At 44.9% G+C, this 142,446-nt stretch overlaps 2 protein-coding genes across 4 annotated transcripts; one reads left to right on the top strand and one right to left on the bottom strand.

Annotated features, from left to right (window-relative positions):
• The first annotated feature begins 14,592 nt into the window (after positions 1-14,592).
• SLC41A3 (solute carrier family 41 member 3) lies at positions 14,593-38,361 on the top strand. Of its 3 annotated transcripts, none has more exons than XM_054387317.1 (10): positions 14,593-14,883; positions 25,291-25,398; positions 26,230-26,301; positions 27,105-27,249; positions 29,287-29,433; positions 31,971-32,115; positions 32,825-32,904; positions 34,701-34,835; positions 35,626-35,774; positions 38,176-38,361. In XM_054387317.1, exons 1-10 carry the CDS (start codon positions 14,593-14,595, stop codon positions 38,359-38,361), a joined length of 1,458 nt encoding a protein of 485 aa, XP_054243292.1. The 3 variants fall into 3 exon arrangements, with proteins under 3 accessions (XP_054243292.1, XP_054243293.1, XP_054243294.1); XM_054387318.1 differs by lacking the exon at positions 14,593-14,883 and adding an exon at positions 19,546-19,740; XM_054387319.1 differs by lacking the exon at positions 14,593-14,883 and adding an exon at positions 29,883-29,891 and having other exon boundaries at positions 25,332-25,398.
• Positions 38,362-47,147: 8,786 nt separating this feature from the next.
• CHST13 (carbohydrate sulfotransferase 13) lies at positions 47,148-78,519 on the bottom strand. Its single transcript, XM_054387515.1, has 3 exons — positions 78,426-78,519; positions 51,054-51,136; positions 47,148-47,993 (listed from the first exon to the last, which is right to left on the bottom strand). The coding sequence occupies exons 1-3, from the start codon at positions 78,517-78,519 to the stop codon at positions 47,148-47,150; spliced, it is 1,023 nt and encodes a 340-aa protein (XP_054243490.1).
• Positions 78,520-142,446: the final 63,927 nt, after the last annotated feature.

Raw genomic sequence — 142,446 nt, forward strand, 5'->3', positions numbered from 1 at the left:
AGAAGAGTCTAAATGGATTTAGCATTGTGAACATGGGGAAATGAATGCTTAACACTCAGATTTGAGTGTCTCTTTACACAGAATCCATTGACGTGTGCAATAGACACAGCAAGCTGAAGCACTTAACTGCGTGAACTTTCAGGATTAAGGTTTTAAAGTGAGCAAATGCTGAGCAGATTTCTCTTAAGCAGCTCTCCCAGTGTTCCTGTGAAATACAAACCTCCCTGCATAGCTGCATTGCTGAGCTAAGTAGTTGTGACAAAATAGTTGCAAACCAGTTGAGAAGCAGCACGGCTCAATTCAGAAGCCCGAGCTGTGCTGAACCCTGAAGGCGCTTGGCTGCTGTGGTCACTGTAGTCTGTGGTGAAGCCTTCCTCATGTATGAGCAGAGGGGAGGGCAGTGATGTTAGGCTTTGGTTAGGGCTGAAAATTGGTGAGAGGCCTCGAACACAAACCCTATGAGGAGAGGCTGAAGGAGCTGGGACTGTTTAGCCTGGCGAAGAGGAGGCTCAGGGGTGACCTTATTGCTGTCTACAACTACCTGAAGGGAGGTTGTAGCCAGGAGGGGTTTGGTCTCTTCTCCCAGGCAACCAGCACCAGAACAAGAGGACACAGTCTCAAGCTGCGCCAGGGGAAGTTTAGGCTCGAGGTGAAGAGAAAGTTCTTCACAGAGAGAGTGGTTGGCCATTGGAATGTGCTGCCCAGGGAGGTGGTGGAGTCATCATCCCTGGAGATGTTCAAGAGGGGATTGGACGTGGCGCTTGGTGTCATGGTTTAGTGGTCACGAGGTCTTGGGTGACAGGTTGGACTTTGACGATCCTTGAGGTCTTTTCCAACCTTATTGATTCTGTGATTCTGTGATATTGTCTGATTACTGATTTACAATTCAGTGTTTAAGGCAGATTCCCCCTGTAGTCAATAGAGAAACACTTTAACTGGGTCCCATCTGAAGTGTTTGAGATGGTTTGGATGAACTTCCCTCCAACCCTCTTACCTTCCTAATGTTAAATGGGTTTGATTCAACCTCCTTTGATTTTGACATACACAATCAGAGACTTTAGGCATTAGTCAAGTTACACTGGGTTAACAGCGCTCCGAGCTCACATTTTCCCTCTGTATCTGTGAAAGGCAAAGATTTATGTAGCTCAGCCAATGTGCTGTATTTCAGTAAGCCAGAGCACCTCAATTGAGTGTCTGAGAATGAGAAATGCAGTTAACTGCAATTTATAAAATACCCAAGGATGTAACTCCAGGTGTTGATAGCTTGTTACTTTCAGAAAGTATTTATCGTAGCTGGTTAGCAAATAGTGGAGTGGGAAGGGAACTCTGAAAGCCAATTCATCCATCCTTGGCTGTAGCTACCTATGTGTAGAGGTTTATGCCTTTAAAGAGCTCCATTATTGGAGGCGTGCTGGCCTAATATTTCATTATCTCTGCAGTTCAAAAGCACTTCCTAAGCACTCTAATTTCCCTTGTCTTTCTGGATGCTTGTTAGCATTTCAGGAGATGAGCTACTACATCAATGAACAACAAAACAGGCCAAAAATTCCCAAAGGATATTTTAGCGGGCAAGAGAGGGGGAGGGAAGCTTGCAGTACATTTGCAGACACAGCCAGATTCTGGCAGTGACAAGACAGTGACTTTCTGCAGTATTAAAGAGCTTTTTTAGCAGGTGCTCTGTTTTGGGAAGTAAGGTTGAAGCATTTAAGCTTGTTTTTTTAAGCTAGTTTGCTTGAACAAACTGCAAAGGGCTTTTGAAGGGCTCTCTGAGCTCAAGTTAATAAAATGTATTTTATTAGATAGCGATTTGAAAAGTAAGGAGAACTTCAGCAAAATCTTTATTGCACCTCTATAAGACTCCCTCTGGTACTTTTTATAGCCTTGTGATCTGGTATTTGTTCAGTTAGAGTGATAGTCCCCTGGTGTTAGAGACGGGAAGGGAGTTGTTTTAATGCTTATTCACAGCCAAAGGTTTCTGGAAGGGTGCAAATTCTTCAAAAGCTCATTAAATTATTACCTTCATCCTGGACTGCACACTGCAAAACACTCATCCTCTGGTCTTAGTGTCACTGTCCATTCAGGCTTATTGCCACAGGGCAGATCACAAGATGCAATGTGCCACTAACACTGTGCCCCGAGGCTCCCAACAGACCATCACAAATATGGAAAGCTCAGGGCCCACATACCTACTATGGTTCTCATTACTCTGAACCACTTTGCTGCCAGCTCAGAGTTTCCAGGCAGTGCAGGACAGAGTCCATTCACCAGTGTCTCTCTCTTGTGGCCGAAGGGAGGATTAAACACACTGTGCTCAGCAGATCACTTCTTCTTGTTAGCTAGGATCTCCAAACACAGAAACCTAGTTGTCTGTCATTTCAAGGACTCTGGTTTTTCTTAGCATGCAGATATATAAATAGATCTTGCCTTAAGATATCAAAGCTGGTTTGGGTCCTATTTGTGGCAGAAGCTAGCTACTAATGGAATAAAGATCCATAAATGCAGTCTCTCTCACGTCTGCAATTTTTCACCCAAGAGTTTAATAAAGCTTCACCACAGACCATGCCCAGTTGTTAACTGTAATTATCCTGGTAGCATAAATGAGGAGACTGAGACACAGGAGATGAAAATGCTGTTCAGACTAGAAGCACACGTAAACGTGAGCTTTGCCTTGCCTCCTCCAAGACTTCCTTTTCAGCGGCTGCACCATGCTGCCTCTGAAGTGCACAGCAGTGTCAGTATCCTTCGGGGTCACAATGGAACTTTTGGTAAAGAGTTTAAATAGCTATTTAGCATATATCATGTGCTATGACTTCCCTTTGTTTCTGAATCAGAAGGGCTTCGAATCTGATATAAACCTGCTCATATATCTGATATAAAACACTGCTCGTGGAGGGAAGCACTGGTCCTGCGTATGGCCAGAGCAACAGAGAGGTTTGGGTAATGAGGGTAGAGATTCCTAAATCACCAAGGCATGTGCTGGCTACTCTCAGCATGCTGATATGAGACTTAAAGGCAGCACATGAGCTGTGTACTTGTGGGCAAGATCTTGACCCACACTGGCAAAACTGACTTCTTGAATTCAGGAACCAAGCGTTTCCATGCACAAACTGAGTGGTGGCATGCAAGCAAGAACACGCTGTCTTTTCCCCATGCCCAGGCTGCAAATGAAATCTCAAGATTTCCTAGAATGGTATTTGTCTTTGCTGTTGCAATGTTACATGTGTATATTCCAGTACGCAATCGGATTTCTAAGCTATTTTTGCTGGAGCATCTGGGTTCACTGCATCAGGATGAGATCTCCTCACATGGTGTCTTATATGAACAGTCCAAGTTAGAGTCTGAGCCTGGAAAAATTTGATTCTCATTATTAGGGAGAAGACAATAAGAGATCAAGGAATAATGGGATGTGATATAATAGGGGTTACAGAGCTTAAACAAGGGAAATGTTCCTGTTTTTTTTCTGCTTGGAGGTGTCTACTGAAACGTCTGCAGTTTTGAGTAAGTCAGATAGAACCCCTTGTGTCTCCGTTTCCTTAAACGTATCACCAGAGGAGTCCAGCCCAAGTCATAAAAGGAGAGCTGTATATTTTTTTAGCCAATTACCCCCAGTGTCTTTCACAAACAGAAAGATTCAAAATAAGCCCAGCTGGTCCGGGTAGAAGGAAATACACAGAAATAGCGTCCCTCGCTCCTGGAATGTACCCGTGTCTGGGACTGAATGTTACAGCAGTGCTTTTTCACAGCCTGGCAAGCGGTTCACAACAGGGTAGAGGCACTGCATACCTTTGAAGAAGCAATGGAAATGCAAATTTGAAGACTGCAGTTTACCCAGACTGGAGCTGGGACATCATCTGCATAACAAGCTTTATTCCTTCAATCTGCACTCATGTTTGGCAGCCCTCCTCTCACAGTGTCTTGTGCCTTTGTGCTATGGTGGCAGAAGACCACCTGCATTGTATTGGCAGGGCAGCTCCAGAAGCAGCTGTGAGCAATGTGCCTGCCTGCATCCAGCTGTTGCTTGCACATGGGCATTGCAGCTATTGCATTGCCTGGTTGGATGCATCTAGTGACTTCCCAGACAGGAAATATTTTGACTAACCTACTTTGAAGTATGCATCCCCCCAAAAGATCTGATGTAGTGTTGTTAACCTTGCTATTTAGATGGAAACATGCTGTTGAATTTATCCTCAAACAGTAGAAGTGGTCTTGCTGTAATATTACAGGATTGTGGTTAATGTGGTACCTGCGGCTGCAGCACACAGAATCAAGAATGCATTCAAACACTAATTTTGTTTTTCAAAACTGAAGTGAGACAGCAAAACCTTGGAAGTTCCTATCTTTCTTTTTCCAGACTGCACAACTCTAAGTCTGAATCTTCTAAAGAATTTGGAATAAATTAGCCCTTCACTAAACAGCAAATAATTGTGCTATTGGACCCCAGATGTGCTGAGGCTTAGACCTAGGAATATGACAAGTGTAGTAGCTTATACTCAGAAAAGAACCCAACAAGTTCCCAAGCCAAATACTGCCATGATTACTCTGCTAGAAGCACTTTCTATTAAATATAGAACCAGTTTTCCATCTCACAGGCCAGTTATAAATAAATGCCTTTTTTTTTTTTCTTTTTTTCAGGAGAGCCTGGCATGGCCCCAAATGAACCTGCTCTGTTGCAAAGCTTAACAGGCAGCTGCAAACCTACTTAGCACGTGAAAAGGCTGACAAGCTGCAGCTCAGCTGCAGAGCAGGGACACAAGTTTTCCCCCTTTCTCTCTCTTCCTGGTGCTCTGAGCAGAGCTGTAGAGGCTAAGGATGAGCTTGGCCCAGGACTTCAGTGTTTGTCTCCTTTTCCTGCCTGTGAAGGAAAATACACTCACTGATGGGGAAAAGAAGCTACAGGGAACTTAGTACTTTGCTTGGTGTGTGGGAGAGAAGGGAGAACTGTCATGACTGAGCCAGAACTCAGCATCCTAAAAAGGTTCTTGCTAGTGGTCTTCATTGAAGAGTTTGTCAGATTTGGGCTTGCACAAACCAATGTGAGCAAGAGTTTGGAAGTATGCAGGCCTACAGCCAGCTGCACAAGCCAGGGAAGGAGCATGTGAGTGCATGGTAATTGATGGGGAGAAATAAAAACTTGGTATTTGCACTCTCCTGCTGTTTGAAGGAGACCAAGTCTGCATCCATAATCTGCCTTTTGGGGCCTAATAACAGCAGAATCAGGACATTTATGTAATGTTTATCTTCTTGTCAGAATACTACTTAATAATCTGCTTGAGGCAGCCTGCAAATTGCTCAAGGATCCTTGTACAGAAGGCATTACTGAGGGAGAAAATGTCTCTTTTATACTCATGTTACTAATGCCTTCCCTGCTACATAACTCATAGATTCTGCTTCTAATAGGTAATCTATAATAATTCTGCATATCTGTTCTATAGCAATGGTAATATGTTGCTTCCCCAGGTGCCCAAGGGTTGGCTGAGTAAAGAGTATGATATTTGAGGATGTTGACAGAGTTATGTGTGTGCCCTGACCTTGTTCATACATGGAGTGGTGAGGAGAAAGGCGTAAGGGTTGGAACTGGACAGTGGCTTGTGGCACCAGTGATATGTGCATAGGCAAATGGCAAAGCTCCTCGTTACATTTCCCTTGTGGCAGCATTCTTGAAGGAACTGGCAAGGAGAACATGCTTCCCAGCACAGGGGTGTATAGGAGACAAGTGACCCTCACACTAGCCATAGAGGCAGGTCTCTGGTTAGGGAGACTATAGCTACATTCATCTCCAAGAAGTTTTTTGTGTTTTGTTTTTTTTTTTTTTTTTCTGATTAACTCAGAAGTACATAACATAATATTAAGTCAGTTTCAAAACCCATGGAGCTGGGTTAAGCTTGGTGCCTCATGGTTTCCATGAGGTTTAAATGCTGTCTTATAGGAGTTTTGTGTCAGGGTGTCTGGGGACTCAAATGCATTTGTCATAATAATGATGTGCACTTAGCATATGCTTTCAGCAAGTCTTAAGACAGGGTACACAGACCACACCTGCCTTGTTGCAACACTCTTCAATGACTTTTGAAAAGTTTAATCTTAAAGTCTATGGCTCTTTTTAAAAGCCTTTTTTTTGGTAACAAATGTGTCTCTGCTCAGCCTCCATAATCTTCTTTAAGCCCTGTGTTTTCTGCTAAGACTTGTAGGCCATTTCTCATTATGATCTCTGGGACATCTGTCAAGCAGGAGCTGCAAGCAGCAACTTATTCCAGATGCCACCAAGCAATACTTATCTTCCTTAATTTCTAATGACTTTTAGCCATTACTGCTCTGAATATAACTGTAATTGCTAATTTGGGAGTGAAGGTGCTGCTTCTTCTCTTGATTAATTTTCTGTAGTATTTAGATCTACCTAAATTACTTTGCACACCTTGTTTTGCTGAACAATATTGCTTGGACTTTCCAGTTTCTTTCTCCAGAAGGATTCAGCTTTTTTGGAAAGAGTTCAGACAGGAATGTTTGTTACTATTTGCAGCAGTTAGCAACTAAGAAATCAAATGCAAAGATTCCTAGCACAGGTAGGCAAAAGGCAAGGCTCAAACAGTTGCCTGAGGAGATGTCCTAACAAACCTGAAAGACATTTATGAATGATCATTTGTGAGTCACTTAATTAAATCACTTCAGCATAGCTGTGCTCGAAGGAATAACTAGATTGAATTCCTCTTAAGTAAGAGGCATTTATTTATGAGGAGAGGATGGCAGAGAGCTTTTTTTCCTATTCCTAGGGGTCAGTGATATGACTCCGAATATATTCAGCAGTGCTGAACCTTCTGCAAAGCTGCATGGTTTTGAAAGATGTTTTATTCTAACCGTTACAAAAACCAAATAAACACCAAAACCAAATCAAAAACATGCAGTAAAAGATCATTGCCTTGCTTTAAGATACCACTCCCAGGTAGAACTGAATGGTAGAAATGCTCACTACCTGCTTTTGGAGCTGTCCATCCTAGCAGAAAGACTTCCTACTGCCACCTTCATACTCAAAGCACCTAAAAAAAAAAAGGGGGCAGGGGGAGGGGGCAAGAGTTACCAGCCATAAAACTGTGTCCTGTATGAAGACACTTCAGGTCTAGCACTCTTGAATGGTTCTGCAAGTTGTCTTAAAATGGTCACTACAAACTGGGAGCCAGAGAAAGACTGAAGCTTTTGCTTCCTGTTCAGATGCACACTACAGAGAACTCACTTCAGCACTTAGCAAAAATACAGCTACCTTGTCTCTCAGCAAAGGTGCAGGTATGCTGAATTAAGCATGTTAAGAATAATCATTCATTGTGATATCCTACTGAATTTTCCGGGGTCAAGGAGATGACTCCCTTTTTAATACTAAAAATTACATTATCCAAATGGTGTTGCCATTAGTAAATTTAGGAGATGAAGCAGACTTAGTAGCTGCTTCTTGGTAGTAAGGAAAACTGATTTTTTGGGGGGTTTATCTCCCTTATACTCAGTTGTCTTAATTGTCAGTGATGGTGAGAAACAGACCCTGTAGGGGCAGAGCTGTTGCAGGAGGACTGGAAAAAAAGGCTGTGCTACATGTCACCATTTAAGAGAGCTGATAATGTGGTATTAGTCAAAATAACAGAAAACCTTAGAGGTGACTCATGAATGAAAATAACTGCTTAATGAGCAGCAGTGAACATTGATTGAAGAAAAACAAATCCCTTCAAAGTAACCTAGTATCCAGCTGGGTTGACAGCTTATAGGCAGTAATTGATTGACAGTGACACTGTAATACGTTGATAGTCTCCCGTTGTACATGTCCCAGCAATTTAGTTATGAAAGTCCAGGGGCCAATGTGCCAGTTTTTAGAGATCTAGAAGGGCTAAAATGGTCACTGCACTGACAGAAAAAAGTATTCTGCTGGTGCAGATATGTTTGGTTCTCAATAGATTCAGCATTACCACCCAATATTGGGCCCTAACAGGTAAAATACTCTTTGGAAAGATGTTACTTAGTTGGATGAGTTTGAGGAATGCCACATGACCCAATGGAAACTGAGCTGCTTGCCTAAAGGTGAAAGACTCAAGGAGAACTGCAAGAACAGAAAGGGCAGTTTGGAAACGAGGTTATATAGTCATAAAGATGTAAGGGTACACAGGGGCTGTAAGCTGAAACTAGTAAAATTCAGTCTCGTAAAGAAGTGTACACTGGATGTGTTCTTAACCCTTGTGTCTGATTCTCCTCCATCACTGGCTGTTTTTTGGTAGGTTGGGTACTTTTCTAATTGAAATGTTGCAATTCATCCAGAAGTTAATCTAAGGATCTACTATGTCCTTTGAGTCACATGAGATAATGGTCCTTTCTGGCTTTGCAAAGTATAAAACCACAGATGGACTGAAACCACAAAGTTCCAGTCTGAAATCACAAAGTTCCAGTCTGAAATCTGAGACTTGTGCTGGTGAAGGTTTGGGGTTTGGGTTAAATATAATACAAAATGAATGCATTATAATGTGTGTGTTCCACTCATGTTGCCTGGGGACACTAACTGTGAGAAAATCATAAAGTGTTTGGCTTCCCCCCGGGCTGAGGCAGTAGCCTATGCCTCAGAGGCAAGATAGCATGCATAACATTTCCTGGTTTGAAGCATTCCCTTTTGGGTTACCAGATGCATCTTTCCTGTGGTGTCATGTAAAGCTGTATCAGTAATTCTGTGCAGTCTAGCAGCCCAAGGCTTGGTGGGAAGAATAGATTCCTTAATGCAGGTCTGTGTTTCCCTTACTATATTGCTCAGGTATTAACCAGAGTGGTGTAACATGTCCAGAAGTGGAAAACATGTCTTTGGTCTCATTTGCCATCCTGCTCTGTGGGTGTTGTGAAGCGTTCTGTGCTATCAGTTTCCATTGGAAGGTTTTTGGTTTTGATTTGTTTTTGGGGGGTTTTTTGGGGTTTTTTTGGGGTTTGGTGTTTTTTTGTTTGTTTGTTTGTTTGTTTGTTTTTATTTTTTTGTGAGAATAATAACCACATATGCAGAGGGCCTGGATGCACATCCTTAGGACGAGGCAGCTGGACTCCTTCTCTGGCTCACACTGGCATTTTTTGTTGCGTGGAACCATTGGCACCACGAAGTGTTAGGTCTCAAAATGGAAATAGCCTAGCATTGTTTAACATTGATTCCAGGAAATGCCTCTTGGCTAGAAGCACTCTCTTGCTGCCCCTTCTCCATGACCTCGTGAGGAGAAGTATCTAAAATAGGTCATTGTTATGCACGAAGAGAACCCTGTTCCCTAAGCTCCCTTGGTTTCCAACTAAATGAGCTTTGGAGGTAAGTTAGCAAAAGAGGCTGATTCATTAGCAGCAAGGGAAATCTGTGTGTTGGAGGAGTGCCCAGCTGCCCAAAGGGATTTACGTAGTGACATGTTCCTCAAATCTTAACAGAACAAGCTGAGTGATACACACACAGGCTTGAACTATATCACAATCACGTGCTTGCTAGGCTCATTTCTTATCTCATGAGTTTCTCTGGAGGGTATCAGTTGCTCCAGTCCCTCACAGGGTTTTAAACTTTAAGGGAAGGAGTTTGGGAGGTATCTTCTAATGTGAGAAAATTCTGTGTCTGTTTCCTATTCCAAATTAGGTCACCTTGTAAGGCAGTTCTGGATGGAGTTTGTCCCTGCAGTTAGAGAGGCTGTAAATAATAGAGGTGTTCCAACATGTTTGACAGGGTTTCATTGCACCATCAATAATCTTTCAGAATATCACATCTCAAATTAATAACAAATTAATTTTATCTGCTGAAAGACCCAAACTGTCACCCTCCTGTCCGGAATGAGATCATTGTGGGCAGTTATTCACTTACAGGTGGAAGAGGGCCAACGCATTCTTCTGGCTTCATTACTGAGAGCAGGCTTGTGCAAAGAGATGAGTGCTCCCTTTTGTCAAATCATCTGGAGTGCAGGGAGGAGACCTTTTGGAGCATCTTCCGCCTCTTTGTTGGTGCATCAAGCAAGAGTGCCAATTAGTGCCAGTGATGAGATGGGCACTTGTCCACAAGACCAGAAATGGAAACTCACAAACTGCTCTTGCACAGGCTGCTGAGCAGCTGCTGGATTATAAAGATCTCTGCCCCCTCCTGACCTGGGCCAGATTTGAACCAATGACCTAAAAGTGAAAAGCTTGAAATCCCTGCACAAGTCAGGGATAAATAGGACATGCAGAGCTGTGTGCCCTCTTTCAGCGTTCAGTTGCTGCCATCTAATGGAAGTTGGGGAGTGAAAAGGACTCAGGCCATGTAAGTATCTTGTCTCTGGGACTCTAGTACTTGCAGAACCTGTGCTAAACCTGAGTGCTAGAGAAGCATGGTGATTTAGGTTGGCTTTATTCTACCACGGCATAGTTGTGCTGCAAGTCAAGTAAGAGGCATACCCCCCACCACAAAACCAGAGATCTTCATCCTGCTTTTGCTCTCCTGTACTAGTCTTTTTCCAGGCATGAAACCTGACTGAATATCTGGGATTGTAACCTGGTTTAATGGCAGTGGTAACTGAGTGATGGATGCCTATGGCAAGGGGAGGTGATAAGTGAAAGGAGGTAAGAGATGGCACTTTTAATTTCTTTGAATGTACGCAAAATATCTGGACTTCTAAGAACTTTGTTACAGAACGAGATGGAAAAGTGGAGACTAGAACAAAATTAACTCCACTATCTGGAAATTATTTGGTCCAAAGGCTAACAGACAATAAACCTAATTTTTCTCCAAATAATACAAAAAGAAAAAAACAAAGGTGAAGGAGAGATGTCTCCTCCCCCTTCCCCACCTCCAGGGAGCTCCTGCTGTGTTTTATCTCTAGACCCCAGGTTTATAAAGCAGTAAGTATTCATCATACATCAGGTTTGCACTCTCTATTTCTGTCTGCACACAGATCTCTAAATAATTTATTTCAAGCCACACTAGATAACTCTGTCTTACAGAAGTGAAAGCTTAGAGACTGCATAGTTCTGCTGCAGTTGTGGAGTGTCTAGAGATAAGTTCCATGATGGAACTGCAGCCTGAAGCACAATGGAACAGTCACCAGCAGCCTTAATATGAACCAGTGGTGACATAGGAGCTTGCATGGCCCAGCAGTCAAACTAAGTCTGTCACCAGGACTAACTGAAATAATAAATCAAATTTTATGTTTGAGAAATTTCTCTGTTAGTCCCTAGTCACTGAAGAAATATAATTTTATAACAGGAAATTGGGAGGGGAAAAAAAAATCTGTAAAATTCCTCTCTGCTTGGCTGAAGGAATAGTTGTTAGAAAGAAAGTCCCAGAGTGAAGCAACATGGAGGAAAGGGAGGGAATATTGAACAATTTTCCTACTGAAGGAAACAGTTTTTAAAAGCACATTGGAGAAGAAAAAAGAAATTAATGCTATGAGTCCTCAAATGTACTTGTGGCTGCACATCTATGAGAGAGCAGAGAAAAGCAGCAGACATGAATTCTAGTTCAGTGGGAAGATAAAACATTTTAGCTCAAAGTTGCTCAACTTCATGTCAGCAAGCACTTCCTAGACCGCAGTGAGCAGCTGAGCTAAGTCTATCTAGAGTCACAGGAGCCCTGTTTGCAATCAAGGTCCAGCCACTGTTGCCTTACGTCAAAGGCAGGATCTATCTAAACACTGCTGCTGCACTTCTGAGAAAGTGCAGCTTTGTACTGCTGCTGAAAGGCAGCCTTCTCAAATAAATACCCACCAGTGATGTAGCAGGGCTTTCAGACTGGTACACCAGGTCATGGTACATGAGCCAAACGGTTATCTTCTGCACACGGAATGAGACCTTGCAGAGTGCAGGTGCTGGTTAGACTTAGGTGGGAGATCCCTTGTAGAATGGTGATATCCCTGAGCTGGAACTGCCACCAAAATGCCCTTGTCAATCAAGTTCCCCAGGAGACTTTCTGCTTGCTCTGTAGATACTTTTCTTCAAAGCTCAGTGGTAAAGTGATAGCAGAATAGATTTAACAGGTCTAAAACTGTCTTGGCAAGGCTGCTATTTTTTAAATCTGTATCCCTTCCCCCCTGATTTATCATAGGAAAACACTATCTTCTGACCAGTCTGAAGGAGGCATCAGTTGCAAAGCGAAGACATAAAATTATATCAAGTGAGCTGAAATTTAAGCTTTGGAGCAGTGACATTCAGCAGTTAATGTGCACCCTCAACACACAGCAGCTGCAGGGTTTCATTACTGTCACTTATAAAAAAACCTTCAACTCCCTTTGGTGTGCCCTGCTTGGAGCCAGAGCTCACAGGCCTACACACAACATTTTATCAATAAATGTACGCTACTTTTAGCGTAGTGTGGCATCTGGGAGACTTCAGCAGGATATAAGATTGCTCTGGTACTGAGGTATGATTTAATATCCACAATTGTTCTGGAAATTTGAGTTGCATGATTCAAGAGCCTTGCATGACCACGGTTACTGCAGTGCTTCATGAGATTTATGTGCTTAAATGTGAGAGATGCTGCAATCATGTTTCTAACACGCCAGTTCAATCTGGGAGGAGGGGGAAAATATGGACTAAAGAGGAATTTGACTGTGATTGGAGTGGAGACAGGTTTTTGCACAAGCTGCTTGTAACAACAGCTCATGCAAGTGCCAAAAATTAAAGGGAAAAAAAAAAAACACAGAGGAAGCATCTTTCTCCAGCACTTAATTGCAGCCTCCTGCCAGCTCTGCCCGCGCTGGGAGTTTCACCCTTTCCGGTCCCATCCGCTGTCACGGGGCTCGGCACGTCCCGACGGGGCAGCAGGAAGCATTCCCGGCACCCGCGCCCTTCCCTCCTGGAGCTGCTTCCCGAGTAGGAGCCGTCCTTGCTGCGAGTGCTCCAGCCCCGCCGCAAGCCTTGCACGCCCCCGCCCCAAGCTGTCCTCCCTGGCAGTTGAGGAAGAGAAAGGCGCACAACCATCCCGATGGCGTGACGGGGCGAGCGGTGGCTGCCGGCTGGCGGAGAGAGGCTGGGCCCGTCGTCTCGCTCCATGTTCGGTGCCGGGGCAGGCCCCCCGACTGCCACTCACGGCGCCGCGCCGCCTCCGCGCCGGGGGCCGGCCTCGAACCCGCGGGCCCGCGCAGGGCGGGCTCCGAGCCGTGCCGCCGCGCCCCAGATGTGGCGGACGCTTCCCACCTTGGCATCCTCCCGGCTGAGCCCGCCGCCCTGCGGGCAGAGCCCCGCGCAGGGCACGGAGCCGGTAAGCGCTGGGGTGGGAGGAAGCAGGGCTGGGTTTCCTCCTGCCACAGACGGCTACGAGAACAGGCCGAGGGAGCTGGGGTGGTTCAGCCTGGAGAAGAGAAGGCTCCCGGGAGACCTAAACACCACCTTCCAGTAGCTGAAGGGGGCCTACGCGAAGGATGGAGAGGGACTCTTTACGAAGGTCTGCAGTAGTAGGACGAGGGGCGGTGGTTTTACATTAGAGAAGAGCAGATTTAGAGTGGATGTTAGGAAAAAGTTCTTTACAATGAGAGTGATTGAGCACTGGAACAGGTTGCCCAGAGAGGTAGTTGAGGCCCCGTCCCTGGTGAGGCTCGACGGGGCTCTGGGTGATCTGATGTAGTTCAGGATGTCCCTGCTCACTGCAGGGGGGTTGGACTAGATGACCTTTGGAGGTCCCTTCCAAACCGGTTGATTCTATGATTTTGTTTTGTCCATCCCTCCTCCCTTTGCTCCTCAGATGTTGGGCAAGAAGAGGATTGAGCCCACCAGGGGTGGTGCAGGGGCTTAGGGCATAAAGGGCCCATCCTGAAAATGAGCTTCAGAGAACGTCTGCCAGCGGTTAACCCGGGTGAGTGCTGGCAGGAGGTGGTGGGGAAAGATCTGGGGCACTGCCTAGGCTAGCATTGTGGCAGGCAGGATGAACGACAGCTGTAATCAAGAAATAAGATACGGTGGCAGGTAAAGGGTGACTGGCAATAGTTTTGCATATTTCTTTTTTCTTATAAGATGCTATGGAGTTATGGCAGCTTCTCTGTAGATAGGTGAGTCGTATAGCGCATGTGTGTTAATTGAGGTGCAAAAGGAAGGAAAAGTATCCGGATTGGAAAGCTGATGAAAGAATTTTCTTGTAATTGAGGCGTGGTGGACAGCTAGCTGTACTATGCTAGGTACTACATGTAGTACTTGCCTGTATTATGCTAGATATGGTCTGCAGGATGCTAGGATGTGAACTGCTCCTGTTTCATGGCTAGGGCCCAGACACTAAAAGGAGTTGGATTCTGCTGGGCTTCTCATGACTCCCAGTGTGAGAGCTAGTGGGTCCAGAATTTAGGCTGTGTGCAGCACCTTCTGCATCCTTCTAGGCATTCTCAGAGTGTGAGCCAGGATGCACAGCAACTACTCTAGCATGAAAATGGGCCTAGGAAGAGATGGAGTTGCAGAAAGGGATGCTGTGCAAAGTTGACAGTAAACTAAGCACTAATTATTTGGTCAGCAGAGCATCTAGGGTTTCAGGGGCAGGTGGTAGTTTGCCTTCAGGTTAGTGGACTGGACAAAGAATTTCCTGGTGCTGACCCATCTGATGCCTCTGTTGTCTCATTGTTTCTGACCTTGTTTTTCAGAAAACCTCTGTGAATCCAGAAAGCCACCATGAAGGTTGAGGAAGTTCGGCAGAGGAGAAAAGAGGGCAGGTCTAGAAATGGAGAGCGATCCAGGCACAAAGGAAAGAGCAAGGGTAAACACAGAGAGAGTCGACTTGGCAATCAGGGGACAGAGGATGTCTCTCTGTATGCACAGCAGAAGCTGTTGGCTGTGGAGAAGGCAGCCATGGCGAAGTCACAGGAAGAATCAGCCACCTCAATTTGCCTGCAAGTGCTCCTGCCATACCTCCTAGCTGGGCTTGGCATGGTCATGGCAGGTATGGTTTTGGATTATGTTCAGGTAAGGGAAAGAAACTGATCTGATGTACCTGGTATGAGATCGGTGGGAGACAACTCTTCAGAGGCAGGGAATTTGCTCTTGGGATGGCCTAGTAAAGGAGGTTTTGCAGCAGTTTCATATGCCAACATGTCCTTCAAAGCCAGCTGTTACGTACTTTTGTGCAGCTCTCAGGAGACAGCTTCTGGTGGTTTTCTGGCCTTTTTACTTCTCTGAAGATAAAAGATGGTATGGTACTAAGGAGCATGCAAAATATCTGAGGAATCTATGTAGGAAGGTGCAGTCCTGTGCAAAGATCTCACCTTGGTCCTGAGAAGAGGGTGACTGAGCTGCAGCCCCAAGGGCTGTGGTGGCAATAGTGCTTTCCTGCAGTAGATACAGCTATATCACTTCTGATGTAGCTCTGAATGATCCTGCATCCCCTGCTTCATTACACAAGAAGCTGCACAGCTCAGTGCTGTTAGCACTTCATGCACCCAGCCAAGCTCAGCCTTGTATCAGATGATTCATTTTCTAAAGCCTTATATCAGATAATTCAAATCCTTGAGTCTTCTTGTCCCGTTTCTGATTCTGTGACAGTCAGGACCAGGCCTTTCCTCCTATAGGGCAGCAATGCAGAGCTTTAAGGTAGTGATGACCACCTAATTTTAGACAGTTTAAAGGTACAGTTAATTTCCAGATTATAAATTGCTATGTCTTTGCACTCTAGGTGACTCTGGCTGCTGTGTGCCTTTTTGGTAACCCTTGTTATTTGACTAGCTACCTGTTGGTCAGACTGTCCTGACCTGTCTGATATACAGTGACACTGCCACTACTGTGGTTACACTGACAGCTTGCACAAATCTGGAGCTGTATTGTTTTGCTATTAACTCTGGGTAGATCTCCTTAAGCTATAAGGGCTTAAGAGTGACACAGTATCCTTAACTGACCTTAGCATATACTCAATACCCAGCAGAATATCTAGTCAGATTAGAAAACACCAAGTCAAATCCAGAACCCAGTGGCAAAGTACTTCTTGTCTCCATAGACATCATTCTGAGCTTTTGATTTTTGTTTTATTTTTATTTTATAGACTTTTATTTTAATAGACTAGTCATTCCTGTGGATCTCTGATACTAAAAGCATGTTGCCTGTGTGTGAAATAGGTGGCAGATGGGTTTATGATGTTGGGGCAGGCTTTTTTTATCAATATTCTTCCCCTAGAGCATTTTTTTTTCTAGGAAGGACTCATACAAACAGGGCATGAAACAACCCTCATACTCTTCAGAAACTGCAAAAGTTTGGTTTCTGTTTTATGCAAATAAAGAGCTCACAAAGAGCTTTCACATTAGTGCTTAGAGCCTGGAAAATCAGCCTATGCAATATATCATAGGAAAAGCAGGCCTTGGGCAATTAGCAGAAGTGACTTTTCATGCATGATCATGGCTACCTGAGCATGTCTCATTGTAGACTCGCTGCTGCTAGGACTTGCCTTTCCTCTCTAAGCCAGTCCTGGCCTCTGCCCCTGCTGCTACTGCTGTTTCTGTGGGGCAACAGGAAGTGCTGTGAGCTGTACTCTCAGTCTTTCCACACAAGCTCTCTTCTCTGCTCTTTCCTAGACAGGGGAAGAGCAGAGCAAGATTAGAAACAAAAATCCACTGTCTGATCTGACAGGAGCTATAGTGCTCCAATAAGTAGGACGTATGATCCCTGAAAAGCATCATCCTCCTATGAGTCTAAGGTGTCAGAATAGCTCTGTCTGTTGCTAACATGGCTGTGTTGTAAGAGTATTCATTCTTTGCAGGATGATAAGGTGTGTCTGCTCTTTGGCACTTGTCATCTTTCTGTTCTTTTTTTGTACTGTGGCAGTGGATGGAGCCCTTAGGTCAGAGTCAGGGCTTGCCTAAGAGGCTTTTTCTGCTTTGTCTCCTTCAGGGCAGTACTACCTGTTGGCAAGTTTTAGGCATAGGGATACAGTGTATTTCTGTACAGAGCAGGGCAGCAGTGTACCTCTCCAGGTTTTGCCAGGATGAGTCGTGCAACTATGAGGCTGGGGGGGGGATTTTTTTTCCCCAACTGGTTGTGATTTTTTCCCCCCTACTGTTTAGCATCACTGTCTTTCTTCTCAGAACTGATGCATCTCTTTGTGGACAAATATGGTATATCTCTTTGCCAGGAAAATATGATGCATCTCTTTGCTGACAAATATGGTATGGATCTTTATCAGAGGCTCCTTAAATGCATAATAAAATCACCCAGTGTACACAGACAGGTCACCTGAACCAGTTACCTTCTCTGCATACAGATTCATTGGTTGAAGGCTTTTTATAGTGCTTGCTTAGAAACAGGGAGAGATGAACCATGATAAACTCATAAACCCTGCCAGGCTGGCACTTCAGTACAGGATGTGTTGCTTCTGAGTTTTTTTAATGGCATTTGAGTCATTCAGGCTTATTAATACTTCTTTTACATTAACGTTTCTGCCTGTCAGCAATCCAATTGGCAGATACAGTGGCATATAGGACTAGGAATGCACATTATCAAACCTCTGAAAGCTTGTGATAGTTGTCCAGAAATTGTACTCTATTTCCTTGAAGCCCCTCTGAGTTTCTAACCAGAACTAGGCCTTTATGTGGTCACTTCTCAGTTCCTGGCTGTTATAAAGAGGTTAGGTCATGTGTGGTTATTACAGGGTCTTTATTAACCTTCCTTTTCCAGCTATTGTGGGCTTTTTTTTTTTTTTCCCCAGTTAGATTAGCTGAAATGTACTCTCTTGTTAGCTTTCAGCTAACTGGACCATTGTTACGTGGAACACATACACACCAAGCCAGCCAGGAGTGGAGAAGGCTTCAGGGGCTGTACCAAGATATCAGCCTCAAAAGCAGCAAAGGACAGAGTCTCCCGTGGGTTTTTTTTCTACCCTGCCATGCTTGCAGAGAGATCTGCTGTTCCACCTCAGCCCACTAGGCTTCATGCTTTGGTTTGTGTGAATTCAGACCAAAAGAAACACACTGAGAGTTTCCTCAGTTCCATATATATCTGCAAGGCAAAAGCTTCTCTTGTTCTATCCAACCTGTCGTTGCATTTAGCTCCAAGCTGGGGACCTGGTCATAGGGATAGAGTCTACAATCCATCAGTCTTTATGTCTCTTTGCAGAGAATATCAGGGAAGGAGTTGGTTAGTACAAAAAGCTAAATAAAGGATGCAATTTAGACATGGAATTTCCACTGGACTGAGGAAACCTGTATCTTTTGTGCCTAACACTGAATACTTGATTTCACTAGTTCACCTTCACTGGGGCATGACTGTGGTTGAATACTGAAAAAGCTCAGTTGCTCAGTTTAGGACCTTCCATCCAAAATGGTGCTTTTAGAGCTTTTTGACCCTGTCATCCAATTAGTTTGCCCAAATTAATTATTATCAAGGAATCCCAACAGAGTACTCTGACTCCCTTCCCCACATATGTGACTTTGAACAGGATACAAATTCTTTGCCTGTAGGTGGCCGTGATGCAGCTCTGATTCTTGATCTTGTATCAGCTGTTTGACCGTGATGACTTGGGGGTGAGACCCCCAGCCTCTCAAAGACAGTATCTTCCTGGGAGTATGCAGAAGCAGTGTTTCATTTTAGGACAGGAAGGAAGCCCAGCTCACAGCATGCCATGGAAGTGTTCACCCTTTCTCTCCCTTGCATGCGGTGCACTAGCACGGAGCTACCTTAAATAAGCTCTGACTATGACTCTTATCTTGGCCTTTGCAAACTAGCAGAAAGTTGAAGTGATGACAGCAGATAAGGGTGTTAGCTTTTGAAGCTTATTGGCTGGTTCTTTGGAATTTTTTTTTTTTCCCCTGAAAGCCAGTCATTGAGAGGTATAGCTGGCATAGACCAGTTGTTATATCCTGTAGAGACCATGGAGGGGACAGGAGGGGCTGGGGTCTAGAAGAGCAGATCTTCTCTCACCAGCTGGCTTAGCTGTGTCACTCTCCCGGGGATGAGACCTGCGTAACATTGCCAGCCATGAGAAACGCAGACTCATGTTTTCCTCGACCTTTCTTCACCTTGAAGCAGAGCAAAGCAGATCCTGGTTGTTAACTTCCCACCTCCCCAGCCTTGGGACAGTGAGGAAAGTTCAGATTTGCTTCTGGTGAGAGTGAGGGACTGGAGCTGATTCGCAGCAGGGTTACATATTAAACCATCGTATCAAAGGCAAGCCGCAGTCTGACAAGAAATGTAACCTGAGGAGAAAGGACACTAGTACGTTGGAGCACGCTGAGGGATTCTGGCACCACTTGTCACTCTTTCAGTGCTGTAGCCTGAGCAGGTCTTACTGGTTTTTACTGAGGTGGTGGGAGCTGAATGGGGTGTGGGCTCATTTCTATTTGTCCACAGACATCTCCACAATCTTCTTTTCTCTTTTTTAATTCCCCTCTGGATATAAATCAGAGAAACCGTGTTCGTCAAGTTTGCTGCCACCTGGGCTCAACCCAGCTGAAGTAGTTTCAGAGGATATCCTTCCTGCAACCCTGTGGACGTGCTCTTGGGAGAAGAAGCTAAGGAAATTTGTCGTCGTTGCTGTAGTCTGAGGAAAAATATCTCTTTTGACTTTGAAGAGAGCTACCTGGAGGATCTGTGTGATGTCCTGATCTCCTGTTTGCCCTGCTGAGCATGGGGTAGCAGTGTTTGACCATGGTGGTCACCCAGTTACAACTGGAACTGTGCTTCCATGGCAGGAAGCTGAGAGGTTTCACCTGCAAGTTGACCAGGTCAGCCAGTGGATTTCTCCCTGAGACTTCACTCTCCATTGCCTCCCAGATTTTTGTGCCATTCCTTCTGGCTGGCTTAGGCATGGTAGCTGCTGGCCTCTTGATGGATGTTGTTCAAGTAGGTATCTATGGTTAGGAAACTGTATCGAGGGGGTGGGCGGATTCACTGACCTTGACTGTCTGTGCCGTTTTGTTTTTAATGTGCGTGGTCCTGGCTGCCAGTCAGCAGGATGGCTGTAGGCTTTTCCTGTGGTAGAGAGACACTATCCATGTTCTTTAGGTCAGCACATGGGCTGTTTGGGGGGTATTGGCTTTCAGACAGGCTGCCTGACACTGCCCTCGGTGCGCTAGAGTGGGTGCTCCCTTTGCTGTATTGAGCTAAACACTTGGGTGATGCCTGCTGTGAAGCTGCGGTGGTCAGACTGTAGCATACTCCCCTACTGCATGATAGTATCTCTCTCCTTCAAAAACTGCTGATAAGGAAATCTAGGTTAAGGTTGTTATTAACTACTTGCCTCACTTACAGGCAAGTTTGTGCTTTCAGTTCATTGCAAACAGCCTAATGTAATCTCTGCTCTAGAAGGCATTTAGATACTGTGATGAGAGGCGTGCCAGCACAGAAAGATTAGCATTGCCTATGACCAGAGTGCTTCTTGGCCAGATCCTGAGGTGGGTGTAAATTTGGAGTAACTTCCACTGACTTCCAAGTAGCGCTGCTGGATTTTACACCATTGTGCCCACCACCAGAATCTGTCCAATCTGTCTTTCCTTTGTACCAGTGGCACAAATAGAAATGCTAAATTTGATTTAATATGGGCATGTAATGCCAGTGGATTTACAAACCAAAAGGCTGGCAAAGTTTCCTGAGGATATATCCCTCACTCAGAGCTCACTGGAGTACATTGGATTCACTGGCATTAGTACCACAGCAGGAGCTAAATATGGGTACTGGAGTGTTTGGAAAGACAATACCTCGCCGTTTTTTCTTGCACTGGAAAAAACAAAGAAGGCAGAGAAGTTGAATTAAAGGGAATATGAGGAATATCAAAGAAAGGTTAACTGGAGTGGCACATACTCTTGCTGTGCTGCGTTTGTCGTCTCCGCCTTGTGCTGTGTTTAAGCACAGACCTGTCTTGCAGCATTGCAGAGGTTCTCAAACTACCCAAGACTTTAGGTTAATAGTTAGCATTTATCTCAGGGAAGGATAAAGACGTGCTACATACCCACTTCCTACCCACAGCAGGTGAATAGATCTTTGTCTAAAAGAAATGGAATACTCTTGCTAAGAATTGGGCTCTGTTCAAAAACGCAACAGTATCCAAACCGATGGAAAACAGAAGCCATTTATGCCTCTAAATACTAGAGTGCAATGTCTACCTTGTGTATTTTTTTTCACTAGAGTGTTAGAAATGGGGTCATGCATGAAGCACAATAATAGGAAGTGTAGTTTTTGGTGAAAGTGTTTCCAACTGTGTTGAAATAGAAGCCATCAGTTCAGCTCCCAGAGGAGGGAGCTAGTGCACTGAGAGTCACAACTGGCATGGGAGAGATGTTAGTGAGGTAAGCTGCCATGGTTTCAACACCCCCATCTTTAAAACCAAAACCAGCACCTGGGAAAACTCAGAGATCTTAGCTTTTCAAGGTTTGGATTATTTGACAGTGTTTTTTTTTTTTTTTTTTTTTTTTTTTTTTTTTTTTTTTTGTCTCTGAGCTGCTTATTTCCAGCCTGAAAGAGGTAAAATCTCACTGTCTGTTCAGCTAAAACCTGAGACCATATTTCTTTGCTCATGGCAAGGTACCACAAGACTTACATTGATAATCATGAGGCTTCATGCTGCTGAAACCACAGGTTTTTTTAGTCCAAGAGTCTGTGATTTACCCATTTTTCAGGGGATGGGCTAGCTGAGGAATGCTTTGCCCTGTTTGCAGTCACTGCAAAACATTCTTAGGGAGCTTTTATGCCTGCCTTCAACAGGGAGCTACATGGTCAAGCTCAAGGGTGGTTTCTAAAGCATGCACGTGAGTTAATGGTTCTTCCTTTGTTTGTTACATATAAAATACCTTGAAATAATGTGGTTCTATGCTGAGAGTCCGAGTGGCTTTCTTGCTTGCAAGGTTATTGTAAAGACAAGAACAAAATGGAAATTGGTTGTTTGTGTCCTATCAAAGTTTTGAGGAGTTTAGCAGTTTGTGATCTGTCTGGGGATGAAAACAAGAACTGTTCACATTACTGGTAAGAAAAAACAAACCCCAAAACAGCAAGAGAGATTTGTCTGTCCCAGCTGACTCCAAGGCTCAAACCTGGGTCTCAGATACTGTAACAAAAGGATGCCCAAAGGAACAGCCACTTGCCATTTCCTCTTCTTGATTGTCTCTGTGTAGGTCTTTTCTTGCTGGACATTTCCACTTCTGCTCCAGTGATCCTAGGGCAGCTGGTTGATCTGGATTCCAGGCTGGCAGGCATTACAGGAGACCTTGCAAGGCCCTGAGCAGTGTTTGTCCCACTCTTTTACAGTAAAATGAGGAATCAGATTGAAGCTGGACAGTCAGATTTCAAAACAGAGAACTTAGGAGGGAAGCTTCCCTTTCACATGCTGCAGTAGGACATAATCCAAATAAAAGTCACAGATATAAGATATCTCTGTCCTTTGTTGATGAAAGTCCACGAGATGATTAACATTGAAAAGGATTTTCAGTTGCCTTGCTTTTTATAGTTCAGGATCTTTTGATCTTTCTGCTAACTTGTTCAGTGCAATGGAAGACCTCTGAGGTTTCTTAGCTGCTGCCATGGATGGATGCCCTGGAGAAGTAAAAGGACAAGATTGGGACTTTGAGGACAGTGTAAAGAGGGACAGCAGGGCTAGACTGCAGCTGGGGACACTCAGTGCATCATAAGCTCTCATGCCCTGTGGGACTCCATGAGCAGATCCAACTGGCATGGGGACCAGCCAGTGGATCATGAGGTAACCAAGTTTCTTCAGAGCTGAACTTTAGGGCTGTAACTCCATTATGGGAACATGAAGTGGGAAAGAGTCTCTTTCTGGCTCACTGTGTGAGTTTACAGTGTTGCAAGGAATGTTTCTGTTCCTTCTAGGCCAGTTTTCCTCTTGAAGAACAGAGACACTTCCTAGACTTAATCCAGCTATCTATCAGGTGTTCAAGGGGGGATTTAGGTGTTCAAGGGGGGATTGGACATGGCACTTGGTGCCATGGTTTAGATAGTCATGAGGTGTAGGGTGACAGGTTGGACTCGATGATCCTTGAGGTCTCTTCCAACCTTCTTGATTCTTGATTCTATGGTCTTCATTCAGGCAGCTCCTTGCCTGCCCAGCTCTAACCTGCCACGTTTACTGTCTCATCCATCTGACAGTCCTGCAAGGCAGTGGCACAGGGATCATCTGTTTATTCTGTATTTCTGCAGTCTCTAACACAATGGAGTCCTGGTTACTGTGGTATAAATCATTGTGAATGTATCCTTAGGTGCTCAGTGAGTCACTAATGAGACTCAAATGAAGGCAATTAAGTCAGCTTTTTTATTAGTACACTTGTATGGTTCTGTTATTAATTGTTCAAAGCCTTTCAGTGTAATTATATGTAAGGCAGAGCTCCCAAAAAACATACCTCACATGCTGAAACTTAGGTTATGATGGCTTGAGACCTGTAAACTTCATCAGGAACACAAGAACTGAAGTTTACATTGATATAACAAAGTCATATTTCCCAAAGGTGCCATGCACAGAAAATACAAACAGTTAAGTTTTTCTGTTGCTTTTTCTTTCTGTGCAAAATCTGCAAGCTCTTAAATAAGAATGTCTGCACGCCTGTCTATTTTCAATTATTTAGGTTTTTTACATTGTGACTGGGAAGTCTGGGGTTTTTTCCTCTTTCTTTTGAAGGCAGCAAAGATGTCTCTGATATTTAAGTTCCATTTAACAAATTCAGAGAGAATTGTAGTGTGTCAGATAAGGTGACTGTTCTGTTGTCTATTACTTACCCAACAGTAGCTTAGGTCTAATATTTTGAACCATGACTGTTTCAGGTCACCATTGTCAGGAAACGTAGCTTTTTTGTATTGATAATAATCCTCTGTCTGTTATCTGTGCCTCTGAAGAACATCTTGTACCAGATACTCAGGGCTGACTCAGCCCCACTTTCACTCATCCTGACTGAAAAAGAAGCTGTGAGGTCTTCCCAGCAGACAGCCACACCACTGGCTTCTCATGGCACCAAAACACTGAGCCGTTACACCCTGTATGTATTTCCCAACAGGCTGGCAGCTGAATATGTTGACATTTACCAAGTCTATATCCAACCTCCTGGATTTTCAGGTTTATAGAACCCCAGTGGGTGTGGAGAAAGTGGGCAGGGATCTGTTGTTCATTTTGTCCTCTAACACCAGAATTTGAGACCATCATAATGAAACTACCCGGTGGTAAGTTAGAATTAAGGAAGAAGTTGATTCTTCACACAGGATGTTGATAAGCGATGAAAATCTTGGCCACAGAGTGGGTTGGAGGGGGCAGGCTGGGTGAGTAAATGAAAGAGAAATCCTTAGAAATCTGGTAAGTGTGCAGAAAAAAACCACTAGCTCAGTACCCTGTGGCAGATAAATGTAGGCTGGAAAATACACAGGAGAATTATCCCTCCTGCTTGTCATACTTGCAGATTCTTGTTTTAGATACCTGAATTTGACTGCTGGTCAAGGTAAGGATAGGTTAGATGGACCTTTGGTCTGACTCGTTGCAGATGCACTTTTCCTCTTGTATTCTGCTCTTAGATGTTGAGGTAGTTGCTTTTACTTCACAGTCAGCTGCTGCATGCTGTGATTTCATCTGAGTGATAGTGGGACTTTGCCAACATCCTTGAATGCACATGGAGTGAATGAATTATGTTTCAAGGCACCGTATGGTAGATAAGTTAGATGTGTTACTCAACAAAATTTCTTAAGGTTCCAGATAATTTCTAGCATTGGAACTGATTCAACAGCTTTGTACTGTTCAGCTTCAGAGGAGCAATGATAATGAAGATATTGGCCCAGCATTTTGGGCTTATGTGATATCTTAATTTCAAATCCTTTTTCCAGCTGTGCTGGGAGCATGCTTGGTAACAGGAAGATTTAGGAACTGCCTGTGGAGAAGAGATGCAAATATCTCCTTCCCTACCACCACCAGTCTTACATGCTTGGTTAAGTTTGGTAAAAAGAGACAGACACAGCTTTTTGTTGTTAAATCTTTTCCAGATCTTTGTGTTTATTCTTTTGAATCCGGGTAGCAATAGATATTCCTGTATCTGGTGTCAGTACAAAGGATGGAGGATGCTGTATTTAATTTGGCTTGTGAACCCTAATTATTTTTTCAAGTTGTTCTTGGCTAATGCTAAAGGCACATCTAAATTTGTGGCTTTCCAAAACCTGCTGCTTCCCTCAGGAAGAAAGTTCCTTCCCTGCTAGGACAGTGCTTTGCCGTGCATGAAATCAGAAAGAATATTGCAAGCTAAAAATTCCTTCCTTCACTCCCAAAATGCAAGCGGACCAGGGCAGCATCTGCCCCCCATGTGCATAGCAGACACCTGTAGAGCAGGTGGTGAGGTGGGGACCCACTCCCCTTTGAAACAACAACATTGGATTGGTCAGCATGACCAACTGAAGTTTGTCTTTGCTTTCTTTCAGCACTGGGATGTGTTTCGGAAAATTACAGAAGTTTTTATCCTGGTTCCTGCCTTGGTTGGCCTGAAGGGTAATCTTGAGATGACACTGGCATCCAGGCTCTCAACTGCTGTGAGTGTTAACAAGGTGGTGGTGGTGGTGGTGTGTTTGTTGGGGAGAGGCTGGATAGCAGCAGGTATCAGGAGATTCTGCTTTTACATAACTACACCGTGGGTATGAGAAATGCCCTTTTCTGCCAAGTAGAAACTAGTGGGGTATGAGTGTTAAAATATATTTGTCCTCATTTTGGAACTAGAACAGAGAATCTCCATCTGTGCTTTGAAGGTGAATTAATCCCTGGGTGGCCAGTTGCTAATATCTGGGGCCCTGTGACACATGAAGGAGACAAAGACAGGGCTCCACAGCTGTCAGCTTCGGTACTGGATTGCTTTGCTGTGGGTATTGGTCCTTAAGAGACCCGTGGCTTCCTGACAATTCCACCTTGGGGGTGCAGACTGGGGCTTCCTGAGACCCACAGTAGCTTTTGCTACTCAGTATTTGATTTCTCCTATCTCCCTAAGCCTTTTTGTTTACTTTGGGCTGTTTGTGTTGCATGTTTCAGGAGGAACTCCAGCTTAACAGGTCAGTTTAGGGGGAATGAAAGAGCTAAACCAGTTTAATGTGTACAGCTTTTGGTCTGTATGGGATGTGGTGGATGTGCCCTGCCCACTCCACCTTTAGCTGGGTGCCCTGCAATGCCTTTGCACCTCCATGTGAGCCTCTGATACCCCTGGGCTGGAGCATGATAGAGATGTGTCAAGAAGAAAGTGAAGGGAAGGCTGACCTGACCTCATGTTTGTCTGGATTTAGCAGCCCCTTTCCCACAGGATGCAGATGAAACTGCCTTCAGCGACTACCTGTGCCACAGGAACAGGTTTTCAGGGTGTCTCTCTTGGCTCCTAGGCTAACACTGGACAGATGGATGATGCCCAGAAGCAATGGAAAATGGCCACCTGCAATTTAGCCCTTATACAGGTGAGTCACTTCAGTTGGGAGAGGAAAAAGACACTTTGCTCTGCTCTGCTGCTGCTCAGCAGCATCTGTTCCCAGTAGCCCTGAATTCTGAGCTGTTGATTTGGAGCAGGTTTTCTTCAATAAAGCCAAGCAGAGCCCAGGACTTGACCTCCAAGAAAGTTCTGTGGGGCCTCAGAGCTTGTAGTTTGGCTGCAAAACATTTCCTGCTTTTGAGGACAAACTGAAATAATGAAAAATCCTCCTTTTGCAGGGGAATCTGTAGCACAATCCCTGTTTCACAATAGCTCCTAGATAATGCCTGTCATTTACTGGCAGTGTTTGGGAAGCAGCCTTGGGCAGGAAGGGAGAGATGGGAGAAATCTAACTTTTATAGCTCTGCTTGTTAAAATCCAGTAACTCCAGCAACCAGCCTAGAAGCTGCACATGGCAAGGCCACAGGGCTTGCAACATGTGTCTGTGTGCTTTCCCTTATCTCTTGCCACAGCTTTCAGCTTGCTAAGAGTGCTGTGTTGATGGGGAGCCCATTTTTGTGTTGACCAGAGCTCTTCCTTTGCCGATGGACTCAGTGTCCTTTGCTGAAATGTTATCTGCCATTTGCAGGCCCCCAGAGTTTTTCTCCAAACTTTGTCAGGATTTTTTTTTTTTTTTTAATGTAATGCAGCCTGACAGGGATGCTGATCAAATACATAACAATCAGCATCTCTGCAAGGCTTAGCTGTGTGGAAGGGCTGTGGCACATGGAGCCAGAACAGCCTGGGAGTAGATGTGGGTGATTGCTTCCCAGCTGTCTTTTGGCCCCCCAGGTCCAGGCCACTGTGGTGGGACTTCTGGCTGCTGTTGCTGCTGTGATCCTAGGAGCCATCTCCAAGGGTTCTGTGGAGCTGAGCCAGGCTGCAGTGCTGTGTGCCAGCAGCGTGACCACTGCCTTCATAGCTGCACTTTCTCTTGGTGAGTCATTTTGTTTGCTCAGATCAAACGTGCTGCACTCAGGTGCTGAGAAAACTCTCCCTTCTGCCAGAAGGCCCAGCTGACACTGCTTTGGTCTGCCACAGGGAGGAGGGACACAAGGAACCTTAGTGCTGTGACAGCTGCTTTCACCCCCTCTGCACCCTGCCTTTGCTTCCATTCTCCCAGGATTTGTTGTTTGCTGGACTTGTGACATCCACAGCACCATGAACATGCCTAACTTCACCTGGTGTGTAAAATGCTTCATGCTGTGTGTGGATGTGCACACATGTGACATGTTAGCCAGCTGTGCTGTCCCTATCCTCAGGGAGAATGAAGGAATGCCATGCACAAAATGAGATATTGAGAATCTGTTAGATAACTGCAGACCACACTCGAGATGGACTTGAGTCACCCTGCAGAGGACTGTGGCCTGCCGTGCTGTGAGCTCTGAGCTAAGAACTTCCCTGGCTATTTCCTCTGCAAGGGAAATAGGGTGGGGTGGACACATCGGAAGGAGCTGCTGTCCCCTGATGAGGCTCAGTTTGCAGGTCTGCCATAGGAGGGCAGCATGACACCCTGAATAGAAGGAGCTGGCAGCTGCACACAGCGAGTTTTCTAAATGAAAGGGACAAGTTAAAGCAAGTGCATATCCTGAAACTGGAGTCAAAGGGTGACTGTAGATGTCTTTGATGAAAAACATGGGATGAGGCACTTGTTAAAAGAGAAAAGCAGCAGCCCAGCTTTCATTAAACTCTTCCCTTCAATCCCTCTGCTCGGTGTGATACAGAGGCTTTGCTGCCATACCATCACAGCCTTTCAGCTAGCTTTAGTTTCTCCCCTGGACATGGTGACAGGCAGCCTGTGTGTGGGAGTACACGAAGGGAAGTGGCTGATTTTATGACCAGGGAGGGAAGCAGCATGAACTGTGCTGTGAGGAGGAGAATGTGGGTGTCTGGGAGGGCTTTTGTGGAGAATGCTATGTTGTGTGAGGATGTTTTTCTTTATAAGGATGTTTTATCAGTGAAGGTGCATGTGTGGTATTTCTTAGGAGAGTGCCAATGCTGCTGGGCACGCTCAGCTTTGATGGACCTGCACAAACAGGCACAGAGAGATTGTGAGCTGGAGGAGCCACCATATCTCAGGCTTCCTTTGGTGCATCCTATCAGCCATGGAAGAACTCTGAAGAGATGCCATGTGTTTTGTCTCAAATGTGTCCTTGCTAGTCACCCAGCAGTGGAGGCTGTCTGGGCAGGATTTATTCCAGATGGCTCTTCCACAGGCCTGAGAGAGATCTGATGGCTGAAAGATTTCCACATGTTTATCAGGGTTTGGGGTATAACTCACCTGGGAGAGAAAAGCTTCCCTACTCTCCAACAATGCTGAAAAGCAGCTCAGAGGACAGGGAGAGAGAAGTGATGTTGTCTGCTTCCATATCCCCTTGACTCTGAAGCTGCTCACAGCATCACATTCACCTAGAGTGAATTAATGCAGCCCCAGAGAGTTTGGGACATGAGGTGCAAGTCTGATGACTGGGTTGAAAGACTAATTTGGGCTACTGTAAAGTAGCTTGTTGTTCCTTGGTGGTTCAAACTCCAAGAAGTTTTGGTCTAATATGGAAAAATATCTTTGTGCTGTGGAATTCAGAGCAGGAGATGGCACCAGGAGGCTGCCTCATGCCTTATCTATGAGGGTGCTTTGTGCCTGGTCCTGCTTTAAGGCAGCAAAGATTATGCTGCTCAGGAGACGACCTTCTACATTTGGGCTGCCTGCTGGTATCTTCTTTGATCCCTGGAATTTGCTTGTGTGCCTCTGGGCCTTTGGTGCAGTTCATAAGGGCAGAGTCATGCCCTTCAGGTCGGTGAAAAAGCAAGAGGGCAAATACCTGGGGATGTCTGATCTCCAGCTGCGTGGTACCCTGATGGGCAATCTGCTGCTTGCTTTTCCCAGACCCCTTGTTCCTCTGGGAACCACAATGGCAGCTCTGGGGTGAAATGGAGCAGGATGCATTCTCTAATGCCTGCTCTATGCCTTCTCTAGGTCTGGTGATGATTGGAGTGATCATCGGAGCAAGGAAAGTTGGGATCAATCCAGACAATGTCGCCACACCCATAGCAGCAAGCCTTGGAGACTTGATAACCCTTTCTCTGCTGGCAGGAATCAGCAGCACTCTCTTCAAATACATAGGTACAGTGTTCAGCAGGGATTTGCAGCTCAGCAAGGGAGGCATGTGAAATTATTGTGGGGTGCTTACCCATTTCTGAGATGTTTCAGAATGAAGGCTGTGAAGCCACTGGGGTAGGAAAATGACCAAAGAGGCTTTTTTTCCAGATTCTCTTTTAGTTGCAAAGTGGAACTCAGAGCCTAAGAAACACAAGTGGGATTTGCCAAAGAATTGACCAATGTGTGTTACATAGCTTTGGAACACAAGATCTACATCTCTGACACTGATTCTGTGCCTGCATCTGTCACTAGCCAAGGATAACTACTTTCTGTGCATGGTGCATGGGTAGTAGCAGGTCCTTCCTTACAAAGCAATTTCAGGGTTTTGGCATTTGTAAGATATCCTTGCATCTGCTCATGTGGAGAGTCATGTGGATGAACAAGATGTGATCACTTTGGAGGGAGGAGGGCAGTACTGCATCGTTTTATGCTCACAGGACTCTGAGTAGGAGTTGTGGCTATGGGGTTAGTTGTGCTGCTGCTGCCAAAGGCTTGGGCACATGTTGACACCTAACAGCTCAAAACATGTTGTAACTTGGTGATATGTGCCTGACTGTTGCTTGTAAAGTGGTGGGCTTTTTACTGTGAGCCTAACCTAGATCAGAAACAGGAAAATAAAATGATCCAGCAAACTGAAGACCATTTGAAACCCAAACTGTTGCTTTCAGACTGAGCAGAAGCAGCGAGGCAGCTGTTCTCAGTTTGCATAACTCATTCCATATGCCAGCAAATGAGGGAGTGAAGGAGCACACATTGCAGGGAGAGGCTCACAAATTGCTTCTGTCCAGTCCTCCATCAGCTTCAGAGGTGCACTCTTTTTTATTAGGCTTTTTCCATGACACCACCACACCTGTCTCTGTCAGGCTAGTTGTCTTGCAATCTCTACACCTCTGATAACATCTCTGAGGGAGCTCATGGCAGAACAACATGATAACCTCTGTGGTTGTGACCAGAGAGCATATGAGATGTTTTCAGAGTAGTTTTTATATGGTTGTTTGAGATAGAAAATAGTAAGCATGCAGCCACCTAGTCATTGGGAGCGTAATGTGAAGCAGGTAGGAAGAATGGTGGTTGAATAAATCCATTTGCTCTTCACTGTGTGGTAAGGGACAGGTCATGCTCTGAAACTTCAGTGAGTCCATGAAGTTTGGCATACTCTGTGCCATCTGGTGCCACACCACCTCTTTCTGCAGAACACTCTTCTGCCAGGGAGGATTTTCAGTTTTGAAAATTGGTCCTTCCTAGTCCTGTAGAATGGTGGCAATAAGTTGTGTCAAAGGGTTTCAGCTTGCTTATGGGCTGCATGTGAGAGAATGTGGCAGAACTGGAATGTGGAGACTGAAGTCCATTCATCCCAACAGGAGCCTCTCTGTGGCTTTGATAAGGTTTGATGAACTCCAGTGCCCGTGTGTCTGCATTTCTTAAGAAGGAATTAATTACCCGAAACAAGGGGTGGGGGTAGGAGATCCAGTACAGCAGCTGAGTCTGTCATGCAACCCATCTGTCCTAAATGACTCCAGGTGGTAAAGTCCACTGACAAAACAGAGGCTGTTTACACCCCGAAGTAACTGCATTTCAGTGCTGACTAAAGCAACACATGAAGAGTACATCTCTGCATGGAAGATATTGTCACCTCAGTGCTATGTCATCCAGGTAGCCTGAGGCCCTGGCAATGTCATTTTGAGAAATGCACACTTTGAGCCTGCTCCATCTCCAGATTACCTGCAAAGTCTGCGTTACAACCCGCTGGCTCTGGCCCCAACACAGAGGCCAGATGGAGTGCTTTGTTGAGGAAGCATTTTTATATCAAAAGGATTGGCATCAACCCCATTGCTTGAAGGTGTTTCTCATGCTTCTGAGTCATGTTTATTTTCTTCTAGTGCTGCACGTCTACTGATTTTTTTTAATTCTTTTGCTTCTAAAGGTCGCTGCAAGGTTATGCCCCCACCAAATGCACCTAATGGAAACACATGGGAGCTAGCACAAAAGAAACCCTGCATCTTAACTGGCTTATACATGCAAGAGAGCATTTGTTCCTATAGAGCAGCCCAGCTGCTCAGCAATTCTGCTGGCTTGCCACTAAATGCACCTATTACCTCTTCTTCTAGGTGAAGGTGTGAGGTGTCTGTCCTGTGATACACAGGACTTTCCCCCTTGCCCTGCTGTTTGATTTGTACCCTGAAGCCAGAAATTTTGTAACATTTGGTCTTGCTTAGTTGGAGATGGAATTGGAGCCTTGCTTATCTTCAAATATAACTTGCTTTGAATCCTGCTGATTTTCAAACAATACTCTCTAGCAGTGAGTTTCAGGGACTAATTATGGATTTCTGTGGTGGTGAGGTGGTTGTGTGGGAAATATCTTGCTTCATATGAATTTTATGCTCAAGTAGCTCAGTCTGAGCAAGAGCCCTGCTGCCTTTCTACCAGACTGTGCAGTATACTTTTGGCAACCTGTGAAGCTGTGGGTATTTAATTCAAGATGGTTTTTTTTCCCTTGCCAGATATTAAATACCTTTCTCCTCTGATCTGTGCTGTCTTCATTGTCATGATCCCTCTCTGGGTTGCTATTGCCAAACAAAGTCCTTCCCTTGCTGAAGTCCTGAAATCTGGATGGCAGCCAGTCATTGTTGCAATGAGCATCAGCAGGTAAGTGGAGGAACTGCTCCTGAGTCCACAAACATAAGCACCCTGTGTTCATTTAGAAAGCTATCAAAAGTGAAACCAGAAGGGACAGCAGAAGGATGTTTGTCCAGTGCCTCTCAGCCATTGGTGGCCTTCCAGCAGGCAGTGATACAGCAGATAAAGTGCCCTCAACTGAGTAGAAAAACCAAGTCATCGTTTTAAGTCTCACTCACACATCCATACACCACGTGGGTGCAAGCTAGAAAAGGGAAATGATGACCTGTAAAGGCAAAAGCTGGTAATGGAAAAGGGAGATGATGACTATCACCAATAGTAAGGCTTCAAACTCATTTTTGTCCAGCTGTAAATCCAGAAGACTGGTGAATGTAGAGCTGGGTAGTTCGTTTCCCCTGTGCTGCATCTTTCAGACCCAGCTGAGATATGGGAGAGAATTCTTAAAAGCTCCTAAGACCAGTATAGAAGTACAGCAAAACTTTTGCAGAGGATGATAAAGCTTCCTTTGCTACTATCAGTTCTGCTCAAGGGTGGGTAAGATGGTCTTCCTGATCTCATTATGCCATTAACAAAAACTGTAAGGCCACCTGTTAGTGAAAACTGGTGAAGCCCTGGCAACAGGGAAGAAGCAGCAATTCATCTCAGTGTGCTATTTTCACAGCGTAGGAATTACCTTGGAGAGATTGATCCACTCTCATTGCCTGTCCTTTTTTAACAGCATTGGTGGGCTCATCTTGGACAAAACTGTAACTGACCCAAACTTTGAAGGCATGGCTGTTTTCACACCTGTGATTAATGGTAAGTTGAGCAGGGGGGGTTATGTGCATGCTTTGATTTATACTCCCACCTCCTCCCCAAGGGTTATGATATCCACTGTTGTCCCTACACAGAGGCCTGTGTTCAAGTCTCTGCTCCCATCACAAGAAGAAGTGAAGCTGTTGGTTCCTATTACATCCTTGCTTACTCATATCTTGAAAGATCTCTGGAGCAAAATAGCAGGCAGGGCTGGACAGCACTGGCTGAGCTGTGGGAAAGGTTACCAGCATCTGATAGTTGTCTCTAAGAGCTGTGTTGACACCTTTACATTCATCACGTCAAACCTACTGAGGGTGTCACAAGAAATCCATTTTCCCTGTCTCTCCCCACTCAGTAATTTGAGCCATGCAATCATCTCCCATACACACTGTTGATAAAGATTAATATATTAAGATTACATATGTGTGTATATACATAAATATAAAAGTGTATGGATTTTAATATATATCTCTCACCATCTTTTGTGTGTACATTGATATTTGTTTGAAGCCTCACATACCAGTACAAACTGCTGGGGACCCTGGCATTGCTGAGGAGCTACCAAGTTATTTTTCTGCTCTTGTAGTGTTCTTGCAGGTCAGGCCCATTCCAGGAGAAACTCTTGTTCCTAGGCTTGGACTCATGCCACCCTCAAAGTGTGGTGTCCTCTTGCAGTGTCAGAGGGTGTCACCCAGCTGTCTCCTTAGTGAATCTGCATAAAGACAGCCTCCTTGCTGACAAACCCTTTCCAGCATGGTTAGTCAAAAAGCCTGATTAGGAAAGTATGTCAACAGCACCTTAGTTGAACAATGATTAACCCAGACATCGATCTGTGGGGGTGGATGACCTGTTTGGCAGAGCTGGTGGCTGAGGTTTGCAGTGCTCTGTGTCTTTGCACAGGTAGCTCTTTACTTTGCATGTGCAGGAGAGTCCTGCAAAGGATGGCTGTGCTTAATTCAGAAAGCTTCCATCTCGAGCTGTGTCGAGCTAGTCTTAGGATTTTCACTCGATTCCACTCTGGCAAATCTCATCTTTAATGATGGAGCATTTCCTTCTTCCAAGGAAGGGAAAATATGATAAGCCTCTGGGATCTGGTTTACTGTTATCTTTTCTGTGGCATTTCTACCCTGTAAGTACTCAGGGTGCTAGAGGTTTGCTCCATAGATCATCATCCCTCTATTTTCTGCTGGATGGAAAACATAGCTGCTTTCTCATGTTTGCTAGAATTAATCAGTCTGAAGGGAATTGATTTCCTTTTAATTATCTAACGTGTTTGGGTTCTGATTCATTCTCATATGATTCCTTCTTTTTTACCAAGTGTGTTAGATGCCTTCAGACTGACATATAATCACTCTCTGTGATGTTTGTTGTCTTTTAAACAATAATGGCTCTCTGGGTGAGTAAATCTAACAAGTGGCTGTGAGCAGCATCTGCCATTGCCTGTGCTGCTTTCCCCAGGTGTTGCTCACAGACTGCGTCAAACCAGGTGCAATTACGTCATCTTCAGAGGCCACGTGGCATTTACAGCCTGTGCTGGGAACCAAGGGAAAATGTTCCCAATAAAGCAGTCAGGAGGAGATGATCACTGGAGCCTTCCTGCTTTTTAAGAGCTGTTCCTGCCAAGTGAATAGTGCAGCATCACCATGACATGTGGGATCATGTTTTCTCTTTCTCTCACTGCTGCTTTCAGTGAGCCTGTAAGTGAATACAGATGAACTCACCTTGGGCTCAGTTTCAGAGTGATGTTTCCTGCTGCAGTTGAAGGTGGTTTACAGGTTTGCTGTGTTTTGTCCTCACAGGTGTTGGAGGGAATCTGGTTGCCATCCAGGCCAGCCGTATATCCACATTCCTGCACTTCTGGAGCATGCCTGGAGTTTTGCCATACAAGATGAAGCAGAATTGGCCTAACCCATGCACCACATTCTTCTCATCAGGTAGACCTTGAACTCTAGGTGTCCATATCTCAAGACCTGTCATCACAGATAGCTCCTTTATCAAGCCTGGTTGGCAAAGGACTAGGTGGGTTTCAAAGGAAGAACTCCCTTTCTTCTTACAGGGAAGATAGTCAGACGGAAAAGGAAGCATCTTTGCAGTGGCAGCTTGAAAAAAAGTTTGTGGTATGCAAAGAAACTGACCTTCAGGGAACACTAAAGAAAATAATTGAAAAATAATTTCAGATTTGATCTTATAGAAAGTAATTTTAACCATGTCCAGCCTAAAGCCATCACTTTTAGACAGAGGGGTGAATAGAGCATAACCTTGCTGAATATCAGCAATTTCTCCATCTTCAGCAGTGGATAAACCTAAGCAAAGGCAAAATTGGATTTGAGTCTGTTATATTTTTAGACTGCAGTTTCCTCTTGATTTTTCCAGCTAGATTGGAAGTTACTGCTAAAACAAACTAAGAACTGGGGAAGTGGGTTGCAGTAAGGCAGAGCAGAAGCAGTGGGAGGCAGAGAGCAGCTGAGAGGACTGTTTGGAAGAAGTGGAGTGGATCAGTATGGAGAATGTCTTTGGCACATAGTTTCAGTGCTAGACTAAGCTGCTGGGCTGATGCAGCAGGTGCTCCAGATTGCTGCATGATCTAGAAAATACATTAGCAGTGTGGCTGGTGGAAGAGAACAGCCCCAAGTTTATGCATTAAAATGTGTATCTGTGCCATGTTCTGTCCTTTCTGCTGTCTGCAGCTGCTGTTATCACTGTTTCTGTCTCTGTGCTCTGCAGAAGTGAATTCCAAGTCAGCGCGAGTCCTGTTCCTCCTTGTTATCCCAGGGCACCTCGTGTTCCTCTACACCATCCATCTGCTGCAGGGAGGCCACACATCTCTGTCCTTCACCTTTGTGATGTTCTACCTGACTGCTGCTTTGCTGCAGGTAAACCTCAAACTCTAATCCAAAAGGAATCTCTCAGATATGGTGAAATCAAAACAGTCTCTAGGCTAAAAAGGAGTCCTGGTGAAACTTCCAGCAGCAGCCCACATTTCCAATCAGTTCAGGTGTACTTCCTACCAAGCATCGTGTATCTTCAGTCTCATTTCCCATATGGGCATGACTGCCCTTAAGGGTGAGTGAAGGATCAGACACGAGAGAAGAACAAGTAACCATCAACCACTGAGCTGCAGTAAGTGTGCAGACACTTAGCATGAAGGTACCTCTTAATGTTGGTGGTACCTTCTTTCACCATGTTCATTCTGTGAGTCTCCAAGGCCTTAGTATTTCTAAACTGCCACTGGTCATGCCAGTAAGAGGCAAGTGAGAGGCTGTGAACCCCAGCCAGCAGATTTGCCCACTCATTTTGAAAACTAGATTCATGTATGAAGGTGAAGATCTGGGGATTCCCCTGGGCCAAGGCCATATGGGTCAAACACAAATGGAAAACGCAGACCTGAGAAGTTCATCAAAAGTAGAGGTTGTGGATAGGCAATGGGCAATTAATCCAATTTGTTTTGCCTGTTCCTTTTGCTGTTTTGCCTGCCCTGTAAACTTTGTCATCTCACTCAGAAATGCATGCAGCTGTTGCCTGAACTCACAGAGGCTCTAGCTTCACTTGCCCTTTCGAATCAGTGATTCATTAATTTGCAGCGCGAGGTAGCTGACTTCTCACTTTACCTTACAAGCAGCCTGGTGTCTGTGGGCAAATTCCTTGTGTGTGTAAACAATCAGTTTTTCTCGACCTTTGCACAACCTTGAGCCCAGCAGCACAGCCATAGCTGTAAAGGAAAATATTTATTCTTCTCTTTACACGCTGAAGTAACTCCTCAACCAGAAGCAAGCACGAAAATACGCAGAATAAACGATAGCATAAAGAGCAGAATCCCAGCAACGCCACAGACCCCAAAAGATTCTCATGGAGGCCACTGCAGGAGAATATGTTCAGCCTGGTTGTTTCTTCCCCTCCATTATACTTCATAAAGGACAGAGAGAAAGAGAGGGGGAAGTTTGGATCAGCTGGAGGAAGCCCAAAAAGAAAGATCACAGGCCTAGAAAACATGACCTCAGAAGAATGTTTGAATACACTGAGGTTAGCTAGTCCAAAGAAGAGAGGCTTGAGAAAAAGCTGATTAAGAGCCTTTAAACTACCAAGTTTCTATAGGGAGGGACAGTTTTCTCTGTGGTAACTAGGGATGAAACATGAAAGCATGGGTTTCATGTGGAAAAAGACAGATTTATGGTAGACCTTGTGAAAAATAAGACGGGAAAAAGCGCCATCAGACTGACTGCTTAGAGCACAGCATCTCAATCTTTGAGTGCTGTTTAGCATGGGTTAAACAAACGGCCATCAGGAAGGATGCAGGCATAACTGATCTTGTGTTGAGGCAGAGGAATGGTCTCTATAAAGCTCTTGAGTTTCCGTGCAGCTTTAATTTCTGTGGTTCTGTTATTTGATTTCTTCTCCTCATTTCTCCTCCTCCTCTTCCCTTCCATCTAGCTTGCTGTTTTCACCTTTAGAAATGCTGCTTCTGGCTTTGGTTCCTGTTGTGCTGTGGTCTCCCATGGAGGGATGACAGATGTGGGGTGCAAACTCTCTCTCCCTTCTTAATTCAATTAACTAGACTGTCTTTAATCTTTATCTGAAGTATTTTTTTCCTCCATCTGTTTATCGGAATTGGGAATGAAATAGGAATTAAAAGAAATCACAACAAAGATTTAAAAACTGTTGAGATGAATAAAGAAAAGGAATTTTTTATTTTTTAACATGTCAGTGCTGCTTGGGATAACTTTGATGTAAAAACTGCCTCAAATTCCAGTTGTTCACTGAGACTTTTAGGAAAAACAAAGTAGACGCAATCTGAATTTCTAATGCGAAGAAGAAGCAAGAAGAGAAGGAATCTGGCAAGAAGAGGAGGAATCTGGCTACAAACTTATCCTTTTGGGCTGCCTGCATATTGGCAGCAGCCCTGTTTCAGGTGCCCTGAATGGGAGCGTTCCCATTCATGGCATGAGAAGTGGGAATTGTACCTCTGGGAGATGTTTTGGGCCATGTGATGCTGGTGAGTGTTAAAGTGTGCCCCCCACACTTGTGGCTGGCAGTAAGAGCCTGTGGCACCATAGGTGATGCCATGCAGTGCAGTGCCCAGGGGTTCAAGCTAGTTACACTCATCACAGTGCAGATCCATCCTAGAGCAGTGGTTCTCTGGGGCAGGTGTTACCTCTCAGTGATCCCCATTAGCTCTGGTATCTTGGCTGTGGCCACACCATGTTGGCTGTGAGCTGAGGGAGGCAATGCATTACCTTCTTGCTGCCTCACAGCAGGGCCTCTCTTGCCTCTCCTCAGGTGGGAATCCTGCTCTACGTGGCTGACCTCATTGTGCGCCTGATGTGGAGGAAGGCGCTGGATCCGGATAATTTCTCCATCCCCTACCTCACTGCCCTGGGGGATCTCCTGGGCACTGGCTTCCTGGCCGTCTGTTTCCGCCTGGTTTGGTTCATCCATGGTACAGACATAAACCTGGGGAACTGAGAGACCATGTGCTGTTCCACCTCACTTGTTTGACATGGTGCTTTCCTCTAGGATAACGGGGTACTTGGTGATGAACGCTGGGTCACCCAGCTGGATGGGCCTCCCCTGCCGCCCCCGCCCAATGCCCCATGTCTCCTCCCCATCGTGCCTTACAGCTGGGCTCGCTTGCCCCAAGGAATCGGCACCCACAGCCTCGTGCCCTCACAAGTGAGCAAGCCAGTTTGCAGCAGTAGCAGCAGCAGCCGCTGCTGAGCCCTGTGTCCAGCAAACAAGGCACTGGGGAGCATTAGGGCCATTTGTTACGAATGAGCATTTTGATGGGTTTCAGCCCCTAGCATGTCACAGCCCACAGGGCCTCTCCGAAGCCTGCCAAGGTCACTGCATCTGATCCTGCCAGTGGATGTCTCAACCTCTCTGTCAGACCCTGACTTTCAATCACGGGAAATCCTTTATTCAGCTCCCTTTCCTCTCCCATAGCATGCCTGGAGTTGGAGAGCAAGCAGGTCTTTAAACTTGTCTCCTCTCCGTTGCTCAGACGCTCAGGATCTGACGCAGTGAGGTCCTTGCTGGCTCACATCTAGCAGGAGGTTATCTAGGGATACCACCCTGCCCTGGCAGTGGCACTGTTGTCTGACCAACAAGTTGGATCGATTGCATTCTGGGGGGGCAGGAAGGTTTGTTTTTACGGTTTATGCAATGTTCAGTAGTTAAAGTGTTTATAGAAACACACACACAAATAAAAGTGGTTAAAAAATATGAACACTGTGGATTTGGGGGCGGATTTTTCTTGCCATGGCTCTGCCTTTGTCTAGTTCAAACTTGTCGGGTAGAATTTCTTGCTCACATCTAGCTCATCTGTTCATGGCAGGGCAACACAGTTTTAATAGAGCTTCAGGAAGATCAGTGTGTCCTAACCAAGAGCAGCAATTTGCAAGCTATGTGTTTCAGGTTAGTCCATTCCCTCCCTCCCAGTCACCATCCACTCAGTAACAGTTGCTGTGTGGTGAGTCTAGAATCTGCATGTGACTATAAGGACCGTGCTGGGCTGGGTGAGGATTTGGCACAAGGACCTAGAAAATGAGTCCTTAGGTCCTCGCTCCAGGGCAGCTATCTTGTGCTACTAGGAGCATGTCTGGGATGCTTAATGGGCCTGAAAGCAGCCAATTCACACTGAAATTAAGAAGCAATAGGGTCCTCCAGATAATAAGATGCCCAATAGTCAGGAGTTGACATGGATCAAAACTTCTAAAAATGCTGAACTTTAATAATAATCTGCTTTTGTGTGCATTGGAAAAGGGGCAGGTCAAGTGCCCCAGCTTGCTGGCAGACAGATGCCTTGTTCAAGGACCTGCCAGCTCTTCGATCTGAGCTGTGTTGGGTGCCTGCTGGGTACTTCTTTGCTCCCATTCCTGCTCTGATCTCCCAGAGTGGCCACAAAGCTGAGATCCCTGCACGGGGTCAATATGTGGCTGAAGCTCCCTAACAGCAAAAGCTGTTCATCTCTGGGCCTAGTGGGTGTGGGAAAAAGCACTCCCTGAAATAAAATAAGCTGTCACCTCCCCCCATCTGCAAGCCTCCTCTTCCTTTTTTTGTTAGGAAGGATAAATGACCCCATGCTGGCTGAGCTGGGGAGTATGCACACAGCAGCTTGGTGGTGGGGGAGATTTCAGCATTCCAGGCACACGTCCCCCCCGACTTGGGCCTCACCTTTTTATCTCTCGCTGCAGCCTGTGTGCTGTCAGCTCTGCTCGGCTGCGCTGCTGTCGGCCCCAAGCACCCACGTGTGATAATTGCAGCAGCAGCAGCAGCAGCTGAGGGGGCTTGTGGGGAAAGCAAAGCAAGTGTCTGATTTCTGGTTCCAGTTTGAGGGGGGCTGCATATACCTATGGATATATTTTAATAACCTGAAGCTTAGCGTTTTATTTTGTAAATCTTTATTAGCTCAAATGTGGCATTGGCTTGAGCAGTCCTGGAAAATTAACAACTCTTGCCTCAATACTGGCTTTTCTCCTCGTTGTTCATGTCCCCACTGCCTTGGTGAGGTCATCTCCAGACCTTGATGCTTTTGCTGCTGGCACAAATCAGGTAAGGCTGGTCCTAAAGCAAGACTGATCCTGAGAACGCTACAGCCCTCTGCAGGATCTCTGACATGTGAGTAGCACAGATTTTTCCCTTGCTCTTTCCAATCCCCTAAAAGTCTGAAACTGGAGCCCATGGCTGGTGCAGACTAAAAGAGACCCAGTCACCCTCCTCCGGTGTGAATTCCCAGTGTCCAATGTGTGGCTGCTTCTCTGCTGTGTGACAAAGCCCTGGCACTGGTGCATTCCTTCATCAGGGGATTTCTGGGCAGAGCTCAGCTTGTTCTGGTTGTCACTGTTGACACAGGACAGGGATGGGAACACGTAATGGATGCCATCTGTGTCCTACTTGTGGGACCCAGCTGGGCTGTGGTGACCTGTGCTGCACCTTGCCCGTGCTGGGCTTGAGGGTTCCCCCCTCGCAGGAGGTGCTGTGGCTATGAGCTGATATGGGGAGATTGCGAAGGGCTGTTCTCCAGGGTACCCCTTGGTGGGCAGCCAACCATCAGCCTTGTTCCTGTGCACTTAGTGCAGGGAATGCACTCAACACTGAAAATTTCTTCCAGCCTCAAGAGAAATTATATAAACAAAGGAAATGGTTTCAATAAAAGGGGAATTTTTTTCCTTTTTTTTTTTTTTTTAAGGGCAGCAGAAGGGTAGTTACTTGGCTTTTTGCCCTGTTTACTCTTTCTCTAGCCTCCTTTTCTTTCTTTCCCTGTGCAAATTAGGAAGGGTCTTTCCTAACAAAAGTTATGTGTAACCCTGGAGCATGGCTTAAGAAATTAGCGTGCTGTAACTCCATCTGAACCTGCCCCTCCATGAAAGCACCCCCAGCAACCCCAGAGCAGGTGACACTGTTCCCTGCCTCGGCTGCCTCCATGGCACTCAGCACAGTGCCCATCTCAGCAGGGAGAAAAGCTACTGAGTTGTCCAGCCTTTATCCCACTTCATTCCCATTGAAAGCAGAGATTGGGTGTTTAAATGCCTGCAGGATCTTCAGCTTTTAAGAGCTCTCAGTATACCACAGCAGGCTCTACCTGGTTTTGTGCTCCCTGTGGTGTTGTATGGGAGTGATTTTGTTGGGGAGAATTGAGGAGGGGGTTGCTTTCTTGCCTTTTCTATCACAAAATTCATATGGTTTCAGAGAAAACCTGTGTAGGTAGCAGAGCACAGACAGGGTGTGGGCATTTCATAGTTATTGCTGTCTTTAATGTAACCCAGCAGGAAAGTCCCTGTCAGAGGTGGGCCCTGCTTGTCTGCTGCTGTGTCTGTGTCGTTATTGTGCCCAGCTTTTCACTGGGTTTTAGATACCACACCACAGCAGCACCTCCATTTGAGCCAAGTGAACTATTATTTGGATCTGCTCCTCCTGGCTCCCAAAAAATCAGCTTCCTTAAAAAGGACAAGGTGAGAGAAGAGAGCTCTTTTCTCACTGCTCATTATTCTTGGCTGCTGACCTGCCCATGTGGGCTCAGAGGCTGACCTGGACTTGGAGACCTATCAAATGCTATGAGATCCCAGTTGAAGGCTTACCTTGTTTTAATCTCTAGTGAGAAATAAAGCAAATGTGGAGTGTCAGCAGAAGAATGAGACTGGCTGTTTTTAATAATAGATAGATAGATAGACAGACAGACTGCTTTGAAATGAATCCTTCAAGCCTCGTGCAGCCATCAGCCAGCTGATCCAGGTTGTAGTAGGAGGCAGTGAAAAAATGTAAAATTTAGATTTAATCTCCCTTGTTTTTCCTTCACATTACATTAGCAGTGAGGTTTAGGCTTGGTCCTGAGATCAATCACTACTTGTCCTAGAATAAGCTAAATTTCAGGTTCATATCAGTGCTGTTGGATGGGGGACAAGCAAGGGGCCCACCCTGTACTACCCCAAGACCAGCATGTTAGGGTGCTGGGATGGCTGCTGGGACCTTGGGGTGATCCCAGCCACATCAAGGAGGAAGATTCCCTCATTTCTGGTTGCAGAAGAGTTTCTCTTTGCAAGCAAAGAAGGTGCCATTGCCAGCCATAGAGAGAGATGGAAGCAGGGGCTTGTTTTCAGGGGTAGTCAGAGCACTTGTTTTCCTTCCCTGCAGCTTCCACTCACTACCTCCATCCTAACACAGTATTTTTCCAGAAACTCTACTTTGTGTGAGATGCAACGTCCTTACCAGGGACAAGTGAAGTGCCAGCCAGCAAACACAAGAAAGTCTGTCCTTCAAACATGACACTGCTTCCAAGAAATACTTGAAAACACTTACATATTTTTTTTCCCCTTCAATAGAAGTCTATTTAATCCTCCAACTGGTAAACAACCCAGTCTGTGGTTCACAGCAAGCTCTGGAAGGAAACCTCCCTATCACAGAAACACAGTTATGTTCCACTGGAAGGAGAAGCTCAGTAGCTTCACATGGGTCACAGGGATGAGGCCAGCAGCTGCATAGCATGAAATACCCACAGCCCTGGCAAAGTCACACTCTGGAGCAAGTAGAGCTGCTGGTGGCACTAGGAGGAAGGGGCCAACTCAGCAGCAGCTGCTGAGCCATGATGGACTTTGGCAATGCTCAGCGTTGTAGGGAGCATGGAGAGGGTGTTTAATATAATAAATATGACACACAGATATGGTTGCAGCCTTACCTAAGCCCAAGAGCCATCAAGTCTTGCAGCCATACAGATGCCATCACTCAACACAGACCTATGTAATCATAAATGCTGTTTAATTATTCTTGTAATGTGTACTTAATACACACATACACATTACAAATACTGCATATATTATCACCTAGAAATATTTCAGTTGTTTGAAATAATTTGTTGTACATTCTAATCATTGTTTGCATTGTAGTTGTGTACACATGTGGGCATATCAAAGTGAGGCTGTTCTTACTTGCTTTTTGAACACTGCTTTGTATGGGAAGGGCCATGTTTTGCTGCTTTAATTATTTAGTTTTGATAGGCACTCGATAGGGATGGGGGGGTGGAGAAGGGAAGGTTTAAATAGAGTTTTCAAGGTTATTCCTTGCCAGAGGCTGAGCTGCACAACTCAGATTTTTCTGTTTGTCTTTGGGCTCCTGTTGCAGAGTTTGGGTGACCTTGGTGGTGCTGGCCACTGCAGCTCTCCCTCAGCTACCCTGGTCCTCCAGCCCAAACCTGTCACTGGCACTGAGGACTTCAGCCTGGGCAGAAAATGATGCTGTCCCTGCAGAAATAGCAAAGTTGGTTTTGTTTGGGTGGTTTGGTTTTTTTTTGGTTTTTTTTTTTTTTTTGGGGGGGTTGAGGGGGTTTGGCAGTGTAAGGCTTGTGTTCAGGGGCACCAAAGGTAGTCCATTCACAGGGAGAAATGCCCCTGCTGCTGTTGGGATTTTCCCTTTGCTCCTTTTCCAGGTGACAGTAGCTGAGTACCTTTCTGGTGCTATGGTTCATCCTGTCTTCACCTCCCTGGTTACAGGGCTGCTTAAGAAGAGGCTTCACCTCTGGTCAAACCTTGGCCAAAACACAGCACAGTATGTGGTACACAGGCCAGCTGCACTGAAGTTCCGTTGCCGCTGACAGACACAGCTCCTAGGGCTGAATTTTGATCACATTTGGAATCGCAGCAGTGTCTGTGTGTCCTTCATCACCCAGACCACCATCGTCCTCTTGGAAACAGTGGGGTGCTGCGACAGGGCCGAGGGGATGAAACTCTGCTCTGTGCTCTTGGAGGACAGTCCCTGGGCATGTCCTTATGTTTCAAGCCCCGGTCGCATGTCAAGCACCACCACGTTCCCGGTCCCAAGTAGAGAAGAAAACCAAATCAAATTACACTTTTAGAGGCGGTCTGGATAACCTTGATATTTTTCCTTTCTGGCAAGGAGAAAGGATGCACTGAAACGGCTAAAAAAAACTCCAAACTGGGAGCCCTTTCAGAGAAATGGTTCCTAACACCCCGAGTCTTGGAGGAAATGCAAACGCTTGCAGTTGGGAGCATCGGTCACACGGTGTCCTCCTAACTCCGCTTGGCTCCAGCCCTGCAGGTTTTTTCGGCGGTAGCCACGGAGGGTCGGGCCAGGGCTGCTCAGCACCTCCCGGCCCCGGCTCCTGCTTTTCTTTGGCACGGCCAAAGCGTTTCCAGCCCCGGAAAGCTCTAGTTCAGGCTGAAGGTGGTTGCTTCACGAATACAAAGTGGCTATTTTCGGTTTGCATTGGGCAGGTTTTGCTTTGGAAAGTGGTATTTAGGCCGGGGGGGGGGGGGGGGGGGGGGGGGGGGGGGGGGGAGAGAATGCCAAGGGTATGACCTAAACGGGTTGGGTTGTGGCTGTTGGTTGATTTTCTGTTTTTTTTTTTCAGGAAAAGCCAAAAGATGGGTTATTTCCAAAGGTCCTACGAGACCAAACAGACTGTGTCCATACAGAGCAAATCTCAGCAGGGTATTGTCCTTAGCAGAGTGTGGCTGAGGCTGGAGGGCTCCATTTGCTCCATACTCAGGTGTCTTTGCTGTTCTTTGGGGCACTGGTCTGAGTGGAAGCTGGGGGACAGTCTGCTGTTCAAATTGCCATGACAGCTGAGGCCACTTCCAAACCACCACCCTTGCAGGAAAGGTTTGAAACCAGCTGGCCAAAAGACAAAGCCTAGAGCATACCATTCTTTAGCTTTTGCTCCAAAGAGCAAAGTAGATATTCCCCTAGAGAGCACAACAGGGACAGCATCTGTGTATCTGTCCCTGGCACTCACTGTACCACCAGCTTTTAAGAGCTACCTTTAGGGAACAACACTGGGGGGGGGGGAGGGGAGGAAGAAAGAAAATAAAAGAGAAAGAAAGAAATCAATCTATCCAAATATCCATCCCTTTGCGACTCAGAATCTGACCCCAAATTATGACTCATGACCAAAGGCAATGAGAAGAGCTTGTGGTGACTTGAACAATGGTTTTTCCAAGCAGAGGCAGAGATAACCAGGGAAGGAGAGACTCCTGAGACAGCAGGAGGAATGCACTCCAAGCCAGAATGCTGCAGATGAAATTTGTTGCATCATATAATCTGGTTTTGTGCTTTGAGTTTCAGCTAGACCAGGAGATACTAAGAAAGGCCGTTTCTGCAGGATCTCCAGTCCAGATTGGGAGAATCAATCAGGCTGCCCAGATCACCAGCACTTTTATTTTTCTTTTTCGTTGCTTTGCTAAACTCAGTCTCCAGTGGGAGTAACCAAGGAGGAGGGAGTGTCAGCATATAGGTGCATCAGAGGCAGGGAGGAAAAAGGTTAAGATATAACAGCTGAAAGTTGTTAGATGAAAACATTATTTTTTAAAAGAGCCTGAGAGCACTGGGGTTTTACAAAACCTCCCATTGTATTGCACTAATAAGTCAAGTGTTTGCAGCCCAGCCAGCAGCCTCACTCTACAGCATCCCTTACCAGCCTGTTTATTTACAAAGGCAGCCAGCAAGCCAAGGCCAAAAGGAGGAAAGACTGAAATACAGTTTAACAAAATACTGCTCCTTGCACTGGCTTTAATTTAAAATCCTACAACTGGGTTTGTCATTTTCTTTTATGTTTCACCACCTCCTCCCCATTTCTTCTTCAAGGGGTGAACTGTCCAAAGGGGACAAAGGCAAAGGGGAATTTTCCTCTAGGTGTCTCTGTTCCCATTTTTATTTTCAGTTTTCTCTCATACACAGGCGCACGCACACACACAAGCACTCTCTTCTCCTGTCTCGCCAGTCCAGCATCACCTTTTCATTACTATGGTGATCTCCCACATCCCAGCACAGTGCTCCCCAAAGCACTGTATAACTCAAACCTGCCCCAGCACCTTCCTCCATCCCTGGTAAAATGTGACCACCCCCTTCGGAAGGCGTCGAACGGCAGCAGCATGTGGTGGCTGGAGACAAGAAGCTGGTGGTGCCAGATGGGTCCTGTCATATGGCTTTGCAAAATAGTTATCACTTGTTCTTAAAATACAGGAAGTATGGGGCCTGGATTTCTTTGATTTGACCAGAAGGCATCGAGAGCTCTGCTGCTGTAGTTCAGGAGACAGCACTGTGTCTCTCTCAGCCCATACCTGCTGTGAACCTGCTCCTCTCTCTTTCTGTGGCGTATTTTACACCCAAGCTGAGAGCATGTGGAATGAGAGGAACCAGAAAGCCCTCCAGGCTTTGTCAGGGAGAAATGTGTGGTCACAGCAACACACCACTGCCTTTCCCAGCAGCGGAGGGATGGTGGGGGGAAGCTGAGGGAGGACGGAGGAGACCAAAGTGATGAGAAAAGAAGGGAGCAATTTTAAACAAAAGGATAAAGTCACATTAAATTATTGCTTTATTTCTGGTTCTATGCAAGTCTTTGACACGCTCCACCCTACCTCTGAGACACTGTGTCCATCTCCAAACAGCCCAGTAAGGAGGAAAAAGACCTGAAGGGATCCTGCCCGAAAAAGGAGCAGTCTCTTGGTTTCAATAAAGTCACCAGTCAAGGCAAGCCCTGCTACCTAGCAGTGTCTGGCCCCACCACCATTCCCTACAGATGTTGAAGGGTGGGAGGAAAAGGGAAGGAAAAGCTCCAGCCACAGTGTTTTGAGAGGTGACCTCCCGCCAGACCATGCATAAATGAGACATCACGATATGGAGTAGACCATAATGCAGAAGGCATGGAGAAGTCAACCACGAGATGAATATAGGGTGGGAGGAGAGGAATTGTGGCAAGATGAGAGTTACCCAGCTCTCCTTTGCCTCTCCCCCCAGCCCCTGCCTCATCGGATGCGGAGGTATGAGGGGATGGAGTAATTGAAGAGCAAGTAGTCCATTTTGTATAAATTAAAGAGTCTCCTTTGGTAGAAGGGGCTAATGTCCTGGAAGAACTGGGCCGTCATGTCATCTGTCGTCCTGGTGGTCTTGGATGAAGATGGGAACTTGATGCTCGTGTCAGCCCCAACCAGCTGGAGGATGTAGCTGGCATCTTCAGCCAAGGTCTCATACTTGCCCACCACGTCATAGTGGACAATGCAGGGGTGACAGAGCGAGTGCACCCGCTCCCAGTGCTCGTTGAAGGGCTCCTCCCGCTGCGTCCGTGGATCCAGCAGGTAGTAGACGAACTCCTCGAAGCGCACGTCGTCCCCACGCTCCAGGGCCTTGTCGCTGGGCTGCCGGCGGTGCCGCCGGATGATCTTGGTGCCGTAGCGCTTGTGGAAGGCTGTGTTGTAGCTGCGGGTGAACTTGTTGCGGTACGCCGAGACCAGGCGCTCGAAGGGCTCCCGCACGAAGATGAACTTGAGGTAGGTGCGCAGGCGGTGGTTGATCTCGGGGATGCTGTACTCAGAGAGGGTGCGCAGGTTGGATGAGACGTGGGCCTCGTTGGCAGGGATTTCCAGGGGGTCCCGGTACTTGCCTTGCCCCGTGAGGACCATCATCACTCGCTTCCAGTTAGTGCAGGCCACTTTGGGCACGTAGCAGTAGAGCAACCCATGCGTGTCATCCACCACCAAGTGCCGCAAGTCATCCGGCCGCAGGAGACGCCGCTTGCGGGTGTAACGGTTGCAGACGTTGCTCAACAGCTCCCGTCTCTGCTGGTGGACTGCCTGCAGTGATGACTGCTCAAACTGGGGAGATGATAAAACAAAGAGACTGTTGCTAGCTTGCACAAGCTGACTGCAACCCACTCACGATACCTGGTCCACAACTCTCCCCCCTCTCCTGGGTTTGTCAGTCACCCACGTGGGATTTTTAGGGACTTTGAGCACAGCTTGCTTTGGTGCAGGAGGTGAAGAGAGGGTCAGTAATGGACTATTTGTAACAGCACACATACACACACACACACACACACACACTAGGCTAAAGCTCTTCCTTAGACTAGTCTGGATGGCAAGGCATGATGGAGGAGTGAGGTGCAGCTGGAGATGGTGATAGAGCCCTTCCTGAAGCCTTTAGGTTTCTTCTCCTGAGGAACTTTTTCTGAACCCGCCAGTCCAATGCCACAGCTCATAGTCTCCTTTGTCTACAGAGATGAGAATTCCATATATGGTCCCTTTTCTTTATCCCTTTATCCCTTGCAACAAGAGCTGGCAGCTGCTTCATTGGCTTCCCATTAGCCCAGAGTCCCCTGACCCAGCTGAAAGATTTGGAGATGTGACATTTCCTGTCATGGTTTTCATCAGAAATCCCAAAACGTCATTAAAGCATCTGCAGAAGGAACCCATTTCCAGGAACTCAGAAGGGGGAGGTGCCCTCCTCCTTCTGCCCACTCCCTTCTCATTTTGCTCATGAGGGTTGGGAGCTTTTGCATTCAGCTCTGAGGTCATTGCTGAGAACTTCCAACAGCCTTGTCCAGACCATGACCAATTGCTAACGGCTTCACCTCCCGTTTGCTATCCTGGGGCAGCTCTGACCCCCTGTTGCACTAACACATGACCCCTGTGTTGCAAGATGTTGGCTTCCACTTTGTCATTGTGACGACAGTCCTGCCAGCATCACAGGCACCACAGCAAATGCATCTGCATCCTGCAGAGACATGGCAACCTCAAGATGAAGGGCAAGGGTAGACCACCTCCTTGGTCCCTATGCATATCCTTTCTGACAGCTGTCATCACTTAGGCATGCCAAGCTTCAGGTGCACCCTCACACCTCCCTGGGAGACCATAAGTGGTTTGGGAAGGCACTAGAGCTTGGTAGAGGCAGTCTTGTGGAGATGGAGCTTCACAAAGCTCCTGTCACAGCTGAGATCCTCGGACAAACTGCCCATCCCCTGGATGATCCAGCAGATTTGTCACCTGCAGAGGGACAATAACATCTGAGCAAAAAGCTCCTCCTGCAAGGGATGAAACATCCTTTTAGATCTCAGTTCCACAAAAGAAATAACCTTGTCCAGGTCACCATAGTGACAACTTTCTCCAGAAACCTGTATGGAGAGTAAACTGAGACAGGGGCAGGATAAAGCATCCCACCCCGGCTCCTTCCAAGAGGGAGGTGACAAAGGAAAGTGCTCAGATGGAGGAAATGCAAACAAAAGATTTTTACATTGTCGGTTACTTGTTTATAAAGAAGATACAGCACTTGGGTAGGTGATAATCAGAACTGAAGAAGCATTCTGGTGGCACACCTCCTTGGGACACAACCAAACCTTGCAGTAAAAATTTCTTTTGTTTAGAGGCTCCCCATCACCTTTCAAATTGAAACCCTTTTCCAAGTGCTTAAAAAAAAAAGGCTTTTTTTTTTTCTCAGGTGTTTTTCCCTGCACTTGCATAATTCAAAACTATTGGACCACAGAGACAGACAGACAGACACTGTCTGCAGGCATGGCAACAAATAAATGTGACTACTTTTCAACAGCCACCCACTGGAATAAGTGCATGTCTTGCAGTTATTTCAGAGCAAAATTACTCCCTTCATTTCCTCCTCTTTAAAAGCCAAGGAAATTAAGTATCACTTAAGGAAGTAACACCAAGACATACCAGCAGCATTAGGGCTTGCTGGCATCGTGGCTGAGGAAGGCCACATTTGCCATTTTTCCCTCAGCAAATGTAATTTGGCTGCTTTCAGACACATATGCATCGACCTGGACACTAATGTTGCCTATGGAAAGGAAATCTGGCTCCGGCTGCAGCGAGCACTACTGACGGGCAGTAGGGAGGTGCTGGGGATGGCAGCCAGCTGCAGGGACACAGAACATTGCCCTCTGTTTCTTGGGGGTGGCAGAAGATGACTGCCCCATGGATGTGGGGAAGTGCATAGGATAGTTTAGAGCTGGGGGTTGTGGCCACGGCCCAGTCAGTTGCACCAGCTGGAGGGTGGTTTCCTGCAGGACTTCTTGCAGGGAAGCTGTGTGTGAGGAACCCTCTGCAAAGACCAATCTGGCTGCATGGCGGAAGACTGCCTGCCCAGGAGCTGGGGAATACAGTAGGAGACAAACACACCTTTTGCAGCTTCAACCACAACCTCTCAACCTCCCAGACAGCTTCTGGGGGCAAGCTGGACACCTTCCCTGATGCCAGGTCACCAGTGCCAGCTGGGCTGTACATATGGTGGGGGTGAGGGCTCCCTGCCTCAAGCAGCAACCATGGCTTGTTCTGCAGCAGAACTCTGCATAGGCAGGGACCCACTAAGCCCACCTTGTGCGGGGAATATTTTCCTTGCCCAGACTGTGCCTGGCTGCCCCTTTTTCAGCAGGTGTAGCTGGCACAGCTCAAGGTGATGGAGAAGAGTGAGATGTCCCAGGATTATTAACCCCTCATGGCTGAGTCCACCTTTTTATGTGTGTGTGTGTAGCACCCCACATAGAAGCATCTGTCAATTACTAGCTCCGTGAGGGCAGCAATGATGGTCTTGCCTTTCTGTGATAGCCCAGAGATGGTTTTGAAATCCTCAGATGGCAAAATCTCCCAGGGCTGCCTGGCTATAGCTCAGCTCACTGGCAGTGAAAACATTTACCCAAATACCAGCAAGGGACATGAGAAGTTTTTAATTAACAATTACTCCCCAAAATGGTGTGGTCTTTTTTTTTTTTTTTTTTTTTTTTTTTTTTGGACACTGCCAGACCTTCAGATGTGGTTGGAGACAGCACATTGACTCACACATCAGAGGGGTGGAAGAAAGAAGGGGTCAACCTCTAGCACCCCACTGCCTCTTCACACACACCCCTCCCATCCATCTCCCTGTCCCCTTACCTGGTCACTCTCATACAGGGCCTGGAGTGGGCTGCGACCGGCCTTCCCCTGCCAAATGGATCTCATAACCCCATCTTCTGTGCCTGGAGAAGGAGCAAAAAAAAAATCAGAGGGGTTGTGAGAGGCTTCTTCCCTCACCCTATCTGGAGATGTCCAAGTTGGGATGAGGCAGTGTCCCCCGAGAAGAGACATATCCATGTGGCTCTGGGAAAAGAAGCTCAAGCAATGCTTGTCCCTCCTTCTTATTCTTTAACAACACCTGAAGTCAGGGTTCCCAAGGTCCAAACCTAACCTTTAAACAAAACAAATCAAAAAGACCAGAAGTAAAGATGATGGCTTGCTACAAATCCAAGAGCAGTTTGGAACAGTTTGATCCATGTGCATTTGGGAAATGCTACTCTATGCAGGCAGCATTGGCAAGGGAATGACCCAGGAGGCGACAGGACCCTGACCAGCACTGCCACTGTCCCATGAGGGGCGAGACAACATCAGTGCTTGGCAGAGATACAGAGCAGATCCAACACCGGCAGCTCTGTGTTGAGTCCCCACAGGCTTGGTGTTTCCGTTTCCAGCTCGAGACATAGTCAGTAGCAGAAGCTGGTTAGATGTGTTGCCTGACTGAAAAGTCATTTTGAGTTCTTGTTTGTTTTTTTTATTCCTTGCATTCTAAACCAGCAACATCTCCTGGAGTTTGAAGCTGAAGTCAGCCATGCAAGCAGTCCTCACCCCTCCCCTGCCATGCACGCTGGCTGGTTTAATTTTGGAGGTCTGCTTGCAGCAGCAGAAATCTGAGGCTGGTTCTGGCCAGCCACAAATCTGTTGATTTGTGACAGATTCTCAAGTTTTCATGCTCATAAATTATGGATGCAACCATCCTCCAGGCTATGAAGCATCTGCTTCAGCTGCCATCCCTCAGCCCCAGGGACCTCTTTCCAGCACAGTGTGGGCAGAATCATGTGTCCTGAGTATCTAAACCTAATACACGGAGCCAGCCTCAACAGGGGAGTAGACTCTTGATTGCAGTAATGCCTCCAAGCACCTGTTCCACCTCTCACCTATCCTCTGCTTCTTGTATCTGACCCTCTCCACTGGCAGAGGATGCAATGGCAGTTTTCATATGAGAACACTACTTCTAATCATGGAGGTTGTGCAGCCCTGGAGTTGGCTTCCACAGAAGAAATCACAGGGTGAGTTTTAGAATGGAAGATGATGTTTTTTCTGAAGGGGATGACAAGACACATTGTCTGGAGATCACAGCCTGGGAAGTACTTCCAGTAATCCAAGTTCCTATTTCTACAAGGACCTTCTAAACTCTCAGAGGGATATATGTGGTGGAAAGAAAAGCATCTCTCACAAACCATTTCTGTTTTTTAACACAGGGGATTTTTACATGACAGTCTGGGGCTCTGGATCACTGACTGCCACCAAACAAACCCAAATTTGTTGTACAAACCCCAGCTGGCATCTTTTTAGCCCAACCAACCAGCAGGAACAATTCAAATGCCACCTTCGCTTTCGTGTGCTTAGATTCAGCTTAAATGAAAACTGCTCCAAAGCACAAAGTCACCAGGGTCTAAGTTAAACGTTATTAATTCCTGGAGCTGTAATTAGGGGGAAACGACTGCCTGCCCTCACAAGATTTCATCAGCAGTGCATGTAGGCCTGTGTGTTTGTGGCGAACGACACTTCCTGCAGCATGCATTGACCGAGCTGTGACCCAACGAAGAGGGTACAGCTTCCTCCTCAGGCCCCTGCATCAGTTACCCCACAGAGGGTGAAACAGCATCTGTGCTAGCAAGAGATAAGTGGAAGGGCCCTGGGCTGAGATGCTCATCCTTGCTTCACATTTCCAGGTTCAACCCACTGACAAGGAATGAGATCGACCTTGAAAACTTGATGCAGTGCAGCCTGAATCTGTGAGCAGAGAGCATTAAACTTGAATCCTTTTCCTGGCCAGGGCTGACAAACTCCAGTTCAGTTTAAGAGCATGACCCTGCTGTGGGCTGTCTGCAAGCAGTCTGTACTGCAGCAGACAACTGTCCTATATTTAGTAAAAGCAAAGTGGAGGCATTTGTTTTTGAGATTAACACGTGCATCAACCAGAACCTTTCTTATGAGCACCATAAGCAAACCCTGGATGGGTGAGGCTGACCTGAAGCTGCTGGAAATGCATATTCCTCCTGTCAGCGCTGGCCAGGGATGTGTGGAAACACTGTCCCAGGGAAAGGCTTCAGCACTCCGTGCAGGGTCAGGTCATGGCCCGGGAAGAGTGCACTGGCTCTGCAGGAGGCCCTTTAGGGCGAACAAAAAGCAAATCTGCAGTACAACACAGAGCAAGCAGAGGTCAGGCAGGTCAGATCTGTGCTCTGACCCCTCCTGCTTTCAGTGCTGCTGAAGCAGAGGAACAAGCCTGGTCAGGGTCTGCTGCACCTCGCGTGACTCTTGCCAACAGCCCCAGCAGAAACATTGCAAAATGGATTTTCTCCAGCCTTTCCCTAGCACAGGATCTGGCAGAGAACAAGGCGTCTTCTCTGGATAGCAGCAACCCCCCTGGGATCCCTGCTATGCTCATGCTGTACAGGGTTCCAGAGAAAAAGAGGAAGAGATCAAAAAAAAAAAAAAAAAAAAAAAAAAAAAAAAAAAAAAAGAAAGGAAAAAAATCTGCCAGGCTGCTCTCGTGCAGCTGGAGGAGCCTGGGAGTGCTGAGCTGGCAGGGGAAGAACCAGCACTCCACACTCACTGCATCTTGACAGCTTTTGCTCTCCGAAGTGCTGACACCATCCCTGCCTGGGGCACTCGCCAAACCCTTCAGAGCAAATGTCTGGCCCAGTGGCAAGTTTTCACACGGCTCCAACTGCAGGAAGCCTCCCTCCTCAGACACAGTCTGCTCGTGCTGCACGCAGCATCCCAAAGAAGCACAGACTCCTGGCTGGGCCATCAGGATGACTTTTGAAGAAAGCAGAGATTCCTGCAGCAAAGGGGAAGATGCAGTAGCTGCAACGTGTGCAGCTCAGCACAGGGCTGCAGCTGATCTGTGTGCCCCGTGGGACCAAAGTGCCCATCCTCCCTGGGGCTGCTGTCAGAGCAGCTGTAACTGCCTGCAGCCAGCAGCATGTGCCTGAATAGAGATTAAGTCTGCTATTCCTGTGCCCAAAGCATCTCCAAAATATCTGGGATAGCCCAGCAGAGCAACATTGGCTGTCAGAGTGGTAGGCAGGCCAGGGCTGCTGTAACTTGCCAGAGCAGTGGGAGGCTGTAGATGGTGGTCTAATGGAGCATAGTCCCCCTAACAGCAATGTTTCCCAGCTAACACAGCTCTGCCCCATGACCCCAACTCCTTTTCACCATTCCTCAGTCCCTGCACCATTTCTGCTGATGCACTTCCTCTCCAGTCCTCCCCACATCACCAAACCCCAGGTCTTCATCATGCAGCTATATGAACATAGTGCAGCCCTGGGTTTAACATAAAATCCCTCTTCCCCAGCAGCTCCATCCCAACCACCTCATCATGAAGTCCCACAGCATGCTACCATCCTGGGGTCTCTCCCCATCCTGTTGCCTAAGTGCTGTGCCCTTTCCTGTCCTTGTCTTCACTGCCTACCCCAAGCAGGCAAAAGCTGACTTTAGGAAGGCTGAGCACAAGGGTCTCCACAGCTGGCTGAACTGCACAGCTGGAGAGAAAACCAAACATGGGGGGCAACTGAGGAAAGGCTCAATTCTTGATCTGTGCTTGTTTTTTTCCATCAGATCTGGGATACAGCCTGGACTGCAAGGAAGGGGGCAGAGAGGCAGTGGCATTTACACATCTTTCTTCCACTCATTCAAGCTGAGAGCAAGTCAGTTTCCCCATCCCTTGCACCATTGGCTTACCCATCCCTGGGATGCTCCTGGGACTCCAAGAAATTTGAGAAAGCCAAGGAATACCTAAACATATGACAGTGGTGAGGAGACACTATTGTGAGAGTAAATCAATGGTTCATGCTGCATTTTAGCACCATGGCCCTGAGTACAGCAGGATCTTCCATCAGAGGGGAGCTGCCAAGATCTCTGCATCCTGGCTTTCCTCCTGACTTTACAGCTTGTAACTGGGGCTCCCAGATTCCACCCCATGCACTGGCAATCCTTGGAATTTTAGCATGGCCACAATTGCATCTGAAAGCAGGGATGTCACTTAGCCAAGGTATACAGAGATTCTTAAGGGCAGAAGACATCAATCCTTGGCAACTGCTGAATCACTACTGGGGCAACAAGCATCAAGACAGAGTAGGTCTGTGATGCAAATCCAAAATGTTTTCTCACTGAGACAGGAAGAAGGAAACATTACATTTGTCCTTTGCACCTTTGAAGGATGAGGAAAGGGAATAGAAGTCATGCACAGCAAGAGACTGAAACCCCTGTGCTAAAGCAGTAACTTTGACCAGAAATTATTAGATTAGGTGAGCCTCAAAGAGAGCTCTGGCACATTTAGGAGTCCCCTGTGCTAGAAGAGCTTCCAGCTTTTCCTTCAGAGCTCAGAAAGGTAACACACTCCCTCCCTCCTTTCCCCTTACAGCTCAGATTTTAGTGCTGTCCCATCAAAACTGAAGCTGTGCTCCTGCAGTGGTGTGACATCAGAACCACAACAGGATCTGGGGTTTCAGTGTCTTCCCAGCTCTCTTTGGAAAAGGGAATAGATTTTAAAGCTGTGGATATTTAGGTGTACTAGATGATTGCAAAGACAGCCAGACATGTGTGAGGTGAGGGAAAGACTGGATCATACCCATCCCAGACTTCTGGAAGCACCAGTGAAAGAATTCACTGCTTTGGCTGCAGAGACTCTTAATTATGGAGGAAGGTTCTCTGCAACCGCAACAGCAAATCCAATGCCTGAATTGGAAGAGTTTGGCTAGGAGACAGGATTCAGGCAGTGACAAGCCTGCTAGGCTGACATCAGCATTACCAAGGCTTTAGAAAACAGTCTGAAGGAATGAAAACAAAAGATGTGGGTGCAACTGGATGGGGGAATAAAATCAACATGGAATTTACTCAGCACAACTTATGCCCATGCAACCTCATGTGGCTGAAAGAAACCATTTCTGTAGCTCCAGCATATGTGGTAGATCTTCACCCAGGCATAGGCAGTGCATGAGATATGACATACCACAGGAAACTAGTACTTCAATTAGAGAAGATGAAGTTTAAAAATTGAACTGTAAGGGACACAAGCAGCTGGAAAGCAGGCAAGATTTATTTATATGGGAAATGCTGGGCAGAAGGTGGATTTCTATAAGATATCTCCAAGATTAACTTCAGGATCAATACTTCAGGAGCAAGCTGATGTGAAAATAGAAAGATACTGATGATAGACAAAGCATTGAGAAAGGCTGCCATGGCAGGGAGAGACTGAGACTCTAAACAGGGAAATTAATGCTTCATTCTGGACCAAGAGAGTGGAAATTCAAGAGAATTTAATTTCACAATGTTGGAATTCAGAAGCTTTTGCTACTTTGCTGCTAGAAGTGGCAGGAGGTCCCAGATGTATTAGTTCTGGGCTATCAGCTGCCAGTGTGACAGTCACAGAAAAAGACAAATGAAGCCCTGAAATCTATCAGGTGAGGTATTTGCCATAGCAGCAAAAAAAAGTGTGAATGCTATTATCCATAGCACTGCTGACCCTCACCTGCAGCAGTCACAGCTCTGCTCTCCTGGGACCAAGGCAGATCCAGAGCTGCTGAGGGGGGCTGCAAGGTGATCTGGTCCCAGGACTTGCTGCACCATGGAGGCTGCAAGGGCTGGATGCCTGTACAAGCTGAGCCAGAATGTGATTGTCCCCTGGGGCAGCCCAGCAGAGAGGGGCTGTTGTTTCATGTACAGAATATCTCCACGTTCACTTGCTCAGGTGCCAGATGGGAAGAGGTTTGGAAATGCCAGATCAGTGGGAATCTGGCCAAGATGTAGTAGGAGGAATCCCAACTCCTTTTGGCTTGGAGGATAGAACTTTCAGGCATTTTCCAGGCTGGACCCTGGGGCCATGAGGAGCCATAAGCTCCACTTGTGGTCTCCAATACAAAACACTGGAAAGGTTTAAAACCTGGAGATTCAGGGGTCTCCAGCCAAGGGAGGTGAAGAGACAGCACATGTGCTTGCATGTGAGCACATACCCCAGAGGCCCAAGGCAGCTAATCCTGACCCCACCACTGTCTCCCCACTGGCTCTCTCACAACCCCAGCTTCACTTCCTGTTGTGTCTGCACAAAATCTAAAAAAAGAGAAAAAAAAAAAAGAACAAACAACGTGGTGCCTGGGAACCCAAAATGATCAGTCTGAGTGCTAATTACAGCCTGCAGCTCCAGGCAGGTGAATGGGATAGGTGCTGCTTGGACTGCAGGAAACAGTTCTCAGGGCAGCCCCTCTCGGAAGGGAATGAATGCTCCCAGACCAAAACCAAAAGCTCTGAATTAGGGGGTAGGTGGGGTGTGAATCCATCACATTTGTGATGGATTTGTAATAGATTTGCATTTGTGATGAATTCGGGCTCTGAATATAGCAAAAGGTACTGATAGCTGAATTGACTGCCTCAGACACGTGGCATGTGTGCAGCTGAGCTGTGTTCACAGGAGAAAGAAGGGTTTACAGTGGGAAGCAAGTAAGAACAGTATTACCCCTACTTTATCAAAAGGGAAGCAACACCCGAGATCTATAGTATAAAGGGATCAGCACTTGCTTTAAGTCAGTCACTGGAAGAGCCAGAAATTAGGACCCAGATCTCTTTGTGGGCACAGCAATGAGTTTCTCAGACTCTGCTGACTCCTCTCCAGCACCTCACATGGACAATGAGTATTTCAGGGGTAGCAGGGCTGGCTCACTCATCCTTGCCTGCAGAAACGCAGCCCTGCTCCATGAAGACAGGCTCCTCGCCGCTAAAATAACTGCACCCGAGAGACAGGAGAAGGATTCTGCCAGCTAATTTAAGAGGAGATATTGAGACTGTGCTATTCAAAGCCAAAGCCTAGCTGCAGCCACTGCCTGCTGAATCTGTCCAATTTTCGATTTCAACGTCCAAGAGGACAAAAAAAAGAAAGAGAGACGAGAGAGAAGAAAATAGAGCTTGACAGCAGCAGTGATAGATCCAGACAGTTCCTGCAGTCTGAGCTCATTTTTCCCTTCTGGTTTGATAGCAAAATCTGGGAGACACAGCTTGGTTGGTGACTGGACACCTGGGCTGTGTGAGGATGGTCCAGAGCACAGAGGTCAAAAAATGACACATGGAAGCAGCAGTCAAACCCTTGGGCAGTGGCCAGTGGTCTGCACAAAGAGCAGCCCTGCTTGGAAGGATCAGAGCTGTTGGGCTAAACAGTGCTGGTTCTCAAGGAAGCAGTTTAACTCTAGGAAGCTCTGGCTTTTATGCTTGGGCTGGTGCTGGTGAAGAAAACATTTGCTTCATTTCCACTTAAGCACAAGGGTTGACTGTTGGTTTGTTTTTTTCAAAGACAGATACTTTCCAAAACAAAGGTGATGTGGGAACCCAAACACCAACATCCCACAAGTAACTCCAGATTCAGTGACTTAACAGTGCTGCAGGAAGTGACTTCTCTGTGATGGAGATGCCATGCTTTCCTGCATGTGGCATTCAGCTGTGAAAAACTGTGGCAATTCTGGCATTCAGGCATCTTCAGAGCTAAGGGAGCACCTCTGGGAATTAAAATCAAAATCTTTTCCTACCTTTATTCTTACTGGAAGGTTTGATTAGGGAACACAAATTTTTGGCTTCAGCAAAGAGGCAATCTAAGCTACTTAAATCCCTGAGACTTCTCAGTTTTACTGCATCCAACAAGCTAGGGATATACACAACAGAGGCTGAATTAAAATCTTGAAAGGAAAAGAAATCTAACAGAGTCACATGCTTGGTTTGCTTAAATTCATCCTTCAGCTTTGTGAATTCAGACATAACCACCTCTGCTGGGGAGCTGCATGTGAAATGACAAGCAGGAGCTGTAACTGACTGGGCTTCAGCCAGGTGCTCGCACTCAGAACCGGTTCAGCAGCTTACTATGTCACCTGAAAAAACTCAGATCTGCTTGAGCATCTTCTCTGCCAAGGCTGCTGACCCTCCACATGCAATGGTGCTGTGGGGAGGGGGAGGCACGGCTGCTGTGAGGCCACATGAAGGGGCTGAACACAACGCCAGAGTGCAGCAAGATGTCCTCTTGGAGGGCCCTTGCCACCTGCTCAGCCAGCAGCACCTGCTTGATCTGCTGTTCTGAGCTGTGGTGCACTGACAGCAGCCCTGGTGCCCTGTCACACCACTGTGCCACACTGGTAGCCACCTCCAGAGGGTTAGGTAGGACTTTGTCTCTCACCATCTTGTGGCACCACTGGGAAAATGTGTATTCCCACAGCTCACAGGGGAAAAGGGAATGTCCTAAACACTGGTTGCAGAGGGGAGGACTTGAGGCCTCTTAGTGTGGGAGATCTAGAGTGGATTGCAAATGCCAGAGACCTGGTTGAGTGTGGCAGTGCAAACATGGGAGCTGTATCTCTCTCTGGGGGAGAGCCAAGAGCATCAATCACAACTAAGAACACAGATCCCTGAATCCTCAGGAAATGACAAGTTCCATTCTGCCTCCCAAAGTAAAACAATAACACAATGACTGAATACAAAGACCTCAAGCAAGAGTTTGTTCTCCAGTGTAGCCCCAACCATTGCCTTTCTGGACATGCAGGGGGTTGGCATGAGAACCAGAGCATGTGCAAGCCATTTCAGACTTACCTGGCAGCCTCCAGATCTCTGCAGGAACTACCCAGGCTGGGAGTATTTGGAAGTAGCTCTCTCAAGTAGCAGAGCAAGCTTTTTGCTACATTTCCAGAGCTGAGGTTTGTCCCCCAGGCAGGTGATGGGTATTTCTGCAGTTTGTTTATGCTCTGGCAGTAGGACATTGTGCCCCTTGGGCAAACTCAGAGGTAGCAGGCAGCATCCATGTCATATTCTGGCAGCTACAATTGGCAGCAGAGGACACAAGAGACTGAACGTTTCGGGGAGACAGAGCATTTCAAGGTGAACAGCAATATTCAGATGTGCACAGGCAATGGCAAAAAGTAACCAGCCCTAGAGAGAACAACCAGAAGAGATGCCTTCTCATCTTTTCCCCAGGCCTCTCCCATGCACAGCACTGCTCCCCAAGCAGTGGCACTGCAGGGAAGGGGAGAGCTCACACACTGACCTCTGAGTTCCCACCTTGCACAGCTTCCATGCGGCAGCTAACAGATCGCTTTGGAGTGAAGACTGCATTTGACCTCTTTTGCTCATCCTGGGGCTGTGCCAGCAAGAGGTGAGCAGGAGGAGTGATGGAGGTCAGCTAGCATGAACTCGCAGAACCCTGTAACTCTAGTATTTACAACACAAACAAACATTTCTTGTTCCAGGCCAACATCCTCGTAGCTTGGGAAATGCCCCTGTGGCCTCTCCATCTTTACTTCTCTTTGCATGGTGTTTTTCTTCCCAGGTACAGCTTGTTCATCCTGTTCTGCCTCATGACAAGGTCCTCTTGCAGAGGCTTGGAAGAAACACAGGTGATGATTTGTTCCCACCAGCAGGTGACCAGCAAGTGACTCTCCTGTGCAGGAGGTTAGGTGGACTTATGTGCAACAGGTTGCCACCTAAGGCAGCCCCATGCAGTGTGGTCACAGGCAGGTCCACGGCTGGTGGCCTCCAACAATTCCCCTGCTGCTGCAGGAGCTGGCAGGACACAATGTGGCCTGTTCCATGAGCTGCTCACTGCTCTGTGGCCAAGCCATGGCAGAGCCAGCAGCTCAGCATTTCTCTCTGCTGAGGTGGAGGCAGCACAGAGTCTGTCAGAAATGTCTGTCTCAGCAAACTGGTTATGGAAAGGGAATAATCCTCCATTCTCCATCAGAATCCCCCCCCCCAGGCCAGCTCCCCTCCCACTGCCTGCAGCAATGACAGCCCAGAGCATCCTGGGGAGCAGCAGGATGTTCTCCTTGCTCGCTCCAGGGCATTTTCAGACATTACAGCAGGGTTAAGGGGCAGGATGCTGCTGAGTTGACTAGCTAGACACAGCTGAAAGCACTGCACAGGGTGCCCATGCATATGCACCAGGACCCAACTAACACCCTGGTTGTGTATACCTCTCACTGGAAGGAGGGACAGTGGGACCCCAAGGGGAGCCTGAGGTCTGTAATGAGTTGTATCCCTGCAAGAGTCCTGGAGCAAGTCCTTCTCAGATAATCCATCCAGGCTAATGTAGCATATCAGAAGGGCAAGATTAACACCACTGTGGCCCTGCTTCCTTGAGGAGGTCAGCAGACAGGCACATCCCTGTCCCCTGCAAAACTACCATGTGATTTGATGGCATTCCCCTGTGTCACCAGCTGAGCCACAACCCTCAGGCACTGGCACAGGACCTGGAAGCTCGACTGCCCATCTGAAACCACTAGGGTAAGTGTCTTCTCTCACCAGTGCTGCATCCTAACTCTCACGTTCAGAAACTGCCTCCACCTAGCTTGCTTTTGGGCACTACAAGTCTTACTTTCACACACAGCCACCATCCCCCACCACAAAGCCAGCACTATCTCTTGCAAGAAGCAGTGCAGCAGCCTGGCATCTGCCACTGGTGTCACACCCCCCCCAGGAGCATGGACAATCACAATATGTCTGCTCATGCAGGGATGGGGTGTAGAACACACACAAGTCTGAAGCTCATCTGCTTGTCCATTGGCAGGCTTAACAAAGGGGATTTAACTTCTCTCCCCAGTACAAGAGTGCTGCTGAGTCTGTATAAGGCACTTCCCCACGGTGACACAGCGGGCTGGAAAACACCGATCTGTCACTTTGGGGCTGAGGAACAGGTCACTGGAAGTTTTTTCACACAGGTCATGCAACACACCCTTGTTGAGAGGTCCTGCTGAATCAGCCATGTGAAAGATGATGCCCTGAGATAGCCTGTTACTGACAGCCCAGCTTGCTGGGACTGCTTCCCATGGGAAGGGAAGCCATCAAAACACTCCAGTCGCTGGTTCATGTGGTGCTGACTTAATGCTGGTTTGTTCAGCAGAAATTAAACCAACTGAGTGACTTGAACTTGGCTGAATCAAACAGAACTGAGTCCCAGCAGCACAAGGATGCTTGAAAGCTTAGCTCAGGCTCTTTTTTCCACTGCTACACATTTCCTACCATTCCCCCACCAGCCCTTCTGAAACAGCCAAACCAAATAATTAACCCCCTTGACTCCCAGCACTGAGAAACTGCAGAGGGCTAAACAGAGATGCACTGCGAGAAGGTTACCCACAAAGCCAAGGGAAAAACCACAAATAAAAGCAGCTTGAAGGCAAATCTGAGCAGGGCAAGACGGGACATGCAGATAAGGAGGTTTGCATAGAGAACAGCCCACATACAAGAAGCACAAGGAGCTGCAAGCAGCAAAAGCCAAATCTTCTCTCCCTTCATGAATGAACACAAACATATTTGGATACAGTCAAAGGTATCCAGCCCCACAGGCATTAGTGTCACCCAGAAGGGATGTTTTAGCTGCTGTGACAAAGTACCACTTTAGGGCAAGATGGAGGAGTGGTGTAGAAGAGAGATGAAGGATCTGGACATGCTGGAGCGTGTCCAGAGAAGGGCCATGAGGATGATCAGAGGGCTGGAGCACCTCTCCTATGAGGACAGACTGAGAGAGTTGGGGATGTTCAGTCTGGAGAAGAGAAGGCTCCACCTTCTTGTGGCCTTCCAGTATCTTAAGGGGGGCTACAAGAAAGCTGCTGAGGGACTTTTTAGGGTGTCAGGTAATGACAGGACTAGGGGGAATGGAACAAAAATAGAAATGGGTAGATTCAGATTGGATATTAGGAAGAAATTCTTCACCATGAGGGTGGTGAGACACTGGAACAGGTTGCCCAGGGAGGTGGTGGAAGCCTCATCCCTGGAGGTTTTTAAGGCCAGGCTGGATGTGGCTCTGAGCAACCTGATGTAGTGTGAGGTGTGCCTGGCCATGGCAGGGGGGTTGGAACTAGATGATCCTTGAGGTCCCTTCCAACCCTAACAATTCTGTGACTCTATGAAGGCTGCAAAATGGGCCACCCTCTTCCTTTTCTATAGTTAACTGGCTAAAATATGTCACATTCCTGTGGAGCTGATGGAAGGGCAGCTACCAACCCCTATCCTGCTGACCTTCCTCCCCTGGAAATTTACTCCTTTTCCACAACTGACACTTGGCTTTCTGTGAAGCTACTTAAGGCCAAATCCAAACAGTTACAGATGGTTCATAATGCGTGTTGGACCACCCCACCCCCGGCACTCATTTTGAGCCCTGCTGATGAAGCACTCCTAAGTACCTCCTTCCCAGCTACATTCCTCAGAAGAGGTACCACAGGCAGTGACCTGAGGTGACACTTTTCACCTCTGAGGAGGTCTACCTGTACAATTCTAGATAACAGGAAAAATATTTTCCAACCTCTTTCCATCAAGTGCACATCACATTCTTCATGCTACTGTCCCCTCCCCATACCACAGAGTTCCTACATACAGAGAGATCTGAAGGTATTTGGGATCCCCTCGGCACAGTGTATAGGTGTCCATGGGCTCTCCTCAATGTCCAAAATGACTTCCTCTAAGAAGGAGATGAAAGGAGGCGTCACCCCTTAAAAATAACACTCTTGTTTGCAGCAATCCCCACCTTGCAGCTTTTGAGAGTCCCAGAGCTGTGTGGCATAACTGGATGGTAAGAGCAGCCAGGCTCCCTGGCACTAACGCCAGCCTCCCTCAAGCCAAGATACACTCTCCAAAGGGGACAATGAGTCACTGTTTTACATGGGATAATTTGATGGACCACATGGCCTTTAATAGGAAAAGTCATTCACTCTTCTGGGGATGAGCCCAGCTGGCTGGAAAGCAGCAATCCATGGGCAAGAGAGGGACAAGAGGGTATGATGCCTCCAGGAAATACTAATTCAGGGTGTGAACGAAGATCCTACGGAAAGCGATGGCTGGGACAAGTCACACCGAAGGGTGAGTAAATGTCCTGCTCTTGTTCCAGCCAGACAGGGAATGTCTAAGCCTGCAGCAGCAGTGGCTGTGCTGAATGTCTAGGGGTGGAAATGCACAGCCTCAGGGAACTGAAACGGAACCAAAAATCTGAGCACACCTGTCTCCACCTAAGCATGAGTTCCCTAACGTTTGTACATAGGCATCTGTTGCCCAATACCCTGTGCCCAGGGCTCTGGCATGTGGCATCAAGGGATGGAGTGGCAGCAGAGCTGCATCACCTCTCTGGCTGATATTGAGACACTTACAACACCCACAAAGTGCAAATTACTCCTAGCACAGGGCTTGCATGCAGAGGTATCTAAGGACAGACAGCTGTACAGACAGCCCAGAAGTCCCAGGCACAAAAAGGATTTTCACCTGCTGGCAAAAGGCAGATGGATGCTTCCTGCTTCCTCAGTGTGGGGCTGCAACGTCCCTTCTTCATGATTGTCACCTATCCATCAACTTCCATGCTCAATGGCTCACACCAGATGCCATAAAACTGCAGACAGCAAGTAAGGGGCACCAGCCTTTAGGTTTCTCCATCTGGATCCAGCTCAAGGCAGACACATTGACTTTCATCGGAAAATGCCTCAGTTCAGCCTCTCAAATGCTGTGGCAACCTTGGCAGTGCCACTCTGCCAAGGAACAATGTCAGACGCCTCCTCACCAGCCAGCAAGACAGAGGCAGCTGACCTGAGCCGCTTCCCAACCAGGCTCCTGCTGGCTATCCCCCTTGCCACTGACTTTCTGCTATCTTCTAGCTCAAATGCGTCCCAAACAAGATCCTAATCAAGAATCACACCTGAGGAGGGCCTTCTGGCAGGTCACACATGAGGCTGGCACTGCCATTACTACAGAAATGTGACAATAAAACCTGTTTTACATCACCACCCTGTCCTCCATGGAAAGGGTGCAGAAAATATCTCTTTCAACAGACAGCTTCTTCATTCTCACTCCTCGGGGTCTCCTGTGCCTTTGGCACAGACCACAGCTGGAAACAGGACACTGGGCAAGATCTACTACTGCTGCACCACAGCCTGCTTGCCCCATTCAACACCATGTGGGCTGTGGGACGTGGGACGGGAGGAGGGCAGCAGCAGCCCAGCATTCAGAGCTATTTGGATTTCTCTCCAAGGCTCTGCGGAAAGGGCTCCAAAGAAACATGGCAAGCACTGCTGACAATGTAATCTCCACTGTCCACTTCTATTAATCCTCTTACAGATTTAGCAGGACCTGGAAGGCATGGTGATGACTTTTCACCATCCAAGGCGGGCAAGCCCTCCCAGACGCCACAAAGCTAGCGTGACCCTGCGTGCACCCCCCTGGCAGCGCCCTTTGGAGGGGCACGTCCCAGCAGGCTGCTGGAGCACTTGTGTGTCAATAGAGACAATGGACTCGTGTGTACATTTTGCTTCTCGTGCCTGGATGACAAGCCCAGCCCACAGAGATTCCTATTTGCAGTGCAAACTCAGCACTCTGCAGTTGACACTGGAGCTGAGAGGCAGTTTAGCATTAATGGGTTTGCAGCCAATTTTGTCTTCCGTGTGCTGTCCAAAACTGCTCAGACAGCAGCCACCAAGGTAGCTGAAAGGTTTGAGGGGGTGTCATCAGATGTATGTCTTTTTTTGACCTGCTACAAAAAGAACATTAAATTCCTGACATGAGATTTGGTCCAAATAGCCTGCCTGCGTTTTCAATTTCTACTGCATGTCACACACCCTGAGCTGGAAAACAATTACCTTTCTACATTTATTTTTTGCCTTTGTTTTTGTTTGTTTGTTTTCTCCTCCCTAACAGGAGATTGTGCAGCCTTTAACAACTGCCTGGAAGAAACTCCTGAAACCTGAAATCCCTGGTCTGTCCAGGCTTCAGCCAGATGATTCCTGTTTAGGGAGTGTTGGCTGTACCCAAGCCAGTACAATTGCTGGTTCCAGAAGCAACTGTGATTCAGAGATCTCATTGCTGGACATGTTTTAAAATCATTTGAGCATTCCTCCTGATGTTCAAGATCCTGGGAGGTTTACTTAGGAAGAAATTGCTGCCATTGCCATTAGGAAGGCATTAAAATTACACATGGAAGCTCCTTGTTTTCTGTAGAGCCTCAAAAAAGCTCTTTTCTCTCTTGATTCCTGTTTTCTCATGCAGCTTACTTCATGTTTCAGAAGGCAATTTTTCTTCATTTCTCACTGATGGCACCTCTTGAACCATGACAGTGTCATCAGATCTACCCAAGCACAGGGTTTGGCACAGCTGGCCCTTGGCTGTGTGGCTTTCTCCTCCCCAGAGACAGGGGTTTGCTCAGTCTCTGTTTTTCAGGGACAGTTTTCTTATTCCAATTTAGTCAACTTGAGTCAAGGATCCGCCAGGGAAACTCTAATCAAGTGATGGAAAAGGATGACAGCTATAGGATTAGCTCACAATAAATCATGCAGAGGTGGAAAGAGGAGAATCCAGCTGCTTCAAGCAACCTGCCAAATGCCAGAGCATCATCTGCAGGGATCAGAGCAGGAACAGAGCCAATATCAGCTGTGTCTGGACACTCTGTCCCATTCATTGGTTCTTCCCAAACCCTCATGTCTCCTTGGTAGCAGAAGGCTCTGGTCACCTAGTGCCAGCCTGAGGCAGGTGTCAGGAAGGTTTAATAGAAGGATCACAGGCAACTGAGCTGGGGGGCTGTACTTCACTAGGGCACCAGACCTAACTCTCTGCTGTCACAAGGATTGTGATTAAGATCTTTAGAGGAATCAGAAAATTAACAGGATCCAGTAGGAATATGGCCTCTATGAACAAATAAAATGTCTGTGCAGAAGTACCATGCAACCTTCTGTTTTCAAATGGTTAATTCCTCCTACAAGCCAAGCTAGAAGCTTTCCAAGAGCAATTTCTCTTCCCCATTATGCCTGTCACTCTCCTGGCCCCAGTTGGCTGCTTGCATATATAATGCAGGCCTGAACTGCCAGCATTTCCATTCCTTGTCAATAAGCTCCTCCTTTCCAGTCTGCTGCTCTACAGGAATTGCAGCAGAAGGGCTTGTGCTGGCAGTGCCATGGCAGACACCCCTGCCAGGATGCACAGGGACTGGTTTTCAGCTGGGGAGGCTGCAGCAAAGACCCACCTCTCCCCTGCACACCCTGCTGCGTCCATACCCCCACACACTTCCATCACCAGGGCAGGCTGAGGCAAGCCGCAGCGGCACAAAGCTCTTGGGCTCAGCCAGCAACATGGATCTAGCAAGACAAGAGCCCATCTGCACCAGCCTGCTGCCTTCTGCTCAGCTGCTGGGGCCACAGCAAGCCAGGGTGCCAAGGGACCAGGCTGGACTTGCTCAAAACCTGCCCATAATGAGGTCTGGTTCAGGCAGATGCTGTTGGTGCCTGCACAGAGGCTACCTGCACACAAGGAAGAAGAGTTTTTCTAAGGCAGCATGGCTCAGTGACTTGCCTGCTGAATATTTTCAAGCCATCTTGTCAGTTTTGTGCATCTGGAATTGATGAAAGCCTTAACAAGCAGATCTTGAAAAAAATGCATACTCAGCAAACCCTTCCCAACACAGCCACTCCCTCCCCAGATTTGCTCCCCGGCTCTCACCCCTCTGCTCTCAGTGGAGGCAGCTGAGGGTCTGTGTCCTGCCTTTCTAGATGACAACAGATCATTACCCTGCAAGACTCACTGTGACCAGATACAGAGCAAGAGGCTTTACAGTGTGCTGAAGAGGTGCATGAGCTTGCAGAGGACAGGAGCTAACTGCATCTTGCTCAAGTCTAGGGAGAACCATCTCCAGCACACAACTTCTCACCACATACATCTGCTGCATTTAGTAATGAGCACAGACTGAGGCCACCAAAGAGCCCTGTCAGCTCAGCCAGCATGTTTACCAGAGGATACAAACATCTCCAGTGTCATTGCAGCACAGAGATCCAGCATCACTGGCAGCAACCTGTCTGAGTGGTTGTTGGATTTATTTCCCCATTGCTGGAAAGCCTTTAGAACAGGTGTTAGCAGCAGCTGCTCTAAAGATATCTCTTTGGTTTTTACATAGAATGAGCAAGGTCTAATGGAGACCTCAGAAAGAAGGAAACCAGGAGTCTTGCACCGACACCCACCCAGCCAGCAGTGGCTGTTCATGGACAGCCAAAGCAAAACTCCACCAGCATCAAGTCAACCTTGTTTGAGTCTCAATTTGTCTGTCTGCTGAACCTGTTGCAGTACAGGGAAATTAATCTCTCTAGTTACTACTGGGAGTAAACTTGGAAAAGACCTAGCTGTGAATATGGTGCCCCTGCACCCTTTGCAGACAGAACATTCTGTCTCTGCAGACATGTGCAGGACTGACCTCATCACCTTCCCATGCCATGGAGAAACACGATGGTGCAGAGACACTTCCCACTGCCACGGGAGTGGGGCAGAGCTGCATGCTTGCAGGGCATCAAAAGAAGATTGGGCATGGGCAACTGTTGAGGAGCTCCTGACCTCCAATTAATTTGTGCTAATTTCCCAGGTTCTTGCCTTGAAGGAAGCCCTCTGGAACAGGGGGCACCAGCCCCAGAGACACCCACACCGGTCAGCTGCAAATAAACATCACCTTTGAACCCCATGTCAATATTACCTGTGTTCCTGCAAGGTCAGGAATTCACACCACAGGGCAGTGAAGCAACATCTGGCCAGAGAGGAGGTTTGGATCAAGTTTCTTGTTAAGAGTGAGGCTGCAAAACCACAGGCAGAGTAGCGCTCCTGGAGAGACCACTCAGAAGGATGGCTCAAACCCGTAGCTCTTGCTTCTTCCCCAGAAGGGCTGGGAGAGCAGCCAGGACACAGAGGGCTATTAATCAAGTGGCATTTACAAAGAGAAAAATAAGCTGTGACAAGCAGCCACGACTCATGTCTCCAGCGTCATTCCACACCACAGAGGTGACAAGGGATTGGGAGAAACCCAGGGGCCATGACATGCAGCTGTCCGACCCCAAGGTGTTCAATGGCACATATCCTCACACACATCATGGCTTGAGTTGCCAGCATCTACCCATCTGCTGTGCCCAGGCTACAGGCTTGATGAAGAAAAGCTTGGATGTGGCACTTGGTGGCATGGTTTAGCTGATGTTGTGGTGTTAGGTCATAGGCTGGACTTGATGATCTCAGAGGTCTGTTCCAGCCTCAGTAATTCTGTGATTCTGTGACCTGTCACTTCAGCCACTATGGAGACAGTGCCACCTTCAGAAGAGCCTTTTGTGGGGAGAAAGTAACTTCAAGTCCAGACAGATAACACTCTGGGGGAGGCTATGAAAATTAAGTGCCATTACGAAAAAGCAGGGTCTCACCAGCATCAGGAGCTTCTGCAGCACAGCAGGTCTCAGCATCTGTGCTCAGCCACAGTTTGTTTACGTGGTCACATAACAGACTCATCTGAGCATGACAGCAGACTTGGATCTGAGGCAGTGTGGTTTGCAGCTTCTACCAGCTGTGGAAACAGTTTCACGCTGTGGCACACCACCACAAGGGTTCAGTGAGGGCCATCAGGTGGAGCAGCACCACTGGGAACACTGAAGGCATTTATCTTGGACTGCTCCAATGCATTAGGGATGGTCATTGATAAGGAGGAGGGAAAGCAGGACATGCTAACTGTGAGGCAGTGGCAAACAGGGCTTGAAGGAGCCAATCTGGGCTGTCCATGGTCAGAAAGCTCTCACCACTGCTAAGGGAAGGACCTTCCAAAGCCTGCATGGGGAGGTGTATGCAACCAGGACAGCTAAGGTTGGCAGAATGCACATTCACTCTCATCCTCAATGAGAATTAGTAGTATTTTTAATACACATTCTGATTCTCCTGTCAGCACAGAGCTGCCAAAGGATGTGGTCTATGCAGCAAGGCTTTCCTGTACGGGCAGATGGTGCTGAGCCACTTCGGCTGTGGAGGGAGCTGGTGAAACCAAGGGGGTCAGAGGTACTACAATACTAACCAGCAGAACAAAGTCTGCTTTCTTCTCCCAGAAAACACCAACTCCCAGCTCTTCCCAGATGAATTCCCATCAGTCTGCCTGCCAATACATTTACAACTGTTTTAGCTAATCAAAGCTCATCCAAATATTAAGAGCTCAAGGGCACTCTGCTCCTCTGCCAGGCTGCAGGAATTCCCCATTGGCTGACTCAAGGCTGGACACCTCCATGCCCTGAAGCTAAACCTGCTCAGTGCCATCCCAGCAAGCTAGAGGAAATGGATTTGCACAAGTTGAATGGCTTTTGAATTCCTTTTGACTTCAGCCACCCCAATAAGGGCTGCTATAAAGGACCTGGGAATACAAAACCTGCTTGATGGCATTCAAAAGAAATGTTGGAGGAGAGCTTTTACCCCCTCACACTAACGTGTCCACCAGCAAGCCAGCATAAAGATGTCCTCAAATCCACAGGTTCTGACATGCTGGGTGGGTCAGCACAACAGCACCAGGTTCAAGAAGGATCTCTGATGGCACAGCTGTGGTCCACATCCCACACAGTGCTCTCATGCAGCCATTCACCAACTTTTCCTCATAAAAGGCCATTTATTAGGCAGCTGCTCAGGGTGAATCACAGTAATGCCTGGGGCTGACACTGAGATGTATTTGCCAACTGCAGGGGAGCGTGTGTGCATGGGCCAGTTGGGTGTGTTTGCTTCTTTTGCAATCACTGCCTTGTCTGCAGACTGAAAGCATGCTTCAGGGCACTACTGTACTCTGACAGATTCAGCCCATCAAGAAGAAAGCAGAAATCTGGGGGCTGTTAAATGGTGCAGTAGCAGCTGTCCTGGAATAAGCCACTGCAGGTTCATGTCAATACTAGGTCTCCTTGCCTTGCTTGGCTCCATGCAGAGGGGAATAGGCACTGGGGGCTGCTGAAACCAGCCATGCTGCCTCCTGCAAAGTCTGTAGACATCCCAGGGCCTGGCTGCAGCCCATTTGTTGAGATATGACATGCCATATCTCCTAGCAGCATGAAGATTGCAGTGGCAATATTGGCTATCACTTCTACAGCAGACCCAAGTTGCACAAAGCCACTTCTCACACTGTGTCCTTTGGCTCCCTTTCCCTGTTCTCATGCATGCTGTGTGTTCCCTCAGCGTGTCAAGCTCTCCTTCCAACACAATAAACAAAGCATTGTCTTTCCTCCCCAGCTCATTAAAATTATAAGAGAAACAAAATCGAACCCAGGTCCTGGTGCTACCTCCTATGCTGGGTGATCTCCAGTGAAGGACATGAAGAAAGAGGAGTTTATCTTGAGCAGTGGACACCCAGCTCCTGAGGATACAAAGCAACTCTTCTCACCTTTACCCATTTGTAGGGCTTTGACTTAGACTGAGATTTTGGCTTCTGAGTTGAAGCCACAGGTAACTGAGAAATGGGAGAACAGAGTGGGTCCAGGCTGCAGAGGAGATACTCGGGGGTTGAACTCTACTCTCAAATTAATCTGTTTAGCAGGGGTCTACAATTTATTTTACTGGATAAGTCACTGGAATTACATGGGGTGCAAACCTGAAACAGAGCAAAAACTGGGCTAGCTTCAGTAAACCATGACAGTTAGCCATGAAGCAAGGATTCTGGCATGTGGAGATAGGCATCCTAGAAAGGGGCTATCCACAGAGGGCAGCAGCATGTGTAAGGTGCATTTAGCAATGACACCCAGCATCCAGCCCTGCCAGAAGGACTTTATTGTCAAGGGAAGCTATATATGAAGGAGGGAAAATGGAAAGATCCATGGGGAAATCACAGAGGGATTGTAGTTGAATACAGACCTGTCCCAAAGCTGCAGATCCTTACAAGAGAGAGACAGGATGTCCCAGTTTACAGCAGTGCAAGGTCCACAGGTGCAGATACATGTACAGGAAAGAGCAGGTTGGTCTGAACTGGACAGCAGAGACTGGGAACACAGGATTCAGCTCTCCACTGACACCAGTCACTCCTTTCTACCCAATAATGTTTCTACTGGATAAAAATCCCAACCAAATACCTAGCTATTAAGGTGCTCCACTTGTGCCAGCTCTCAGCATCAGTTCAAGCCATGCAGCAAAGGCAGGACCTAGGCATGGTGATGTTTATCCCAGGACTTTCAGGTCACCAGAGCTACTCAGTGAGATGCTCCTTCCCTCTCAGTCTACCAATAGTCTTTAACTGCCTTTTAACAAGGAAAGTTTTGGGCATTTGTCCAGCTATGCCTCAAAGCCTGATGTGAAACATCCCCCAGCCTTGGCCCCACAAAAGTATTTGAGGAGTTAAGCTCCTCTTTGGGTACTCAGCACCTAATGCCTTTGTAGTTCCTTGGCTTCTGACAGTCCAGGGACAGACAGCTGTGTTTGCACTGGGATTAAGATGGAGGGTTTGTCTTGCTCTCCATTCAGATGCTTGTGGGAAGCAAGGACCAAGAAAGAAGATCCAGCATACACTAGACCCCAGCACCCCCAGAAGTGCCCCAAGCACTTCCAGACATCTTCAACCTGACTGATGAACACCAGCAGGTCTTTCCTGCACCAACACTGGCAAAGGTTTTGCTGCTCCCAGAAAGTGTTCTTGCAGGGTTCTTTTCCTAGGATAAATAGAATTGCTGGGGGTTTGGGTGCTGGGACAAAACAGAAAGTGCAAGTGCAGAGAGAAACACCCAGGCTGGGAGGTCAGAGGGATGTGGGGCCAGCAAAGGCTGGATCTACCTGGCAAAGCCACCAAGACATGAATCTCTCCTGCAGGCACAGAGTTAACTTCTACTACGCTAAGTCCCCTCCTTCCCCCTCCCAAACCTTTCACACATAGCAGAGATTCTCAGGAAACTGTAGAAAGCCAAGAAGGAGTAGAGAAAGCATTCCTCATGAAAAGCCTGGCTTTCAGGAGCAGATGGGCTTTATTACTGCCCTGCCCTCAGCATTGGACTGGGCATATTATTCTGCCACAACAGGCTGCAGCTACAGCATTTCATGACTTCTTCCAACATAGCAGATCTGAGGGCTTTTCAGCCCGTGTTGCCCAATGTCTCAGCTGGCAAATGTCTCTGTACTTTGAGCACTGGTTCCTTGAAGGGCAGCTGCTGCCTCCTGGGCATCACAGTGCCATGACCAGAAATCTGAGCTGGGCAAAACTGCTCCATGACAAAAGCAAACGGAATAAAACAGACAAACCAACACCATCTCAGAGGGCATCTTAAATTTCACATCGCAGCACTTGCCCATGCTTGCAGCATTAACCAGGGTGAAGGCAGCTTAGCCTTCATTATCTGGAAGGCTGAGGACATGTGTCAGCCACCTGCAAACATGACCCGGTCTCAGAAAGCCTTCGTCTGGCTGAACAGCGCTCATGTCCCAAGGCAGTGCTTGAATTTCAGCCTGAAAATAGCTTTAAAGAATTGGGAGGAACTGAGGTCTGAGATAGGCTCTTCCCTGTTCTGAAAAAGAATCTCTGGTTTGTAAGGTCTGCTAATACCTCAGTGAGTATCTCTGTTCAGGTGACATCTAGGTGCACTTGTAGGTTCAGGAACTAGGGCTCTGCAGGACCTCAGTCAATTAATTTATAAACTCTGTAATCTCTTTCACTCTATAACAATTTGTCCCCCTCTGAAGGGAAAGATCTTTAGGCATGAGGATAGAGACAGACTTGTAGTGATTGGAAATAAGAGATTCTCCAGGATCAGCTGGTGCTGAGAGACGCTGGGCTAGGCAACGGAAACCATCCCAAAGCTGGCAGAGAGTGGGGGCAATTAGTATCTTCCATATCCACCTTGGCACATCAGAGAGCTGCTAACCACACCAAAATTGTGAGGCAGAGTTTCCTACTCCTCATATGTGCTACATGTGGTTATATGGCTTTTGGCATTTGCTGCTCATCCTCCTGTAACATCCCCAATCCTCCTCTTTGAGGTTGAAGTGGTACGTCCACTTTAGGAGTCTCACCTCCACTTTAGCAGTGGCTGGAAGAGGCTTTGCTCTGTCAGTGCCCAGAGAAGATCCAACTGGTTGATACAAGGGCAGATGGAGAGAAGGATCTTGCTACACACTCAATTGCAAACCTTTCTGGAGCAGTATCACAACCTCGGCACTACTATGATCCTGGTTCTGGCATCTCTTGTTGTGAAAGAGTCAGACTGAAGGCTGAGTACATCTAACCCACAAGATGCAGTGGAAGTCCAACAACTGATGCTGACAGTAGGTCATGAAAGAACATTTGGAGTGCAGAAGGCAGAGTGAAGCAAGTGCTGCTAAAAAGACGTAAGAAGCAACAGCTGGATGCTACAGTTTGACTGGAGTAGAAATAAAGCAGCATTTTGAGATTGAGTTTTCTTCCTTTTTTCTTATTGGCGAAGGTGATTCAGTACTGGAACAAACTAGAAACAACAGGAAGAGGAGCAGCTGCCATCCTGCAGGCTGCCTCTGTGCAAGGGCTGCTTCATCTCTTCCAGTCACCTCCAGCATGCAGAAGTCACTGGACTGGACGCAGGAAGGATGGGGCAAGAACAGAATGGCTCTCTTCTGCAAAGGTTTCTTAGGATAAGATTGAATGACCTCACCCTCCTTATGTACCTCCAACTTCCAAAAGTGCCTCTTCCTCAGAGATTTCAAGGGGATTTTTTCTCAAAGAAGAGAAGATAGAAGCCTCAAAAGGGAGAAGGCTACATAAAATACTTCCTATGGTATCCAATTGCCTCTCATTAGGAAGTATGTTCTTTTGGGATGGAGAAGCTGCTTATTAACTGCTTAGGGGACTGCAAGTTCATGCACACATTCCTCTGGCCCCTCACTGGTGACCTGAACCTTCCAGTTCCCTGGATGTCAGTATCATTTACATACTCAAGGTTTCCACAAAAGACCTACCATTGGGGTGGCCTCACAGCACTTTTGACAAAGGTCTGCAGGAATTGCAAATAGAGATGAACACAGGGTCTTACCATCTGCCACTCACCTCCCTCTACCTTCTCCAGACATTCTCACTTCCCTCTACCCCACACCCTGTATTACCATAGTCATCCCCAGATCCCTGCTGTTGCTAAAATCAGTGCAAGTCCTATGAAACAGCAGTAATCAAAGGTTTGATGAAGAAAAGGATCAGCAGCTTCCAGCATTTACCTCTGTGCCAGTCTAGCCACACTATGACCAGAGAGAGATGAAGCAATTCTCAGCCCCACTGCTTATTTTCACCTTCTCTCTACAAAATATATGTATAGTGTGCAGAAGCCAGCATAGCCACTAACAATATGACATCCCTGGAAGAGACAGCAGAGGAAGATCAGTTCAAAAGGCAGATGACAATCATGCTGAGGCCAGGTGGGATCTCCTGGATGGCTGTAGGTTGACACAGGTACAACCAGGCCCCCAGGAGCTGAGCATATGTGCCCACACCATCAGCCCAGATGCTGAAACCTGGAGATGCTGAAAGATGTCTGCTCCAGCCAAATCCTTCAACTACACACTGTGGCAGTCTTTATAAAAACTCCACCTACTAGCGTGCTCAGCATCACTGTAACACCTTCCTGTGGTGCAGACGTTCTGCCCCTGGACACATATCTGTGAATCTGGAGTTAGACAGCTGAAGGCCAACATTGCTGTCCTGAAGTGAGCAGTTTATATGCTGCAGCTGCACCCCACGGCCAAGAACAAGGACTACAGCCCACTGGTACAGCCAGCAGCATGGAAAGCCAAAGCAAAGCAATTGGGGACAGGAAGTCAATGCACACTCAAACTCACATGTACAAGATCTCTCTGGGGAGCACCAAGACTTGTTTCACCTCTCCTGCGTGTGAGGTTGGAAAGCCTGCCCAAGCCCATTTCTGTATCCAGGAGGTACAACGGCAGATTCTACCACTGCCCTCAGTACAAAGAGAAGCAATTCAGCCCAGCACAAAAATAACCAACTGGGCAGCACTTAGGAGCAGTTATTTCAGCATACAGTGGTGTGTGGGTGTTCCTAGGGCAAAACAAGAAGTCTTATTTCAGCACAGCCATGGAGCTCAGCGCAAACTGCTCCAGCAGACAACTGCTTGGATGGAGTTAAAAGTGGCAAATGCAAAGAGAGGAGTTAATTCCTACTCCCTGGGCTGAAAGAGCCCTTAGCACCCTCAAATTTCAAAGATTTCTGGTTGCATCATCGTTCTACCCATTGTTCTACCTCTTGTCCTGGTGGCAGGATGGTTCAGTCCCTGTGTGCTGTTAGCAAGGATTAATTCACCATGTTTCACAGAATGGACTGTGAGTAGCCCAGGAAAGGTGACCTGCTGAAGATGGTGAACAGGATTTAACTTCTAGGAGAAAATCATAGCACTGCTGCTTTTTCTATCATTTGTCTTCATTATTACGTAGAACCCAAATGACACCAGGCAACTAGAACTCCAAATAACCTCAAGGCAACCATCACTTTAAAGATGACACTTTTTAGTCTGCAAATTGTCTACCTATTATTGTAACTTGTAACTTCTAAAATTCAAGCAGTTGACCTCTGTTTGCTTTCCCATGGGATAACACACACACATACACAAAAAAAAAAAGCAATTTTTAGCTTGCTTTTCTGTATTTGGTAATGACCTTACCTCTGCTAGTGTGAGTTTTCACAGAAGTAAAGAGGAAAGAAAAAACTGTGAACTGAAAAACAATAAGGGAAGGAAATAGCACAATAATGAAGGCTGGAACCAGGGAGACAACTATGGAGCTAGAAAATAACCATATTTTAGAGAACACCACTATCACTTTAATTCACCTCTTTTGTGAGCTTTAAGGGGGAAGTCCGCAAGGAGTTTTCACCACCCTTGCAAATGGGCTTCCACTGAGTGACAAGCACCACTGGTTTCCAGCAGTGGAGGATCCCTACCCCAGACTGATCACAGGAGCTTTCAAGAACTGCACTTGCCCCACATGAAAGAAACAGATCTGCAGTCAATTAAGAGTGTTGCACATCCCAACGCCTCAGCTGGCCAGCACCTCTCATGGGAGTGTTCCAAATCCCAAATCCCCCAAATTCCTTATGAGATGCCATCACCACTACCATTACCTGGTTTGCTCTGACCTGACGGGAACTCTGTGTGAAACCGTGCTGAGATCATGCAAGGGACTGAAATGAAGTAAGCACACAAAGTTCTGCTGACTCAGACGCACAGAAGACTCCTTTTAAAAACCAAAGTCCTGAAAAGAGCCACATTTTCCAGGCAAATACTAGAAAGTGAATCCAACATAAATCACCACTGTGCCCATTAGGAGCCGTGAAGATGAGACCCAATTCAATGCTGCACTTTTTACTGAAGAGCCCCCACACTAAAACAAGACACATATATCCTTTCTTTAAATAAAAATTACTAAGAAAGACAGCACTGATTGTAGTCCTCTGGGACTACTAACTTCACTTGACAAACCTCACATGCTCTTCTAGAAATAACAAATGCTTGCTGAACCCTAGCTCCTTTTCAGTCTTACTCAGTCAACAAGTTAAGCCTTTTAAAAATTATTTTTAGGTAAAAAACCAAACAAAACAACACATTAAAGTGATGGAGCAGCCCCCACAAAAGAAAAATCGCATTTCATTTAGTCCAGACTGATAACATTCCACTAACATTTCAGTCAAATCAATCGTCTGAGTTTTAAGATGTAACTTTAAAGGCGCCATTGATGGATTGCTGCTGTAATCAACCAACTTCAGTACATTGTTAAAACTACGGGAATTACCCAACAACGTCTCTGAAGAAAGAGGAGCAGATTTCCCCAAAAGAGCAGAAAGCAGGCAGGGAAATAAATAAATAACCCCTCCAGAACACAACTTTTTATCTTCTGAATTGTTTCCCAATGTGGAAGATATTTCTAAAAGCAATACACATTAAAGAAGTCCCTTAAGCAATTCAACCAGATTCCCCAGGAATTTCGGCGACGGCGGGTGCGAAATAGGCACTTGGGGAGCAGAACAGGTCCTCTAGTCTGTCCTGACCCCAGCATAGCCTCCGAGGGAACTGTGCAATTTCTCTCCCTGCTTTCACTGAAGGCAGGGACACCTACTGAGACAAGCACCCAAAAGAAGCTCCCATTGAGAATGAAACATGAATTCCACCGCAAAGCGGTTGTGGTGGGTCGGTCACACGTCGCAAGCAAACACGACAGCGAAGTTCACTGGTCTCGGCCGAGAAGCGTGCAACCTTGGAGCGAGTTCACGGGCTGAACCGAACTTACACTCCCGCGTGGATCGGTCCCTCTGAACCTGACCGGCTCCCGATGACACCCAAGTGATGTTAGAAGCCGGCTCGCGGCTGGCCACGGTGCCCAGCACCCCGCACCCTGCCCCCAACACTCGCCCCACGGACCGCCTGGGCTCGCCGGGGTCCCGCCGCGAGTTGCAGGCAGCGCTGGCCGAGGCGCGGAGCGGGACGCACCCACCTGGGCTGAGGCTGCTCTGGAAGTAGAAGACGACCAGCAGGAAAGAACCGAGGCAGGCGGCCAGCGCCAGCCGCGGCGCCCGGCTCCGCCGCATCCTCCACGGCGGCTCGGCGGAGCGCAGCGCCCCGCGGCCAGGGCCCGCCGAGCGCCCGCCGGCCCTGCGCCGCCCTGGGCGCCGCTCCGCGCCCCGCCCCGCTCCGCGCCCGCGGCCGGGGCCGCAGCCGGGGCCGCCTCGCCTCGCCCCGCCGCCGGCAGGAAGTGACACTGGAGGAGCTCAGCCGCGGGAAGGGGAACTTCGCCCCCCGGCTGCCCCGCAGCGCCGGCGCTCGTCGGCCGCGGGCCGCCGCGCGGATCGCCCCATCCAGCCCCGCCGAGCGGCGGGGGCCGCGGCGGTGTGGGGGGGTTCCTCGCCCAGCGCTGGGTCTGCGCTCTGCCAGCGCTCGGGAGTACGCACTTCCCTGTTCCAAACTTCTCCGAGGGAAGAGAAAGTTGAGTTGTGCTGGCCGGGCGCGGAGTTTCCTCCTGGTGACTTTTCTCAGCACAGCCACTACTTCCTAAGCATCACAAAGTTTCGTGGCCTTAAAATAGCCCCCTTCTTTTTTTTTTTTTTTTTTCTTCTCTCTGTTTTTTTTTTTTTTTTCGGGCTAACCCCCTGGCCCTGCAGTCTCTAACTGAAAGCAATAATGCTTCTGACTGATGCCAACTGAAGCAATAAAGTTATCTAGAAGGACATAATTTTCTGGCAATCTCTGCATGTTTTTGGAAAGCAAGAGCACAAAGCTCTTATTGCGTTCTCTAACCTCCAGGCTCTGTAAACGCAGGCAAAACAAGCTCTGAGCTTCTCTTGCCCCAGTTTTGAAATAGCAGCAATGCTCAAGATCTACTCAAAGGCCACTTGCCATACTAGAAAGCCAGGCTGAGAGCGGTATGCCAAGTGACAACAGTCAATCACTGCTTCTACCTTCATCCCCAGAATACTTAGCTTTAAGAAAAAGCGGGCAGTGCAAGCTGGCACTACTGGGAATGACAAAGCCTGGGTGTGTGCACATGCTGCACTTCATCCTGCCCTCACGCAGGGCAGAGTAAACCAGGAGAAGGAACCCATTGCAGTGAAAAAGGCTGCAATGAAATAAGAAGCTGAGCAGCATCTTGCAGGCCACGTTGAGCTATGACCATGACATTACATAGCTCTTTAACGTCCCTGTTGGATGGTCTAGAGATAGGCAATAGATGTGGCAACTGAGACCCTAATATATCTGCTTGCAAGGACGCACCAAAGTCTGCAGTAACTTGTTGGAAAGAATAGCTCAACTCCTGAGCCCCGTGCCTGTCCGGTGTGCAAAAGGACAGCTGTAACCCCTGCCACTGGGCAGTGAGATGGGGTGGTGCTAGGGAAGAGTTGATGGATGCTGGCTGGAATGGCTCTGCTGATGCAGGCTGCTCTCTGCTGCAAGTGGTACAGCAGTTTTGGCTCCCTTGATGAGCATGCATAGAGCTGGGGTCTGCCTCACATGTAAAGATGGTCTGAGAGACCCCAGGGCCAAAGAGGCTGGTGGAGTCTGGGTGGGGAGGAGGGTCTGGTGTGTCTGAATACATTTTTATATCTACTTACTGGCATTACCGTTGTAATGGGGATGCACTACAAAGTGAGACTTCCCTTTATTTTTGTTTCTGAAGAGGCTTCCAACAGCCTCAGAGCAGAATAAAGACTTACGGGTTTTGTCAGCGTTAGAAGAAACCAGAACAATTATCTGGGTGTCCACTTCAGCAAAAGTGTTTGGTGCTGCTTTTCTTGAACCTCTCAAGGCAGCAGAGGGAGGTTCAGAGACTGAAGGCATATTTAAGCTATGCAGTGGGAATCTCCTTGCCAGAGCTTTCCAAGAGCTAGAAGATGCACTCAGACAGTGTGTGAGTATTACCAGTATTTGCATCTCCCAGTACTGAAACACTGGAAAATCTATCCCTATGCTCTGAGAGGAGATGAGGAAAATAATCACCCCTTTAGCTCAACTTCCCTGGGTTCAGCAAGAGAAATAAAAACATTAGAAGCAACTAAACTTCACCCATAGTTGGGCATTCCCTTAAAAGAAAATACAGTAAATCATCTCAGTGGAAACTCAGACACTGACCTGTTGAGTACTGCTGACTGCTGTCTGTATTTCACAGCTGGAGGGCAGGGCCAGGGCCATCTGTGATCACATCAGATATGCAAGGCTGGTCTTCCAACAGTCTGAGGTGAACATGCCATTCAGATTCATGGGGCTAGAAAGGGAGACACACCATGAAGATTTCATAGGATTCCTATGTGGACTCAGCTGCAGATATGATCAGCTCCAATGCTGAAACACCATTTTTAGAAGGACAAACATATTTTCAAGGAGGAAGAAGTACATTATGATAAGAGCTGTTGGGTGGCAATGGCACCAGCTGCTGGGAGGTCAAGCATTTGCTTTTGCCTATTTCCATGCCTCTGAGAACTCTCCTCAGTCCCACAAGCTGATGTTTTATACCATCCCCCTTCCCCTGCAGCCCCATCATCCAGAAGAGAATAAGCAACCCCAGCCTGTAAGGCAGACAATCATGGCAAGGTCACTTCAGAAGCACAGAAAGGCAGAGGATTAAACTCAAGCTCTCAGACTTCTAAATTATTATCCCAAGCCTATTTCAAAGGGAATCATCAGATTCAGTCTGCACTGGAGGAGCAGTGCCTCCTCAGACACTGCTGCTGATGGGAGAGAACAGGCATAAAGCTCACATAAAAGTACAGCTGCTCAGCAGCACCTGTGAAATAAGTGTGTCAGTTTTCTACAGGCAAGCACTGAGCCTGGCTGTCTTAATCTGCCACTTTGCCAGGTTAGTTGGAAGAATTGAGTACAGACCAGAGACTGGCAATGGCTCTTTCCCTCCCATTCCCTGTGAACTCCCTCTGGAAGGGCCATGCTACTCTCCATCTGCACAGTGCCTTACACCATGAGATTCAGTCCATAGCTAAGGCAATATTGATAACCAAAAAGGTCAAAAGATAGAAATAACACCGTGCGGAGGAAAATAATTTGTTGGTGCTGAGGCCTGGAACAGCGTCTGATTCGTAGGTGAAGAGGGAGTGCTTTTTGCCTGCAGAAAGATGCTGTGCTTCTGATGCAGTGCATTCTTGATTCCCTCCCTGCTCATCAGCAGTACTTGCTACTGTCTTCTCAGCAGGTTCCTCCCAAATGCCATGCTGTTTCCCAGGTCCTTAATGCCACTGAGTGAGATTAACCCCAAGCTTTGGTCTGATGACCATGTTGAATGAAAATTAAACAGCAGCTAGTTTCAGCTGGAAACTGAGGAATCTGAGGAATCTGTCCTGGTTTTGCATCTGTTGTGGAAAGGAGCCTTTCTAGAGGGTATTTTAACTTCGAGCTCAGTTACTTAATTCTGGAAACTGGATGCCACAGAAATAGTTTGCCTTGGCCTCATGCTGGGGACACCTCCATCTGCTGGTGGCCAGCCACCAGTGCACACTGCCTTTATTGCCGAAGCCCCCAGATTTTTCCAAGGGTTTGGGCATATCCATAGGGAATTACACCGATGCAGCACAGGCTTTCTTCAGAGGCCAGCATCTGGGGAGCTACTCACAGAGATGACCATGGGAAATCTCCTCTCTGTTTTGTAAGAACTGCATTAGACATCACCCTGCCTCCAGAACGTCTACAGACCCCAGAGTATCCAATACTCAATGCTTTGCTTTAAAATTTATGGCATCACTGTAATGTGCCAGTTGAGAGGGACCTTACAGAGCCCCAGGTCTTCCCTTACTTCAGTAGATGTGTGCAGCTTGTTCTGAAACTTTCCCCAAGATAGGCACCTTGTGATCTTGCCAAGCAATCCCTTCCAGCTCTGCAAACTCTCAAACAAATTTTCCTACCACCTTATCTGAACCATCCTTGTCAAAACTGGCACCCACAACATTTGCCTGGTTCTGACACATTTTTGTATTAACCAGGAAAGGTCAATTCTGCTAATAGCAGCAAGATGGAATACTTGCTTTCTCAAGCAGTGCATTGATTTTCCACCATCTCCAGTAGTCCTTTTCACCTGCAGAATGTGAGTTTTCAAAGATTATTTCATCACAACACTGATGTTTATGCCCACTTTTCACTGGTATATGACAGCCACAGTTCAAAGCAGCAGAGAGTCACACTGGAATGGACTCTTCACCATTAGGTGCTGGAGTAAGTATTTGCAGGCTCAGCATATAAGAGAAACATATTTGATAAAAGGTGGAATTTACATTCAATACCTCTGGAGAGGTACCTGGAGAATTAAAAGTATGTATAATAAAACAAGATGCTTGATGGATCTTTTAAATGTGGTCAGATTCTGCCATTTGTTCATACAAAGTAATACTGATGGTTTGTCTCAGAAGGACAGGGAATAAGAAGCCAAAGCCATCCACACCCTGGGGAATGCAGGGTGGGTTGATTTGGTGGGTGACAGCATGGTTTGCCTGAGTTAAGCAGGTTCATACAGCTTGTCAGGGAAAAAAAAAAGTGCTGAGAGTTAGGATAAGTGAAAATAGCATCTGATTCTGAGCAGCTGATATTGAGTGGTGGCTAATTCCATAGCTTGCCAACGTTTCTGTTCCCAGACAAAATGCTGATCACTTCCCAGAGATCCTTTTGCAATTATCTCCTCGTCTTCTGGGAATTCTCCCTAGAAACTAAAAGCTGGGCTCTTGCTTTTCGTCAGGAAATGCTGGCCTCTGTCAAAATAGATTTTGAGAGATCATTGCTTTAACTTTTTTTTGTTGCCACAATTTAGGAAAACAACAACAACAAAAAAAAAAAGGGAAACAAAAAAAAGCAGCAGCTGTTCTCTTTTAAAAGTACCAGTGGTGATGGGAACAAACCAAATTACAGGCTCTGAGGACTGCTCTCTGCCTATAGTGCTTGCATCTACTGGAAATGTCATTGGTATGATGGAAACTCCCTTCAACCATTTTATTCAGTGGTGGCAACTAGGGACCATGTTTGCCTTTTGTGCCAGACATTTATATTTCATTAGTTTATACACTGGCACCAGCAGGGAGCATGTTCTCTGCTGATGTCAGATGTAGAGGCTTGCATGAGGAAGGGATGTGATTTACAGATACCCACTGGAAAGCCAATTGTCCTTGATCTTAGGACAGCATTGGGAGCTGCAGTTAATTCCAACAGCAAGAGCAGCAAACTTGTCAAGCCTCCCACGAGCAGCACAAGACTCACTCCCATGGCTGGGGATTGTTTCGTGCTCTGGTATTTCTTGCACATTGGCAGCAGAAAGCTGCAGCCTTTCTCCTTGCTGCTCAAAGCAGTGGCTGCAACTGATCAGTGCTATCTGCCACCCCTCTAACAGCTGCATGCAAAGCTCTATGAAGAGAAGTGGATGCTGTGATGTTGCTGCACAGCTGAGGTGGGAGCCAGCTGATGACCCATCTCAAAGGAACCTTGTAAAGCCCTGGAGCCAGCTGCCACCATAGTCCTGCCCATCATATGTCAGTCTACAACAGATGACTCAATATATAGACTATCCTGCATTGCAAGGAAATGCATTTCAGGAGGAGAAGGTGGAAACAAATAATTTTTCTACTGTGTCACATAGATCTCCTGTGAACAAGGCTTTCCACAGAGTAGGGATTTGTGTACTCAGTGCTCTTTTTTTACAGTCTGATTATGGTGTCTGGGAAAGAGGAGCATGAGCATTTCAAGCACAAATAAGTCTTGCAAGGAAAATGTGTTTCAAGTTGTCCTCTGGAGGTGGAAATTTCTCCCTCTCATTCCTTAAAATGTTGCCTCTTCCAAGGAAGAACAGTTATCTGCAACATCATGAAGGCTCTGAAGGGAAAGGCAAAAGCTCCTGAAATAGAACCCATAGGTTTACCTAGCTTACAAACACCTCACTCAGAGCATGTATGTTGCCAGACTTTTCATAGGACCCAATTTACTTTCTATTCCAGGTTTCCTAGGATTAGTGGCCACTGAATATTCACTGTTTAGTACAAATACCATTGTCACAGTCTTACCTTGTGCTGCAAGTCCCAACAAATAAAACCAAATCCTGTTGTGGGAAAAAAAAAAACCACCACTAGGTACTCCTGTATAGTTATATACCCAATGACTCAGGGAGGGATGGGATCTCAAGGGCACAAGGCTGTACAATTTTGAACACATGAAAAAGCCTGACTGCACTCTATACCTTCCTTGCCAGGACTAGGACATCCCTTTCTGGGGATGTAGTTCTTCCCTGATAGAAAGAACCGGGCTTAGAATGGTGAATAGAGATGCATGCCAGCATGTTTTGACTGGGCAGTTTGGTGGCACTGGCACTGGAAAGTATCCATGTAAACAGCAGCCAAGTGTCTTGCTTCTGGGAGGTGCTCTTTGCTTCTAGGAAAGCAGAGCATGCACACATCTCTTTGTTTCAAGTGTCATAGCATCACAAACAAGATAGGGATGGTACTGAAGGCAAGTAGCAGACAGTAGAGGAGCTGCCAGCTTTTCTTACACTGATGAACACTTAAAACCAGTTAAAGCCACAGGAGCACATCACCCTTTCACTGCACTCACCAGTGGAGTGATGCCTTCCAGCTATGCAATAAGTCCTTGACAGCTGTCCAAAGTTTGTTTTGAAACTCCTCCAAGAAACAAACACTTGCTGTACACTCTTCTGTATCATGGTGAGAAGAAAGACACCTATTTTGCATGCATGCTATCAGGAGCAGTTTGCATTTGGAGTGGAGATGGTAGAGGTTTGTGACACCCCTCCACTCCTGTGTGGGTCCTGCTTTGATCTCCAGGAAAGCTTTTTCCCAGACAGAAATCACTTGGGCAAAGACTGAAGAAGGGAAGAGGTTTAGTTGGTGTAGTGACTAACTCTGAAATACTTTGCAAAGCACCAAGTCCCAGTTTATTGCCTGCTCTCCTGAAGCTCTTCCAGAACAGGAGAAACTACCCTGCATTTTTGTTTCCTACCTTCTACAACTGGGAGGAACACAGTGAGGAGTCAGCATTACTGGGTAGCATCAGGCCTCACAATAAAGTATCATGACCTGGCTAGGACATTTGCTTGCAGTCCTTGTTGTTAAGCCTCTGTCTGCATTCATGTCCTGTTGGACCTCCCCATCAGTGGCAGGTGAGATGGGCATGAGACCTGCACCACATGCTGACATTGCTACCACAGTTCCACCATGCCCAAACATGAAATGCTCTCCTTGGAGCCCGAGCAGAGTTTGCATTCAAAAGATTCCCAAGGTAGGGAAAGAGGGGCTTGGGGCTGCCATCAGAGATCTCTCTGTATTTCAGAGCAATCTGAGCACTTTAAACCATTTGGCTGAAGCTGGTGATAACTAAGAGGAAGGGAGTGTTTGCCCACACAGGCACGATGCCTTTGCTGATGTGTTTGCAAGCCTAGAATTGTTAGTTTGAAGCCTGTAATGAAAAGGCCAGATCTTTGGCTGCTGTATGCATTTGCTCAGAGACTGTATCCATTTTTATCCCAGCCAAGGGACCACATCCAGGAAGTCTATACATACACATTTACTAGAAAGAAATTTGCTAGCAGCATGCTTTTGTTTCTTCACAAAAAGTATAAACCAGATTATTCTGAGCTGGGCTTTATTTGCTTAGAAGCATGTGACTCAACAGCACAGATTAGTCTGTGGTATTTTTGAAGCAGAGCAGGTAGAAAAAGACCTTTCAGAAATTCTATGAAAAAAATCCTGTTTTCTGGATTCAGTCTATTTAAGTTAATTGTTCCTGACCAGAATCCCAGGACCAAATGACCTGGTCTCCTGATCTTCTAAATCCAACCTGCTGACAGCCAAGATACAGTATGAGAAAAAGAGAACCCCAGTTTAAGTACCCTGCCTGGGAAGTCCCCTTTCTTAGCATAACAGCAGTGAGCACAAGATTGTGACCTGGTGTGTTTCATTCTCCAGCTCCCTAGGTCTGAGTACAGGCAATTTTGTCCCTGAATGTGGAGTAAGGGGGTGTATTGTGGCAAGCAGAGCTCATGGCCACATGAATCAGCTCCTCAGGTTGGTGGGGCAGTGCATGCTGGAGAGAGCTCTCTTCCCTGCAGCAGACACTTTGCTGCTATTATGTACACATCCCTCTGAAGTGGATCCAAATACAAAGGGAAGGGAAAAGAACACACTGTAAATAACAACAGAAATTGCCATCAGCAGTCAGAGCAGTGCTATAAAAGTCTCCTTGACCAGAGAATGGGCGTGGTGGGAAACTGCCCTTTCTCCTTAAATCCTTGTGTTACAGGCAGGGACAGAAGTCCCATATTTTCTTGTCCCTCTCACATCAGGGATGCTTAGACAGCTCTGTCGTTTCCCCCCTCAGCACCTCATATACTGAGTGAGACCAGAAATACTGACATTGCAGAATTTCCCTACAACAAAGCAAACTGGCCCTGAAGGAAGAGGAGAATGAAAGCAAGCAACAGTGTGGAGTGATGCTTGCAATGAAATTTTTGTGACTTAGGTACTGCCCTCACTGGCCACATTTAGATCAATTTAGGTTCCTAAATACCTCTATTACTGCTGAAACATCCCCTCATGACTAAAACCAGAGATTCTTATTTACTGAAGGGGTTATGATTAAAATAGTCATCATCCTCTAAATACTGTTTGTGAGACACCTGCACATGCTGCCATAAAGTTAAACTCAGGTTTGTAACTGCAATTCTAAGCTTAGAGAACTGATTGCATATGCCTAGACATGACACGGTTGGTCAAATGCAATCTAAACAGCTTCTGTTTCATGGAAACCCTAGCTGAAAAGGAATATAAATACTCTCTGTCCAGCAATCATCCCTGACACTCTCTGTTTTTACTATTCTAGGAAGCCTGAGATGCTATTTTTATTAAGACTAAAAATAATAAAGGCTTTTCTCCAATCCTTTGGGTTCCCTAATTTAATTATGTCTGCATTAGTAAACTCCAGCACTTCTACAATCAGACAGCCACCTACCCATAGTGTCTAGGAGGAATGTCTAGGAGGATTGGTGTCTGCCTTCTCCAGAAACTCTATCCAGGAGTCTTTTGCTAGAAGTTTAGTCCTGGAAATTTACCAAATCAGCTTAGTATGAAGTGGAGAGAAAGCACATTCCAAGTCTCTGAGCCACTGCAGAGAAAGCCCAGCCGGCTGGCTCCTCTCTTTTATAAAGAAAGCTTTCAAATGAGGACTTTGGTCCAGTGTTGTCACAGTTCATTGTAGACAGAAGGGGATAGGGCATTGTATTTGCAGATGGAGCTCTCATTAGTACCACAATTAATTCAAGAGAAACAACCCAAGTAGCCCTGCAGACAGCAGCCCAAACAACTCAGATCAAAGGTTTGCAGGTAATGCCTTAGCCTCTCCTTGCAGATGTTAACCATGGAGTGATGATTCATGAGTTTCTGCATCATGTACTCACAGAAACTCCAGCCTGTGAATTCCACATGATTTTAGTTGCAGCCCAGTGAGAATATGCCTGTCACCCTATCATGGGGCAACCCTGGAGGAGGTATCAGTCTGACCTACAAGGTGATCTCCTGTTTAATCACAGATAGTCTGTCTGCCTGATTAATTGACACTCTGCACTGCTCAGGGTGTGGCCAGACATCCTCTCACTTGGCTTGTAATGCTAGCACTGCTGAAAATGTGAAAGAACAGGCTGACTGCTACCAAATCTATATATTGATGTTGGCTAACTCCTGTACTTTTTTTAAGTAGTTGCTGTATATGTATCTGGTTGCAATGAGATAGGCTCTACCCTTTTCAGTGTAGCTAAAATAATCCACAGAAACACTCCTAAACCTGACCTTCTCTGAAGCTTGTTGTCCATGAGGGGAAGAGAGAAAAAGCTAATTCTTTTTTACAGATGTTCTCAGCAATACTGTGATTTCAGCAAAGCCAGGGAGAATTCAAATGCCTCTGTCAGCTGAGGAAGAAAGAACAGTCATATGCCTTCTTCCTCAAACCTTCTTTCCAGCTAACAGTACAGCCAGTGTCATTGAAAGAGAAAAAAAAATAGGAAAAAAAAAATGGAATCAAATAGTTGGGTTGGCTATTTTTTTTTTTTGGCTGTTATTTCTGTGGTTAAAGCTACAGCTAAAAGCAGCAGTAGCAGGTTACAGCAGAAACTGAATATGCTACTGTGCAGAGGTTCAATTCAATGAGCTAGACAGTCTTAAAAAGAAATTGGTTTTCCAACTCCAGCAATGTTTTTAAACAAAGCACAATTATCTCTTTCATGTCTCTTTCAATGGGGAAAACCACCAGCTGGACACAGCAGAAGATAGCTCAGGCGTATGTGGCAGTGTTTAAAACCTGAAGCAATGAGAGCTGCACTGAAGCTTGCTCTGTTTTACTTCTATTTGGCATCCTGGAGCTGATGGGGTGGAAGAGCTTGAACAAAGTGCTTCAGTCATCCTGTCTGTGGCTTGTGCCCTGAAATGCCCCTGCCCAACAATTCAGTACTGCAGTCCTCCGGAGGATTCTCCTAAGCCTGAGATGGGGGAGTAAAGCCACTCCCAGACTAGTGGTTTTATCAAAGCAAGACAAGGAATACCTAATAACTAATGAGGAAATAAAAAAAAGACTGCTCAGATTGCAGGGGTGTCAGAGAAGAACATGCTCTGAATGAAATATGAATCATACTGCAACATGGCCCTCATCCAAGCTTGTATGGTGTGTACAGTCTGAGGCTTCTGGTTCAAAGCTCACCTTTGCTCCACAAAGCTGATGAGATCTAGTGGCTGCTGCTGCTGCTGTGCATCAGCCCTGTGGTGAAGAGGGATCAAATCCCTCTGGGCTGAAAGCACCAAACTCATGGCACTTTTTAATGATGCTCACAGACCATATGGAAAAGCTTCCTGATACCCAGCAAAGCAGCTGCGACTGAGCAGTAAGATAAGCAATGAGAGGGAACCATGATTATACATTATCTAGAAATATGGCTGGCCTGGAATATGAACTCTGGCTCCATTCAAGGAAAAGATTAGAACTGGGGTAAAAATGTAATAAAGCTGTGTTATTCTGACACTTACTTCTCCTCATCCACACTGCAGTGCAGTATATATGGCTTTCCTCTACTCTCCTATTCTGCTCTCTTAACTATATTTCACCTGGTAGTTGGTTTGTAGCCAACCAAACTATTCCTGCAGAGCCCAACAGAGATTCATGGTGCTAAACTAGCCAAGAATGCAATCAAGGCTAATGCTGGCTTTCCAGGACCTCCTCTCAAGATTTCCAAAGCTTGACAAAGTAGGCATAACTCCACAGATCTCCTGAGCCACTGTTGACTACACAGGAATTTATGGTTGTGTGGTCTCTACAGCTTTAGCTGAAGAAGTTAATATTTTCCAATGAAATCTTAATTGGGCTGTGCAGAGGCCAAGAAAAGAAAGCCATTCTCAGGTGAAGTTCCTAAAATGTATTCTGCAGTCAGGACAAGGACACAGTAGAGAGAAACCCAATCCTAAATCCCCCATTTTGTGATCAAGGCTAGGAATGGCAATGAATGGCACAAAGCAAATCTCCTTGTTTTGAAGGCAGTCTCTCCAACACCTGTCCTGTGTTCAGAGAAGTCTGATAGGCTGACATTTGTGAATATGACAGTGAAACTGTAAAAATTACTCTGAGAAGACTATAAAGGAAAAGGTGTCAATTGATAGCAACATGAACACACTTCATGTGCTTCCTTCATGGGCTAAATGATGGCTGAATAAAGTAAGAACATGTCACAGCTGAGTGAAATATTAGACTGCACAGAAACACATGGCATTGCTAAAAGAATCAACTTTTCCTGCACAGAGAAGCAGTGCTGTTCCTGTATGGACTTAGCCAACAAAATTTTCCATCCACTCCAGCTTTTGAAACAATTAATCTCACAGAAACCAGAGTGGGAAATCCTGCTGGGGAGCCAAATGCTTTAAAACCAGTACTTTGGTGAAAGATCCAACAGCAGTGAATGCAAATGCACCTTTTTGGGCTGTGCTCAGGGAAAGCCTCCTTTAGTTACAGTGACAGATGTGAATACCTCTGCTGTCCTGTACCAAGCCAGTCTTGACAAATTTAAATCATAGTAAGTGCAACATAGAGGGGGAGGACTCTTTCCTTAACTAGCTTCAGAGATCTATTTTCCTCCTGGTTGAAAAAGCCCTTCCACCTGCCTGCCCTCAAAAATACTGGCTGCAAAATAAGTCATCACTCTGGGGAAAAAAGCTGAAGCAACGCACTTAGCAAGAGCATTTTGCAGCAGATCAGTGTCCAAACCTTCTCCAGATGCAGAAGGTGCCATTTCTGACAGTAGAGGACTTGGTACCAAATCAGTGCCTGAATTACCCAGTTCACAGGGCCCCTAGACCTGTGCAGAGGCAGGTGTCAGAACAGTATTTGAAACAGGAATCAACCTGGCAGCTGGGGAAGATATTGAGAAAGTGGTTTGCCACACAATGGGGAAGATGAGACAACCTCAAGTGGATTTGGTGAAGAGGATAGAGGGCACAGTGGTGACCTGCTCAGCTGTAATGGTGGGAGGGAGGACAGGAGCAGGGAAAGCAAGTTATCCAGGAGATGGACTGTAACAGGAGGCAATGAAATGGGCTGTGAATTTACCATTTGTTTCATACTGGCTCTCAGGACAGCCCTGTCTGACACCAGAAAGCATATGCAGCACATGATAAGTTCAGTGCATGTGGATGCTGGACTGTCTTTTACAACAAGGATAAAAAAACTCTACCATAGTAAGAACATTGAGTAACACATCTCCTTAATCTTGGTCATGGAACATCTGAAATACTCCTGCTGAAATTTAAAATGAATTAATCAGCACGAAGCAGACATTCTCTGGTTGAGAAGTTTCAACCCAAATAGCTGCAACCTGGCAAAACTCTAAGCAGCTGAAATGAATTCTCATAGCTAGAAGTGCTGGTCTGTTTTAGCAAGAAGTGGTGCACCTGCATGCACAAAATCTGTTGTTGCCATGACAGGGACTGAAGTGAAGGCTGCTATTATTAATCACTAACACCTAGAGCATTGTAAGGAAGTCAGGGAAAGCAGCTTTTTCTTTGGAGCCAAGAGGTGGTAATTTCACCCTCTCTGGCAAAGGGAACACTGGCTGCTGAATTTAAATTTTCACAGATCAAGAAATAGCCCTCCAGGTTGTTTCTAATCCATGCAGTTAAGTGAGCCTATGAATTTTGAGACCCCCTCAGACAGACAGCATCTCATTTCCCAAGCCTTTTTGAAAAGCCTAATAAAGATGAAATGAGCAGCATTTTTATTACCCATTCCAATACAGAAGCCAGGAGTAGAAACATCAGAGGGCACCACTGGATTGGTAGACACATGCTGTGGCTTCTCTGCATTAGAAACTTGAGGTTGAAGGCATGGGTATAGTTTGTATAAATGTGTGGGCAGAGTTGTGTAGAAGACTGAGGTTAGGGAAGGAGGTGATTGAGAGCAGTGGTGTGCAGAAGGAGCACACTAGGTGCCCCAGCCTACAGGCTGGCATGACAGTAGCAGAAAAAGAGATAGTATTAATGTCAGTGTGCTGGGTTTTGAATTTAAATATTTCAGCCAGATTCCAGGGGAATGTTGTAGCTATTACCTAAGCAAGACAGGTTAATTGTCAAGGTAACTTCAAACACAAAGAACCCTGAAGACTCACGGGGATGGATGCTCTTGCAGAGCAATACCCTTTGGGATTAGACTTGTATTCAAGCACATCAAAAAGATGTGCAAAAAAGAGTCCCAGGCCAAGCCTCTCATCAAAGTAACAGCAGTCCCACAAACCCACACTTGCTGACAGGCTCTGCTCCCAGTTTACCATAGTGCTGAGTCCTGTGTAAAACCAAAGAGTAAGCAGATGTGGGGGCAGAGCTCTGCTCACATGTTCAACAGAACTTCCCAAAGCCAGCCCAGGCAGGAGGAAAGCCCAGTGGCCTGGGGGTGTCAACAGATTCCCCCACTGATTTCTGCTTTGGAAAGGGGGTGCTGAGTGCTTCCTGACAAGGTCCAAAAGGGTTTCAGAGATGCCACTATAAAAGTACTTCATTTGGAAGAGGCCATGTTGCCAGGCAAGTTAATGCCATGGGGAACTTCAGGCATTTGGAGATCTTTAGGGCAAAAACTGCACGGCCAAGTGTACACTGAATCTTGAAAGCTTTGTAGGAGCCCCATAAATACTTCCATGTGCTGATGAAGTGAGAACATGGAGCGCTGGGTCTTACCAGTAGCCAAAGGTTCCTTTCCATTAAACTTGCTTTTCAACAAGTTACACTTTCACTACCATTTAAAACCATCTGTTGCACGTTTGGGCTCTTGTAACCAGGACTTTTAACCTACACTATCCTCTTCCAAACATGAAAGTCAGAACTCCACAACAGCTGAACATGGGCAAAATAGAAAGTAAACAGAGCTATTACCAGAAAGCATGAGACAGACTTTTCCTTCTGGAGACAGACTTTTCTTTCTGAAGACAGACCTTTTTTTTTTCCTGAAGGCATGTTTTCACTGATCCTTGCCTGTGGTGGAAGAATGAGTCCGTGGCAGAGCAAAGCAGAGGATCAAGGTAATTTTATTCCTAGCAGTATTCTCCAAAAAAATAATATGTCCTCCCTCCTAGTCTTTACCTACAGAACACTTTTTGTGGGACATTCAGCTTTATAAGCAAAACAGTTTCCCTCTTCTACCTCCCTGAAAGGCTAGAGTTGTAGTAGAGCCATGTGCTCAGTGCTGAAGGTCAGTCTCTGAGGATGAGCAGATACCACTTTTTGGAGGGTACTAGCAGGTGATGTCTGCCTGTCCTGCACCTTGTTAGGGCAGCAGCAGTCACACAAAGGAACACAAAGAATTTCAAAGATACGCTCCAAAAAACCCCAACATTGTGACAGCGAATCTCTTCAAAATGAAACCCACAAGGAACCCCCTGGGCTACAAGCAAAAGTAGCCTGCTCTTGGTTTGTACTGAACACCCATCCCATTGGGTATCATGGACCTGGAAGGGCTTTATAGCTGTTTCACTGACCTCCAAAGAGCCTGGAGAAGGCAAGCAGTCCTCTGCAGCACAGTGTGTGAGTGGGAGTGGATCAGCCAGGCAGGCTGCAGTCATCATCTCCTTGGTGTTTTCAGAAGACATCAGCCTTTGCTCTGAAGTAAAAGGAGAGAAGGAGAGTTGCAGAGAAGTCAGGCATCTGGGTGAACCCACACAAGTACAGAAGCATGTGAGGATAATATTGATCCCTGTGTCTCTGAGGGGGAATGGAAAACATTCAGCCCTCTACTAAATTCTCTTTATTTTACAGATTTATTTTATTTATCGAGGTTCTCTCACAGTTCAGGAGTATACAGAAGAGTTAATTGAATTTACTATGAAGTGCCACACCATGCTATGAAGTGTTTCATACACAGGCAGGTTTAAAAGGTTTTGCTGAATTGAAAAGCTGAGTCACATTTGATTACATTCCAAGGGGCCAGAAAACAGAAGAACTGGAGGAAAATAATTTTCCATAGGTTGAAAGGGGATGGAAGCTAATGATGTCTCACTGTTAACTTACAGTCTCTTAGACTTTCTGGGTGTTAATGTTAAATCAGCCAGACTCCTGCCAACTTACCAAGATATCTTTAACTACTAGTTCTTTACATAAACATCTCACAGTGTAAGTTCACTTTAAGTTCACTTCCAGAGTAAAGTGTAAACCTGTCACTTTGCTTCCACTTGCCCCACAAAACACTATCTTATCAGAGTGGCAAAATATGAACACGGGTACATAGTCTGGGATTTTGTAATTTTAGCAGGTTCTCCCTTGAGCACATGTACAATTCAGTCCAAACAAGTGGGTTTTGTTCCTTGTTGCAGCACACAGGCCAACCTGCTTGGATATGCATTTGGACAGTAGAAATGAAATGTTTCAGAGAAACTGGCTGAATTTCAGGAAAATGAGGCATTCTTCCTTGGGGGGCACACCTTCACCATCCCAGGAGAGCATTTTGCAGAGATTCACAGAGCTCTCTCCCCATTCTGGAAACAGTCTCACCCCAAAAGCTGCTCTTGCCCACTGCAGCAGGAGGCTAAGTCCTGTACAGATCAAGCTCATATTATAATATCAGGATAATTACACCCAAACCTTCCCAGGACACTGCTGAATGACATAGGGAGTAATGCCATTTCTAGTACAAAGACAATCTCTATCTGCAGAGAGGTTATGCTGCTCTTTAAAGAGCAGCCAAGAGCAGAATGTGCTCTCCAATATCTCTGGCTGCCTCTCAGCAGGAGAATAACAGAGCCTCTCCTGCCAAGTGCCTGTGTCCATCTGAGGGACTGAACCCCCAGCAGCTCTGCTGTTGCCACACTAAGCTGTCAGCTCTGCTCGGACCCACCGAGGTGCTGCATACTCCCAAAGCATCCCCGGCATGTGCCTGTAATTTTATCTAAGTTCACCCTTGAACCTCATGGGCATTGTAGGCTCCCACCCTCACCCCTTCAAAATGCAGTGCAGATGAACTCCCTCTTCATTTCATTCAAAGGAAGCAATAGATATAAAAGCTTTCATACAGAAGAGCACACTTCCCTCTTTGTGCATGGGGAGCATCAGCTGGAAAGAAGCCAAGCAATTATCCAGACCTAGGGAAAAAAAAAAAACAAACCAGCAAACTAGTTATCCTGAACAATTACAAACCAAGGCTGAAAGAGATTTAAATTAAAAAAGAAATGCAAAGAGAAGTAACACAGCTATGACAAAGCATCCAGCCCTTGGGCATTTATCCACCAGTAGTGCTGCTCTGCTGGGATCCAGCCTGCCTCTCATCAGTGCCACAGCTATAACAAATTCCCCTAAATGTCCTGCACAACTCATCCTGGCCTGTTGATCACAGCAAGCTCAGAGGACCCACATACAAGAATGGCTGAAATCAGTGACAAGTAAATTGCCAGTGGAAGGACATTCCTTTGGAGGTCATTGATCTGCTGGTTACAAAGCCTGCTGACTGCCAGCCACATCGGGTGGACTGGCCTGACTCCTGCAGAGCACTTTCCACTGGCTTTTGACCTGACTGAGCATTTGCACAACTTAAATATTTATAGTTTTTATTTCACAATGCTCTGTGGAATCTTAGGAAGCATGCACTGTCCTTGTTTGGGTTGTCTCCTCCCTGCTGCCATCACAGAGAAAGGGACATCTCCCTGGCAGAGACCAGCTTGGCTCCATTTCAGCTTGAGCAATCCTTATGAGCAGGCCATGGTTTTCTCAACTATAGCTGTTACTCAAGCTGGTCTTATAGTTTCTGATGGCATTTTGCTTTTTTGCTGTTTCTCCTCTCTCTGGACTTGCTAGAAGGAGTTCAGTGACAGAGCAGGCAATCGCACAGCCTCTGGGCTGTGGCTGACCATGTAAGATCTCCAGACCTTGCTGCTATGACCCCTGTAAGTGAGGGCAAGCATGGCTTTGAAGTAAAGAAGGTTGATTTCATTTTTTTTTTCTTGAGAACATCAAATCTTCTGGATCAGACAGGCCTAGCCCAGGGCATTGTTCCTAGAAAAAGGATTGTTTTAGCTTTAACCTCAAACTGCACCCTGAGCAGTAATGGGCCATGGGTGCAGATGGATTTAAATTCCTCTGGCTGAGTTTGCAGCTGGCCAGATGTGAGCCAGCTCCAGGCCATGAGCCAGCTCCAGGCCAGGAGCCTCTGGGCTGCAGGAGCATGGCACTGAGCCCAGTGCTGCAGCCTGAGCCCTCCACACACAAACGCAGGAGTGGGACTTGAGTCTCCCCTCTCCATCTGAGGCTCAGTGTGGAAGAGTGCCAACATCTGGACAGGGCATGTCTGCTCTGCACAACCCACACGCTAATGCAGCTTGACCTCAGTCTGACCTAACCTGACACTGGCAAGAGAGGGTCAGGCCTGGCTGTGGACTCAGCACTGTGCCTTTTTAAATACATTTTAAATGCAGGTCTCTTGCAATTTCGCAGGCAAAAGTTTGGCTACCAAGTGAGTTGTGATTTTTGGTGAATTACTTGCAACACCATCCATTCAGGGAAAACACCAATAAAACAAATCAATTTTCAGGGTTACTTGCAGCACCTGCAGCATGACCCTAGCAGTGGAGGAGGCGGCTTGCTCCTTTGTTACCATGCCTTGATGCCAGGGGTCCAACAAGGCAACCGATAAAATCCAAATGCTATGTGAAGCAGGATTTCATTAAAATAAAATATACCAAGCACATAGCACGTATTGATTTGTAATTCTCACCAGAGAGAGAGAAAACTTTATGTTTTCAGAAAGTAATTGCAGATGCTTGCTCTAGTTGCTTGCAAAGAGAGCAGTCAAATCTTAGGCTGTCTTGCTTAACAGCTTCTGCATCAAAGACTTCATGAGGGGTTTGGGCACTTTAAAAGGATCAGCAATTATCTGTGGTGCTGGCTTTGCATTTACTTTCCTTGCATATTCATGCCAGCAATATTTTAGCATGCATATAGCAGGAGGAAGTGAAGACTGACAGTGGGGGATACAGCTGAAGTGAAGCAGATGTCTTTTAAATTCTGAACACATGCAGCACAGAAACACTGAGTGATCGAACACAAACTAGAAAACAGACCAGAAAAAAAAAAATTATACTTAAAACTGAGCACTGCAGAAAGAACAAAGAGCCCAAGTGGTGCAAAACAAACTTGTTGAAAAATGCCCTTCATTCTGAACACCAAACTGCATTGCTGAGCAGCACAGGTAAGGAATGCCAATAAACTTAGTTTTACGTCAGCCGTGTCCCTTTAATTATTACTTTTTGGCACAGCACAAGAGACACCTCCAGGCCAAAACACAATTGATGTTGAAAGTGCAACTACTCCTTCCCCTTGGGAATGAAAGTTTTCTGACTCTTATATAAACATATTTGGACCTATTTTTTTTTAGAGCTTCATCTCATTAGCAATTACGCTATTAACAGTGAGTCAGAGACCATTTTGCTGATGTTTTAAAACATGTAACTTAAGGTCAGAACCTACTAAACTTCACACCAAGCAAGCAGCCCTGATGTGCAACAGCTTTATTCACTCTGGTGGGATTGCTCTAATGAGCAAGGGTTTGCAGCATGTGATCCTAGACTGTGAACTGTATAGAGCCCTTTATTTTAATTGCAATGTGCTGGGTACATCCAGGCAAGAGCAAAACATAAGGATAAAAGAGCAACTCTGAAGAAAAAGCAGATAATTATAAAATGAAAAAGACCCAAGGGTGGAGGGTTTCTCTTTTTCCTGGTGCTTCTGGTAAACTTATTCAACAGAGGCAGCAACCAGTAGTCATTAGAAAAGTGCTGTGACAGGCAGGCGGTAAAAAAAGCTCAAATCCAGACTTATGCACTAATCACAGACCTCAAGACATGCATCCAGCTTCTCTTGGAGCAGCTCTTTTCTAAAAGTAGACCTGCAATGTAACCCACACACCAGAGGCTATCTTTGGTACAGAAGCCCTTCTGGAGAAATCAATGTGATGAGTGTCTTGGCAGTGGAGCAGAGTTACTCATAACGCAGCACAGCTCTTGCACAGCACAGATGAGGCCACAGAAAGAGGGAGGCTGAGGAGACTCAGCTGCTTCCTTTTGCTGCAACTCACTTTGTGTTTTATGAAATTTTGATCCATGCAGTTTAGATAACTGCTTCCTCTCTCACACTTTAATTTCGTTTGGGTGTCAGAGAAGGGTGAAAAAAAAAAAAAGGAAATAAAACTCAGATTAAAACACAGCTTCTGTTTTGTGCATGTGCCCATTGGCTCAAATCACACCAAAGGGTCATCCTATCCCAGTTTTGAGAGCACACCAAAATGTCAGCTTGCTCTTCTCTCCAAAAGCCTATGGTTTCCTGGGCTGCTTGCACAGCCATGACCTGGCTCCTGACTCTGTGGCAGAACCACACAGGTTTTACACAGTTTTTGCTTGGGTATGTTTCTGCTAAAGCTGTTTCCCTGTCAAAACCACAAAGGATGAGGCAAAGAGGAAAAAAACTCCAAGGCTGTCAGTGAAACTGTTCTTGACTAAGGTGACATAAGCCTCACATACAGAAGATTAAGCTTAATCTCTGAAAAGGGACAGCAGAAAGGCTGGTAGACTTCAAAACGAGCTACAACAGCTGTGTTTTGGTTGGCCAACAACTGCTGTCTGCTTTGGCTGTAGCTGTCTTGGCTCATGTGAACAAGGCAGATTATTAAAATACAGCATTCAGCAATTCCACCCTTGGAGCACTTGACAGAGCAGCCTTCTCCTTTGTGTTCCACTGCATTGACTGAGGGTAGTCACAAAGCAGAGCGGAGCGATAATGCGACGTGCCCGTGACAACAGTCGATGATAATTGTATGGTACTGTCCTTAGTTCAAGGCAAAAGACACTGGCTTAAAGCATGGCTTTTTGTTTCACATATACCTTTTGGGTAGGGAAATGCATGTCGTTCCCTCTGTCTGGTTTAACTGCTGGGTTTAATCAGCCTTATTTTAGAGCATAATAGATAAATCAGCAAGACGTGGCAGAAGTTAGAATAAATCAAACTAAAAAGCTTTTCATAACTTACTAGTCACCACAGGAGGAGAGAAGCTGCCCATTTTCCACAGTAATAAGCTATGCTACCAACCTGAAGAGTAGTTTGAAATAATTAACAGTACCAAAAAAGAAAGGGTGTGTGTATGAGTGGTTCTGTGGAGCCACTCCACCCGGTACAATGGGAAAAAATTAACTGGGCGGACCCATGGCAGCTCAGAACGACAGCTCCTTATGTTTCTGTGCCTGGAGATATACATTTCTTGCACATGAGCATAAGAGACTGAAAAGCAAAGCATGACAAAACAAACCACTCAAGGAAAGAAAAAATAGAAAGGAAATAATTTGTAGAAGACAAAGGGCAATTTGCTGTGTGTTTTCAGGAATGCTGCGTTTCATCTTTGCAGTAATTATATCATTTATTAGGTGATGTTTCCTGTAGGATATTTAGAGTTATTGTGGGAGGATGTCATAACATCCATGTTTATTAGATAACTTCTGGGACCTTGCTGTGGGAGACTGTAAGAGAAAAGAATGAGGGAGATAAATTGTCTAAGAAAGGTCAAGTGTTCTCTTTGAATCCAAAGAGCATAACACACTTAACACAGACAAGGGAAATAACCACACAGCACCCTTTTTCCTGCAGATGTAGGATGTCTGGTATTCAGATCTAACCTGGTATCTAGGACATCTCTTCTACAGGCAAGAATCAGGAAGAAAGGAATGCAAGCTTCACCAGTTCCTGCTGGGAAGGAAGGAGCTCAAAGGAGAGATGCAGGTGCAGAAAGGCTGGGAGATTTGGAACAGAAGGGTAGAAGGGACTCTGTAGGGACAGAAAGGATTGTGCCACACACCAAAATATCTCCACAGCGCTGTTAAGATGTACAGCCTACAGAGAAACTGCTAAAAATGAGTTTCCTCCTGTTTGAAGGGTTTCACGACGACTCTGCTGCAGGGTCTGGACATTTGAGGTTGATCAGTAACCCTGCTGTTGGCAGCCTGAGAGCTTTGTGCCATCACTTTGGTACTGGGGATTGAGGATAAGGTCAACTAAAATGTGGGCTGGGCTCTGACACAGGTAGAGAAAATGCATTAGAATCATAGGATCATTAAGGTTGGAAAATACCTTTCAGATCATTATTATACATTATTAGAGCTTTGTTAGTCAAGGTCTGGCCACCATCACCTCTTTGTCCATAGGTTTGTTTCCTCAGGATAGTGGGAGAATGAAAGTCAGCACCATTCACTCCATCTTGGTGACAAAGACACTGAATCAATACTTTGAACAAAAAGAAAACAGAAGTGTAGTATTTGTTTGAAAAAAGCCCACACATTGGATCAGCTGTACAGAGAGAAATATTTGAAGTATTCAATTTTTATTTCTGGAGTCAAATCAACTTGATTTCCTTTCCCTCAATAGGATGTCCCTTTGGCATTTGATATATTTTCTGTATTTTGAAATACCAAGTGTGTTGTTGTTGTTGTCACTGAAAGAGATGTGAAGAATCCTCCCAGAATCCACCCATGAATAAATGTTAAATTCATTCATTTCCCCAAATCCATCATCCTGGCTGTGCAATGTTACTTGGTACAACACTACTGCAAGTCTGTTTGGGGCCTGCTCCAGGTCTCTTCTCAACCTGCAGCTTCATGCAGAGGTGACAGCATCACTGATGCCAGCCTTACCCATGGATCTCAAACAAGCAACATCACTGATCACTTGGCGGCAGCAGGATCTCCTTGGCTGACCTCCAGGAGGACAAGGGGGAATTAAATCTAAATGCTCAACAGTGCATAAAGAACAGAGGCACCGATTTGAAAGTGGACTCACCTGATCCGAAGGGTTTGGGTGTTTTCATCCTTTGCTCCGCTGTGCTCTGCTTTTCTTGTTAATGTTGTATGCACAAGTCTGCTCCTGTCTGACTGGAGCAGAGAGAACTTGGTGAGAAGAATACAGTTCATGTGCTCCTGTCCACTGGAAGCTGAGTCCTAGACAGTGGGAGTAGGGAGCACAAAACATCAGAGCATTCAGGAGTATAAAAGCTGCACACATCTATGCCTTTATTGTGCAATTGCTCTTCATAGCCATCCCTGTTTTATGGAGCTGGGAAGCTTTTTCCTTATTTAAAAAGGAAGTTTTATCAGTAACAAAATGGGAAGGCATGTCTTCACTGTAAGGTTTTTATTTACAACAGTGATGGAGCAGAGAAAGGAAAACTTGGGGCTCAGCTCTTCAGAGTCTGGAGTGGCTACAGTTAGAAATATCACCTTTCAACTTGTAGAAAGAGCACATTTGATCTGGGGATTTCTTAGTGAAGAAAAATCAATATGGACTGGTATAATTTGTTATTTATATGAAGTTGTTCTACTCAACTGCTAAAGGCTTTACACCTTTTAGTAATGGACATTTTTCACACAGACTGCACTGAAGGCTCTAAACCCCACAGAGCTCTTCCCTCCCTCTTGGCTGCTGGTTAAAGTTTAGGTTCAAACAGGAGGTAAAGCAACAGAGGGGATGAGGCAGAACTCTGCAAGGAAGAGGTTGAACATGGGCAGTGGTGACATTAACTCTTAGTTGGGAAAAGGTTTAAGCTCCACATGAGATGTTTGTGAGTGGCTGTCAAACTCTTCTGACAAGGTGGGGTTTTCCATGGCACTATCATACCCTGTCCCAAAGAGCCACAGTGTGCAGTGCCAAAAAAAGAACACCATCAAGCTCTGCTCAAGCATTTTAAAACTGAAGGCAACCAGCATAACCATCCAGCTCTGCTCATTTGGAGAGAAGAAATTGCTCTTTACTTTTTGAATGCTAGCTTTGCTCTGCAGTGCTGCTAAGCTGGGGGAGTGGGGAGGGTAGGATTTAGGTTTTGTTGCCCTTTTTGTTAAACTTTATCATCTGTGGAAATCCATATCTAGAGTAGATCTGGTAAATTCATTTTACAAGGTGAATGTAAATGAAAGCAGTCATCTAAGCTCTGTCTTAATGCAGAATTTGATTATTTTCTTTTCTTCCATCTCCATCTGCTGTCTGCTTATAGCTGCTCAGGCTTACCATTTTTAATGTCCCTGATTGCCACTTTCTGCTAGAGGAACACCTTCTGTATTATCCCCACATTCTCTTCAACCTCTGATCTGCAGAACAAGACTGGCATCCCAGTAGTGCAACCATATGCTCTCTGGCTCTTTTGCTGCAGTACAGAATTATGGCTCTCTGAAGCTGCAAGTGTCATTTTGTTTGAGATATTACAGTTTTGAGGTGGAGAATGGCACATGAGAATCTGAAGCCTCTTGGAGCAATATTTTCATTATAAAAATGAGGCTGGTACTGACAGTTTCTGTTATGGTAAATCAGATGAGTTGTTACAACTCCTTTTGTCAAATGTAAACTTTTCTGCTTGCCCCCAAAAGATGATTCCTCTGTTTGAAATGTAGACCTGATATTCTGCTATTCAATTAAATTTCTCTGCCTTCTTAGATAGACTGCAGTTGTCACTCAGTTTCCCAGATGTGGCACTATGAGGGAGGGACTTATTCACTGCTCTTCCCCCAGAGGCTGTATTTGCAATCTGCAAAAATAAACCTGGAAGAACATCTTACAGTGAAGCTCCCTTGTCTATTCTGTGCCACCTCCCCTGTACCCTCATTAAAACAACCTCCATCAGTTCATTGTCACTCCCATGAGTCCTCTTTGATAACAACATTCTGGTTTGTTTTCAAGCAGTTTCTTGCATTCTCCTATGAGTGAGCATAAACAGGAGAACATGGGAACTCATGTATGTCTATCCATCAAAAAGGCACACAAGGTTTCATTTTAGGTCAGTCAGCCTTAGAATCATAGTATCATAGAATCAACCAGGTTGGAAGAGACCTCCAAGATCATCTAGTCCAACCTATCACCCAGCCCTAAGCAATCAACTAGACCATGGCACTAAGTGCCTCATCCAGTCTCCTCTTGAATGTCTCCAGCGATGGTGACTCCACCACCTCCCTGGGCAGCCCATTCCAATGGCCAATCACCCTCTCTGTGAAGAACTTCCTCCTAACATCCAGCCTATACCTCCCCTGGCACAACTTGAGACTGTGTCCTCTTGTTCTGCTGCTGGTTGCCTGGGAGAAGAGACCAACCCCCTCCTGGCTACAACCTCCCCTCAGGTAGTTGTAGACAGCAATAAGGTCACCCCTGAGCCTCCTCTTCTCCAGGCTAAACACCCCCAGCTGCCTCAGCCTCTCCTCATAGGGTAAATAAAGTGCCTTGACAGCATGCTTTTAAGGAGACCTTACCTTGGTGGATGGGTAGAAATCTCTGGACTCTGACCATAAAGGTCTTTATGGTTCGATTCCTTCACTACCTGCTCCAGGGTACATTTCCTTAGGGACATGTCCCCCAGCCAGGAGGTGATTCTGCATGTAGCAACTTACATAGCACTGTCTCACCTGACCACACACAAGATGAGCAGCTAACAGTGTCAGGGATGCCCAAACTTGAAGTAGTAGTGGAGAGTTGCAGTGCAGACATCTCAAACTGGAGATACAGCAGGGATGAAGGATTAGTTACAATATCAAGATGGAAAGGAGTGATTTGGAGACTTTACCTCTTCCCATTACTACTGATTCAGTGAAGTGTTTTTTTCTGAGCTGCAGTCATAGCCAGCAGCATACACAGAATAAGGATTGAAATACTTTGAAGCACTGTCACAGTGTGAATTATTTTCTTTAGAGCATAAAATCAGACTGCAAAGTTATTTTCTGTCTGCAGCGACACAAGAAGAATATGAATGTGATCATATCTGGCCCTGGGCATACAGGAGAGCAGAACTGGCCTTAACCAGATTCTCCTTTTTATTTGGAGTTCTTCTAACAAAAAATAAAATCCAAAAGAAAATCTGAATCTGGCTGGATGTCTCTTAAGAGGAGCAGGATTTCTGCCCAGCTGGAACAGCATGACTTTGATTATTTGAAAACGCATGATTTAATAATTTCATTATGCATACCTCTTCTCAGCAGGCGCCACAGCCTAACACAGACCAAGACAAGCATTAGATAAAACAACATGCTTTCTAGCTAAAGAGATTGGAATCTTGCAAGGCACAGGTATCTTTTGTGCCTTGGCTGCAAACAGCAAGCATTCAGCATATCACCAAATTGAACTCTAGCAGAGTCCTCCACACAGCCATGACATCCTGCAGGATGGCTCTGATTTCTCCCTTCCCTAGCAAACTCATGTCCCACATCCCTCCTCCTCTCCTTCCTCACACCTATCATGTACAGAGTGCTGCTGCTGTCCTGACACTCACTGTCAATTCAGGTTGCTCTGACCATCCCCACCTCCTTGCCACTCATCCATCCAATATCTGTCCAGGCTGTGAAATAGTCATGGAAGAGCCCTGGATCTCAGATCTGTCTATGAAGGATCTAAACAGCTTTTTGAACCATATGGTCAATAAATACCCTCAACATGGTGTCCTTGTCATGAGTCACAGAGAGCTACTCAGTAACAACACGCAACACGGTACTTTGGTAGGAGTCCCTCAGCTGTGGTTAGCACACAGATACTACATTTCTTCTGCACACTATGCAGGATTGTTCCCAAGCCCTTCTCTACAATACCAGGTCCTTTTCCTCCAGTGGAGAGTGGAAACAACCAGGGCCAGTGTTCTGCCCTACCCCAAAAGCAAAGCCTGCACAATACTTCTCCCTTGGTAAGCAAGAAGAGTTTGGCTTCGCTGATCTTTGCAGCAAGATGTGTGCTGCACAGCAACTCAACATAGACATGCTGGTAATGTTGCATTATTTATATTCAAAGCATCTGGAAGAGCCTGCTTTGATTGCAGAGCAGATTCTGCTTTCACATCCCAGCTCTCCAATTCTCTGCTTTTCTTCATAGAATCACAGAATGGTAGGGTTTGGAAGGTACCTCTGGAGATCATCTAGTCCAACACCCCAGCCAAAGCAGGGTCACCTAGGTCAGGCCACACAGGAATGTGTCCAGGTAGGTTTTGAAAGTCTTCAGAGGAGACTGCAACCTCTCTGGGCAGCCTGTTCCAGTGCTCCATCACCCTTACAGTAAAGAAGTATTTTGTCATGTTGAAGTGGAACTTCTTCTGTTCTAGCTTGTACCTGTTGCCCCTTGTCCTATCACAGGGCACCACTGAAAAGAGACTGGCCCCTTCTTCTTGACACCCACCTTTCAGTATTTATAAACATTAATAGGATCATCTCTCAGCCTTCTCCAAGCTAAACAGCCCCAAGTCTCTCAGCCCTTCCTCATAAGACAGATGTTTCATTCCCTTGATCACCCTGTGGCCCTCCATTGGACTCCAGTAGTTCCTTGTCTCTCTTGAAATGGGGAGCCCAGAACTGGACACAAATACTCCAGATATGGTCTTACCAGAGTACAGTAGCATGGAGGAGAACCTCCTTCTACCTTCTGGACACACTCTTCTTAATGCACCCCAGGATACCATTGTCTTGGCTACGAGGGCACACTGCTTCCCGTAGATAACTTATTGTCCAGCAGGACTCCAAAGTCCTTCTTCAGGGAGCTGCTTTCTAGCAGGTCAACCTCTAATCTGTACTGGTGCATAGTGTTATTATTCCCCAGGTGCAAGTCTCTACACTTACCCTTGTTGAATTTCACTGGGTTCCCCTTCATCCAGCTCTCCAGTCTGTCCAGATCTCACTGAATGGCAGCACATCCTTCTGTGGTATCAGCTAGCCCTCCCAATTTTGTATCATCAGCAAACTTCTGAGGGTACACTCTGTCCCTTCTTCCACTTCATTGATGAAGATATTTTGGCAGACAGCTGAACCAAACATCCTCTGTTTCTAGTGAAAATGAAAGAACATGCCCCAAAATCCACCAGGGAGAAGCCCTCAGTGTGAGCCCATGGGCAAGGCTGGTTTGACAGAGCTGGAAATGAAGGACATTGCAGTTAGCTGCTGTGGACTGACAGCCACACACAAGTCATACTCATGATCCAGGTTGGATGGGAGGTGAGTCCTCTGCAGTGGTGAGGCACTGAACACCAAGCAGAGGGCTCATCTCTTAGCCTGAGCTCAGCACAAATCTCAGCAGGTTATTAGGCTCTGGACTGGAGCCAGGTCTGGGACAGTTGGCACCAGCGACAGCAGAGTCTGCGTCAGTGGCCAGTCTATGCCTCTTTATCACTGCAAAGAGGGCTTCCACAATAGGACCCCCACAAGGTTGGTTGGCAAAGGGCTGCTGGCTGATTTCCCCCTCCCATCATCAGAGGAGGTGGGTGAGGAGTGACTGCCAAGGTTACAGCTTTGTCTGCTCACCCTGCAGCCCAGCTTCATGTCCAGGTTACCACCAATCAACTCATAAGCTATCCTCCACCTCCACTCTCCAGGGAATCAGGTGTCTGGGGAGTTTGGCACAAGCCCTGTAAATCAGGAAGGTTGTCTGAAATCTCTGCAGAGGACACCTGGTCCATGTTAACATGCTTCAATCAATCTGAAGAAACACTGTCATAAGAGAGAGAAGGGACTGCAAACCCCTCATCTTGACCATGACTCTCTGCAAGTAAGAGAACAGGAGCAATGGAAAAAAACAACACAGCCCTCACTCCACTACAAAGGAGGCTGAGAACACCAACCAGTTTCCTACAGACCTAAACTGAATTCACCCCACGACCTGAGGAGGCAAAGCTCAGTCCCAGGTCCTCAAATGTGGTCTCATGGCCAATTAAATGCTGTTCAAAGGGCAGCAAAGCATCAGAGAGTGCTTTGATCCCAGAGATGCCAGCCAGATATGTAACATCAACTCGGGTGTTTGTGCAGGTATCAGTAACAGTCCCTGCACTTCAGACAGACAGGTTTCTTTCTGGGTTTGCTAACAGAAGCAGCAGTTGCTCACAAATCACAGAGAACAGAAATAATCCCTACCTTTTTAAACATCAAAAACTATAAAGCTTCACAGCTGCACAGTTCTGAAATTGAATTGAATGACTTGACTTGCCAAAACCAGAGATCAGAGTTCTAGGTCTTTCATGCCACAGCTGAAAGCATCAATAGCACTCAAAGAAGAGCACAGAGCTACCTTTCAAATGCTGATTGTGACTTTAGAAGCATTATTGGGTTTTACCCTTCAAACACAGTAGACTCACTTCAAAATGGATGTGGGAGTAAAGAAAACTGATTTTCAACATAAGCATTTTATTATTTAAGGGCCTGATCTTTCTTACTGAAGTTGTATCTAAAACTAGACAAGGAATCTGCTTTTCAATTAGATTTTGAATATAAAACAAGAAGCATTTGAATCCATCTTTAAATCAGAGGGCAGCAATGTGAGTGTTTTCTCTGCAAGCAATGCAACAACGATTCAAAAGCAATATCTGTGCAAGCACAGACTTGATCGCTCAGGAATCCAGGGAAAAAGGCTTTGGGATGAAGCATTCAATTCCTAGAAATTTCTTTCCCCACTGATCCAAAAGAATTGCAGGTCTGTTGACCACTCCTAATGCTGTACATCCTCATTGCTCAGTGAGACTATGTCTCTATTAAGGTAACAAATCTATTGGCTTCATATATTGCCCCAGTACCTGCAATACCTGAGCAACTCAATGTAAACCATGCATTTATCCTCCTAATGCCCCTTTGAGTTCTGGCACTGTTATTTCCTACCTTTTGCAGCAGGGAAAGATACAGAGAATCTAAATAACTTGTCAACAACAGCTCTTTTTGCTCATTGCAATATTCACTCAGGTTATTATAGATAAAATGTTATTAGTAGCTGAATCACTGACTGCATCATTAAGGCACTTTTCTTGCCAACACCAGGAAGGGGATCAATCAGCTTTTTACTCATCACAATATCTCCTTTGACAGGCCCAGGTGGATAGCTCAGCAACACTCAGAGAGGAATGTCTGGTTCCTCATCATCCAGGGAAATAATCTGTGGAGACTGTCAGCAAAGACTGGATACATCCATATGTGTGTGTATATATATATGTGTGTGTGTGTGTGTGTGAAACATACCTATATTTTCATATTTATATATATAAACCCCTCCTACATATACCAATATATATTTAGGCAGACATATAAGCAGAAAGAGGTAAAGTTTAAAATCTGTAACTGTTGGAAAATGAACTATCTTCAAAGCATAACATTCTGGTCTTCAAAACCCTGGAAACCTGTTCCCAATGACAAATGCCTTCTCTTCCTGTGTGCTTATCACATACCTCAGCTGCAAAACCCAGAACCACTTTGTGTCATGGAAAAGTGGGAAAACAAACCCAAACCAAGACAAGGAATATGTCTGAATCCACCTCTGCTAATGTTACCAGCAGTTTCTCAATGAACACTGGTGAGTCTGTATCCCCTCTAATGCTCACCTAAAACACAGTGCTGATGATGCAAAAACTCAGGGCCTGTTTAAAATGCTGAGTGTGGAATCTGTGGAAAGGTATGATCTGGTTGTGCTGGCACCAACCCAGAAACATCCCAAACCCCTGAGCTGTAAGCTTCTTGAACCAAAGCCTTCTATCAATTTTGCTGATGTCTGCTTCTTGTATTCATAACATCCCAGGGTAAGAAGCTGCATCTGAGCTTTCCTGCACTTTTGCCACGTTTGAAAAACATGAACCAAATTTTGCATTTTGAGACCACATAAGACAATGAATGACTAAAAAATAAACAAGCACTCCCCCCACCCCCACCTTATGCTTATTTTGCATTCTCAAGCTTCTCTGAATCTGTATGAATGCTAGGAACCAGCCAGATGACAGATGCATCAGGAAATTAGCTCGTCTCTTCCAAGAACATGCATTAAAATGGAGAAAAAGATAAAGATCAGGGGACCTCATGCCCTTCAGGGACTATTGCTGTAAGCTTAGGTGATAAAGGCATAGGTGGTTAATCCAGGGCAGGCAGAGGTAGATAACATTTCTGTACTTGTACAATTCTGTACAACATTAGTCCAGACAGGAGTCTATTAACAGTGTCTGATGGAAGCAATTGTATTATTTATTAAACTGACAAGATCAATTGGCTGCTTTGTATCCATATAAAGAGAACTATTGTACTTTCATGTCCTTTTAAACACAGAGAATAAAAGCACTCCCTGGGGTGCTTTCATGGGCTGCCTTCGATTAAGAGTTCTGAGAACATTTGATATTGTCAGTGAGCAGCTCGCCAGATCCCCAACTGGATTGGCAGCCCTCACAAAGATAGGAAGATGGTAGCAATTATAATTAAAAGTGAGCTGAGAAGGAAGGACCTTACCTGACTTCGAGGAGTTCTTTTACTTACTCTTCCCAAGGACTGGCTCTCAAACCTGAGGGAGACTGATCTGCTTCTACAGCACCAGCAGCTGTATCAGGACTAGCATCAGGGCACTGATCCTTGAAAATGGGATAATTCTCTGCATCTGAAAAATGGGGAGAGATATACAACAGCCTGATTCTGACTGGTAGAAGTGTTATCTAAATTACTAGCAGGTTTTTAAATGAGTTGTGCAATACATCTATATCTCAACCCGATGCAACATTACCTGCTTGGGGAAGAGTGACTGGACAGCTGCATGACAGAAAATGATCTGGGAGTGTTGGTCAACAGCTGAACATGAGTCAGCAGTGTGCCCAGGTGGCCAAGAAGGCCAAGAGCATCCTGGTCTGCATCAGTGAGAGTGTGACCAGCAGTACTAGGGAAGGGATTGTCCCCCCTGTACTCAGCACTGGTGAGGCTGCACCTCGAATGCTGTGTTCAGTTTTGGGCCCCTCACTACAAGAAAGACATTGGGGTGCTGGTGCATGTCAAAAAAAGGGCAACAAAGCTGATGAATGATCTAGAGCAGAAGTCTTCTGAGGAACAGCTGAGGAGCTAGGGTTGTTCAGTCTAGAGAAAAGGAGGCTGAGGGGAGACCATATCGCTCTCTGTAACTACCTGAAGGGAGATTGTGTTGAGGTGGAGGTTGGTCTCTTCTCCCAAGTAATAGGACAAGAGAAAACAGCCTAAAGTTGCACCACAGGAGGCTTAAGCTGGACAATAGGAAAAAAATCCTCACTAAAATTGTTCTGATGCACTGGAACTGGCTGCCCAGGGAAATGAAGTTACTGTCCACAGAGGTATTTAAAAGACATGTAGATGTGGTGCATAGGGACATGATTTAGTGATGGGCTTGGCAGTGCTGGATTAATGGTTGTGCTTGATTATTTTAAAGGTCTTTTCCAACCTGAACAATTCTGTGATTCTACATTCTCAGGTGTGAGGGATGAGAGTAGAAGAGAAGGCTTTTCATGATGCCTCTGATTGATAAAGCCCTTGGCTGTTGTAGCAATCTCACTATTAATTTTCATCTTAGAAGCTGAGAACAGTGTAAATGCAGCAGGTAGCATGCTGGACACAAATATTTAGGTGCTGGTGCCATCATGTAGTTAACAAAAGGCTCTATGGTTACTTTATCTGAGGAAGAGCCCAAGTTATTTAAGGACATGCTGATAATCACGGGTGATTACACAGAGACCTTTACCTGCAGGGTATTTTGGGGAGTACATCCAGAGGATGCAGTTTTACAAGCTATGAAATAAACAATTTCAGTTCATTTGGAGTGGATAAATATGCTAAACCTAATGGCATACTTGATAAATTAATAGCCATGCTGTTTCAGAGCAGGTATTTCTGGGCAGTTATGGAATTTTCCAAACATCTGAATGCCCCTTTTACTATGTGCTCCTAAAGAGGGATGTGTACTGACTGCACCAAAGCCAGGCACAAAGCTTAGGGAGGGAAACAAATTCTTTGTGGGCACCAAAGCAGTGTTGTTCTAAGTTTTATCGTGTCATGATTATGTGTTTAATCAACCTAGAACCAAAACCTCCCACAAGCTGCCAAGTGCCACTGCAACTGTTGAATGTGATAATACTCAGACTGAGTCTCTCACAACTCCACCAGAGATTGGAGATGACTGTGCTCACAATTACAGCAGAGTAAACTCATAACTGTTAGAGGACTTTCAGGATTTTGATCTTAATTTACCTAAACATAAACGAGAAAGTTTCACCTTATATTCAAACCCACTTTTTCCTCTGAATTTTGCCTGGTCCTTGCTGTGAACATAGAAAACACACCTATTTTGAGCTGAAATCTGTACAACCCAGTGTTCTCAGTTAATTAAACCCAAACAGTTTTGGCAGCAGCGGCAGACTGGAAACAGCTAAATGATGTTTGTCAAGTTCAATTCCCTGCTCTTCTATTTTCCCCTATTTACCTCTGGCACCTGGGTGTGCATGCCTTTGCCAACAGTGCCAAGACACCTCCTGGCCTACTGGCTTTGCTTTTGAATGTGATTTTAAGAACGCTTCTAATTTTCCAGTACTTTAATTTCTCAACTTTAATCTGCTGCTTCTGTATCTCCCCTGAGCCCAGTGAACCTCCGGCCTGGGGTTGAGTAGCGAACCTGAGGAGCCTTTAGCACAGCCTGTGCCCCACCTGCCGGCTGCTGCGCTGCACTGCAGGAAAATCGCCTGCCAAAGGCTTGCTCGGTCACAAAAATCGCTACCTTGGCCGTGTGTCGTGTCGATTGCTGCAAAACACTGATCAAAATGCTTTATAGAACACTGACCTTCCTTGATTGCTGAAGTAAAACGCGGGTGAAGACATATTAACGGCAGCATCCTTTGTATTCTCCATGGAGATCTGTATCATGGAACAACGGTTGTTGTTACTAAATTCAGCATATCTGTGGCCTTGCTTAATTTCACATTTCTAGCAAGCTGGTTTCCAAGGTACCACAATGTGATGCTGCGGTCAGTGTCAGAAGTGTTAGTGGTGAAGAAGCTCAAATTCTCCTGCTGTGAGGTATCTGATGCTCTCAGGTTCAAGCTGCACCCGGAAAGAGCTCTATCACTGTAATACTGCTGTTGATTATTCATCATGGGAAAGAGGACAACAGGGAAACTACCCACAAAAATGAAAGAAGAGCAAAGTAAATATTTATGCTGGGGAAAGAGGACAAAGAACACAAGTGAGGCACTACACAGGCAAAAACTCAGGCTTGTCCTTCACACAACATTGGTCAGTCCCCATGTTCCCAGGTCTACAGCCTTCCTAGATTTGAGGACAGTCAGTGTAGGCAGGAACTGTAGTGCAGTTAATCACAAAAGTTTTCACGTTCATCTTTAGCATATCTATCAAGTGATGATCCATTAATTTTCTTACAAATTGCACTAAGAAAATGAATCCTTAAGTCTACTAATTTATGTGTAAATTTGACAGATATAGCTGACCTTGCCTGCAGGAATAGCCAAATGTGCTCACAAGACAGTCTTGATGTCTCTAACGATCCTGTGATCCTAGTCTGCGTGCACAGAAAAATAAACATATTTCAAGGAAGCCACTGTGTGAGAGTACAGCATAATTTATCCTGCTACAGGTCATTAGCATCTCAGCACAGTAACAAAATGTGTCATTCCCTATAAGTTATACCAAGTAGATAACAATTGTGGAAAACACCTATCCAAGGATGGATTCTTCCATCTGGACCATAGGAAGCTTCTGCTCATCATGAGCATTCCTCAGGAGTTCCCTCTTTTCTGTACTCTGTCAGTATGGACAATTTCAGGAAATCTGTAGGACTTGTTTTTTGAGATATCAAAAGCAATCATATACAAACACTGTTCTTTTCAAGAGATATAACATCAAAACCTTCAGGGTGCCTTCCAAGAAACACATCCTTTGAAAGTAGGAATTTCTCTAGTTTATCATCATTCATGAGATTCCTTTAGCACTCTCATTCTTTCCTTGTCCAGCTGCATTGTCTAAGTGCATCAGAGGCTTTTTTGCCTCTTACACAAGAGCAACAATTGGCAAACTGCAGATGCTTCCATGGCAAAACACCTACACTTACAACAGTAAGTACCTGCTGCATCACTGAGAGAACTCCTACTTGCTTTGGCATTGTGTCTTTCTGGGACCAATACTTCCTGGTTTACTAAACTTCCTGGATATAATCTTCTAAGCCCTAATTAAAAGACAAGTTTAAGCATATATTGTATAATGACCTTACATTGTAAGCATAGCAACATCCTGCTTAGCAATTAGGAATATAGCTCTGAAGTCTGTTGTTATAGAATCGTGTCTAATTATTCTTGTAAGCAAGACCAAACAGAATCTCAGAGGTCTTTGCATCCCACTTGTCCTCAAAAAAAAAAAAAAAAAAAAAAAAAAAAAAAAAAAAAAAAAAAAAAAGAAAAATCTGTGTTGAGTTTTATGGCTGCTTGTTGCAAAGCCAAATGTATAAATAAAGGAAATTATACCAAACAGAATTTTAATTTGTCTTCCAGGACTCTAGTTCTTGTATGATCCCATTTTCTTCCCCACAGGATCATTTCTTGTTCATGACACTAAATCTGCCTTCCAGTACTCGTAGGTTTGTTTTAGCTCCAGTTCTCAGCAAGCCATCAATGTGCTTGACTATTTCAAATTTACCTCAGAATACAGAGAAGCTTAAATTTCTTATCTCCCCTTCTGCTGTGCTTAGCAGTACTCTATCTCAGCTACCATCTTTAGGACTCTTGTAGTAGCTTATTAAAAGCACAAACCACTGGGGATGTCCTGCCAACTCAAGTCCTTACAATAATGGAGAATACCTTCTTTCCCCTCCCCCCTACTGAAGAGCTTTCTATCTTAGAAGCCTTTTCTGTTCTTTTTTCCAGGGTTTCAGAAGAGGATCGATAAGAACTTATCACACAATCAGTCTCTTGTGCTTAATTGTGTGCATATTGATGGGTGTGTGTTCAGAAGAGCTGAGCAAGCCTGAGTTCAGCTCTTGAGCAGAGGGGGTATCACATTTAGAAAGCATTTTGAATAAGGCTCTAATTTTCCTCCCCATCAATGAATATCCCTGGTGAGTTCAGGTCTTGCAGGAGCAAGGCATAAAGAATGTGGGCAATGTTCATGCTGGGCCTTCAATCACATTCTTTATATATCAGCAGAAAAATGCTTTCTCTTCCTCAAAAATCTCACCAAGTATGCCATATGGAACCTTGTGCAAATTTACACATGAATGATGAGAGAGGGACAAGCAGAGGACTTATCCCTGGGTAAAGCCAAACTAGCTGCAGGCATATGAAGAGAATTCAAGTCCCCAAATTCAAACCATTGTAGTTACAGTGTGTTTCACTGCTGAATTCACAGACCAAAGTTAACTAATTGTCACTAATAATGTGGACAGGGATCTCATCCTTAAATACCTTTTTTTTTTTTTTTTTTTAAATGAAGCCTCTGTCTTAGCCAAACAGAATTTTCTGGCTACCAAAAGGGCTGATTAATAATAACAAAAATAACAATAATAATAACAATAACAACAACAACAACAATAATAAAATCTTTCTTTGTCTCTTTCTCCACTTTCTCCTTCTTTGCTTGGCATATTCTGAAGGTCTATCAGTGGATTAATTTTCAGTGTCAGGAACTGAAAATAAAAAATCCACAAAAAGAGCACAAAAGACAGGCCATTAGCAGACAGAAAAGCAAGCCTTACCATTGTTTCCTAAACCAACAGCCTGTGACATGCCAAAGCCAGAAAGCATTAATTATAACCATTAAGTACCATCTCATATTCCCATAGTGAGCCTGGCTTTCAGTAACCTCTGATAGTGTGACACTTCCACCAAATGATCCTTTGCATAAGGGAAGCAGAAGAAGCAAAACTACAGAACAAAACTACAGAAAAGCCTTCAAGGCAACGACAGCATAATCCCACTTATTCATGGCTCAGCTGAAGTGCTGCCTATAAAACCCACTGCAGTGATTTATTCTGCTCTCATTTCAATATTGTCAAGAACTCTGCCTTCCTGCTACAAATCTGCCTCCCCTTGCTCACAGAATAACCCAAACAAATATAGAAACGTTTACACTAATAAATTCTGCATCGTATGGAGGTACATATATTAAACTTGATGTGCATCCCAGCTACCTTCTGCGAGTGCACAAGCTGAGATTGTTCTACCAGTAGATGTCACCAGGAGCAGAGAAAAGCATGAAGAAGCTCTAGTAGATCCCAGCTGTGTGTCAAAAGGCTCCAACAAGAGGTTGGAGAAAGAGCCTGGGTAGGAGGTTGCCAAAGCAAACATGATTCATCAGCATTTCTGCTTTCTGACCTAGTGGGTGCAGGGCTGGAGGAAGACAAGCATGACACACCGATGCACTTTGTACAGCGATGCAAAATGGTTTCATACAAACCTGTTCCTCAGGCTGCATCTCCAAAGGTAAGCTGAAGAAGGAGGAATGAGGGGAGATTCCAAAGTGAGGAGTTTCCTAATCCCTGTCACCTGCAAGCACTGGCCCCAGTGATTAATGAGCTCGTCTGTCACAATCATTCTTTCGGATAAAGGTAATCCCCAAGTCGATTTTATTCCTTGCTGCCGTGAGACAAAGTCTAGGAACATGATGATGACAAAGCACTAATCAGGCTGTGCAGTGGCACTATGAGATTCCAGGATGTTTATTAAAAAAAAAATAAACAAAAAACAAACCCAAAACCTTTCCCATTAAAAAGAGTTTATATATATATATATATATAAACAAACAGCAAAGCCAAACAAACCGACCAAACATCCCCAATCAACCAAAAAAAAAAAAAACCCAAACAAAAACCAGATGCCTTTGAAACCCACCCACTCTTGCCCTCAGGAGCATGAGATTCCAGCTTGTACATCCTCACCTGTATGCTGCATGTACCAAAAAATGGTTCACAGCCATGAAGTCTTACTGGAAAAAAAAATTTTTTCTATTCAATGAGTGAAATTCAAATATGGATTCAATATGTTTATGTGAGGCTTAAATGGTAGACAAGAGAGACCAGCAGCTGTACTACACAGCCTAAGGAAGATGTTGTGTTATGCCTTTTTATATCAGAATAGGTAAAAGCCAATATTTCACACTAAAAATGCTAAGGTAGAACTCAAGGCTTAGAAGGAGAAATGGATTTTTAATCTTGCATACTGCTTTCATCAACAGCCTCCTGAAAAAGCATTCTGAATCTTTTATTATGCTGGATCTTAGTTATTAGTATCTGGTACAATAAAAATACATGTAAGAATTTTCTCCCATAATCCTCAGGAGAAAAAAATAAAAGAAAAGATTAGAGGCTGAATAAAGGATTTGTGATAAGTGAAAACTCATAACTCTAATAGATCAAAAGGCATTTTCCTCCCTGATAATTTCTCTTCGTTGTCTTCATCAAAATTTAAAGTTCAATGAAAAACTTCAGCTATGGATTCTTTAACAAAACATGACCTATGGCAAATGCAAGTAGAGAACTTGCACAAAGAAATCATCATTTACTTTTCCAATTTAGTTTTGTGTGTTTAGTGAGTGGAATACAGAAGGAACAGAGTACTTGGTGGAAGGAACACAGGCAAGTCAGTGCTACTCTGACTAGTACTTGTAAGGAAATTTTCCCACAGCATCACAAGAAGAAAATTCCTATTCTAAAGCTCTCTTGCTTGCATAGTCCAGTTTGGTAGATGGATTTTGTGTGTGTGTGTGTGTAATCTGAAAAGTTCACTTTTCTTCAGCAGACAGTAGTCTCTGCTTTGAAAGCAACTCTTCAGTAAAGGAGGATGTGAAAGCTTCCAGTTGTTGGCCAGAATAATAGCTGTTCCTGTACAACTTCTGCCCTGCCTCTGGATTTCACACAAGGTTCCTGCTTCTCTCTTCCACTGCCCACTACACAACTGCAGACATCTGCAGCAAAGGATTGTTGTTAAGTATATTTAACACATGGGGGCAGACTTAGCTGCTGGGATCAATTCTTCTTGACTCTGAAATGATTCTTACATTCCTGAATGCAGCAGCTCATTCAGAATTCAATCCCTTGTATTTCACAGCAGTACAAGTGCAACTAAATTTTTTACTGGTTCAAAAAGCAATTAGGCAAGCCCAAGACAGAAAAATCCATGCGAGGTCCCAATTAAAGCTCAAATAACAGCAATACTACAGTGCAGCGGATGCTGTGAAGATGCAGAGGAGAACCATTATGGTATGTTTTCCCTAATTTTTAAATTTCCTCCATATTGCACTCTATAAGAGATATATGGACCTCTAGTCTGTCTTATTACGGCTGTTAATCTGTTACATTCTCATCCAGATAAATTTTCAAGGTAGGAGTTAACATCACCTTCTCCCTTTTGGTATTTTAAGATGGGTTTTTAAGGATAGATGAGTCTGGTAAAGATACAAAGGGAGTAATATTTTATGAAGAGAGTAAAACAGGACATTATTGAGGTTCACACCTCCCTTACCTACAGATGGCACCAAACTGGGTGGGAGTGTTGATCTGAGGTAGGAAGGTTCTACAGAGAGATCTGAACAGACTGGATCCATGGGCTGATGGCAATTGTATGAGGTGTAACAAAGCCAAGTGCCAGGTCCTGCACTTGGGTCACAACAGCTTCATGCAGTGCTACAGGCTCGGGGCAGAATGGCTGGAAAGGTGCCCAGCACAAAAGGACCTGGGTGTGTTGGTTGACAGCTGGCTGGACATGAGCCAGCAGTGTGCCCAGGTGGATAAGAAGGCCAACAGCATCCTGGCCTGGATCAGGAATAGAGCAGCCAGCATGTGTAGGGAAGTGATCCTGCCCCTGTACTTGGCATAAGCGAGGCTGCACCTTGAATTCTTTTAGGACCCTCACCACCAGAAGGACATTGAGGTGCTGGAGCATGTCCAGAGAAGGGCAAGGAAGTTGAGGAAGTATCTGGAGAACGGGGCTGGTGAGAATCAGCTGAGAGAACTGAGGTTGTTTAGTCTAGAGAAGTGGAAGCTGAGGGGAGACCTCAAAGGATGTTGTAGTGAGGTGGGTGTCAGCCACTTCTCCCTAGCATCAAGTGACAGAATGAGAAGAAATAGCCTCAGATTGTGTCAGGGGAGGTTTAGGTTGGATATCAGGAACAATTTCTTTACTGAAAGAGTGGTCAGGCATTGGAATATGCTGCCCAGGGAGCATGTAGACATGGCCCTTTAGGATATGGTTTAATGGCCATGGGGGTGTCAGGTTGACAGCTGGACTCAATGATCTGAAAAGGTCTTTTGCAGCTGAAACAATTCTATGATTCTACGAATATGCTTGCAGAGATCCAAATTAAGATTCCATGCTAGGAACCTCGCTCCATTCCTGCTTTATTTTTCCTCTAAATGATGATGATGTTTTCTTCTTTCAGAAACTTGTTTGGTGCAGAGTGTGATTTGTTCTGGATTCTCCACACTAAATAGCCATACTCTGCTGAGTATGGACAGCCACCACTTCAGAGGAAGGTGGAAAGTAAAACCAAAGATGTTTTTGAAATAGCAGAAACATGAGAAAACATTTAAATAGATACTAGAATTAGAAGGATTTCTTTCCAACAGAGATTTGGATCTAAAGGATGAGCCTTGCTTCTTTACCTTTTCCACAGAATTAAGACTTGGTTTTGTATCCTTTAAATCCCAATAAAGCCTTTGTATTTATTTGGGCATTTATTCCAATTCACAGGTACTCTATAACATTGTTAAAAGGTCAGCAGTAAGTGATTCAAAAAGCTAGACCTGAATCTTGTTGAAATTCAGATTATTCCAGTCTTCTACAATGGACACATTTTGCTCAAGTGCTGTTAGCTGAAAGCATGGTGCAGGGGATTTTGCAGATGATGGAGACAAACAAAAAACAGCAGAAAAAGAAAAATAAAGGGAAGATCCACTAGCTTATAACAAGAAGAGGTTTTTTACATATTCCATTTCCTATCTGTTGCCAATATCCAAGAAATACCTGTACATGCTAGGGAAAAACTTAGAGCTTTAAGTGCACAGCAAGATATAGAGATAATGTTTAAAAGTTACTAAGATACCTTCAAAATCAGTTGGAAAACAAGCCCAGGAGTGTTATCAAAAAGGCTCTCAGCCAGCAAATTCTCCTCAACAGCCCAGAGCTTTATTGGACAGCTTGCACTGGAAGATCAAGGAAGCAAGACAATCTATGAAACAATTTTAATGCTGATTTAGTAATTGCCTGTGAATACAACTAATCTCAGACTAGATGAGGCTCAGGAGACTTAAGACCCATCAGCTCCCCAAAATAGGTCATGAATGGAGCTTTAAGTGATGCAGACACTGCATGTGGATTCCTCTCCGGGGAATAATATTTTTGCCATATTGCCACAGGAAGAATCCATCACCTGGTAATTTTATTCCATTTGTGAGGCAGTAAGCAACTTCAGCAAGTGAAAACTAAATTACTCTTAGACAAGCAACTCTCAGTTGAAGATGAGGCAGCGTTTTACCACAGGGACTTAAAGGTGGTTGCTCTACATCCACAGACAGCTGAACCTTCTGACAAACACTAATGTCTGGCACCTTGAGCCAGCACCAAGCTTGACAGCTTGACTAAAACTCACATATCACAGGGTGAGCTCCAACTCTTCAAAAATAGTAAACTTAAACTGAACTCTTAACCATTTCTCTCATAAGAAGTGGACATTGTAACGCCTTGAATCCTGCATAAGAACACTTCCCAGACCTGTTGTATTCATGTGAAATCTGGTCCAAAGCCAGAAATACGTAAATAGACTACTCTACCAGCTTGCTCACTGACCTTGTCCCATAAATTCCCTACTGTCTCCATTTGGTTCCAGGGATTTTTCAGGACTCTGCTGTTTCTTTGGGTCTGCTCCTCTCTGGCTTTTTATCAGTTGCCAAGTATTTTCTCTTCATCTGTATGTTCAAAGCACAAAGTGAAAAATGCAGAAATTAATCACTTTTGAAACCTACTTTTCTGCAGCCTGTCTCTTGTGGGGACCAGCAGACTGTGGTTCATTTCAGCTGCATGGGCAGACAAATCCACTGAGCATGACCAGAGAAACTGGGAGGCTGAGCTCCACAAACAGCCTAGAGGGCTTGCTGGAGGCACAGTGTTTTCTCTGGTGCTAGTACAACACAATCTAATAGATACAAGCAAGGGGCAGGAAGAAAGAATGTGCTCCATGTAAATTTAGCCAGCATGTCCTCAGATCTAATTGCTTTAAGTGGTTGCCAAAGCTGCCAGAATCTAATTGATGTGGAGACCTACTTCCAAGTCTCCCCACAAAGACATTTTTAGAATTGTACTTGCTGACTAGGGACAAAAATATGTTTGGAGTCCAAAATCATCTGCCATTTGAATGGGCTGAACACCTTCTGGTGAGGCCACAAAGCAATATGCTTGCAGACCAGAGGACGACTTGACACCTACGTGGCATACCCACACTGGCACAGCTAGGCATGAGCTGCCTAAACACAGTTCCCAAAGTATTTAAAGCGGAAAAGAGAACACATCAGCAGGCAAGGGATGTGCAGCAGCTATGCAGAACCAGCAGGACTTTGCTTTCAGAGCGTTCCCGAATACCCCACAATCTTTGACAGCATTTCCCTAAAACCCCTCAATGTACTTGAGACTGGGTCAAGGTTAAACAAATCAACGTGCTGGGACGTATTTTGGAGGTAGAAGAGGAAATGAAACAAGCAATGTCTAAGGAGTTGCCTTCCATCCCCTTTCCAGATAAAGTTGGAACGCTGTCTGACGCCAGCCTACATAATTGTGCCTAAACCACGACATGCACACTCCCTTCACACATGTCTTGGGAAAACAAAAACCAAGCAGGAACCCAAACAGTTCCAAAACAGTATGGGAAACTCAGGATTTGACTGAACAGTAAGGACAAGGTCATTGCTGTGATTTGAACTCAACTCTGCATAAGAAACGAGTGAACCAGTTTTGAACGTGAAAGAAACAACCAAAAAGACCTCATTCAGGATCAACTAATTGCTGATGAACCTTGTGCATAACATAGCTTTGACCATGGAACATGGAAGCTCATCAGCTATGTTGGCCAAACTACATGTGGGTGTGACTTAAGTGGGTTGTAAGCAACTGTGGTGCAGAAATCAGATTAAGCCTGGGAGAAACTGCAGTGTATGATTATCATGTGATAATTACTCAACATTTTGACAGAGCCCAAGGCTCAAGCTCAGCCCAGCCCTTGACAATGAGAAGGCAGCATAAACATGTGAGTGTGAAACCTTATCACTTCTGTTAATCCACTAGTATTTCCTTTGTGGGAAGCCCAGGAACTTCTGATGAAACTCCAGGGATACCAATTCATAGGAACCCCTGGGAAACAGAAACAAGATCCAGACCCCTGGAGAAGGCAACATTAAGTCAGTTGCAGTGCAAATCTGTGAGGATAACCTTTCTGAACTGGGTCACCACCAATCCTTCACGTACATGGAGTTCTCAGAAAAACTCATCTGGTCCTGGCATCCATTTGATCTGCTCTTCATGCTGTTACCACAGCAACTGATACTTAAATGAAAATCTCTTAGCAAGTTGGATCTTAGCAAGATGGCCCCACCACATCAGAAGGTAGCAGAAGTGGATGCTTGAGGCAGGTCTGGGAGGCATTTATCTGCATATTTACTGAAAGTTTTCAGCTTTGTTTTCCACTTGTTCTTTTCCTTTTGACAGAATAAGCATCAGCAAACCAATTCTTCTTTACCAAAAGGTACTCTGTAGGTCAGTCACAGCAGTGATGTCTTTCTGTTTGGCCTGCTGTGCAGTCTAAATAGCTCTTTAAAAATATGATTTCTGCATTAAGTTTCCATATCACACACAAATTGAACACTTTTTTTTTTTTTTTGCTGTAAACAGTATTGCTGAGAGCTGTAATAGCAGCCATGTGCCTTTTCAGAAATAAAAGATGCTTTACCAAAGTATAAAAATCTAATTAGATCTCCCCCAATGGCATTTGGATTTGTCCTGTTGAATTTGACCTAAATTTCTGTAGCACTTTATGGGATATAGACCTAATATTCAATTTATTTTTTGGGCTAAAAGTTCATGTTTAGCAATACAGATTCGAAAGACTCATTTTTGAGTGATGAGGGAGGAAAAGTCTGTTTGTAGTAGAGGATATTAAATGAACTGATATATCCTGTGGTATTCTCCCAGCTGACTACCTGAACTAGCTCTGAAATATGCTTTATTTCTGTCTCTGGCATAACACAACCATAAAAGCTAAACCTGAGCTTTCAGTCTGTGTCCTGAGGAGTAGGAAAATGAAAGATGGTTTTGCCCCAGTCCATGAGACAGATAGAGGTTCCTAAAGCAAAACCTACCCAGACTGAGTATGTTGCATGCTGCAGAGTGAAGGGTGAGCTACTGAAGACAAGCAAGGTGATGCTGGGGTCAGCACCAGTTTACACAGCCCACATTTGTAGTCCTTTAAATCAATACTGAACATTGATAGTGGAAGGTGAGTGGAGGAACTACATCTCTGATTTTTTATTTTTGAGATTACTCACAATGTAGAAGTGGAACTATTTTAGGCTTAAAAGGTTCTGTGTCACAGGTATGCTTCCTTTTAAAGACCCAAGGGAAGGAGAGACAGAGAATTAAAGGATACTGTTGAGAGAAGCAAATAAGTAAGAAGTAAGAGAAGCAAAGAAGTAAGAAGTAAGAGAAGCCTGAATTAGAGAAGCACATTTCAGTAAAGCTTCACTATTACACTCTTTACTCACTAGTTTACTCAACTCACCTAGTTTTGTTCTCCTTCAGCACTGGTTGATCACATTTGAAAAGAGGAAGAAAGTTAGAGCTACTGCTGTGATTTCCTCAGTCAGGAGCAGAACAGCTATCCATAAAAATTTCTGGCACAAACCTTCCTGTGAACACATTTGCATGTTTATTAGCTACACTTTGCCTTCTGCAAGCACTCTTGTGAAAAAAACAACAAATCATTAGTACAGAATACAGTAGAAAACACATTTTGCAGGCCAAAAAAGCTAAAGCAAACTGGAAATCTTTATTGTTGGCAATGTTTGAAGATTGATTTGTCCTTCTGAAAGCACTGAGGCCAGAAGCCCAAGCTACACATTCTGTCAGAAGACAAGTCTATTTTGTCTTCAGAATTTGGACTACATTTTGAAAAGCCTGCTTTGCAAGTTCTAGATCCTTTGCAAGGATCTTCTCTGTAAATGGAAATACTTTAAGTGGGTGAAACAACCCAGTGGGAAGACACAATGCACACATTATGCAAACAGGCTTAAATTCTGAGAGAAAATTCTAGCCACTTCATGATCTGGGATGGAAGAATCTTGTAAACACAACTAAACTTTTTGTGGACCTCAGGCAGGTAAAGCCTACTGAAGTAACTATGGAAGAAACTAAGGAATTAAGGATGGAAACTCCAAACCTCAGTTTGATGCTCTACTTTTAGTGATTCATTTAAAAACATTTGTGTAATAATATTGAAGTTCTGCTTTGGAAAAACAATATGCCATGTCATACCACAGCAACCTCTTCCTGAGTAATAAATCACTACCCCCTACTTTGAATTTGTGAGGGCAGAGGACAATTGTTCACTTGTCTGTTGACAAGCACCATGTTTATTCTGGTCCTTCCACAGTGGAGTTTTCTTTAGGAGAGCAAAGATGCTTACAGCTCCTGTCTCCAGTCCAAGCCTTTGTTTTAAACAATCCTGAGATATTTAACTGTTGGTGTTGACAGGAAGCAGGACATTCCTTGCTCTGATGAGGGCTTTGTTTTAAAATGTCTCTGTTCCTCTCACTTCCTATCTTACAGGTCTAAAAAGACTGCTAGTGCCAATGCAGGTGTGACTCCCTGTTTCAATCTCGTATTTGCATTTCTCAGGAGACTCTCAGGAATTTTTGAGACCACCCCACATTTGAGAGAGACCCAATTCATCACATCACTGCAATTCTAAGCAGATCAGTCTGGACTCTCCCTGCGTGATCCCACCAAGATCATAGTCCTTTCTCTTCTCCCAAAGTCAGCTATTAAGACAAGTCATATGCACAAAGCCTCAAGTCTTGCACATTTGTATTCCAAACAAGGTCTTGTTACAGTCCTGGCAGATGCCACAGTCTTACTTCACATATTGATCCAGAGGAGCAAGTACAAGGCACGTGAACTTCTGGTCTCTATTAATTTGTATGGTAACTCTTGGCAGAACATCAGCTGACAATGGTTTTAAATCAATTACCTGAAGTGGTAATTGTTTGTTATCAGTAAGGGGAATTTAATAAACAAGACATACTTGATAAATCAATGCACAGACAAATCTAGACATCAACATGTAAATTAATTTACATGAATTTACTGAAATGAGACTACTGGAATTCTAATGTTTCAGTAGACCAAAATAACATTAGCAGTCCTTGTAATTTTGTATGGTAAATACATCTCTGTCCATTTGTTGATCTTTAGACCATTGCTTCTGGTGAGACAATTAAATATCATCAGGAGACTAGGCTGCAAAGCCCAGATTACTTTTTTCCCCCCAGTATTGTCTTAATAGAGTCAGTGAAATAAAATGATGAATTGTTGTTATATCAGCTGAACAGCTAATGTAATGAGCCTCTGTTCCTATAAGCTTGAAATTTAGTGTTTTAACAATGGACTTTACTCTTCTACTCACCTGTAAATGAGCGCTGCTGGAGCAACAATGCTCCCAGTTCTGCTTTCTCACCAGCTAAATCTGTTTCCTCTTCTGTGAAGTCACTGCTGCTTTACATCATTGTGAATTAGGTCAGAAACAAACCCAGTGACTGCTCATTCCAGCAAGTGAAACATATGGAGAGCTGCTGCAATGACAGATCCATAATAATGCTTCTCATCTTCAGTCAATTAAATTTAGACAACACAGAACTATAAGAAGTACACAGTGGAAAATTTTGGCAAGGTGACTGGCAAGCCATAGCAGATCTAACCAACTTTAAGCCTTTCAAATTCATCTTTCCTGAGAACTTTAATCAAAGGCTATAAAAAGCCAGCTGAATACAATAAAAAATTTAAACAGTGAAGATCATTAAACCAGAAACTTCCCATTGCCCCATGGTGACTTGCAGAAAAACCATATCAACATCAGATGCTCATCCCCTGTGTTATAATCATAGCTCACCTCACTGGAAAATAAACCAGCCTGGCAATGCCTGTGAACATCAAACCTGTGTATAAGAGGCAGATATGAGAGGAGATCAAACATGTTTGCATAAGTTACGGGAGAGGACAATTACTTCTACTGGAAGGAACAGGAGCTTTAGGAATGTGCTTTTGAACACAGGAGTGTCTTTTGAGAATTGTTGAGTACATCTTCAACTGAAAACTATACATTAAGTGTAATTATGATTTCAAAAATAAGGCATTTATGTTGTCACTGAGGCTGCATCTCAGTACAGTCTCAGGACTTCTAATTCACTCTCTTGGCATATTCATACAGCTGTTAACACACACTTCCTCTTTTGTTTGCTTGGTTTGTTTTTTTTTTTTTTTCACTATTCCTTCAAAAATTTGTTGCTAAAATGATTGTTTGTCCCGTGGCTGGTTTGATTTTTGACAACTTCCCCAGCAAACCCCATCCCACAACTGCAATTCTCTGCAAAGATAATTAACCCCTCCTTGTTCCCTTCCCAACCACCAGCTCCATAGCAATCGTACCCACATTTTCTCTTCTCCTCCCATCTTTGGCAGCAAATCCAGACCTTTATGTCTCTGCTCTGCCTGTATGCTTGATGTTGTTTATTATGCTTACCCACATGCTCTGCCTCAGAATTCCCTCAGAATTTGTCTGTTTACATCTTTATGCCTGTCAATCCATCTGGTGCCTTTCTGGTTTTGCCCTCATTAGGTGCATCCTCCCCACCCTTTGCCTTCTAATCACTCAGCCCTAAAAGACAGATCCTTGTTTTGGTAAAAGCTACAAATGAGGACTCTACAAGATCTGGCTCACTAGTTATAGACTCAACATACATTTATCTGTTTATACAGCAGGTTCCAGAGGGCAGGGGCTTTTCTTCTGTACCTTGCACAGAGCTTGTAATTTAAAACGCTGCCACTATCAGCCACATTACACTGACAACCGCAACAGAGCTTTGCTGCAACCGGGAGGGAAGCTGGCTAGCAAAGGATGGGGTTTAAACTCTGCTTGACAAAGAAAACAACATTGAAACAATCAGTTAAGCCTCTGTTTACAAAACCCAAAGGGGTATCTAGAAATCCCAGTTCAAACAGGGACTGTCTATGCAAGTGACATGTCATGTACTGGATGGTTTAGTTTGGCAAACAAGCAGAGACAAGTACCCATGCTAGGGTTAGCTGCAACATTTTCCCCCATGTGAAACCAAGGGCATGATCTGAATTTACAAGTGGCTTGGGTTTTGGGGTTTTTTTTGTGTTTTTTTTTTTTGTTTTTTTGTTTTTTTTTTTGAGATGACACTTTTGGGGGGTTATTTATTTATTTATTTATTTATTGCAAATATTTTCAAATATTACATCTGAAACATTCTGCTTAGAAAAATAAATAATTACCCTCCCGTCCCAAGGATGATATTAAAAGCTGACAACATGAAATTTTTACTAACCCACCTTCCTACTGTGAGATGAGCCTGTCAGAGAGCACAAAATCTCAGGTAGAAAGTTTTCAATCTAGGAAACAGATTTTTCAGGAGCAGGCTTTTACAGAACAGCCATCCTCTAACAGCCTTCCTGAGGCAGAATGGACCTACTCTTACTTAGCCATGCCCATGAACCACCTCACCCCAGCAGACACACAGCAGGAAAGAAGCAAAGAGGAGAGAGGAAGATGAAGTTCTTCAAAGCAAAGGAATACCTGTGATGCCCCTGGTCATTGGAATAACTTTCTCAGCCGTAATATCTGAAATAAATAAAAAGTTGAACACAAAATCCATGCCTAGAAACATTTATTTTTCAGAGCAATAATTGTTCTTTCATGGAAGATAGGCCAATTACCCTGCAGTCAGAAATGGGGTAAGACTAATCTGATAGAGGAAAAAAAGGTAAATGTTACATTTTTAGGTTTGACTCTATATTAGATGACAGAAACAACAAAAAAAAAACCCTTATGCTGTTATTTTTTGCACGGTATTTGACAGAACTTCAGAGGCTTTAATTAGCATTTGCCCTTCAGGGTTTCTACAAACAGGTTTCTTGCAGTATTTCTGGTGGAGTAGGAGGCACAAGGTGCTCTGGAAACTTCCAGCAGGCACATACCTCTCAGCAGGCATCAGCAAACACCTTAAATCAGATTTTGAGAAACTAAATATAAAAAACCTGGAGTTTTTTCAGATCACCAGCAGATTCTGTTGATAACAAAATAACTTTGTGTGCTGCTCTCAGTTTAGACAACATAATACAGCATATTGTGGAAGCTCTGGTTTCCCTCTCTCTTTTGCATTCTCCTGCTTACATTTATGGCACTGTTAGCTTCTAGGTATATCCTAGAGGCAGGAGAACAGGTAGAGAGAAGAACCCCGCAGAACCAGTGATGCATAAGAAAATTTGAGGCTATTATCTGACCTCCTTGCCAGTGTTTTGAGAGGAAGGCAGCTTATTAGGAGATCAAAGCCAACATCTTAACAATAGTGCAATTTGACCTGAATTATAAGGCAGCCAAGTTCAAACATTTTCATCAAGAAGTTTACCTCAGATAGTAAGTTTCAGAAAGGGGCTTGCATAGGGTTTACATAAGCTTCCCTCAAATTAGACAAGCTGAGGGAAGCTTCTGGACCTTGTTGTTATTTTTGGAAAGTATCAAATCAGCAAAATTTTATCTGTGTATATTTCTAATGAATAAACATAGCATGCATTCAGTTTCCTGAAGGAACACTATTTGAATAGGTTAACTTTCAGCTAATGTGTTAATTACTTCCTCACTTCACGCTGAAGCCAGCTTTCTTTACATTTAGGTTGGTTATGTGCTCAATAAATATATGCCCTGCTAATATTTCTTTAACTGTCATTCTGGTGTCTTGAAGCAAGTCTCACCATCTCATCAATTGCTTTCAGATCAATTTTATGAGCAAGCACATAAGGACAGTTGCCATTATCTCCATGTGGACTGAAATTCATCCATGCTGCACAACAATCTGTAAAATAGATGTTGATGTAAAATAGATGTAGAGATTATTCAAATCAGATATTGAACAGCACTGGACCTAATTCAGGAAAAAAAAAAAAGAAAATAAAAAAAGAACTATCTGAACAATACTTACAACTGGAAACCATGTTCCAAGGAGACTCTTTGGTAGTTTAGTTCATAAAAGTTGTATCTAAAAGGATGGAAAAAGTACATTATTGTACAAGGAGTTACCACTGCCAATATTGCTGAGGAAATAATGAAAAGCTGATTGGCATAAATCACTCAGAAATCTCATTACACAGTCTTGATCCATGTATTAGATTTGAATGGCATTCCAGAGCCAAGAAGTACTAAGGTCAGACTTGCTCTGGAGCACTATTTCTTTTCACATCATATTGTAAATAGAAAGGGGAATACTTATCCCATGGGAAATTCCAGCACTCTGACATTTGTTTTCAGAGCAAATAAAAACCACACCGAGTCAGAATCACTGAAACTCTTACATGCAATACTATAGGAATATCAAAATAATGTAAATATCAGAGAAGCTGAAATGAAAGGAATAAAATGCCAAGGTAAAAATATTTCAGTATTGCCAGAAAGAAATAAAGTAAAATGATTCATTTTGATATTTTCTTATCACATTTAATCTAAATCAATGTATTCACTTAAGATGATTCGGTTTAGATGAAATTGCATTGTCTGAATAGATTTTTTTTTTCCCCATCTGGCTCTCATTATTTAAGATTGATCAGATTGTAAAAGCGTTGGGAAAACCGTTAAGAATTTGGCTTTAGCAAACTTACTATATTGAGTGTAATTTCAATTAAAGTTTCACGATCCACAAGAAGGAAAAGCAAATAGTTGCTGCAATTGTCAATCATATTCAAAGGACTTTTTGGTGGTGGCCCTAAAGTGAGTTCATAAAAGATAACTATCTGCATTGCTAACATGAATGTGGCCATTTGAAGACAAGTTCTGTCTTCTTCCTATGCAGGACCTGTGGTTATACATCCTCAGCAGCAATCTCTGCTTTGGTTGCTGCTTCTCTGGTGTAATCCTACCTAGGAGGTTTTAGAGCCTCTTTGTTGCACCAGCTTGCCAGTGTCCAATTTGCTGTCTGTCAAGGAGAAGATGTTTGCATGTCTGGCTTTCTTCCTACCATTTCAGATTTAGCTCCTGCATCTTTTTTCTATGGCCTTACCTATCGCTGTGCTTCTCTCTTTCTGTAGCTTTTCTCTGCACCACCTTCTGTTCACCTCCTCCTTTGGTTTTTCTGCTTTCTTTAGAATACAGAAATTGTGTTGTCACAGACAGAAAAGTTCTTCCCTCTCCCCAGGAGTAATCTCCTAACTCATTGACCTGTCTCTCATCCTGCATTAAGCTTAAACACTTCAAGGCCCTTTGGGGAAAAAACTCCACATTTATATAAATGGTATGACTTCAGCAGTATTCAGAAAGCAAGGAATAAATGAGCACAAACTATTTTTTTCCATGGGGAAGGCAATTCAATTCTATGCCAAGCTAATTAAGGGAACTCATGAAGATAAGGCATGCCTTCTGTTCAGATGTTACTGTGTTTTTTTCCTACAGCTTGCACTGCTTCTGTATATAAGCTGTACATCCACTCTCCAGGTGCAAATGGAGATCAAACCTCAAGTGCTTCAATGTCCACAACTGATTTATTATAATGGTCCTACTGCTAATCCAGCAAAGCGATAGGAAAATCAGTTTGGAACAACAGATTATCCTGGAATTGCTAATAAAAGCAATAAGGAGGACAAATGAAAGAAATTAGTGTAATGTAGTTGCTTGTTAACCAACTTTTGATGCTGTTGTGCATGAAGAAAATCTGGCTTGGGAATGCAGTTGGGGCTGTTGATCCATATTAAGCCTTTCCCCATCTCATGACTTACTAACTTCTTGCAGATGCAGTGAGAAGTGGCTTGCATTTCCAGTCAGAAGCACTAAATTTGGCCCTTCCATTCAGTGGCTCTGCAAAATAGTTTGGGATACTTTCCATGCCAGAAGTAACAAATTTAACCCATCACAAGCCTGTATTTCTTCCTATGCAGTTAGCATTTCTCTGGTCAACTGTGTCAGTTTCAAAAGGTCTCTCTCATGGAAGTTTCTTCTCTCCTTAAGTTCATCTAATCATTTCTGGTTGGCCCTGCCTTGTTCCACCCTAAATAATTCCTGTTGGTGTTCATATACTGTTAATTGTGGACATTTATCACAGGCAGTTCTCCAGGCAGTCTTGTGACTTGGGTAGCAGAATGTAGCTGGTGTTTAGCATTTGCTTTGTACATTTACAAAATGCTAAACAACCATTCATTACCTGCCTTTGGCAACTGCCCAGAAAACTTCAGCTTTTCAAGCCTTTATGAGGATGAGAACATTAGTAAAGTAGTATTCTCAGAATCCTGGATTTATGTTTATTCCTGCTGCAGTTAAAGTATTTCTGCATATTTTGAGGCAGTTAAGGGCCCCAGAAAGATAATGTTGTAATTCCATTCCCTTTATACTGGCTAACTCACAGTGTTGCATGTCTCCAGCTCTTTTGTGAATAGGTTGAAGGAGCCAGAGAGCTATGGCCAACATGGCATTGAATCCAAGTGAAGAAGGTGGGTTTAGAAAGCAGAGGGAGCAGCTTAAGCTCTGGGCTACCTTCTCATGCCTTAGTTCCAATTAGAGAGAGCTTGAATCTGCCTATAAAATATTAAGCAGGAATATCCTTTGCTTACTTCACCCAAACATGCAGTTGTGAACCTAAGAAACCCTTCCAGCATGGCTGCTGATCATGCAGCAAACTGGAAATGTACAGAAAAGCCCTCAGAAGAATCCTTTAAGTAATCAGTTTTAGAGGATGAGGTTGCCTAACAACTTAAGACTTCCAGTTTTGCAGAAACTGTTATGACTTTTTGTTGGTTTTGAGAGAAAGAAGAAAGAGTCTTCTTAGGGAACAGTGGTTCTTGTGGTTTTTTTTTAGTGATTAGAGAAGCTGAGTCTCTGTACACTTCCAGAGACAGAAGATAAATCACAAACGGAGGGAGTTCAGTCATCTATCATTGTGTTGGGTATTTTTCTCCACAAAAATCACCACCCATCCTCCTGGGTGCTGTATCAGGGCAGGAATGGACTCAGCAGCCCTGGCAATTCAGTGCTTAAAACCCAAACCAAACAAGTAAATAAAAATGATGTAACGTACCAGAAAGCCCAGAAGAACAATAGAAGGTTGCATAAATGCCTGAAACACTCCTTTGGCCTGATGTGTTTTCCTAGTTTCACACTGCTGTCTTCTCATTCTTTGGATGAAATGTGGTTACAAGTTTATTACCATTAATGACAATATATAACAGCATTGCCATGATCAAGCACAGCAGAGAGGAAAGAAAATCTAACCCCCACTCTCCTCACAAGAAGTAGTGAGTACAATAAATTGGCTGTGACTAAATTTATCCTTAATTACTGATGGTAAAGCATTAAGAATTTTCACCCTAGTACAAGGAGCATGGACAATGCAAGTCTTTTATTTCTGTGTTTAAAGTTAAAAAGGAAGATTGTCCCCCTTTTCAACTCTAACAGCTCCAAAGATACTTACATGTCCCTTTAAAAAAGCAAAGCTGATGAGGCCAGTGCCTGGAAACAACAAAAGACCAAAAGTCCAAATTATGGGAGAAGGGAAACTCAGATCCAAACACCCAGTCTGAGTGAGAAAAAGCGAACATGTGAACTTGCTTTTTATACATCCTAGATGAAATCTTCACCACTGGGGCGGTGTCTTTCTCAGCACAAAATAACAAAAACTCACCCTGCTCTTTAGAATTTTTTTGACATAGATTTCAACATAGCTGGTATGCTCCTGGGAAACTTGGAATTTTGACAAGTCCACATCTCTTACTGACTGCTAATTTAGTTGACAGATATTCATCTTGCTCTAGTTAAAGTCTCTTTAGTTCTACTTCAGTGTTTTAATTTTATGCCCTGTCACAAACCTCGATATAAATTCTGGGCAGTTACTTAATTTCCTACCTACCTGCACTCTTGCTATGCTGTGATTTTCTCTCTCCATAAACTTTTCAGGGAAATGCAGCACCTGTAATTATAGACTGTAGCTCATATCTCCATCTTCATATCTCAGATTTCTATGGCACCAAAGCTTTGGAGTACTCAGTACGAGAAAGCAAGCATTTCCTGATGCCTGGAGAGATCAGCCCTCTTCAGTCTGAGCTCTTGCTTTGAATATTATAAAACGTTTTTCATATGCAACAATCTCCCAGATTGCACAACGTGACTCCCACTACCTTTAGGATCCAAATAGGGTCACACCCATTCATCCAGAGCCACGTATAAGTCAGCAGATTAATAATCTTCCTGACACTCATCTCATCCTGAAGATGTAGCAAACTTATGTGAACTTCAGCTGTGCACATAGCCAAGCATGCAAGAAGAGCACACACACACTGCCTGAACGTCTGCTTACCCACCCAGTGCTGCAAAATTGCTGCATTACTCATTCAAAGCTAGGGTGCAACTTCCTTTATCGATTCTGGACTTAATACTGGCTCCAGCAGAGGAAAGGGTCAGGTAGCAATTACTTAGGACTCCACAGAGACCCCACAAAGCTATGTTAGATAACAGAATGAGTCACTTGACCCTTAATCTCTGCCTGGGGCCACCACTAGTCTCCCAATAGCTCTGGTGACTAAAGAGGGATTATTATACCTGTGGGTGTATGAGTGCACAGGTGTATGAGTACATGTGTATAAGAGAAGAATGTCTCTGTTTTTTCCTACTGCTGCATAAGTAGGTCTCTCACCATTTTCTGGAGAAAATATTTAAATCAGTGTTGTCTCTGAAGATCAAATTCACAGGCAGAGGCATGTGCAGTAAGTTTTAGAATAAACCACTACTAGAAAGAAATGACAACCAATGGAACAAATTTGCCCTGCACTTGAAATCCACTTCTACTAACTCATTTTAGTGAAAACAGATGATTTAATAACCTTGTAAACAGCATTATGGCTCTCACAGCACCCAGTTTGTATTTTGTGATTGCCCACATCCTCCCAATACAATTTTTAAGGAGTTTTCAGAGACAAAGCCAACCTCATTGTTCTCTAAGACACCTTTACAAACCCCACAAGACTTCTGGTGCTGCAGAGTCATTACTGAGAGCAGAGTATGAATTGCAGTGAGGACTGCCATGATAAAAGTACAGCATGGAAGCTACCTAGCAGGATTTCCACTTAATGCCCAACGTGCTGTGAGCTGTAGTAGTCAGATTTAACAAAAAGTCAACCACACAGTCATGGATTATTAGCAAATCTAGCAGATACAGTAGCTACTGAGAACTAAACACAGATCTTACTAATTGTGCACCATAACAGAAACACTTTAATAATACTTTGTTCTTAATTTACTGAAGAAGTGAAGTCAACAAAGCAACCTCCAAAATGCTATCTGAAATGGCTTGCACTTTTTGTCACTTCACTCCTGAGGCAAAGCTAGCAGTATTCACCTTAGATTTCTTCTCTTTGAGTAGATGCATTATTTCTTCCCTGCTTAGCCTTCCCTCTATTCACACTGGATTTTAATTTCTTGATTACAGAAGAATAGTGGCTTCCTAAAATTCACACATAGGTCATCAAAACTCTATATAACTCTATATAGCTCACCCTCTCCTGCCTATCTCTCATTAAAATGTTAGGCAAGAGCTCCATATTCAGCAAGAATTTGAGACAGCCACCTAAACAGGCTTCAATACTGTATTTGACAAAACACACGTCCTTGGTTTTGTTTTTTGGTTTGGTTTTTTTTTTTTTTTCAGATTTTTAAATACAAGTGAAAAAGACTGACACTGCAAAACTAGCCAAGAGGAGACTAATGGAGTTAGGTTTAAGAATTCCTAGTGCATAGCTTAAAAATCATCTTATTCTCCCATTCTGGTCTGATAACTTTATAAATATTCTACAATTAACTGGAAAACAGAAGTAACATAAAAATAGAAAATAGAACTAATTCTATGCAGAGACTTAAAGAATTCCACTGTCTACATTACTGTAAAATGTGGTGATGAGGTTTTTCTTCTGCAAGGTTCTGGTTCCAGTCTCTGCTCTGAATCAGTGGAAAAGGAATTGAATCTGATTCTACCACCCAGAGATCTGTATCAGAACCATGAGAACAGAACTGTGGGAACCAGAAAGAACAGACCAACCTGCCCTGGTTTGCTTCTGCAGCTTAGCCTCTGGGAAGGAAATGAAGGTTTCTTTACCTCTAATGGTTAAATAAATGGTTAAATAAAACAAGTTTGTGTGCTTGTGGTATGCCTTCAGCTCCTTGGGTATGAAAGATGCAGTTGGACATGCCAGACAATGCCTAACACATCTTCTTCTCCACTTGTTCCACAGCACTTCTGAATGTGCCTTGCCATAGGATTAGAATGACAGCTTTTTCACGTGAGAACTGGACTCTGAAAGTCAGCCTAGTGCTTAGTGCTCCAGCTCTTGATCTACAGGTTTGATACTGCAAAGAAGGGGAGGTGCCATGCAGAGATGCAGGCACAAGCAGCAGAGTAGGTCACCTTACCATTCCCAGCCTTCCTGCGTGCTTCCAGATGTTTGCACGCCGGCTGCCCAGGGCACCCGGTCACCAGAGACAAACAACAGTGGAGTGCTAATCCACATGAATCCTTGGCATTAAGGATGAATGACATCCATTAACTCTTGTGCTGATGCTTTACCTGAAATTTTGCAACTCATTGAGCATACCAGTAGAAGTAATGTCCTGGCCAGAATCAGAGCAGTAATGCAGTAAGCTTTGCTGTTGAAGAGATATTAACTTACTATGACAGCAGAAACAGTAGCCCACACTGTGAGTGTTGTGGCAAGTTGGTCTTCCTTTCATATCTTAAAAGTGATTTTGTTTTTCTTTGTATTTTTCCTCTCTGAGATACAAATGAGATAATGGAATTGCTGTATCCCTTGGTGATTCCCTAGAAACACATTAGAATGGCCTTTGGTAATCGACTCCACTGCAAAGCAAATGAAAGTGTCTAAGAGTTATTATTATACAGGAACTACAATTTAGCAAGATTGGAATTATTTTATTAGACAGTAAAGCATAGTCTACCTGAAAATGTTTTAACATTCAGCCATTATCTGAAATAGCATTTCCTTTGTTACTTAGGAGAGACAATATTTTAGGGAGCCTGAAGAGAAATAATTATTGTTTTTTCTTTAGTGAAACTCAAGCTATCTGATTTTTTTTCCTGGGAACTTGATTGTGGGAGAAATATTAAACTTTGTCTTGAAATAAAGTGAAAATAAAACTAATAAGTGTTTACTTGGATATTTGCATCAGATAAGACTACTCTGTAACTGTGACAACAGCTCATGCAAATACAGCTCTCTGACTATCAGTATTTCTACAACTATTTCTTGGCTTTCTTTTGGGCTCCCCAATGCAAGAGAAAGAGATCTGCTAGATAGAGTCCAATGAAGAGCCATGAGGATGACTGGGGACTTGAGCATCTCCCCTATGAAGAGAGACAGAGACCTGAGGCTGCTTAATCTGGAGAAGACAGAGAGGATCTGATCAATGTCTGGAAATATCTGAGGGGTGGGTGTCAAGTGGAGGGGAACAGTCTCTTTTCAGTGGTGCACAGTAACAAGACAAGGAACAATGGATACAAACTTGAACATAGAAGATTTCACCTCAACATGAGGAGAAACTTTACAGTGAGGGTGACAGAGCACTGGAACAGGCTGCCCAGGGGGGTTGTGGAGTCTCCTTCTCTGGCATTCCTGTTCACGCTACCCTAGGTGATCCTGCTCTTGGCAGGGGATTTGAACTCAATCTCTGAAGGTCCCTTCCAGCCTCTAACATCCTCTGACTCATTTATTTCATCTTCATATAACCCTAAACAAATTCTCTTTACAATGCAGAGGACACTGAACTCTTAGTGATGCTTCCAAATCCCACTGCCAACTTTGCTGGAAGGTTGCTTCTTTCTGTAAGTGCTGAGTTTGCCTTATAGGCTAGGACCTTTCCTAGGCATTTAATTTCTTTGACAAATCTAGTACTCCTGCAAAACTTCGGAGTTTTAGCCAACCAGACCTGTGCTAGGCTCCTTTCTGGCCCAGGATATTTCTGTGTTTGCAATTCCCATTAAAGACACCAACCTGTTGTCAGCTCCCAGCACTGCTGTGCTGTTGGATTTTCCACCTGCATTGTGTGGACTGGATTACTGCCAAACCCAGAACTGGATAAAACTGTTCAGACATTTGGAGGGCTGCAACAAGAACAGCACAGCAGACTCTTCTTTGTCAGGCATCAGTATTCTTTCACTGCACAGGGCTGGAGCACAGAAACAGTAAAGAAAATCCTGGAATAACTGTCACAGGTAGCTGACATCAGTTACAACAGATTTCAGGTTAGATTGCATGTGACACTTTTTCAAAGCAAATCACCTGCTCCTGTAAAGTTTTTCTGCCATTTTAAAATTCTAATAATTTGCTTACAACTCAAGATCAGGGGGGAGGAAAAAAAAATCAAAACCCAAATCAATTATTTGCTACAGATGGCCACTGGAATCAGATGCAGCTGTAATATGGTTGGGGCAATTACAGTGACATGGCTTTTATATATTGCATTAGATGGTATTAAGAGGGTGGAGAGCACTAGAATGCTTCTAAGACAGTGATGTATTGTAGAGCTGGATGAGCTAATTTTAGACCATTCAAACTCAGAAATTGGCAGCAGCTTTTTTGAGAGCTCAGTTAAGACTAATTTACCTTGAATCATGTACTGGATTCATCCTGAAGATCACAAAAATGTAAAACTACCATGCACTTAAAGGATTAAAAAAAATAATAATACTGTGCAGTTCCTGCAGGTTACATAAAAATGCTTTTAGAAGAGGTAATGCTAAGAGGACATGACTTGCATTTTTAGACTTATGAATGCTCTTCCACAGTAATTAAAAATGACATCCTATTAAATCACTTAGTACATACCTTAAAGCATATGATGCAGAGGTTTCTTGAGAAAGCCAATTACACAGTATAGCTCTGTACAAGGCCAATGCTTCAAAGCAATTTTCAGATTTTATGAGTTACATATGCTTCAGAAAGGGAGAAGCTGCCTTTTTTTTTTAACTGCTGAAAAGATATACTGCAAATAAGATACAAACCTCTCTACATTTTCTTGTTGTTGCTGCTGCTGTGAATTAAAAGTCCATTGCATATCTTAGCTTCATCACAAATATTCACAAATTATTAGGTCTTTTAATAGGAGAGGCCCCCCTTTTTATACTTTTGTGTAAGTAAAGCAGCAGTACTGATTAATGATGGATAGGATGCAGTTTTGCTATTGCCTGCCTGTTCCCACTGAAGAACAATAATGCTGGAGTTCATGGTTTGGAGAAGCCTTGGCTTTGCCATGTAGCTAGAGACTATTAATCTTACAAGACTGCAGATTCTAACTGTCTGTATCATATACATATATATGAAAAAGGTTAGACCAGATGATCCTTGGTCTCTTCCAACCTGCTATTCTATGAAACATTTATCCATTATGTCTATTTAGCCAAACACTGTTTCACTCTGCTGACACTTAATGAAAATCAGCCCTAGAACAAGTCTTTCTTCCACATAAAGACTTTCAAGTCTTTCTTCCACATTATCTGGACAAAAGTAGGTTTTTTTTTCCTCTGTGTTAGAAGTGAAAGATACTATCAGGCCCAGAAGATACTCACAGTCTCACAGTATATCAGAGGTTGGAAGGGACTTCAAGAGATCATCAGGTCCAACCCCCTGCCACAGCAGGATCACTTAGGATAGTCCACACAGGAACACATCCAGGTGGGTTTTGAAAGTCTCCAGAGAAGGAGACTCCACAACCCCCCTGGGCAGCCTGTTCTAGGGCTCTGTCACCCTCACTGTAAAGAAGTTTCTCCTCATGTTGAGGTGAAATCTTCTGTGTTCAAGTTTGAACCCATTGTTACTTGTCTTATCACTGTGTACCACCGAAAAGAGCCTGGCCCCCTCCACTTGACACCCACCCCTCAGATATTTATAGACATTGATCAGATCCCCTCTCAGTCTTCTCTTCTCCAGACTAAACAGCCCCAGGGCTCTGAGTCTCTCTTCATAAGGGAGGTGCTCAAGTCCCCTAATCATCCTCATGGCTCTCCGTTGGATTCTCTCCAGCAGGTCTCTGTCTCTCTTGAACTGGGGATCCCAAAACTGGATACAATATTCTAGGTGTGAGGGCAGAGTAGAGAGGTAGAAGAACTTCCCTCAACCTGCTGGACACACCTTTCTTGATGCATCCCAGGATCCCATTGGCTCTCTTGGCCACAAGAGCACATTGTTGTTCCATGGAGAACTTGTTGTCCACAAGCACTCCAAGGTCTTTCTCTGTGGAGCTGCTTTCCAGCAAGGGGATGCTGTCAATACCTGCTCAAAAGTTGCCCTTCACAGTGATAGGAGAAACAATCAAGTGTGGTAAGAAGATTCTTGAAAGGCAGTAGACCTTGCTGGCAGTATGACACTCAACACTTACTGTAGTCAGAGTCTATAAAAACACATATGCAAATTAAAAGCAGAAATAGTCCAAGATAAACAAAACTGAAATACTTGGATTGAAAAGATCTGTGGCAGCCTAAGTATGTCAAAGACACGTGCAAACAGTCTTTTTTATTCCAACGTTTTGTTGTTTTTAATAAAAATATCAAATCAGAGGATTAATTCCCCAGGAAGATAAGGAATACTTCCATTCAATTATTTTCCTGAGAATGCCATCAGAAAATAGACAAATCACAGGGTGGGGAAAAAAAAAAAAAAAAAGAAATTAGTAGTTGGGGTTGGCTTCTGCCAGAGGACTTTCTAAACCTCTAATTAAGCTTTAATAATGCCCAAGACCCTTTTTCCTGATGAAGACCACAACAAAATCCTGGAGTCTTGACATTTTTCTAACATTTAGCATTGGTTGTGACAGCAACAACCAGAAGTTCTTGCTTAATACCAAACTCAAAGTCTGGGCCAGTAAGTTTATCACAAACACTTCCCTTCAGACATCTGAGAGGTACACATTTATGGCAGAGATTCTTGGGAGATGACAGGCAATTAAAAACATTGACACCTTATAATAAGCAACTGAGAAAGTAATTGAAAAATACAAACATAACAAATTGAACTTTGTGTGCCCTAATTCAGGTGAGCATTCACTGCCTATGCTTAGTGACTTGCTGTTGTCCCAGGAAATGAATCTTGGCCATCCTTTTGAAACAGCACTTTTGCAAGGTCAGATGTTAATATGCAATGGAGAAAAATCTGACTTGCTTAGCAGCTGAAGTGCTAGCAAAATCCATATTCATAAGCAGTTAACATCCTACATAATTTGGGTCTCAGGTGTTTATAAACTGACAGGAAGTTTATTTCTGAACATTCAAGGAGAGACAAATGGATCCAGTATCATTGGTTCCAATCAATGATCAGCCTGCTCCTCTGCCCAGACCCTCTTGAAAAGCTGACAACAGCTGAAGTGGTCATCTGGCAAAGTGGCAGACACTGCCACAGTTACATTTAGAATTGAAACAGACCAATCTAAAAGAACAGTAGCTCAGAAAAATATTGTCAACTGCTGACTCACAAAAATGTGAGGTAGATGAAAAAGTGGACTCTAGCACACATCGTTTTCACTTCAGGGTCCTTGAAAGTAGACCAGGCTATGATGAACAGGCATAGAAAAAGTGGTACTCTGATGGGCAGAAAGAAGCTGAAATAGTGTATTTCCTGTGCTTTCATAGCAGATGTGATATTCAATAAAAATCAGTAAGGTTCAATATGCTGACAGCAAGCTGTGCTCATACACCAGATGTTCCTCTGTGGAAATCATATTTTATTTTACAATAACATTGATAAGATCAGATCTGTGCAAACTACAGTAGAATACATAACAGCAGTTTAAAAGGACTTCTTGATACCCTTTTGTGATAGCAACAGAATTTGCTTCTGTCTCCATCAATAATTTATCTAATCTTCCCAAACCCCAACAAACAACAGGAGTAGGCTGCTACATGCTGAAATCACCATGTGAAAAATAGTGCAAAAAAACCGTCTGAGAATCACAATTTGGTCTTTGAAATCAAATACCCTAATTATCAAGAGTCCAATCCACAATTCTCCTGAAGCCATAAAACTAATTTAAACACTCATTCTATGTCTCAGATGGTAACATCTAGGGGATTTCCAAAGGCAAGTGCTCGAATTCCTTGAATTCTTGGAAATATTCACTTTCCAAAGATGTAAAACCAACTTGGTTTTATATCTTGGGGTTTTAAAAAAATCTGTTTTAATAGATGTAAAAGCTGGGCGTTTCTACACACCAAAAACCCAACCAACTCAGGACTGAGTATTGCAGGTATGGTCTCACCAGAGCAGAGTATGAGGGGGAGAAGAACTTCCCTAGACCTAGACCTCTTTTTAATGCACTGCAGGATGCCATTGGCCCTCTTGGCCACAAGACATTGCTGTCCCATGGATAACTTGCTGTCCACTAGTTCCCCAAGGTCTTTCTCCAAGGAGCTGCTTTCCAGCAAGGCAACCCATACTCTGCACTGGTGCCTGGTGTTATTCCTCCCCAGATATTACAGACACATTATGAGGTGAATCCTAAGCATACAGGAGATCAATTTTGGTTAGCCCAGACAAGCACACCATGTAGAGTGGTACGGACAATTTCATCAGGACTCTCATACCATTTTACTGCTTTCTTTGTCTTCTGGCTATGGAAAAGAAAAACATCTCCCTCCTTCTTCTCCTTTTGTGTTTCCATTATTTTATTTCAGTATGATGAACTAGGTAAGTTTGACTGAAGCTTAAAGAACTATGCTGTGAGAAAGGTTAGATGAATCAACTGACAAAATATTACCTTTACTCTTCACTGCAGGAGCAATCCAAGTTTCTTCAGTTTATTACCTGTGGTTTGGCACAAATGCAAATATGCAAAGGATAAAACAAGAAATAGGACAGACAGCAGCAAGACTGATTGATAGTATTGGCCTACAAACAGCTAGTATTGGTTAAACAAGAAAACCAAACCAAACCAAAAAAAAAAACCCCAAAAAAACCCAAAAACAAACAACCAAACAAAAAACAACACCAAGAAAAGGCTTTCCTCAGAAAGGCTGCAGCTATGCTGTGTCATTTTCCTGGTGCCTAAAGGCTGGTTGCTACAGTCCTGCAGACACAATTGATGGGCCATCTATAAATTAACCTTATCTTCAGAGCACACAACACAGCTGTTATTCTCCACCTCACTGCCAATCCTGGGTACCTGTAGTAGATTTTTTACTTCAAGCAAGCAGTCCTGATGCAAAACATACATCCTACATTTCCGAAGTTATGATTCCCACTTGTTGAACACCATTTCCTTCCCATTTAAGAAACCAAAAGATCAAAATTCACAAGTTAACACATTTCAAGTAAATGTGTGTTCTGAGCACAGATTGTATTAGTATTTTACCCTCTGTTTTCCTAATTATAGAAAATATCCTTTGCTTTAAAAACAAACTTGTCTAATTTTATGGCAATTCACTCACAAGCAGTAGCATATTAAGAATTTGCCCCACTTTTGTTTTAATTAAAAGGATTGGAGTTTTCCTATCATGGTACTTCCAGGGAGATATATACCTGAGAGGTTACAGAAACCTTCACAGAAGCACAACTGAGGAGGAGACAGAGAAGTCATTCTTTTTCTAGGAGGAGTCTAATTCTGTACTCCCTCAGGATTTTGCAGTCATTTTCCTGTCCCTCTTGAGGACTATGGCATGTGTTAATCCAGGCTGTACTCTTTTAATAGCACCCATGGACAGATATCCTTGCAGGATAAGTTTGTTCATACATTTTGCTCTTGTACAGCAGATTCATTTCAGTACATGCAAACATCATACAATCTAGCCATCAAGTTGGACTAATTTATTCAATCTGCCTTTTCTTTTCCCTCCCTGTGGCCTTCATTAATCAGAAATATCCATTCCTTACTCTACAAAGATTGCAGTATTGGAGCTAGGGACTGAATGAGAGCAGAGCGTCCCTTCTGGATGTTTTCTGCAGTTCAGACATCAGCTGTAGACTTTTCAAACAGACTGATTCTGCTCTCTGCATTTACTGTTGAATCTGAGGAGAAACAGATTGGGAGGAAATATTTTTCACAACTATTTGAGCTCATCTAAGAAAACAAGAAAAAGTAATGACTGAGGCCGGAGAAGTGCTCCACAAAATATTTTGGTTTTGCTTAGGCCACTGGCATCCTGATTTTGCTGTAACACAAATCAATGATAGAGTATTAGACTATCACTTAGTTTCTTTTACAGTAGGTAAGAACTCCTCAAATTAAAGGTTATAATCTTTCATGTTGTAATAATTAATGAATGCATTTAAAGTATCATCACTCTAATAAAGGATGACTTAGGAAACCACAAGAATAAAAAAAAACAATTTAGTGTAAGAATTACCTTGACATTTTTATATTTCACTTTGAGAATCATTAAGTT

This window comes from Indicator indicator, chromosome 15 (genome assembly GCF_027791375.1).
Source record: "Indicator indicator isolate 239-I01 chromosome 15, UM_Iind_1.1, whole genome shotgun sequence".
In the NCBI taxonomy this organism is placed as follows: domain Eukaryota; kingdom Metazoa; phylum Chordata; class Aves; order Piciformes; family Indicatoridae; genus Indicator; species Indicator indicator.

Bases quoted from the DNA above. Each gene is read 5' to 3' on its own strand.
- SLC41A3 (XM_054387317.1), top strand. From the start codon at position 14,593: ATGAAGGTTGAGGAAGTTCGGCAGAGGAGAAAAGAGGGCAGGTCTAGA. The intron at 27,250-29,286 runs GTGAGTCATTTT...TGCCTTCTCTAG, and splicing joins CATAGCTGCACTTTCTCTTG to GTCTGGTGATGATTGGAGTG. The intron at 35,775-38,175 runs GTAAACCTCAAA...GCCTCTCCTCAG, and splicing joins TGACTGCTGCTTTGCTGCAG to GTGGGAATCCTGCTCTACGT.
- CHST13 (XM_054387515.1), bottom strand. From the start codon at position 78,519: ATGCGGCGGAGCCGGGCGCCGCGGCTGGCGCTGGCCGCCTGCCTCGGT. The intron at 51,137-78,425 runs GTGGGTGCGTCC...CTCCTTCTCCAG, and splicing joins CCAGAGCAGCCTCAGCCCAG to GCACAGAAGATGGGGTTATG. The intron at 47,994-51,053 runs GTAAGGGGACAG...TCATCTCCCCAG, and splicing joins CCCTGTATGAGAGTGACCAG to TTTGAGCAGTCATCACTGCA.